This window comes from Tachypleus tridentatus, chromosome 3 (genome assembly GCF_004210375.1).
Source record: "Tachypleus tridentatus isolate NWPU-2018 chromosome 3, ASM421037v1, whole genome shotgun sequence".
NCBI classification, from domain to species: domain Eukaryota; kingdom Metazoa; phylum Arthropoda; class Merostomata; order Xiphosura; family Limulidae; genus Tachypleus; species Tachypleus tridentatus.
In genome coordinates, this window is record NC_134827.1 from 3,479,597 (window position 1) to 3,623,775 (window position 144,179).

At 34.6% G+C, this 144,179-nt stretch overlaps 1 protein-coding gene across 1 annotated transcript; it reads right to left on the bottom strand.

The window, feature by feature from the left end:
* Window positions 1–3,237: 3,237 nt before the first annotated feature.
* LOC143246225 (reversion-inducing cysteine-rich protein with Kazal motifs-like) lies at window positions 3,238–99,076 on the bottom strand. Its single transcript, XM_076492561.1, has 22 exons — window positions 98,909–99,076; window positions 93,028–93,080; window positions 60,426–60,509; window positions 38,366–38,402; window positions 32,645–32,727; window positions 30,499–30,580; window positions 29,172–29,366; window positions 26,762–26,895; window positions 24,038–24,184; window positions 23,161–23,257; window positions 19,437–19,710; window positions 19,178–19,314; window positions 18,557–18,694; window positions 15,228–15,422; window positions 14,785–14,907; window positions 12,825–12,906; window positions 12,210–12,299; window positions 9,568–9,632; window positions 8,806–8,933; window positions 7,326–7,455; window positions 5,263–5,370; window positions 3,238–3,817 (listed from the first exon to the last, which is right to left on the bottom strand). Exons 1-22 carry the CDS (start codon window positions 98,976–98,978, stop codon window positions 3,375–3,377), a joined length of 2,895 nt encoding a protein of 964 aa, XP_076348676.1. The 5' UTR covers window positions 98,979–99,076; the 3' UTR covers window positions 3,238–3,374.
* Window positions 99,077–144,179: the final 45,103 nt, after the last annotated feature.

The following is a 144,179-nucleotide window of genomic DNA, read 5'->3' on the forward strand; positions in this document are numbered from 1 at the left end:
TTTATTTCTTATTTAAATGCTAACCCATAATAATGAAACGTATATACAAAATTAAAAGAGAAAATATTGAAAATATTTAAGTATAAGTGGAGGGGTGTTTTAATTGAGGTTATTAAAATTCAGTGTGTAAAAGGCTGTTTTGGGAAAGTAACTTTTAGCGAAAAACAGGCTTATCGGCTAGTTGAGCTGTGTCCCACGTGGAGACCAATTCCCGAATTATAGCTTTTATATAATAACGCTAAGCCATCGGGAGGGCACTTAGAATATATTATAATGGAATTAGCTTTCTATTATACTTCCTGAATTTTAAAGTAACCTTTAAACGAAAATATTCATATCTTAAATCTAATACGTTATAATAAATAAAAATATACAGTAAAACACGTACGTTAAACGAGCCACGCAAAATTTACATAATCCATGCAACTCTAAAATCAAATATATACTCCATACTTATACGTTATAATGTAAAACGTTCAAATGATGATGCCTGAATGAAGTAAATCGTTTTCTTTAGAAACATGCAGCTACTAAATGTTTTTACTCTACTTTAAAAAATAATAATTATAAGGAGTTTACCAACAAATATTTTAAAGAAGGTTCTTGGAATAATGAGAGTGTTTTTTCACCATGGGACATATTTAAGAAAATAAATTTAGTAAGCTTAAAGACAGGATATAGAATACCAGGTACTTGATCTCAGTTTATAGCACGATTTGGTAAACTACGAAATACGTATCGATTACTTTATATCACTTAAGTAGGTTTGGTAAACTGTGAGACAGGATCTAAGGTACTGGTTACCTTATATCAATCTTTAAGAAGGTTTTTCATGGAACTGGCAGGATACAAAAGGTCCCTCATGAAAGCTATAAGAAAGAGACAAATGGAATTTCTAGGACACATCTGTAGGAAGAATAGGATAGAGAAACAGATGCTATGTGGAAAAATAGAAGGGAGGAAAAGCAGAGGGTGTCAAAGAACTAAATATATGGACAACCTCAATAACTATGTCACCAAGAACTCAATGATCAACATCGAGTTGATAAGGAGGATTGACAACAGAGAAGTCTGGCATGCCATGGTCGTCGATGTCTGCCGCAGATTTGACACATGAAGAAGAAGAAGAAGGTTTTGTATACTATGAGATAAGATCTTAAGTACCGGCTACCTTATCTCGGTTTCTAGCCAGATTTGATAGACCACGAGATAGGGCCTAAGGTATCAGATACTCTACCGGGTTATGCTTGTATGCTTTCTTTATTTCTTATTAAGCACAAAGGCTATCTGTGCTCTGTCCACCGCTAGTAGCGAAACCCGAATTTTGGCTGATCCACCGAGAAGTACGATTTGTCAACATGCAAGTTAGAATTCCGTTTAGTCGTATTAGAGTTTGAAACACAAATATTTCAAATATTTAAGGCACAAAAGTCTCTCTCTAGTTTCTAATAATAATTTGTATTTCCAAACCTTTAGAGTGAACAAAAATATATCACTCATTCGTCATTCATCAATTCGTAGATAATTATTTAATTGTTAATGTCACTAAAGAGAACTAGATATAGCTGATTTTCTTTTTTTACAAAACTAATCACAATATATTGTGGTTATTAAAACAATTCTAATGATTCATTGTTCAAGTAAAACTTTATTTAAAGTAAAAGTGTTAAATGATGTACTTCATTATCTTTTGTCAACACAGGAGTCGTAGACAGTACGTTTAAAAATGTTCCAAAATGATGGTTTTCGTTTGGTTTGTTTGGAATTTCGCACAAAGCTACTCGAGAGCTATCTGCACTAGCCGTCCATAATTTAGCAGTGTAAGACTAGAGAGAAGGCAGCTAGCCGTCACCACTCACCGCTAACTCATGGGCTACTCTTTTACCAACGAATAGTACAATTGACTGTAACATAATAACGCCCCCATGGCTGAAAGGACGAGCATGTTTGGTGTTCCAAAATGATGGAACAGTATTTTTAACAATGTATAATAGTACTAGTGTCACAAATTTTACGAACATATTCGATAATTATGTTTAAAATTGTGAGTTTCAGTGTGTTTTACAATGGTTCGAGATGACATTCTTGGGTATGTTTTAATAATAGTGTCTGGACATATCTTTTTCGGATATTCGCGGAAAGCTACACATGGCCTATCTACGCTGGCCATCTGACTGACTAGAAAAAAGACAGCTACTTGGTTAACAGCAGTCAGCGATAACTCTTGGCCTATTCTACACGATAAACTGGATTTGATCGTCACACTTATACCGCATCTACAGCTCAGAAAGCGATTTTGAGTTAACTGGATCGCTCATTACTCGGCCACATCAGAATCTGATATAATGTACTTAAAGATGTTTAGTAATAATGTTTGAAATGAAACCTAAATTTGCTTTATAAATATTATCTAAAATAATGTCATACAAATATTTTGGTTTGGTTTTGAATATCGTGCAAAGCTACTCGAGGGCTACCTGCGCTAGCCGTCCCTAATTTAGCAGTGTAAGACTAGAGGGAAGGTAACTAGTCATCACCACCCACCACCAACTCTTGGGATACTCTTTTATCAACGAATAGTGGGATTGACTGCACATTATAACGCTCCCACGGCTGAAAGGGCGAGCATGTTTGGTGTAATGTGGAGTCAAATCCGCGACCATCAGATTACGAGTCCAGTGCTTTAACCACCTGGCCATGCCAGGTCAAAAATATTTAAAAACACCACTATCTCAAATAACCTTACTAAATGTGTTTTTTCACAAAATCATTAGGATAAATATTAAACTTCACAATTTTTAAAAAGTTTGTCAAAAGACTAAATTTATATTCGTTTTATCCAACGCTATAAAGATAGTCATTTCAAATAATTACCTCAGTTGATATTATGTTTGAGTACTTAATAAGAATAAATATCAAATTGGTTGAAAAGTACTCACGAAGAAAATTAATTATTAAGCATAAGTAAACTGCTAACATAAATACATACAACCAACTAAAATCAGTTTCACAGATCAGAACGTCATTATTAAATATATATATTATATATATGTCAGTTCTCTAATTGGTGCGGTTAAGTTGTGCATAAAGATGGCAAGTCGTCAATTTGGACGTAAAAGAAATCAGTCTACGTTATATAACTTGAAATTATTCGAGATTGTTCTGAGTTACTGATAAATATGGATCACATATACAGACATATTTACTTAGAAGTTATTGTAAGTTTATCTTTCAATTTTTTTATTTTTTATTTTCTTGCTACCGATATCTCCCTTAAGAAAATAATCACTGATTGCTTTTCTTTTGACAAAGCGTAAAACTTCACTTTCCAAGAGGATCACAAATCATTGATACCCGTGTTGGTTTGGCAGCTGTCAGGACAGCAGCCATTTTTCTAACAGTAACCCAAAGATCAGGATGACTAGTATGAAACCAGGAACGTTGACAGGAGCAGGCGTTGGAACGCTAGATGTAACTCTCTCCGTAAGAGGAACTTTCAGAGACGCAGCAAGAAAAAGAGATAGAGAAAGGTCAGTTAGAATGGCAGGACTGCTCATTTCTACCAGAGTCTTGATTTTTTTAGCCTCTCTCACACAGGCTTCAACTTGAAGAAGAGTGGGGGTTGAGGTGATTGGGTTTACTATGACAACCACTTCAGATTCTAGGCTTAGATAGGAGAAGACATCACACTCTGTTACTTTTACATAATCTCGTAATTTCTCAGCAATGGTTTGGACAACAACAGGGTCAACATCTTGCACGGCACTGGCGATCATGTCTGCCTGGTGTCGACTAAAGAGAAATGTTACAACCGCTCCTGGAAGTGATATAATAAAGCACGTTAGCTCAAATAATACTATGAAAACGGTTAAAATTCCAGTTACTTAATTTATTCTAAACAAACAATTCCTTTCAGATGGGTAAAATTGTTTGGTTACTGACAAATCCAACAAATAACCTATTAGTTCTTTCAAGCTTCTGTAAATTACATAATTGTAATTTGCATATAACAAATGATAATATATTTAATGTTGGTTTATAAATATATAATCAGCTTTACCAAAGAGCAAAACTAAATATACTATAAAAAATTATTCAGATTGGTCGTAATGTTTTTAAATATGGGTATTCCAAATATACACTTAGTACACAGTTAACTGATCTCGCAAAAACTAGACATTCCAGGGCCTCATATATGGAAGGGTAGAAATTGTGACTTGTTTCTTTGTCAGACCTCCACTGAATTAGTGATGTAAAGACTTTAATAAATTAACATTATCAGGAGATTTAAGTTATAATGGAACTAATCACTGTCATAGGTACTCTAGGATTGTTGTATACCACACCAACAATTTTAAACCAGACTTAATAGTGCAATAGCTAGATATTTAAGTTATAATGGAACTAATCACTGACACAGGTAATCTAGGATTGTTGGATACCACACTAATAATTTTAGACCAGATTTAATAGTGCATTATACCATTATTCTTGTTCTTATCTTCATTTTGTGTACACATGCCTTCTCCTGCTCTTTAGCAGCCAAAAGTCAGTTAATAAAGTTCTGGAGCTATATAGACTTGTGAAAGACGACAGCAATCAATGTGTTTGTATGATTAAAGATATGTATTTCTTGTTAATCTGTTTGTGTTGACTTTTTCTTTTATTTTGCTGCCTCTTTTTAACACTTCCTCAATCAGCTTTGGATTTTTGATCTTAATACGTTTACGTCAGAAATCAAAGTATCTAAATACCACACTAGTAACATTGTGAGTTGTCATCGAGAATTTTAACAGTAATACCTAAGGTGTTATAATCGGTTTTCAGTATCAGCCAATGGCTTGTCATCATTATCAATCGTAATTGCTATCAATTTCACCTATAGTAGCATCCAAAGCTGTTATAAGTAGCATTAGTGATGTTAAAACTAATGTCTTATAGACTCATGAATATATTATTAATACAACCTAGAGTATTTACTATCAACCAGATTACAGTGACCGATAATACATATAGTTGTTAATATTAATATATCCAAAATGTTATAATTACTATTTAGTTTTAACCAAAATAATGTTACCAGTAACACGCTCAGTTGTTAACAGTAATATTCAGAATGTTGTAATTACTGTTTAGAATCAATAGTAACTAGATTTGTCATCAGTAAAACTGGACTGTGGAGTGGAGTGTATTAACAGAAAAAGACGACGAATTGAGCCAATTGAAATATGTAATGTGACTCATCTCAAACTTTTTACTTACCACACACAGGACAGCAAGCCCCTGGGGGTATAGAATTAGAACAGTGTGGTGATGGCAGTGGAGAGCAACGCACACCACTACACCCGAAACTTCTTGTAGTTTCTATTCCTGCAAGACATATCGTTAGCGTACGTCTTTGAAATTATTTAATATCATCCCAAAACAATGCGCCATGATATAATAGACATAGATTACTCAAAATGACGCTAATTTTAAAATTTTAAGGAAATACATCGTAAAAACTGCAAATAATAATGTCTCCTCTCCTCAGATGATTTTTAAAGCAACTTTTAGAAAACAAGATCTGAAAAAAAGCGTTGCACATCAAAGACAGAAAAGTGAAATGTTTACAATGTTGAAACTATAGGGTAATCTTCAAGTGAATCCCAATAAACTTTTTTAAATGGCGTTATATATTTACTAAATTTTGATCCATGTGCATTACATATTGTTTCAATTTCGTTGGGACTGTGTAAAAGAGAGGGAAAAAAGACACAAATAAGACACTCATACCGTATATTTGTTTAAGGTTTATTCTGCTGTTTCTAGTGTTAATTTTTTCCATCTAACAATCAAACATTTCCTATTTTCATCATTTCATCAAATTCGCTTTTTTAATTCACACTTAAATCATGCAGTTTAGCTATATATATATATATATATATATATAGAATCATTGTTAAAGAGTAAAAAATATAGAGTACGCTTTTCATAATCATTCAGTAGAACTCAATATATTTCTATTGTATTTATTTAAACCTGTTTACTTGATGCAATTTTTGGAGAAGATAATGTATTTAATATCTTCAATATTTCCATAATTCGCACCATCACAATGTTTTCAACCTGTTGGTGTATTTGTTTAGACACTTGTTCTCATTCTTACTGGCTGTTATTCAGTGTTGAATATTTATGATACTTGCTGATTCCTAATTCATTATAGCTCTTCTGAAAAAAATAATTATCAGTATTATTTGGTGTCTGTTATTTATGTGACTTCGTTCTCTTGCTTTTACAGATAAGACTAAAGACTGTTTTAGTTAAAGGGAAACTAACAAAAACACAAAATATTTATGTCCAGACACCGAAAACTTTTAAGCCTACTTATCTTAGGCCGAACATTAGTTAACGCTTAAAGAGCGGAAATGTTGAAAATAGCAGCATCAATTAATGATGGCCGCCGTATATGCGACAAAAGAGATAAATTAATACTGTAACTTGTGTATATTTTTATATTTAGTTTCATTAGGTCTAAATTTTATCGTATTTCATAGTATTAATGAATAAACTTATAATATTACTCTACGACATAACATCATATTTTTTTAAAAACTTTGATGAGCATTAAATAAGTTGTACAAAATGTCTACTAATGTATATTTAATCCGTGATGACGAGAAAACCCACTTGTAGAGAAAATTATATATTTTAAATATATAATGTATATTTACATCTGCCTTTTATTTACATCCTTTCAAATGAAGTGCGCGCGCATTTTCAGGACATATAAAAACTGAGTGTTATTATAATGAACAAGCAAACGAACAAACAAAGAGATTTTGGCTTTTATATATTGTTTATCTTTATCTTTGAATTTCGCGCAAAGCTACATGAGGGCTATCTACGCTAGCCGTCCCTAATTCAGCAGTGCAAGACTAGAAGGATCTCGGCTAGTCATCACCACCCACCGCCAACTCTTGGGGTGCTCTTATACCATCGAATAGTGGGATTGCCAGTCACATTACAACACCTCCACGGCTGAAAGTGCGAACATGTTTTGTGTGACGGAGATTCGAACCCGCGACCCTGAGATTAGGAGTCGAGTTCCTTAACCACCTGGCCATGCCGGGCCACTTTTATTTATACATAAGCTTTAATATGTTTCCATATCAGTAACACATTCATAATAATCATTTAAGACGTCATTACAATTTCCAGATGTTGCAGTTATGTTTCGGTCTCTTCAAGAAACCCTTTTTATGAAGAATTTAGTACATAAGTTCCCATTCTGATCACGGAATCTTATATCAATCAACACATAGAATAAAATGAACATGACTCACGTGGGAATGTTCCAACTGCAACACAAGGACCATTATAGTCTACCGTTGAACGGTCAGCTAAAGCTGCGCATTCACTGGGATATGTCTGTCCACTGTGTCCACACACTGAACCCCAACTACTGCAATGGTCCTATAATGTAATGAAAAACCAATAACGTTAAATCAGACAAGGTTAACTTACTAATAATCATCTCCAGAAGAAGATTATGAACGCGAGTCCCTTGCTATCAATATAACAAAGGTTCGTGATGTTAGAAAAACACGTATATTCAAGAATTAAACTTAACACAAAGATACGAAACTCAATAACCCAAGCGCTTTAGAAATGTCCTTCTTTCGAAAGCGCTTGGGTTACAAGGTTTCATACGTTTATGTTAAAGGTAATAAAGATGTAATGTAACGACAGAGGGAACAAATCCGTAGATTCAGTGATGTCGAGAAAACCCACTTGTAGAGAAAAAAAAAACGAGGCGTTTTTACATATATTAAATCCATAGATTATGTAGACCAATAGATATTCAAATAATAAATACTAAATACTTCAAAATATTATCATATTCGCAAATCCACAATTTCACTGTCACCTTTCTTTAACAGTAATGAAGCAAAATCTATATTAAATTAAAAGAATATTTCAAACTAAAATATTTAAATTTGGCAAGAATCTTTACAAAATGATATAATAATGTGCAACTCTTAAGATTTCAATAAACTTTCGAAACCTTTAAAACATCTTTATTGTTGTTTTATATACTAAAATTTTAACCGAAATAAAGATTTCAATAAAACAGACAGTCGATTATGTATCTTCTCACCCTCAATATCACATTGACGTCTTTTGGTTTCAAGTCATCCGGGACTTTCCTTACAATCTGTCAAAGACCAGTCATAACCTTAGTTTGGTGACCCTAGCTTAACCGATCATTAGTCAACAGTTAGTTATATGTTTCTAGCTTTACACTTTACTTTTTATTCTCAAAACAACTGTTTACGTGGGAATAACGAACCAGCTTTATTTCACGACTTTTCACTTTAGTTAATTTATTGTTAAATAAAATCTAACGTTGTTTAATAACTAAAGAAAAAAAAACGCGTTTCATTCCCAAGACGCATTAAACCTACGTCATGGTTTCGACAAAACTACGTTAAATACTTTAGACAAAGCATGATCTGTAAGCTTTCCCTGGGGCAGTAGCTGCTCTTTTGCAGCATTATCAAGATAAACCCTTGTCCTGTTTTCGACACAACTACCCTAGTTGCTTTAAATAAAACACGACCTGTAAACTAGTTTCTTCAGTAAAGTACCTGCCTTTCTACAGCATGACAAAGTCAAATTCGAAACACATAAATTATTAGTAAATAAATGTAGTTTTTTTCTGCCGAAATGTTTTGTTTGCAGAACAGGTCAATATAAACGATTGAACGGACAAGATACTGTGGGTTGCGTTAAAATCCAGCAATGAAATTTTTAATGACTTACCAAACACCTTCCATGATAGGCCAAAGCCTTGTCCTTTTTTAACAACCAACACAGATTTTGATGCTCATTGTTTTCTGTATCACACACCAATGAGACTGGAAGCTCCTTACAATCACCACGAGATGTCACTGTAATAGAAAGATGTATCAGTTATATTTTTTTAAAGTAAATAAAAAACAAAAACAATTATTTCAGTTAAGATTTTTTAATGAAAACTTTACCAATCATTCTTAAAACCTAGAAACTAATAGTTACATTTACTAAGAACTATATGTTATGCTTTGATTATGCATTATAATATGATAAACTTAATCATTCTTCTGGTTAAATAATAATAATTCTATCTCTTTTTCAAGCCTTTAACTGTATTTACTATCGAAAAGCTGTCAGCTTCAACCACAACATTACATCGTAAGTTATACTTAGTGTTTTTCTCACGCTATTGGTGTATATTTTAGTGGATACCACCTTATGCTGGAACATACACAAATAATCTTTTTCTCAGTAAATGAGTAAAAGTGACAGCTTACTCTTGTTAAGTATGTAATAAACCTTAAAACTGTATACATATGTATATGTGTGTGTGTGTCTGTGTGTATTAGATCTTACATATTAAACTTTTAAATATTCAGCAATATTTTCACTGACTAATGTCAGAACGTTTGTATTTTATAATCATAAATGACATAAAACATTAGAGATTTCTCTGGCTGTTAAGTATTGAATTTGAACTTTGATTAAGGTACACTAAAAAAAGCTTACCACATTCGTACTGTTTACACTTGTGATGTTGGTAGCTTAAACAAACTCGTTGCTTAGGAACACATCTGTAATTTGCACAATATTTATTTGCATGGCGGTTATGTTTTTAAAATACACAAATTTAAACACGTAAACATTATTTTATTAAAAATGCATTGACATTTTGGTAATATATTTTAACCTGTTCATAATTATAAAAGTATATCATCACCTACGAAATAATTTGGATAACCGAACGATGTCACAAAAACCTTGAAAAACATTTCAGTTTAAATTCAGATAGACGCAACACACATCATGGTTATCTTAATCAACATAATTAAAATGCCTTCATTTGTTGCATAGCAAATTCGATAAAGTAAACGACCCTCTGACTTCAACAATTGTGGTTTAGAAATGAGTATTAATTAACTTCTTTTAAAAATATATTGTATACCTGAAAAGTTGCACAATACATTATCCTTGAGATATCCATTTATCTAGGATATCGTAGAGGAATAAAGAAGCTCTCTTTTAAATTACTGGTCCAAATATACGCACGAAATCATGCAAAATTGCACGCACACGTTGATTGGTTGGTTGGTTGTGTGTTTGTTGAATTTCGCGCAAAGCTACGCGAAGAATATCTCAGCTAGCTCTTTCTAATTTTGAAGGGATAGACTAACGGGACAACTGCTAGTCAGTACCGTCCACCGAGAACTCTTTTCATCAACTAATCATGAATTTGCCGTCACGTTATAATGTCCCCATGATTGAAACGACGAGCATATTCGGTAATAGGTTTCGAACACATCCCGTAGATCTCGAGTGCTCTAATTACCAAGTTCTGGCACACGTTAAATAGGTAACTTGAATTATAAATACAAAATACATATGACTTCCTGAATTACTTATCTTTATCTGTTAAATAATTTCTTACGGAGCAGGTAATTGAGAACATGAAGTAGACTAAAAATTCGTTAAAAATGGTACAAATTCAAGGTAAAATATTTTATTTAAAACTTTCCTTTAAATTTAGGCTATACAAACTCATAATTAAAGGTATTGTAAAGGAAAGAAACACTTGTTCATAACTTTAAAATCGAGTGAAATGAATGAAATTACTTAGGAAAGCAAAAACTTCACTAAACACCTTGCCCCCTGCTAGTACAGCGGTAAGTCTACGGATTTACAACGCTAAAATCAGGGGTTCGATTTCCTCAGTGGGCTCAGCAGATAGCCCAATATGGCTTTGCTATAAGAAAACAAACACACACACATTAAACACCTTCAAATAATAAAAAATTAATTCTCATACAAACGACTTTGCATACATGGAATAAGTCTGAACTTGTTCACGTATATGTCATAAGAGTGATCTGTAAATAGCTGGTGTTGTCATTTCGTTAGAAAAATCAGCTGAAAACAAAGTAATTTATTCGAATACGTGTGCTCGATGAAAAATCGTCTCTTACTGATAACTAGCCGATTCCAAATTCAGTCTTTTAGTAAGTAGTCAGTAGTAAACACACAGAAGAAGTAGGTGTAATGATATCATTTGTAGTTTAGTAACATGGAGCTAGTCCAAGTACGTCTCATCTCTGATCTTTGACCTTAACTCGACGTTGGTCTTTATAATATCTCTAGCTATTACTCCTCGTGTCCTCGCTTATTAAAAGAAAATAATTGCCTTTAATACAGTTAAAATAATATTTAAAACAAGAGTCTAGTTATGTAATACGATTTTTTTTTCTGAAGCAGTAAACTGCTTTTTTTTAACATTTTCAACAACAGGGGTCACTTGGCTTACGTGATTTTTGGATGCACGTCGTATGCTTGACAGTATAAGATCGATGTAAAAGACAAAAGATATCACGCCAGTGGCTTTTGTGGGTCGTGATATACATATATATATATATATACATAATGAGTTTCACAACTTCAATTCTTTGCTTCGTAAATATCAATAATTAATATAGCTAGTAAATATTCTTGCGCAACGTTGGCTTAGAAGAATGACGGAGCGGCCTTGTTATCTTCTACATATTAATGTAATTATTTTCAGTTTGTTGTCTACCTTTTAATTTTTCACCATACCCAGAAACACTTGGCGATCAGAGGTCAGGAAGTAGATTGGGGGGGGGAGAGATTTAAATGCTTGTAAATCTCATGTAAATGGGCGAATTAGTAGGGTAAAGGGGTTTTAGAAGCCCAAGATATTTTATAATATAGTAGATCGAAAATTTGGTAAATTGTCCCTCATGGACAGATATATAATAACAAGTGCTATACTGTATAAATAATCTCAACAGTGTAATTAAATTGCTTTTTTTAGGACTTTTTCGGAAAATACTTGGAAAAATAGTCAAATCCACGTAAATTCATCAAATGACAAAATTGTATAAGTTCATACTATCACTCACTATATTGAGTCACAAACAGTTTGTTTATAACGCATGCGAATTCAATTGTACAGTATTACGTACAATTTAAAGAAACGTAGCCTTACTTATCATAATAATTTCGCAATTGGCTTGAGAAAGAATAACTCTTAAAATTATTTATTTCTACTTTGATTTTCACTGTAGTTTTCAACACGTAGTATATCGTTAGTATTTAATTAATCACAGTAATAAGTAAGTGAACCATGATAAATTACTTACTTCTGATGATGATGGCAAGGATTGGGTTTGCATGGATCTTCGGAAGAACAACCACCAAAATCAAACTGTTTGTCTCGAAGGCCAGCACATCTGAAGAAAGAGATGAAAAGGGTGGTGAACGAAGCCAAAGTAAATAATATATATATCAAAACTTTACTGTTCTAATCTGCTATCATAGCTTTTAACATTGTTTATATTTCACAGTCACGCAAAGCAATACAAGATGGTACCATAAAGAGGAAAAATGAGTTTGCGCAATAAACATGAATTGTTTTTTAATCGCCTACGACCAAAAATTAAAAATGAATAAAAGCTGTATTCAAGCAAAAAATATTTAAAAAGTTTCCTTAACCTGTTGATCTTAACACGCATTTAAGTTAGTAAATAAGCAGGAAATTCGACTCCTAATAAATATCAAATTCAAAATTCGTTCGTTATTAACTTTAATTCTTTCGTTCAGAATAAATCACTTATTTTAAATAATATAAAAAATAACTGAATTAAAACGTCTAATGTGTGTTCTATAAATCAGCATTCAAACAAACAATTCACTGAAAACCAGTTGTTTTTTGATTAATTTAAAATATTTTAATCTTTAATGAGAAACCTACATACCTAGCCAAACAAGCACTTGGGTACGTTTTGCCGTTAATTCCACACACTGGAACATAGTGGTTGGGGCAACTACACGGCAAACCTAAGACGACATTGTATCTTTAAGAAATCACGTTAATCTATTACATTCACCAGGAGCACCTGGATTATTTTATTTGAAAACTGATTTAATTAATCTGGGGAAAATAAAGAACAAACTACGTTATAAGCATAATATAATGTAGAAAATCGTTTTATATTTATTATTGTGTGTACGCCTTTCAGAAGCTGGCAGAGCTTGAATACAGTTAAATGATTGTCATAACACGTTAGTATCAGGCCTATTATATTTCTAACACTGTATTCTCAGACTAGTTACGAGGTGATCAAAACAGTAGCGGTCGGAACGCTGTTTACATGAGTTATTTGTTACAGCTGATCTGATGAGTTACAGATTGAGCAAAATAAATCATCGGTAATGGATATGGCGAACAGATATGGTTGAAATACCATTATTATACACTTTTCTAATTTTTGAACATTCTTAAGGGACTAAATTAAGAATGCAGTATTAAAAATCTTATGATATAATTAATTATACTAATGCTTCACCAACTTGAAAAACGTGTTCACAACATTTGTTCTTGTGACAAATAGCTTATTTAAATAGTCTTCCAGTCAGTACTGTGTTTGTTATGTTCCAGCGAACCTCAAAAACTCTGGATTAAACGAAATGCGTCGTGGCAATGGATATAGCGAACATTGTGTGATTGTAATAGTATAACTACACACTTATAATTCTTGAAAATACCTAAGAGAATATATATAGAATGCAACATCATAAACTAAAATAAAACTAATACTAACATCTTATGCTTAATTATACAGTTTTTATAGCTATGAAAAGCTGAGACCAAACAGAATTTGAAACGGCATACTTTTTCCTTAAATGGATTACAAATATAAAAAAAAAATTACTGTTGATGTATAAATACTAATAAAAACTTCTTTATATATTTTGTAAATCATAACACTGAAAATTATGAATTTTTAGTGTTTTTTGTTTTGTCTATACAACACCAAAACTTATTGAAAAGCCCCCCGCTAGTACAGCGGTATGTCTCCGGATATACAACGCTAAAATCAGGGGTTCAATTCTCCTCGGTGGGGTGAGCAAATAGCCCGATGTGGCTTTGCTATAAGAATAAACACACTTATCGAGAAAACGGCATATCATAAACAACTCATGAATCTATATGTATCAAAATGTCTATAGCAAGTATTTTATGCCCATTTTCTTCTACTTTTACATTGTAACAAAATCACACAACAGCAGATATATCCCAAGTCGTCTGTTCTAAAGTCGTCACGTCTTCTTTGCATGTAACAAATTACGCTACGACTACAACAGGTAATTGTAATGTATTCGGAGTAAGATATTATGGCTAAACTAGAAATCAAGCTGGCCATTAGTATTGCTAATTAAATACACCTTTCTTACGCATCTACTTATAAAGATTAGAATTCGTTGTTTCATTTATCCGTTTATTTGTTTTAGCACAACGCTATACAATCGGACATATTGACCGCTGCGTGCAATCGAACTCTGAGATTTAGTGTTGTTAGCCCATAAAGTTACTATTGACTCTCTTAGGAAACAGAGAGACCATACACTGCAGTGTGAGTGAAAAACAATTTCACTTTGTGTGTTTCTTGTTAAGCGCACAGCTACACATTATGGCTACCAACGTTGTGCACACAACAGGAATTTCATAGTTATAAACCCTCAAGTTTACTGTGGAGACACCAGGAGACATAAGATATTATAAGACTGGAGCTGAACGTATGGCCACAAAAAAATCTATTTATCTGGATAAATGCGTTTTAACTTTTATGATCCCACCTATTTGAAAAACATCAAGTGTGGCGTGACGTGACACACACCGCCTTTTATGTGAGCTAGATACAATATCATACTTACTCGTGCTCATGTATGTCGATTTTTTCACCTCGTTGTTATCCTGACATGACCGTTGAGAACACACAATCTCACCAGAGTAACAAATACATTTGTTACAGTCGATATAAAAGTGTGAATTGTGAGCTGCAGAGAATATAATTTGTACAAAGTTGAAACTTATCATATAAACAGTCTATATTTCCACTCATCGTTTGATATAATAATGTATATATTTTCACTGTTCATAATTTGATATAAGAAAGTATATATTTTCACTGTTCATAATTTGATATAAGAAAGTATATTTTTTCACTCTTCATCATTTGATCATTCATGGTAAAATTATTTTCTACATCTTATTAAGTTTTAACAGGTACAAAATTAACTTCCAGTTTTCAACTAATGTTTCATAATAAAAACAAGGAACCAACAGGCCTTTCGCAGAGAACTGATGTACAACTTACGTATTTTGTCCCCTTTTAACCAGCAATTTTTCTGGTTCACACAAGGTAGATTGACACACGCTTCTAGTTTTCCCAAGGATGAACAACGGCAAATCTGTTGTTCCTTCTGGCAATGGTATTCGTGAGATACTTCAGGAATTCGAACGTAGGATCCTTTAGGAACAACGAGATGAGACATCTCTCCCAATTTACAGCCTATAAAACAAACACGCAATTGAGCTTCTTACCACATTTTGAAATTAACTTACACCGTGAAAGAATATTTCTGGAAAGAAAATTCTTACACCTTAAGTCAGCGTCTCTCTACACACGGATTGCGATCAAAAATTGAGTTGTCACGATAAGTTAAAGGGTCGTGATCAGACGTAAAAATAGGTAAGAGTCAATTTATTCTTTATTTAGTGATCCAGGTGTGTTTTGCAATAAAACTATTCGCTACATCGCTACTGGCCATCAATGTTTTTCGTATTGGTCGTGAATCATAAATAGGTAGAGAACCAATTGATAGATAACGCAAATGCATTTAATTTAAAAAATAACCTAAACGATATGATGAGGTTGAAATATGTGCAAAGTTGAACAATAACAAAAAAACTAATATGTGATTATAATTGTTCAATTTAAATTAATTTGTGTCGCAGTTCACTGTGAAAGGAAGATGTTAATATTAACTGCCCTCAGGTGACACAGTGGTATGTCTGCGGAATTACACCGCTAAAAACCCGGTTTCGATACTTGTAGTGGGTAGAGCACAGATAGCCCATTGTATAGCTTTATACTTAATTCCAAACAATCAATCAATTAATAATATTAACTTCCGATAGGAGCAAGTTTCCTATTAAAAGCGAAGCTAAAAAATCGACTTGGCAACCAATATAGTTAATTACATCTACGTGTTTACTTATAAAGATTAAAATGAATTGTTTCGTCAGTTGGGTGCTCTTACTGTTAATGATATTTATTATCAAAATTATGATAATAAACAATATACCAAGATAAAAAGAAATGGCATTCGATATACTTAATAGTTGCAGGTGTCCCACAATGATCAGTTCTTAGTCCCCTACTGTATACACTCTTTGTTAACGACCTACCGCAGCCGACCCACGTCATTTACTCATGCATCACAATATGCCGATGATATTGCTTTATGGTCCACTTCATGGGACCCCACTAGCTGCTAAGAAAGTACAAGAAGCACTAGATAAAATCATTCTCTGGTGCAATAAGTGGAAAGTTACACTCAATCCCTCTAAAACCCAAGCAATAATCCTCCACCATAGGCTTAACAAGAGATTAAAACGCGTTAAACTTGCCAAACTTTATCTTTATAACACCCCTATCTCCTTCTCTAACACCGCTAGATTCCTCAACACGAGACTTACTTGGAATTCTCATTTCAAAAACATTAGGAAAAAAGTTTTAACCAGAATCTCGTATCTTTGCAAGATTAGTCACTACACCCACGGTTGCAGATCTCAAACTATATTATACATTTACAAAACATTCATTAGACCTCTAATAGAATATGGAGCCATGGTAACATGCAACATTAACAAGAACCAATTATTACTATTACAGAGACTTCGAAATCGAGTAATACGACTCGCACACCGCCTACCACTCTACACACCAGCAGAATATGTTCAAAAACACACTAAAATTCTGCCAATCTCTGAACGATTCATTAAACTAGCAACAAAATACTATAAAAAATCCACTCATCGCAACTCACTCACTTCCGACTTCAAAAACAGCAGCCACTCCCAAATCCTGGTGTAAATATTTATCTCCATATAACTTTGTCCTCAATCAGTCCAACACATCGTAACTCTTGATTTTACTAACCTATTTTGTTTTTCAGTCTCGTTTCAGGTACAATTCACCTTTCAGGACCAGCTCATCTCAAAGGGCACTAGGCGGGCTTCATTCGGTCCCGTCTAGTGAAGGTGGGTTTTCTCGGGATACTCCCGTTTCCCACACACCTAAATCTTAGGCATTGATCTATAGATCCTTGCTAGGACACTTTGATCCATCGATCCATGCCCGGCCCTGAATTAGCCCGTTTGTGTATTGTTCTTGTTTTATCTGGCCTGCTTCTCGTCGTCCCTTCTCGTTTCCTTTTTAGTTGGGGTTTCGCTTTGCCTTCGCTTTGTCGCCTGCCACGCCTTCCAGACTAGCATTTACGCGAATAAAATCACACTCACCAATCTGTTTATCCTTATTATCTATTCACTTAGTCATTTTCTCAATTCCTACCAAGTGCGGGGATGAAGGAGGTGCTTAGTCTTCGAGCACCCCAGGGGATTAATTCTTAGAGATATTAATCTTATGCCTAAACACCTGCCGTAATTGTGTGTGTATACTTAATAGTGTGATCAGTATTGTGAGTTAATGTAACAATAAATGAGTAATATACTTTGCTTGGAGAATACAGAAACATAAGTTGTCTGTTTGTGGAAATTCAAGTCACTATAAAGTGAATATTTCTTATAAATTTTAGTAAAAAATATTCCTTCTTATTTTTATCTAAACTCTTTCATCTAACGTTGAACGTTTTTCTTTCAATATTATAGTTTTATCTGCATTTTCCGTCAAATTAATTTTTATATTTAAAAATGTTGTAAGTTTAAAACTTTTACTGGTAGGTAGAGATCCTCTGATCCTGGTATACAAAATACAGATTTTATTCTGTTTAGGTTGTATGTAAGTACTTTTCCCAGCGTATTTATCTCTTTTCTGCACAAGATTCATAATAAAAGAACCAACGTTTTGAAAACCTGGCGAGATATCGAAACATTTTCTTTAACACTCGCAGAAATAGGTTATGCAAGTAACAATAAATAAACAAAGGAGCACTTCTTTCTTGTTGATGGAAAGATCCACTTAACTGATACCTGTTTATTATTATTATTATTACTATTATTTGTATTGGTTTAATAATTTTAATTTTTTGTCTACTTACTTCATGGTGACCTTATGTCATTAGCCTGATATTAATTTATGTATATATTTTCCCAATAAGATTTATTGTTTTTGTCTTTAATAATTTACTACAGAAAGTTCGACTATTATGTAAAGCAATATTAGAATATTATGGATATTATCAGTGAATGGAATTTTGTACAAGATATTTCAGTTAATGAATATATAATTGACTATGTCTATTTATTCCTTTTCGTATAAAGTATGGAAACTAAAGGAAAATTCTTGTAACCAATTATATTTTTAACAATAGATATTAAAAAAACATCGAGAAATTCTAAATTACTCAATGTTTTTTATGGGTAACAATTACAAATTGCTTTTGCTGTTGCTTTAACACTTACCGCTAAGGCACTTGTGAGGGAAACATGGCTGACCATGAGAGCACTCGCGGTTCACAACACAAACATCAGTTCCATTACATGCCCTGGATGTACAAGGATGAGTCACTTCCGCTGCTACTCTTACGTGAATACTTTCTTCTGAAAGCGGAGAAAATATGAATTTTAATAAAGAAGTCTGTCAGGAGAATCTGTCTCAAAACATCTTATTTCGATCAGTTATAGCACTAGTACGTTCACGTCACGTGTCATTGCTAAAATGTCAGGATCTAGATTATAGAGTGTTCGCCTTACGAACTCTTCTGGTACTCACAATCAACACAGTTGTCAAAATAAAATAAAAAGTAAGGAACTAAATCGAAAAAAAATAAATATTAAATCATTTTTATTCTTCACAGAAACAAACTGAATATCAGTTAATAAATACCATTGCACTCAAAATATTCAACAAGGGACACACTTGCTTAGGAACATATTGTCAGAATACTACAATATGCATTTAGAGTTAGGGATTAAAGAGTATTCAGAATAAGCTATTAAGAGAATTCAGTTAGCTCTGCGGACTTACAACGCTAGAAACCGGGTTTCGATACCCATGAAACCTCAAAGTGGTGTAAGACTCACCTAAGTACGGTTTTAGAGATACACAAGGAGGATCTTGCCCTGGTGGTGAAAGAACCTCGCAAAGTGTTGTGGGGGTTTGGCCAGATGGAAGTCGACTGTAGTCCACACATTTACTCAAAATGTCAATACAGTCAGATCTGAAAAAAATGTGGTTTTCTAAAAAAGAATAATAATAGAACTATTCTTATATTTAAAATAGTTTTTTTTTCATATTTGGTTTTTATAAGCGTTCCTAAATTATTATGACAAAAATACTTACTTGCAAATCATGTTAGCGTGCGACCTCTGGTGGCAAGGTTTGATCTGCAACACACAAGCAATTGTTTTCCATGTTTCTGGATAACATGTGCTGATATCTAACACGGGAACATCCATCACGGGCAAATGAATAACTCCTGCTCTCCATAGTTCTACATCACTGCGTGCGGCACGATCTGCTCTTACTTCGCAGGTGCGAAACAGTTGGATAGGTCGGTAGTTAAAGTTGGTACAATAGCTGAGCCCTTCACAACCTAGCTCGCAGGGTTCTTCCGCTATAAAATAAAATCCCAACTCATTCAAACCCAGTAAGTGTAGGTAATCACCATAACTTAAACTAAAACTGATAATAATTACCATTTACTTACTTATTTTAGTTTGTACCTGAACATCCGTTGTTCAGAAGTATCTAACGATTTAAATAGCGCCTAAACAACTGGAAGGAAATTCTACGTTGGTTCTTTTTTAGAATCTGTGCTCTTTCAAAATTGTTTTACTTCGGCTTCAGAATTCGTCAGCCATTAAGAAAATATTGTGACAGTTTTATTGTAATTATAAAAGCACAAAACATAATGACGTTTCTTTGTATTCAAATAAATGAAAATGTTATATATCACCTGCATGTGTTGGGCGAATCCTGAATCCTGACACTGACCACACATTCTATTTCAAGGAACTCGACTACACAAATTGTAAACAGCTTTTGTTTGTTTGTTTGGGAATTTCGCACAAAGCTACACGAGGGCTATCTGTGCTAGCCGTCACTAATTTAGCAGTGTAAGACTAGAGGGAAGGCAGCTAGTCATCACCACCCACCGCCAACTCTTGGGCTACTCTTTTACCAACGAATAGTGGGATTGACCGTAACATTATACACCCCCACGGCTGGGAGGGCGAGCATGTTTAGCGCGACGCGGGCGTGAACCCGCGACCCTCGGATTACGAGTCGCACGCCTTACGCGCTAGGCCATGCCAGGCCTTGCAAACAGTAAGTTAAGTTATTACTATACAAGTAAGAATGGTAACAGCGACAGGTTCATAATACTGAACACACACAGAATCCAAAAAATAAATAAATACCTAATATATTGATTAATTTTTTGGTATTAGTAGTAGGAATGTTTGTTTATTTGTTTTTTGAATTTCGCGCAAAGCTATTCAAGAACTATCTCTACTCGCCATCCATAATGTAGAAGTGATGGAATTAAAGGGAAGGCAGCAAATAAACATTATCCATTGCTAACTTTTCACCAATGAAAAGTGGGATTGATAGTCATATTATAAATTATACACAGCTGAAATGGCGAGCATATTCGGTGACGGACTTCGATCCCGTAACCCAGACCATGCCAGATCCAGGAGCCACAGTCATTTGTTTAATATTAGTAGATATTCGGGGAAGATTTAAATGCTAGGTATATCGTAATATATTGGAATTTTCCAAGTGAACTCAGTAGGTTGTTAAGACAGATTTGTATTGTTTCCTCTTACAGAATGTTAGTAACCCACAGTAAACCACCAATGACTAATGCTTATGTCGTCAAAGATTCTTTTTTTTTTCGCGCGTGAAACTGGCTCACTAAGTCATTTAGCTGTAGTTTGTAGTATATTAACTACAAACGAGTCATATCAGTTGTTGAGAAGAAGTAAAAGAAATGGCGTAATCAAGTGGTTAACATATCCCAACTGTAAATCCAAAAGTTCTGGTTCGAATTCCGCTACCATAGAAATTCCATTTGGACTTTGAGGCTATAAGTGCACCATAATGATGTTGTTCGAATCCTTTTGTTCGTCACGACAAGAATAACCTAAGATTTGGCGGTGGGTGCTGTTGACCAACTGCCTTTCTTTTAGCCTATCAGCTTAAAATTAGGAACCTGTTATATCATAGTACTGTTTAAATTAACTTTAACCATGAGGTTATTCATCCTTTTCATGCATTTTGTACTTTAAAAGTTTTCAGACAAGTCGCAATCAAATATTTATACAAAGCCATCTACAGCATTTGAAGGCCTATTGGCAACAAATACATACAAAGAATCTTGTTATAGTGATGTCAAAATATTAATGATTTTAGTTAATCGTTTGGCAGCTTAACTTTTTTATGAGGTAAACAATAACCCTCTATTCTCATGTACGAAAAGCGTAACAAAATTTTCTCTAGTTATTGGGACTATTGCTGTGCATGTTGCAAACATCGCAAGATCCATTTTAAACATGGAAACATTTAGTTAATCTGCACAAACTCCAGACAGTTGCAAAGAGCTGATGCGTAGAATTATAAGCAACTGACAGCATGACAAACACAAAAATGACTCAACAAGGCCAGTAAAAACAGTGTAGAAAGTAGAGTTAGATAAAATAAACCCTAAGGAACGTGACATCCGATAAGACCACACAGTCGCTAATGTGAAACTCACAAGGTACACAAAAAAGAGGTAGATTTAAGAACACCTGGCGAAGAGACACAGAGGCAGGATTAAAGAGAGCGGGATACACCTGGAGAGAATTAAAAAGGACATCCCAAAATCGATTAAGCTGGAGAAAAATCGTCAATGATCTGAACTCCATATGATGCGACAGGGTTAAGTAAGTAAGTAGGAAAAAGGTTTACAATGAAGTTTAAAAAAAACGTATAGTACTAAACACTTTAAAAATCCTATATTCGGAACTGGTAACTCATCCTTATGGGGGGTAGTATGGATAGAATTTTTATTTTTGCCTAAAAACTAACAAACAAGTCTAGATTATATATACGTAACACGGAGTAATATCACACTGGTTTTGCCGATTTAGTCGCGATATGACACTGATTTATAAAGTGTAATAGTCTAATGCAGAAGTGGTATACTGAGCAATGTCTTTCATGACGTTATCGAACAGTACAAAACTTGGATACAACTTCTGTCGTTAAAAATATAATTGTTTGTTTGTTTTTTGTATTTTGCACAAAGCTACTCGAGGGCTATGTGTGCTAGCCGTCCCTATTTTAGTAGTGTAAGACTGGAGGGAAGGCAGCTAGTCATCACCACCCACCTCCAACTCTTGTACTACTCTTTTACCAACGAATAGTGGAATTGACTGTAACATTATAAGCCCCCACGGCTGAAAGGGCGAGCATGTTTGGTGCGACCGGGATTCGAACCCGCGACCCTCAGATTACGAGTCGAACGCGTTAACCACCCACCTGACCATGCCGGGCCCTAAAAATATAAACTTTACTCACAAGAAAAAAACCTCATACACTTCAAGTACAGTTACTGAAGTTTGAAGTTTATAGTTGTTGTTATTATTACTTGTTCTAATATTATAAAAGTTGTTTGTTCTATTACTTAACTCTGGGTGATAAAAAACCTAAACGAACAACATGAGCAGGAAAACTGTTTCAAAATATGGTCTTTAAATTGACAGAAAACTTCTCAGGTGAAAATTCGAGTCTGTAATTGCTGGTATTAACTGTTTTGATTCCGATTTCCGACTTTTATTTTCTCACTTTACGTTTGTTGACACGTCTCTTAGCTTTTGATAGTCCTGATTGACACTTCAGACATAAACACTCTCATTTCAGAGGAAAAAAAAAACTAAATGAAAACACACAATTATTAAGCTTACAATTTGTTTTTGGGCACTTAGAAAAATTAATAGGAACATTTCAAGTAGAGAAAACATACCAAAGCTGAGAAATATACTCGCTGTCAATTTCAAGTGGAGAGAGAAAAGCTTACCATCTGCTAGACAGTGTAACATATCTGCTTCTGATGGTTTATATTGGCATACTCGATGGAATTCATCCCAAGTTGTTGCCCATTCGTTGGAAAATGTCTGAGTATAAAAATAAACACTGAAATGTTCTCATCGTAATCTTGCATGATATACACGATAGAAAAGTAATGAATAAAATATCCCGGTATGTCACATGGTATTTGTTTTTTGTTTTTTTAAGATTGCAGCTATTTCTAATAAAGACACTAGGTTGAAGAAAATGGCAAATGCATCTCATAATTTTTGCTTCTTTCTTTTTGTTTTCGGTTAATACAAAAATTACATGAAATCTTATTTAAAGTGTCAAATAAGCATCGTGTAAACAAAACTAATGTTTATAATTACAAGCCACATAAAAATACATTCATTTTAGTTACTCGTAGCTAATCGTCAATTAAATTAGTAGCTTCTTATTTTAAAATAAATAAATAAACGTCTTGTTTCGATTAACAATTACCGGGAAATATTTCTAAAATTCAAAACAATAATTTCAAGCATTTCTAACAAATAACATTTGGTGTAAAACATAGTGAACTAACAGCCAACTAAGTTGTTATTTAACCTTAAGTGTGGCAGGGATAAAATGTCTGCCTTCGAAAACACTCATTATGATCCATTAACCATAGGAGAGGACTGAAAGGAATAAAAATAGCTAAAACTTGAGTTGTTTTTTTTATCTAACATCAGATAACTTTAAGGAAACATCAACAATTAAAGTGATTCATCATCAACTATAAAGAAACATTGTAAACTTAAATTAGTAGCAACCGTAACTGTAGCAAATATTATTATAATAAGACTACCGAGTTAAGAACTATCAATTGCAACGAGAAGTTATACCTTCAGGCACAATCTTTGGCATGTCAAGGTCACCGCACGATAGCAGCACTGTAGCTTAGCGCTGTCCAATCCGGTGTGATCTACTCCAGGAACCAACGCAGACTTAGAAGAATCAGCGTTTGCCAGAAAACACTGCCACAACTCATCCTGATGTTCCAAATGGTGTTATGTTTTGAAAAAATAATAATTATTAAAGAAAATTAGATTAACAACTTTTTCATTGTAAAACAACTATATTATTATTTTTGTAACGAAGACAGTAATTCCAGTAGATTTGTCGGATTCGGTAATTCTTGAAAGACTTATGATCACAAACTTAATCCAGTAACTGTATTATTTAAATGATCAAATTATTACAACTCGAAACGAAAAGTAGACAAAAATGTTTGTTAACTTTTGAAATGTTGCATTTCATCTACTTTTAATAAAACATTTTAACAAATAAACAGTGATCTACTGAAATAGTGCATTTTTTTACAGACACAAAATTAAATAGTTTAGCTGTATTTTTTACCAACTAAGTAACTAAACTCGTCAGAGATCATCATGTTTAAAATAGACTAAGAAGAATTTAAGTCTGTTTGTTTAATAAAATGCTTATATTCCTTAGTCTTTAGATCCTAGAGGGCTGAAAAAGACTATATCGGGCTACATACAGTATTAAAAATTAACAAACCAAATTTCGATACTTTAGCTTCCTTACTGTAACATCTGGATTAAAAATACCCAATCACATGCTGTTTACATCGATGCAAATCTTTCATTAAAGCAAGTTGTTTATTAAAAGCAGTAATTTCTCACAGTATTCATTACGCTGGCATTAATATATTATCTGACTACCAAAACTCTGCCAACTTACACAAACGGGGACCTACACCACATTCAACCAACAAACAGTTCGTGAGGAATATTTTGAGAGAACGCAAGAAGTATTTAAGCTTAAGTGTGATATCTATCTTACAAACGGAAGGTGTATGCATCCGTAACTATTTTACCATATACAATATTCGAAATTAATTTTTGTATTGCTTTAAAGTATACCTCTTAAAACGTTTTATGGGAAAAAACAGCAAGTGGTTAGTAAAAAAGTAAAGTCTTTTAGCCTGCATTTTAGTTCTAACGCTCTTTAAGATGAATAAAAAATTTGAACTTTCTTGCAAATAATGCTTTAGACTATTTTCAGTTTTCTCGACATATTCAGCAACACTTCTGAAGGGAATATGATAGGCAGCTCGAAATGTCTAACGTATTTCAGATGATAACCTACAAATTATACTTTTAAGTACGTAAGTTATATATACGAGGGTTGTTCAAAAAATACGCGGACTGTTTGAATTGCGCGGCTTCAGTTGGTTCCAGGGGAATCCGCTTGGTGTCGCTAGGTTCCCACAGATCAGCTGATTACGACGCCATTTCCCGATTGCAGATATCTTCATTTGTGTATTAGCTACGCGGTTTTAAGTGAAGTGCGATTTTTTCGTTTGGCGGATTTCAGAATAAATGACCTGAAGGAGCAACGATTTGCTGTGAAATTTTGTGTTAAACTTGGAAAATCTGCGACTGAAACTTTTGCTATGCTTAACACGGCTTACAGTGATGTTGCTATAAAGCGTACGGCATGTTTCAAGTGGCATGAACGTTTTAAGGATGGTCGACAGTCCATTGAAGATGATGAGCGTCCTGGACGTCCTTCCACGTCAACTGACGACCCACACGTCGACAAAATCAACACCTTGGTGCGGGCAAATCGACGTCTGACTGTCAGGAAGCTTGCTGAAGAGTGTGGGATATCAGTTGGATCTTGTTACGAGATTTTGACCGAAAAATTGAAGATGCACCGCGTTGCTGCGAAATTCAGCCCTCAGAACTCGTGAGTGTTTGGCCAAACACTCGATCACTGTTTTTTCCCCACCCCTCTACTCACCTGACCTTGCTCCTTGCGATTTTTTTCTTGTTCCCCAAACTCAAAAGACCCTTGAAAGGAAGAAGATTTGAGACGATTCCCAAGATTAAGGCAAATGCGACGAAGGAGCTGGAGGACATTACAAAAGAAGCGTACCAGGACTATTTCAACAAGTGGAAACACCGTTGGGATAAGTGTGTGCGTTGGGGAGGAGAGTACGTTGAAGGGGTCCCAGACCTGTAACTTCTAAATAAAGTACATTTTGTTTTATGACGTCAGTCTGCGTATTTTTTGAACAGCCCTCGTATATATATTGTGCACAAAATAACAAATGTTCCATTTCGATATTTTAGTATTAGCTTTTAAGGCAAACCCCCATTCGTGAATGACAAAAGATATCGATATTTGAAGACGAACTAGTTTAAAGCTAGTCTTTCGGTAGGTCAGCGGTAAGTTTATAGACTTATAATGCTAAAATCCGGGCTTCGGTTCCCCGCTTTGAATATTACAAATAACCAAATGTAATTTTGCTCAAACAAAACAAAGTTTAAAGCTTGTCCAATGATTCATACACCTATCGGCAAAAGTGTATCTCTTTTTCTAATGTCACTTTATATACTTTATAAGCAATTTATTCCTTAGTGGTTGTATTGTCATCTTCATCAATATACCAGTCATTTTTCGGTAGTTTCCTTATGATTTGGTTAAAACCATAAAACTAAAAATTTATTACTGTGTCATTTGTATACAGAACAGGACGACATCTGCTATAAAAAAAAAAAAAAGAGCTAACGGACATATAAACCACTGGATTTACTCACATGAGGTAGAGGAGGTCCACAACCTCCTTTTATTAAGTTATCAATTATCTCTTGGTCAGTAGTCTGAGTTCGTAGGACTTCACGACAAATGACACGACATTGCTGATTGGAGGATTGTTCGCAACAGTGAAGATCTGTGAAAACCATCAAGGAAAATTGCCATCAGCGATTATATAATGTGTATTGATAATGTTTGTTTTATTTTGAAAACCTAATTAGACTTAACTTAGATTTGGTGTACCAGTTGCGCGTGAATAAATAACAAATGTATTTGTTTTAAATGTCTCCTTGGTTACATATTTTTACTTCTGAACGCGTTCTTTGTCTTCAGAATAAAAAAAGAAAGAAAGAAAAATTCAGATGACTTCTCTGGATTCGGAAAGTAAGGTTAGATCGCGCTTTCTTGACGTATTTTTTAAACACTCAAGACCGAAGGTATGTGTACTGAGGAGGTAGGCGAACTTACTAATCACATGCTAAGTGTACTAAAATCACGGGTTCGATTCCCCTTGGTGGACTCAGCTAATAGTCCGATGTGTTTTTGCTATAAGAAAAACACAAGCTAAGTGTACATAAATATTTCTAAATATTATTTTAAAGGCCAGTTTTCCCTTATCCTTGATCTTTCGTCAGTTTCTTTCTTCCTTTTTTTTTTTCTTCAACAAGATCACCATTAATTTGCTTCAACCAATCTAGAACATAGATTTGAATGTAATGGAAATTCTTATTTAAAAAAAGCGTGTGTTATTTTTGTCCAAATAGTCCTTAGGACGATGTATACTATTTTCTCCTTATGAGACCTTTATAACACTATATTTTACGGCTCATGGACTGTAGTACTGAAACATATCTTCTCATTTACTGTATGTTATAGAAGTTTCTGAGTGTACCAATAATTAATAAAATGTTAACTGACGTATTGGAGTAAAAATATCTGAGATATTAATTTGAGTGATTTTGAAAAGTTTAATCATTCAATTATAAGTTTAAAAATAACTTACTGAAGTCGTTTCAATTAAAGAAATTAGTATTAAATATACGTACGTAAGCCAAATCATTATTCTCTAAACGTTTGCAAAGATATATTTTAACTACAACATGGCGAATGTGTAGTCAATATTTTATTGTTCCGTCGGCCCGGCATGGCCAAACATGTTAAGGCGTGCGACTGAGGGTCGCGGGTTCGCATCCCGGTCGCGCTAAACATGCTCGCCCTTTCAGCCGTGGGGGCGTTATAATGTTACGGTCAATCCCACTATTCGTTGGTAAAAGAGTAACCCAAGAGTTGGCGGTGGGTGGTGATGACTAGCTGCCTTCCCTCTAGTCTTACACTGCTATATTAGGGACGGCTAGCACAGATAGCCCTCGAGTAGCTTTGTGCGAAATTCCAAAACAAACAAACGAACATTTTTCCGTCATTACAGGTGACGCTTTACACACTACCTTTTGAGTTTGAAAATGTAATTTATGTTCCTATGGTCAAATATGAAATAGTTTAACAATGCAAGTAAAGCTCGGAAACTGCATACATATCTTGTTTCCAACCTTCTTACTACTACCTACGTCGCCCAACTTTTATAACATCTATGTGACTGTTGTAAACGTGAGTTCAAGTCATCTTGATAAATAAATCTAACGACTATTATATTAACATCGAAAACTGATAAATGGGATAAATACATTACGTTATTGTTTTATTTTTAGTACTTCATAATGTTTCTAAAGAATTTATGAGAACTAAAATATGGTAAAGCACAATGACAACAGTATATAATATCACAAGGCTGTAAGAAAAACCGTCCGACTTGTTAATCAAATCGTTACAAAGTGAAGTTTTCGTGAACAGGTATATTAAAATAAACATTAAATTTCAGTAGTACTTCACACTTTTATGTTTATGGATCGCGCTACGTCATTTCATTTGAATATTTACTACAATTCTTTCAAGTGAATCGCAACACTCTCTAAATGGAAAAGAGATACGACAAATATATCTAATAATCTAAATTATTGTTATTTTTTAAAAATTCGCTGACGTCAGGTCTTCTAGAGGATTCAGTTTAGTTGTTCAAAATTCTAATTATAACAGAAGCCGACTCTGTGTTGTAATAATCTCGAACCTTTGATGGTAAACTGATGAAAATCATCAAGATAAAAAAACAAGAACTAAATGCTAAAAATAAAAGTACAGAAATTTGGAAAAAATCGCGTTTGTCTTTTTTTTCTAGATAATGGCAACCTCAGAAACTGCACTTGCGTTAATCAAATAATGTATATTTAGTGTTAGACTCTTACACCATCAAGGATATTTAGGTTTTATACAAGATTTTACGGTTAGTATTTTAAACAGAATGTGTGATACGTAGCTTTCAATTCAATGCACGTTTTTGTTGTTGTCAGTTATACTTACTTCGGGTGGGGTTATCGGCAGGTGTGGTGAGCGTATAATTACGAACACAATGGAGTACTTGAGGACTGTGCTGTGCACATTGATTAAACACTGCCTCTCTGATCTCTTTGCTAGGAGTCATTGCAGAACGAAACACTTCCCAACATGCTTTACGGCATTTTGGTCTTCTAGACTGTTGACAACAGGTCTCTCCAACTACAGAATATATCATCATTAGCTATTTCTCGCATACCAATATAAGTAAATTTAAAACAAACATTTAAAAGGATGGGCAGGCCCCAACATCAAAATGTGGGCTAAAGTAAGCAACCAAACAACCAATACTAAAAAAGAATGAAGTGTGGAAAAGCTGTTAAATAAATATTCTTTGTCTGTCACAGAACACTATTACATATTTTTTCCAACTAAGGCCTGGTATGGCCAGGTGGTTAAGGCGCTTGACACATAATCTGAAGGTCAAGGGTTCGAATTCCCGTTATACCAAATATGCTCGCCCTTTCAGCTGGGGGGACGTTATGATATGACGGTTAATCCCATTATTCTTTGGTAAAAGAGTAACCCAAGAGTTGGCGGTAGGTGATGATGACTAGTTGCATTTCCTCTAATCTTACACTGCTAAATTAGGGATGGCTAGTGCAGATAGCCCTCGTGTAGCTTTCCGCTGAATTCAAAAACAAACAAACAATCCTTCAGCGAAAGAAGTGGGGATAAATAATAATAAAAAAACAAACACGCGTAGTAACTGACTAACTTCCTCTTCATTTCTACTTAACTGATTCGCTGCTTTTATTGTAGATATTCTTCTACATAATATCAGTGGTGTATGAAGCAAAGTTTGGCTAGACATCCTGATTTTACAATCAGTGACTGAAAATATATTGAGATGCTAAAAGTAACTCCCGTACTGCCAAAGGCAGCTCAATCTAAGAGGGTCTTGGGTCACTTTCCCCAGAATTTAATATAAGAACATAACGTACAATTGCTGTGTAAGTCAAATACGTAAAAGTGAGAATGCTACAGCAACCCCGTTTTTAATGCCTCTGAATATGAAATATAGACTTTTAAATATTGTGTAGGTAAACATGTAAATCTTTTGAACGACGATTTTTTTCAATATTGTGATGTATACATTTGTAAGCAATGTGAAAGGTAATGGAAACTTTACTTGTTTTTTCTAAGTCTGCAATAATTTTACGAATTCATATGCAACCCATTTGCTAATCTGTTAAACCTGTTTTACCTTCAAACACTGAATAACACACATAAAATAATATCTTATGTTACAGTGGTATACAAGTAGTTTTGTTTTAACAAATACGTAACATACCTTCTTGTCGATCAATGCAGAAATAAAATGAGATTTCGTCACTATGTCGACAAGCATGGGACACCTCAAAACGAGACTTGGCCTAAATAAAATGAAATACGTTTTTCCGTTTTGTTATTGTTATTAAATAGTAATAACATACATACTTTTATATTGCACTTACTCCTAATATCATTAAAATAGTTCACTTAGATAATGTGTAGCAATTCTGTTGAAATACCTATTACTCACTTTACTATATTTTCTCTTATTTCTAATGGTCTTTGCTTGTTTGTTTTGGAATTTCGCACAAAGCTACTCGAGGGCTATCTGTCCTGGCCGTCCCTAATTTAGCAGTGTAAGACTAGAGGGAAGGCAGCTAGTCATCACCACCCACCGCCAACTCTTGGGCTACTCTTTTACAAACGAATAGTGGGATTGACCGTCACATTATACGCCCCCACGGCTGGGAGGGCGAGCATGTTTAGCGCGACACGGGCGCGAACCCCCGACCCTCGGATTACGAGTCGCACGCCTTACGCGCTTGGCCATGCCAGGCCATGGTCTTTGCTACCTTTACACAATTCAAACTAACATACGCCCTCTTACTGTACTTGTTCAAACTAATATTCATCAAAGGAAGCAAGGATAATCAGGATTAGCAGAAATTGTTAAAGATTATAGACAAAAACTGTATCATAATATTGGTAGAAAATGTAATTGTGGTAAAGTTTGAATCTATGAAATTGATTTTTAAGAAAAAAATATTATCTTTATCTCTTTCTTATTCTTATTTTAACTTGGGAGAGCAGTCATCTTCCCATAACTGTCTGCAGGCAGTGAAGAGTGATGTAGATGTGGAACGTTGTGGGCTTGAGCACCCACATCTTGCTCACCTAATTTCTAATCTTCTTATGTGAGACTAGCGAACTGTGTGTGTGGGTGTTTTCTTATAGCAAAACCACATCTTGCTATCTGCTGAGCTTACCGAGGGAAATCGAACCCCTGATTTTAGCGTTGTAAATCCATAGACTTACCGCTGTACTAGTGGGGAGCAGCGAATTGAAGGTTAGGACTGAAAGACGTGTATCCCCACCACAACGTGAGTCCTCCTTCCACACTCATCTCCAAAATCTGAGATACATTTTATAATCTCACGTTGTAGCTTGTACCCTAGATTTTTTTTTTTTAATGCAGCATATTTTGTTTAATTTTAATGTGTTTTGTTTTGACTTAAAAATGTATGGTTTTATATATGTATTGATCAACAATATTTCTTAGCAAATATTTTAATTAATTGCGCTAAATTAATTGTATACAATTGCGCTAAATTTTTTATGATTTATTTGTTTTATTAAACGCAAAGCTACACAATCAGATATTCTGCACTGTGTTGATGACTGAGATCAGATATCAAATGTTTGCATTATAAGCTCAAAACGTTTCACTTTTCAAAACTCGAGACAAATGCAAACCATCCAGAAGAAATATTAATACAATTTCAGTAGGCCACCAGAAGTAATAATCGTTAAAAATAATACGGCATTTTTAACTTGTTGCGCATGAACTAGAAATTTGAAAACGTTGCGAAAAAGACTAGTTGTAATAAAGAATATTTATATAAATGTACCTAAAACTATGTTATTAAACAAAGCCGAAAGAGTTGAGTGTAATGGAAGAATCGGCCGAATTAATATTAATAAAAGTTAAATAACGTAGTAAAGGGGTATAGAACATATTGAACATACACAACAAATGTTAAATACTTTTAAACTTTTATAATTTCTGTAAGATTTGGCACGACTTCGTGGTTACGTGTTAATTAGCCGCTTTCCCTCTAGTCTATCAGTGCTAAATTAGGAAAGGCTGGCGCATGTAGCCCTCTAGTAACGTTACGCGAAATTCAAAACAAACAATTTAATTTATATTTCTATAAATATGAATAGATAATTGTTTACATGATGTAATAAAACAAATTTATGATTTAGTACGTATTAAAACAATCGTGATCTCGTCAGGATTTTCAATAAAATTGAGTTATTTGGCTTGACTGAATGAAAACATTAGTCACACAATAAATGATGGCTTTTTTTCAGTCTTAAAGGGAGGCATGTAGCTCATAATAACTAAACAAATGTTAGTCTGATAAAAAAGCTGCTAGTCTTACCTTTAAACAGGCTAGTCGACAGCTTGCTGTCTGGGGGAGGCGGCAACATGGACGTCCCACCCATTCAGTCCCACGATCCACCTCTGTGTAAATAAATATGAGAACTGTTATATAAAGAGCGAACACTGTATATTACTCATGGCAAAAAAAAAAAATAATAATATTATACGAAATTATAAAAACAGCCTATTTTCTGTATATTTAATAAATAAATAAATTATTATTCTTATAGATTACAGCAGTAGCGTCGTGAATAATTATAACATAAGGCTTCAAAATTGTAATAGGGTCATAACAATGAAAAACTGACGATAAGGGGTGCAGTCAATGGTCTTTTAATCCTGCATGAGGGATTTGGTTTATTTTGAATTTCGCTTAAAGCTACACGAGGAATATGTGAGCTAGCCATCCCTAATTTAGCAATAAACGACAAGATGAAAGGCGGCTAGTCATCACCACCTATTGCCAACTCTTTTATCAACAAATAGTGGGTTTTACTATCACATTATAATGCCCCCACCAATGAAAGAGTGAGCATGTCTGGGGGACGGGGATTCAAACCTGTGACCCACAGGATGCGAGTCGATCGCCCTAACCACCTGACCATACCGGGTCTCCTTCACAAAAGAACGGAAATTAAAGACAATATCACAGTAAATTTATCTTTTTCCATACTTTCCCACGAAAATAGATAATACAACAGAATAAACAGTAAAACGTTATTTATATTACACAAATATAAATAAGAAAATCTTATAAATGAGAAATTCAATGATCGATAATGACTGATGATTATAGCGGCCAAACAATTCAGTTTCGTAATTCCCAACAGTTACATATCTTTACTACAATTTCTGGTTTCATGAAGATGCTGATTAGGCAAGATTTTAAATAACTTAAACATTAGTCATTTAATAATAAAAAATGAAATTTGTACCTTATTGTTTCCAATGTTCCGTTCTGTAACTGTGGCTAATTGGTTAATAAGAATCTTAAATTGTTTTAGCAAAAACTGTAAAATACCTAAGGCCTCAGTTTTAGCGGTTTCATTAGTTTTCTTTTTGACTAGTGGATTGTCAAAAGAATATGTGAATGCGATAATAGAAAAGAAAATAGAAATATTTATATTATCTGCTTATTCGTAAATCTGTTAGATTGTGAGGAAATTGTTCTTTCCTGTCGACTCTGAAACAGTCAACTGTTAGGTATAATTATGTTCAATCAGAATGGCAAAAGAATCTCCACCTTAGATCTATCAACAAGCTATTATAAATCATGGTAATTACTATAAGAAGTGATACATGTATGGTAAATTCAACTGGTTTTAGAATATGCCCTTCATCCTACCTGTCACGCCCTTATAAATGGTGGAAAAGAAAATGTGAATGCAGGCCACACTTCAAAGAGCCACCTGTTGTTCAAATGTGTAAAATCCATAATTACTGTTTTCAATGCATTTTTCTGAATGTTCATGCTAAGGTAGTCCAAGTATATAAAACCTAAACTGGAACAAGATATCTTAGAAATAAGGCAAAAAGACAACTTTGACAGCCAATATAACTTTTTATAGTTATAGCATATTGAAACTTCGTAAGTTTGTTTACTTTAAAAATTTATCTCTAAACTAGACAGAGGGCTTCCTACTCGTAATCGTCGCTAATACTGAATAAAGGGAGCGCAGCTAGTCGATATCACACACCGCTAACTATTTGACTACTCTTGTCTAATCGAATAGTGGGGATCAGCCGTTACTTTCACAGCGCATTTTTGTGGCATCGGGACGCGAAATGGGAACCCTTGTATTCACAGTTTCAAGCACGCTAAGCTAGGTTATGCCTAGCAGTAACATTGCTGACTCGATAGTCTAAAAAGCTTTTCTGGTCATCTAGGGTCAATAGTCGACAACATCAAGTATTATTATTAGACTAATTTCTTTCTGTCTGGAGGCTTATAACGCTGAAAACGAGGTTTCGATACTCGCAGTGGGCAGAACAAAGATTGTTCATTATATAGTTTTGCACTTGACAGCAGATTTTATTTTTATATAAGCTTTCAATTTTTTTTAGCAGAGCCCTCAGAAGGATTCACGTTTTTCCAATTATTTTATCAGAGTTTCTTATACCCCTAATCCCCAGTGTTTGTCTGTGCTCTATCTTATTTTGAACCAGATAAGAGTATATTGTAATTTTGAGAAGGAGTTAAGAAAGTTATTTCTTTTATCAACAATAAAGTTCAAACGACGCAGCACTTGGCAACTTAATATTTTTTCTGATATTTATTAATTTATTACATGTGTTTTTTCATATTTTAATATTTAAAGAAATAAAATATGTGTAATTAAGTGAAAGGTAATCATAAAAATGTGGTTTATCATTGCCTGGCACATTCGTGAAAAAAATGTGAGCATAAACAACTTTGATCAATGACCAATAAGATATAATAAGAAACTACACAGAACGGATTGGATAACAGTAAATCCCGCATAAAATCTTTGGCCTAAGTTTAACTTCACGAATGTTTGGTTTGTTTTGTTGTTGTTATTTTGAGTTAAGCATAAAGCTACACAAGGGGCTATCTGTGCTCTGCCCATCACGGCTATCAAAACCCGGTTTTTAGCATTGTAAATCCACAGACATACCGTTAAGCCACTAGGGAGCAGGTTTGTTTTGAATTTCGCGCAAAGCTACTCGATGACTATCTGCGCTAGCCGTCCCTAATTTTGCAATGTAAGACTAGAGCCAACTCTTGCGCTACTCTTTTACCAACGAATAGGAGAGGATTGACCATCATATTATAATGCCCCCACGGCTAATAGGGCGAGGATGTTTAGTGCGACGGGGACTCGAACCCGCGAACCTCGGACTAGGAGTCGAGTGTCTTAACCACCTAGCCATGTCGAGCTATCTTCACGAATGAAAAAATGTGGGTTGGTTTGGATGAGAAAGACAAATATTTTCATATTTTCTCGTTAACTCTACTACAATCTTCAAAAAGAATATAATACCAGCCTTAGATTTTTCAAAAATATTAATGAAGCATTTTTTTAGTTTAGAACAAAAGTAAGATGTCATGAGTTAGAAAAGACCTAAAAATAAGACAGGTTAAAGAAATTATAACAACACTTGTATTGAAGAAATCAAAAGGGCTTGACATGGCCTGAGTCGCGGATCTTAATTCCCGTTGCTTGTTTTATATGGTTTCCGTCAGTGTTGGCTGGGTGTAAAATTACCAGCCGGTCCCAGACTAGTTGGAATTAAGGTTGTCACGGAGAAAAGGTGTAAACAAATTGAGATATAGCTAACATTTTAGGGCCCGGCCTGGCCAAGTGGTTAGAGGCGCTTGACTCGAAATCTGAGTCAAGGATTATAAATTATTTTATAGGAAATCCAGAGATGTGGACCATCTACACTTAGATAATATCCAAAAACGTTTTTGTGATTTTTTCCCCTAATTTAGATAAAGGTCATGGTACTATTGCAGTACCAAAGTAAAAAAAATCTTTTCAAAAAGGAAATAAATGTAGGGATGGCTAATATCAAACCTTCAAAAACAATGTAAACAAGCTAGTTGGAATGTTGTCTGCATTATCTCTACATAATAAGCACAGTGACACAGTGTTGTAGAATGCTAACAGACAAAAACAGAATAAATTAAACTCAGTTTGGATTGAATAGTTATATATATTGCTGTATGTTAATCCTTGTCTGTGTTATTATGTAGACATGATGCATATGTCATTCACACTATCTTTATTGCATCGTTTTTGAAGGATGATATTAGCCATTCTCACATTTACTTCCTTTATTGAAGAGTTTTTTGTCGTTTTTTACTGGTTTGCTTTCTTTTATTGCAGTGTTTCAATATATGGTTGTATTCATTACCAAGATCTAAATACACTGAGGTTAAAACTGCAGTATTTATTATTTGTTTATTATTGACTGGTAATTCCTGTTTCATCCTGTACTTAAGTTATGTAAAGAAACATCAAATTTCTATAAGAAAGCTATCCATCTTCAAGGGTACTGATAATATTGTTTACATTAGAATAATGTTTTTTTTTTATTCTAATAGTTAATAATACTTATAAAAGTAGATATTCTGTTTGAAACAATGTGATCTCAGCAAAACATTGTTTTAATTTTCGAGTTATCATGTAATAAAAAGCAGAATAACAGGAGATATTTAAAATACGTTTTCGACGAACAATCCGAGTCATCCGTACATAGGCAGTGCCACTGTCTGCCAGATTACACAGGTCTGCGAATCTAAACTTCATAAAAGTTTTCGTTTTAATAACGGATTTTCCATAATTAAACCACACAGATTTTGAAAATTGTATCACGTAACACAAATCGGTATGAAAAACTTTTGCTTAGATCAAATTCACAAATTTACCACAAATATAAAGTAATATGTTTGGGTTATTTACACAACCTATTGTTCCGACGAATAAATAATATTTAAAATAAAAATAATTATGTCAAAGTATACACACAAACAAATACTATGTAGAAATGACACATCATACCGCCTGTCACCCTTTTATAGGCCCCCCGCTAGTACAGCGGTATGTCTTCGGATTTATAATGCTAAAATCAGGGTTCGATTCCTCTCGGTGGGCTCAAGAGATAGCCCGACGTGGCTTTGCTATAAGAAAACACACACACTTCCCTTTTATATACTCGCGGCGTGTTTCTCGTGAATTGTACAACGATCGATAAGACTCTCAAGTTGTGATTGGTCTAGAGAAATCTATAGCTAGTGGTTGTTAATATTTGAAGCATAACAAAATGCGACCCGATTACAATGAAAATGATTCACTTGTAAATACACATGAGGTGTTTTGTGAACCATCATATTGTATTGAAGAAAATGGATACCATTTTCGGATTCAGCATACAGGAATTACTGTAGATCATGTAAAAATTTCAAGAAATAAAACCATCGCAGACCTATATTACTGATGAAATAGTCACCATTTCTGTGAGTAGTTACTGAGAGAAAAAGCTAGAATTGCTGAACGTTTGTTCCTATCGAGATGAATCGAAGACCGATTTAAAGCAATTTTAAAGTAACAAACGTCCGAGATTTTACAAGTGTATGAGATATGGATGCGATCACGATGGCACATCAATTGTTCAAAAAATTAGCAATCAAAGAAACTTCGGGAAAGGCGATGCTTTCAATTGCACGGTAGTGGTCCACTTTGATAGGGAAGAAACACATTAAAGACTATGTGGATCAAAAGAAACAGCATGGTAGTTTGTTTGTTTTTTGAATATCGCGCAAAGTAACTAACTACTGCCAACTCTTGAGATGCTCTTTTATCATCGAATAGTGGGATTGACCGTCACATTATAATCCCCCACAGTTGAAAGGGCAAGTATAAGTGATGTGACGGGTATTCGAACCCACGACCCCCAGATTAAGTGTCAAGCTCCCTAACCATTTGGTCATACATTGCAGTACAGTGCAATGGTTTCTGGCTCATATCTTCTTACACAAGTCTTAGGCTTCACGATTTCTGAATCTGATGGAGTACCTCACTACCTACCAAAATAGTCATATTTTCTGCTGTTGAGTCAGAGATTGCTTTAAAAAAAAGCATTAAGACAAAGTTCCCGCGAACCAGAACACAACATTTGTGAGTTAAAAATAATTAGTGATAAAATTAATTGTAGAAATTACATGTATAGTGAAAATAAAACAGAAAATATTTACCTTCTAGTGTTTCGTTCATGCACTTCCAAAAGTCCACCTACAAAAAATAATAATATATATATATCTGTATATATAAGTTAAAATTCATAACTAAAGAATGGCAAAATGAGAAGATTACGGAATAAACTAAAATAACACCGTATGATCCGTTTAAGATAGTTCTAAAAATTCAAAACATAAGATAATCAAATGTGGGTTGAACTTTTAAAACCTGCAAAATAATAATAATTAAAGTAGGCTTAAGTCACCGACTGACTTGTTTTTTTGTTAAACGTGAATCTACCAAACATTCACATTTCACTCAGGTATCAAACATTGATTTTTAATGTTTTAAGCCATCTTTTAAAGTAAGTACCGGTTATAAATTAATACGTAGAAGTAGAATGTCATCCATACTTCACTAAAGATGAAGTTGACCTAAATCCCACACGTAATACGGAACTAGCACTGTTTTAGGATACGTACGTTTTCAGATATTCTGTAATGCTCCCAAATGTATCCAACATTTAATTATATTTTCCACTACTGTTGCAACTTTATTGTAAGACATTGACGGTTAACTGGCGAGTTATTATACAAAACATGTTATACATTATAACATTCTTTTGCATGTATCGTTAATGTAAATTCATGCGTACAAACTTTTTTATATTTCTGGAATTTGTCCAGAGTTGACTATATAAATAAGTTACAACAAGTGACTGGTGACTTTTGGTATATGCGTAGAATGAGTTGTTTTCAATCGGTAATCATGAGCTTGTGTGCTTATTTTCTCATTATCATTTGACATCTACCTGTCGATAAAAATATAACCTTTTTGTTAAAACTAAACTTGTCAGCGCTGGAATATGTATTTGTCATTGTTTCGTTAAATTGCGCGCAGAGCTGTTCGAGGACTATCTGTACAGACCATTCATAATTTTAAAGTCATGGAGTCAATGGAAGATAGCTATCCAACACTCTCTGCCACAACACACTTCAGTTACTCTTTAACTAACGAATAGTGGGTTGACCGTTACATTATAATGCTAATGTCGCCACAGCTGAAATGACGAGAATATCTGGTGATGGGTTTGAACCCCCGACAGTATACAGTGTATATATGAGGAAATGTTAATACAACTACCATTATTAATTACTGTCTGTAAATCATGACGTTTGCTTATTAGTGAGTAATTGGCAAACCTCGTATTTTGCTTATTTAATAATAAATATGGTTATGCCTACTTGTCAGTACTACCTATGACTGGCGAACCTCAGAATGCATATTGCCTTTCGTTTGGTAGAAATTTGAACTGTCCATTTAGCGATGTTTAGTAATATCATTTCATGGTAATAGTACATTATTAATAGATATCAAAAAAGTTTGGTTTATTTGAATTTCGCGCAAAGCTATACGAGGGCTATCTGCCCTAGCCGTCCATAATTTAACAGACTAGAAATTTGTACTTGATACTGATGTGACAAGGTGTCGTTACCTTAATACACAAATATACATACACTATAATCAATCATAATTACATTAACTCGCGCTTGAAATAAAGAAGATAAATATATATATATATATCTTCTGCAGGACAGCTGCGTAAGTCACAGACTTAGTTATTTCTTAAAATGTACACTGTGTTCATTTTAAAATTGTATTCTCGGTATGTGTCATGTAAATACAGCAATGTAACTCTTATTAGCAATTACACTTAATCAAAAGATGAAAATTATCCCCACTCTGTACCTAAGTACTGCAAATAATAATGCAGTGATTGTTTGTTTGTTTTTGAATTTCGCGCAAAGCTACATGAGGGCTATCTGCTCTAGTCATCCCTAATTTTGTAGTGTAAGACTAGAGGGAAATCAAATAGTCATCACCATCTACCATCAACTCTTGGGCTACTATTTTACCAACGAATAGTGGGACTGACCGTCACATTATAACGCCCCCACGGCTGAAAGGGCGAGCATGTTTGATGTAACGGAGATTCGAACCGACGACTCTTAAATTACGATCCGAGTGCCTTAACCACTTGGCCATGCCCGGCCAATACAGTGATAAAAGAACGAGTTTGTATTAGGTGTTGGCAGAACTTGTTACACTTTTCCTAAAGAATGTTTGTTTGTTTGTTTTTGAATTTCGCACAAATCTACTCGAGGGCTATCTGTGCTAGCCGTCCCTAATTTTGCAGTGTAAGACTAGAGGGAAGGCAGCTAGTCATCACCACCCACCGCCAACTCTTGAGTTACTCTTTTACCAACGAATAGTGGAATTGACCGTAACATTATAACGCCCCCACGGCTGAAAGGGCGAGCATGTTTGGCGCGACGGGGATGCGAACCCGCGACCCTCGGATTACGAGTCGCACGCCTTACCGCGCTTGGCCATGCCGGGCCACTTTCCTAAAGAAGGATTGAAGTAATATTTCTGTGGTGATTATTAACAAATCTTGTCATAAATAAGTGTATATATTATTTCAACGGTTATAAATATTCTTGTTTTGACTTTATTTGGGCTATTGAATGTCTATCACACACCTGTTTGTGACACGTTTGCCAAGGGTAAGTAAACAATTCTTTATAAACACCCCATATTTCTAGTTTGAACCCTTGGAACAATGTGACAACCTATTTGGCTTATGCATAATGACCTGTGTAAGGCTGTTTAACATAATTATACAAACATATTTTATTTACCTTAATTATTTCATTGCGCCCAAGTCACGCCTTTCACCCAAAACATGGTACAAATTTTCACATCAATTATACATACCTGTATGTATACATTAAAGCGAATCCCTTTTACATTATTTCAGAAGGCCTAGGCATAAACGTGGGAAAAAAACGCCCTTGTAAAACGTCATGTGTCAGAACAGGGATCGTTTTGACAAATGATTTCCTCTGATAGACGTGTCCGGGAAAGTAGTTAAGAGTTCTAACACCCTATTTCAATTCCATGTAAGTAGGGAGGGGGGTTGAAATGTGATCAAGTGTTTAAACATATTCATGAATTGCTGCAGTAGCGGGAAACGAGAAGCACAACAATTTTGTTACCTCCATAACACATCCTTTTGTAAATTGTTTAGATTTCTGCATGAATTGTTAGCGATTGCGTACGATTTATGTGCACACTGGTTGTCTGGTTCTTTTATTCCTTCAATCAGGCTGTAGCTTTGGAGCATTTCCTGTACAAAAATGCCAAACGCAATTAGTCACATCTGTGGGTATATAGTAAACCAGTATACGATACAAAATACTATAGAAAATGGGTTTCGCTTATCAAACTATTACGTAAATTGTACCTACACTCTGAAAGTTCGATCTAAATTGACGTTTGTTATTAGTTCCAGGAATGTGAGACAATTAATTAAAAATATATTAATATATATATAGAGAGAGAGGGGGGAGCTGTAAGAACGCAAAGTGACACCATCGGTTGAAAATGTAACACGACACGTTTTAACCCAAGTACGACAAAATAAAGAAATAGCGAAGAACAACTCAATAGATGGAATGTTGATCTACAACAATGAAGATTACATTGTTAAACAACAGAGGATTCAATAAAATCCCATGATTTTCGAGTATAATCCTACACGCTTTTTACTTCAACAGTGAAAGTCCAGGCATTCTATGAGAACTAAAAGCAATTTTGAAAATTATATTTTATTTTTAATTATGATAAAATAAAAACGTGTACCATATATCCCTTACTGCCTAGTGTGCAAGGGTATAATAATTAGTCTTAATTTAAAGCATTCAATTTACAGGTCAAGAAAACATTTTGGGAAGGGAGGTTGGTTCCTGTGTGTTTTTCTTTTAGCAAAACCACATTGAACTATCTACAGTGTTCACCGAGGGGAGTCGAATCCCTGATTTTAACGTTGTAAATCTGTAGACTTGTCATTGTCCCAGTGGAGGACAGGTTGGTTTCTAAAAAAAAGCTTTCCGGTGCTTTCCTTTTTTTTAATTCTAAATAAAGCTACTCCTTGCTATATCTCGAATCTGAACTGCCCACCAGTATCGTTGAATTCTCACTAGTTTCCAAACTATACCCCATCCAAATTACAATAAAAATATAAAAGTGGCCTAAAACTATTTTCTCCATAGTTTTCACCAGTTTTGTCAATATAAGCTATTATTTCATACGAATAAATTCCATTGCCCACTTTCGCGACAATGCATACAATATGGGCAAAAACATTACTGTTGCATGTTCAGTCATAATTGTCTTTGTTGTGATGACAACTGCTCGAAATTACAGACAAACACTTGCCAACTAAGTTGTACGAGCTAGTCTGGTATTTGGAGGATGAGATAACGATAGTACTAACGACAGTGGTTGTATGAGAACAGCAAAAGTGGCATTAGATGGAGGGATAGTAGTTTGGTTTGATTGGAATTTCGCGAAAAGCTTCTCGAGAGCTATCTGTGCTAGCCATCCCTAATTTAGCAATGGTAAACTGGAAGGAAGGCAGCTAGTTAACATCATACCTCGCCAACTCTTAGGCTACTTTTTTTACCAACGAACAGTAGAATTGACCATCGCATTAAACTATCCTGTATCTGAATAGGTGATCATTTTCGTTGACAAGGATTCGAACCTGCAATCCATAAAATGCTCCCTAACCACCAGGCTACAATAATAGTAGTAGCAGAGGCAGTAGCGGCCATGGTACTTGGACGGCATCACATGAAGGAATATAGACCAACGGACCAGCTAACGTTTGTCTGTGTTTTGGACTAATCAGAATCTAGTATTCATCAGAACGTTTTTATTTGTTTGCCATGATTAACCACGTTTTGAAAACGTGGCCTAACACTATAAAAAGGTGAGTTTCTGGCAGTTGTTGTTTTAAATTAATAGATCAAATTCTGTATTACGGCTTTCTTTTGAAGTAAAAATTCTATCTTAAATATCAGGAACCATGATACCTTTATCTAGCCCATTGAGTCTCAATGACTCGAAGACTATGTTAACGTTAAATACAATATATAAATATATATACATTCAAACATCGAATGACGAATTTCGAAAAGTTTTGAAAACGGAAAAAACCATAAGGAATATTAGTTTTCCCCAAAAGTGTGACATCATATTTTTAAGTGTCAGGTGAAAAGTTTGTTGTTGTGTTTTAGTACAAAGCTACACAGTGGGTTAACTGTATCTCTGGGGTAGCAATTACCAGTAAAGAAGATTTTAAAAATTGTTCTTTCCTCATCAAGGCATGTCTTCAAACCTTATTTCATGGTCGTAGGACAGCCCCACTTTAGGTATTAGTCTTTCTTTGGTAGTCCCGTTTTTACATTTCTTGGGTCTACAATCGTAATCGGGACCTTTAGCATGCGATTGCTTTACTAACTGAGCTAAAACGTTAACTCTATAAAATTTACGAGTAAAGCACTTTTTAACAGCTCAAATTACCACATAGCAACATCAGGAAGAAACTATTATCTTGTTTGTTTGTTTTGGAATTTCGCACAAAGCACCGAGCAGTCCCTAATTTAGCATTGTAAGACTAGAGGGAAGGCAGCTAGTCATCACTACCCACCGCCAACTCTTGGGCTACTCTTTTACCAACGAATAGTGGGATTGACCGTCACATTATACACCCCCACGGCTGGGAGGGCGAGCATGTTTAGCGCGACGCGGGCGCGAACCCGCGACCCTCGGATTACGAGTCGCACGCCTTACGCGCTTGGCCATGCCGGGCCCGAAACTATTATCACCAATTTAATATTGTAGACAAAATATTTGTTTATTTTAAAACAAAGCAACATTAGAGCATCTGTTATTCCCATCGCGGATAATCGAACCCCAGATATTAGCGTTGGAAGTCCGTAAAATGAATGTGGACACCAATAACATAATACCACAAAGTTAAAGCATCGTTATGATAAAAAATATGGCAGTTAATAAATAAATGGTGAAATGTTACGTAAATCATTTTTTTAAACTAGTTACTTTTTTAACTTTTTTTAGTGGAGGTCTTGACTCCCAGCCAAGTTTCCTTTTTCCTATAACCTGTATTTTTTTTAATTTCGTAAAACTGCCTATTGGGACTATTCTAACTATTTCAAGCGTGAAGAAGAAAAAAGAGCCCTTGGGAACCATCCACAAGTGCGTTATTCTAAGACTAACCGGGAAACTTTTCAATAAAAAAAACAAAAAACGTTGGCATTCACACCAAAATCATGTAACCAGAAATTTCACTGAAGTCATTTGCTGACCTTCTGTTCCTTATTTGTATAAAGAGATTTTTAGAGTTGAATATTTCACGGAACTAAATTTAAATTTAGTTGTCAAAATTTTTCAAAAGAAGGCGGCCTCTACTAGGAAAATTGTCCAAAATAACGAAATTGCAAGTTTTATGTTATTTTCATCAAATAAAATCCAAGTAAAAGATGGATTTGAATGTTTCAAGATCAACGTTTACTCCGTTGGAGGAGCGAATAATTACTGCATATAGAGCCTTTGGAATATGTATTTCTGAAAGACCAACCATCACTATTTCTCTATTTCATTAGATTGGAAATATCACTATTTACGTTTACAGCTTTATGTACAATTTATGGTCATTTAGTGTTTTGAGACCTGTACTTATAAATTGCAAAGCTCAATAATGCTTAACAGTCAGTCTCATTCTCACTAACATGAATAAGTATACAAGTGAAGAAAAACGTTTCAAAAAAGGAAATAGATTATGGATGGCTAACATCAATCTTTCAAAACTACGCAAACATGATAGCAGGGATGGTTTTCGCAGTATCCTTACATAATAGATAGCGCAGGCACATGGTGTAGTAGAATACTAAGAAACAAAAGTAAAATAAATTGAACTCAGTTGTAATTGTGTAGTTATAAATATATATGTATGCTGTTTTATGTTAATTATTGATTGTGCTATTATATAGGGGCGATGCAAATACCATCCATACTATCTTGTTTTAGAAGGATTGCTATTAAGCCATCCCTACATCTACTTCCTTTCTTGAAACTTTATTATTAATTTGTTTGTTTTTTTAATTCAGTATTTCAATTCACATAGAAAGATTGTACTTAGAAACAAGTTATAAATACAATGAGGTTACAATTGTAATATTTATTATTTATCTATTACTGGTAAATATTTCCTGTTTCATCTTGTACTTTTGGAGCTTTGTAGATTTTTAAAGGAACACGTGAAATATGTAAAAACTAACTTCAAGGTCAGTGATAAATCGTTTACACTAGAAGTATGATTTTTTAAATTACTATTAGTTATTTATAATACTTATAAAGAGAATACTTCTTTTGAAACTATGTTATCTCAGCAAAACTGGTTGGCACCATTGTTTAGGTTTTTGAGTTATCTTGTAAAAAAAAAGCAGAAAAAGAACAAGAAATGCGAACCTTTTGTTATGATATGTACAGACATTCCTAGAGCTTGTGATTCAATCATTTCATAAATATTGTTATAAAAGGAAACACTATATAGAAGTGTAAAGTTCTGTTGAGGAGATATTTAAAATACCATTTCGATAAACAACACGAGCCATCCTTGCTTAAGCACTGCTACCACCTATCTGATAAAGTATCAATATTAGCCTCCAAAGGAATAGCAAATCAAAATATTACTGTTGTAAACGTTTAACAAATTAAATCTGTTAGATGGAGATAAGAAGTTTGTTTTAGAACATCAGGGCCCTAGTGATTGGCTTTCATGCTAAAGTAGATGTGAAATGGTTTGCCTTCTACTAACAGTGATGTAGTAACTTTAATAAACCTGATATCACAGAGAAACGTAACAACAAAGATTATAATACACTGCATATTAGTTTACTATTTTTGCATTTGTTGTGTGTTTTTTTTTCAAGAGTAGTTTAGGTAGAGTGTGTATGGTAGAATTTTGGATTTAATTGCTCCTATCTGTTTACGTAGGGCGAAACGTTTCGGCTTCTTTACTGAGGGCCACTTTAGAGACAGACAAGGCCTCAGTATAGAAACCAAAACGTTATCCCCCATTAAAAAGGAACAAAAAAGAAAGGAACAAAGATTACATTTTAAAGGTTTTATAAACATTGAAAACAATATATGTTTCTAAGTTCACAATGAAGATTAGTTATGTCCTGTCCGAATTAAACTTTAGCTTCAGTGAAAAACGAAAAGAAACACTAGAGGTGTAAAACTAATTTGAATGTTTTGTTCTTCTCGCCCAATAAATTTTTGAATTTACTTCTGAGCAACAACTGCAGTTTTGCATGGTGTTTATATAGTTTTAATATAGTTGTATAGAAAGTCTCTTAAATAACTGAGTGCAAACAAAAAAGAGCGCTCTGTGCAATAACATATGAAAGCACTAAAGTATATTAAAATATTCAAACGATCAACGTTGTTTAATACACAACTAAATTATTTGGTCCAAAATCGATCAACGGTCTTAAAAGGCACTCTGCATGCTTCGACGTCGACTCGCGCCATTTTCAAGAGTGTGCTTGTTTGTTCAAATTTCGCGCAAAGTTATAGAGGGCTATATTCGCTGGCCGTCTCTAATTTGGCAATGTAAGACTAGAGGGAAGGCAACTAGTCATCACCATCCACCGCCAACTCTTGGGCTACTCTTTAACCAAATAATACTGGAATTGACCATCACATTATAACGCCCCCACGCCTGAAAGATTGAGTATGTTTAGTGTGAAGGGGAACTGAACCCGCGACCCTCAGATTACAAGATGAGCAGCCTAACCACCTGGCCATGCCGGGCCCCTAAGGAGTTTGAAAAACAAATGCTGTGCAACCATATAGATATAAAAAATGATCACTTAGTTTAGATACTTAAAAAAAAAGATAACGCCATGTATTTACTTTCTAAACTTCCAACCATTCATCCTTATGTAAGATATAATTATTTTTACTGTGTTTCATTATTTCTATAGTTTCTCTAATATTTCTAGCCGTCATATTATCTGGTTGGCCCAAAATAACATTTTTTTTTTTTCCCATTAGATGACAAGGTCATTAATATTTGCATGTTCAGCTAGTGCAGAGTTTTCACTTTTGTTTTTCACATTTCTCTTGTGTTCATATTTTTTAAAAAAATATTTTTAGTTTGACAAACGTCTATGCAACCATATTCACTTTCAATTTAATAAAATTGATCACTTTACGTTTGTTACTTGAATTTTAACCTTTTAAATACGTAAAACACTATAAAAGCTTTAAGATAACAACTAACTAGGAATGTTCTCAACGAAACAAAACAGACGTTTTTCAAATACGTTTCTTTCAGATACCACCGTTTCAGTATGATAGCAGAAAAGCCATTAAACAAAATGGTCACGGTCAATCACGGAAGACTAATAGACTCATGCCAAAGGTGACAGCGTATCTCCCGCGAAAGATGGATTATCTGTTATAGTAAGTGACGGTAGACGTAACGGGTGGCTTGCTTGTATCTTAGCATTACTCTTTTGAGAATGGAGAAGGGAAGGAATGGGGCGATAATGTAGAGAGTAGAGCCAACTACAAACACAACTACAAGACTTTCCTCCCCTCACTGCTTTCCAATCTCCTAAAGGAGAATTGCGAGCTGAAGACAAAGAAAATCCGACTTTATAGCTTTTGATTTGTATTTTATACAAAAAATATTTAAAACAAATCACTTGTAATGGTCTGCGTTTTATTTAAATGAAATAAATGTGTTGATATGAATACCCAGTGACTCAACGGCACGTTTCAAAGTGCTAAAAACTGGGTTTCAATAATTGTGATGGCTACTGATAGTTTTACTCTTAGCAACAAACAAACACTGCAAATTTATGATAAATAACACGTTAAACAATAACCACCTTGAGCAGGTCTAGTAGCTCTTCTTTTCTTTTCTCTTTTTTGTAACAAATATGGCTTAACAAATAGTTGTCAGTAAATTCCATGCGGTTAGTGTAATCGGGATGATACTAGCTGTGGAACATCTCGAATAAAAAGTATCACAATCCGCTAAAAAACAACAAATGTGAAAAGAATTGAGTAAATTATACAATACTAATATGAAAATCGAACACACTCTGGTGACATTTAGCATAAAGAGTTACATAATATCCCTTCACACCAAACATGGTCGCCCTTTTAGCATGAGGTTTTATAATGTTACGATGAATCCCACTATTCGTTGGTAAAAGAGTAGCCCAAGAATTGGCGGTGTGTGGTGATGACTAGCTGCCTTCTCTATAGTTTTACTCTGTTAAATTAGGGACGGCTAGCGCAGATAGTTCTCGTGTAGCTTTCCGCGAAATTCAAAACAAACAAACAAGTTACAGGATATGCAATGTCTTTTGTCTGGTAATGATTCGCTTTTGTTTTTTGTTCTAATTTTTTTTGTCCTTTGCTTAATAAATATCAACACACCTATTCATCCAGTTCTCTCGTCTACATAATGTCATAGTATCGATGTAAAACATTCAAAATAATGTTGCATACTGAGTATTATGAGTACAATAATCACACACAAGTGTTCTTAACAGAATGTTTGGTTGTTTTTGTTGTTAAAAATTGTATGTTTTCACTTTTACGAAAAGGTGGAAAATGTTATATTAGAAACTAATTATTTGCGTAATTTATATAAACATATATTCATCATAAAAATCATAACTCAAGTTGCTTATGATATGAAAACTTATAAAAATATCGGTTAATAACAACATTTAATGATGATAAACAAACATGATTTATAGTAAAACATTCCTGGCATTGAAAGGTTTGTTTTGTTTCCCAATGTTTAAATAAACATTCTTGTAATTCAGAAAAATATAAATGTTTCCCTGAACCAGTTGTCATTTGTCTCTTCAATTATTTGAATTATTTTTCAAATGTTTAGTTAAGTAATGTACTAAACAAATTTTAAAGTGGCTTTAGGTACGTCTTTTTCATTTAGGATATGTAAGTGAACGTTTTCAATCTGTCAGTTTCGAAGGGTGCGTGATGGAGTCCTGATGTCGAGACTTTTAACTTATACCATCTTGTGACAAACAACATGCGCAGTGGGTCTGGTGTTAGTAACTTTACAGCCGTGAGATTTTATCTGGAGGTGATAGACAAGGTGTCGCTTCCCTTCCCGAGGGTCTTCTCACCTTTCACTTTTTACGTGGGCCTGTTTCAGGACCACAAGTGTAGAGGAGGGAGAACAGCGGAAGCCACAACCTGTAAACCCTTAGGGTATATCGGATTTACCGATACACCCCTGAAACAGTTGAATTACAGGCTGTAGTTGTCAATAATAGTTAAATATGATATGGCAGGTGGTCCTGCACACACGCATGATGAATATTTAGTGCAGTAACATAGGCTGCCGAACTGAAAGCTCATAAAAATTGTATTGGTTTTAATAATGGATTTTCCATAATTCAGCTACGAAGACTTCGAAAATGATATTCATTTTTTCTATCACCTAAGGAATTTTTTATACAAATGGGGAAGAAAAACACTCTTACTTAAATCAAATTTATTTGCCACAATGAAAGTTTTTATTATTATGTTTAGGTTCTAGAACGATCGATGGGACTCTCGCGTTACGATTGGTCTAGAGAAATCTGTAGCCAATGGTTGTCAACGTTTTTAACCATAACAAAATATAATCCGATTTCAATGAAAGTGATTCACTTATGTAAGTATACATATGACGTTTTGTAGAAAATCTCTACATGATGGAGAAAAATAGATGTCATTTTCGGATTCAGTGTACAGGAATCACATTAATTTTTAAAAAAAAACATCAAAACAATAAAACCATCGCAGCTTGTAAATGTTAGAAATTAGTTGTGGTCAGGGGATTTTCCCCAAAATATGAAAAACACTACATCTTGCTACAGTGAAACTAATTCGTTTTTATTAGAAAACATATTCAAATGTTATTCTCATTAGAACATTATTTTCTACTGAAAATAAAGTATTTTACACTCAGACTATATTACAAAACCATCAAAGACAATGTATTATATTGTGCTCTTTACACTACATGGCCAGGTGGTAAAGGCGCTCGACTCGTAATCTGAAGGTTACGAGTTCGAATTCCCCTCGCACCAAACTTGTTCGCCCTTTCAGCTGTGGGAGCGTTATAAAGCAACTATCAATCCCACTAATCGTTGATAAAAGAGTAGCCCAAGAGTTGGCTTACACTGCCAAATTAGGGAGGCTAACGCAGATAGGTCTCGTGTACCTTTGCGCGAAATTCAAAAACAAACATTACATCTTTTAACATCCCTCTTCCTAGTGGCGCAGCAGTATGGCTGCGGAGTTATACTGCCATAAACCGGGTTTTCGATACCTGTGGTGGGCAGATCAAAGATAGTCTATTTGGTAGCTTTGTGCTTAACTTCAATCGAACAAACAACACAAGAAGATATATTAACTTGTTTAACAGTACTGAGTTCATTTCCATCAATCAATGTAGTAATTATAAATAAATAAAAAACACACTTAAGAGGTATGATTAGAGCAAGCAGTGGCTTATTTAAAATGAACACATTTCTACCGCTCTTTCAAAACGTAGACTAAAATATAAAATGCGCAATGTCAGTATAACCTAGTCTGTCGAGATATTATTTATTTGTTTTTAATTTCACGCAAAGGTACTGGAGAGCTTTCCGCGCTAACCGTCCCTCTTCAGTGACAGACTAAAGGGCAAGCAGTTAGCTAGTTAACACCTCCCACCAATAACTCTCAAGCTACTCTGTTATTAACGAAAGGCAGGATTGATCGTCACATTATAGTGCTCCTACGGCTGAAAGACGGAGCATGTTCGGTGAAAAGAATTCGAATCCGCACCTACAAATTGGGAGTCAAGCACACTAACCACCAAATCATGCCAAGCCTCAAGATATTGTAGTGTCCTGCAATATACTCTCTGTGATTACGTTTAGGGAGCTCAATAGTGAGCTCTCTGAATAAAGAGAACTTGGTGTCGAATAATCACGCAAACCTACACTAATCGGTTGTTCGTAATTTTGAACTACTAAAACTGGAATGAAGATGTTTAACCAACAGCACCCACGGTCAATTAATTCTTGATCCACTCCAGTTGAATATGAAATTTCATTATTACTTTTACAATAAAAAAATAAAACACAATTTCAATATGTGAAACACGATATGTCTGTGTGTGCGTGTGTGCGTTTTGTTATTGCCAACGGGTTCAAACCATTGGCTCTACAGATCAACAGTTCATCAAGCTAACCAATAAACCATGTTCCGTTCATAAAAAAAATCACAATTCTATCTCAAAAACCAATGAGAAAAAAAACAGAAGTAGGTATGAGATCAACTTTTATGAATTATCGGGAAGGTTCGGGCCCGGCATGGCTAGGTGGTTAGGGCGCTGAACTCGTAATCTGAGGATCGCAGGTTCGAATTCCCGTTGCACCAAACATGCTCGTCCTTTCAGCCGTGAGGCGTTATAATGTGACGATCAATCCCACTATTCGCTGGTAATATAGTAGTCCAAAAGTTGGTGGTGGGTGGTGATGACTAGCTGCCTTCCTTCTAGTCTTACATTGCTAAATTAGGGACGGCTAGGGCAGACAGCCCTCTTGTAGCTTTGCGCGAAATTCTAGAACAAACAAACAAACAAAATCGGGAAGGTTCTTAGCACAGCAGAGTTTATGTTGTCATTGATTAACGAGCAAATGTTTTGAGATAAATGACAGTCACGAAGCTCCTTCGGAACAGAAGCTGTATGGTCTTGTTTAGTGGAAATTTGGTAAGTTTCTGGTAATTAATACGTCGATTAGGATTATTCTTCTACTTATGAACGGAATAAGTCTGAACTCTTCTTAAGAGAACAACTGCTGAAGTAAAAATAATTCATGTGCTTAAGCTAAAAGCATTCATGCTAGTAAACATTTTAATAAAAAATTACCGTAGAATCTTAGCTCTTATGTATTTCCAAGTTTCAGGTGATGTGTTACAACATTATAGAGCACCTGTGTTTGCTGCTGTGTCATGCACTTACCACTAAATATCAAGATATTCACAGGATTAATTAAGCTAAGAAACAAACGTAAGAATTAAGTAAATAATACATGAACGCACCGGCCAAGTTTCTTTCTCCAATGACAGTCATATATTAGACATATATATTTATGTACACACTTATATATATGTTCAATTTGTTCTTCTAACTCCTCGTCGACAGACTTAGAATTACTTTCAAACTGAAAATCTCCGAAAAAACTCTTGATAATGAATCTTTAGCTACAACCATTACAGGACAGTGATCCTCACTATTAAAGAAAAACATCTGGAAGGGGAGAGGGGGAAGTCTTGCGATGGAAAACAGAACAGGTTATAAACATAAAACAGCTACATATTGTCTAAGCCTCTGATATCAGACAATGTTGTCTAACTATTGGTTATCCTGTAAATTGTGTGTGTAAAACCTATTTCTTAAATTGCCATCAATGCGTTATCTTATTCACGATTTCCTTTCCAAACAAAGTAAAGACTTACATAAGAATTACTACGTAGTGTAAATAGCTTATTCTATTCTAAGTCATTCACATTAAGTACGGCTTTTAGCTCCGCCTGGTGACTAAAGAAATTATAATAATGATCATTCTTCTTTGCCTGTATTTGTTACGTTGTTGTTTTTTTTTGTTGGTTTTTGGAATTTCGCACAAAGCTACTCGAGGGCTATCTGTGCTAGCCGTCCCTAATTTAGCAGTGTAAGACTAGAGGGAAGGCAGCTAGTCATCACCACCCACCGCCAACTCTTGGGCTACTCTTTTACCAACGAATAGTGGGATTGACCGTCACATTATAACGCCACTACGGCTGAAAGTGCGAGCATATTTGGTGTGACGGGGATTCGAACCCGCGACCCTCAGATTACGAAGCGCACGCCTTAACGCGCTAGGCCATGCCAGGCCCATTTGTTACGTACCACCTGTGATGGAGTGTTGTGTCAACAAGAAGTCGCCAACACAACAATTTATTATCCGTCAAAAGTCAGACATGAATTATGTTATTAGCACAAGATGTACGATAACAGGCAAAACAAATGCTATAAACCGCATGACTTTAACGAGCCTGGGCAGAATTTTTCAACTTTTTTTGCGTTGTCACTGAGGGGTCCAACTTATTTAAGTCTCTGAGAGCTGATTGGTTGGGTTTAGAGTGGATATTTATGCTCACGTTGTCCAGCACACAGTTAATTAAGCACTGATATATACAGACACGTCATAGTTTAACTACTGGCACGTTATCAAGAGGAACTAAGTTTAAAAGAAAATCGTGACGAACGCTCTCCTTCGAGAAACAAGTGGAATTGTTACTAATGGAAGTTTCGTTTCAGTAAAGGATTTTTACGCTATTTTACCTGCTAACAGACCCATAAACGAGACTGTCGAAAGACCTCAAAGAGTTCAAAATAAGAAAGAATTAACAATAAACTGTTAACATTTGACTGCGTAGACTGATTTTTGCTTTAACCCTAGAACTACGATATCATATGCGACCTTTAAACAAATTTTCTAAATTATTTATCCACTCAATTATTTTTGGTCTTCAAATTTGTTAGTTACAGACTCACAATTAATTAGTAATATAAAAATGCCATCATGTTCTGGATTTGAAATCCAGCTAATTACTGCTCGGGTCTCCCTGTACATTTTATATTGAAAATGGATGATCTCACTTCTCTGTGTGCAGGAAAATACAAACTAACTTAGAATAGTGCAATAAGTGGCATCACCAACAGTAAAGGTACATAATCGAGTCGGTAACTTGAGGGTTATGTTAAACTTGCGTAACAACGTATGAATTATTACACTCTTAAAAACTATAGGGGACTGACATGCCCAAGTGGTTTAGGCACTCACCTTGTAATCTGGGGGTCGCGGATTCGAATCCCCATCACACCAAACATGCTCGCCCTTTCATTCATGGTTGCATTAAAATGTGTCGGTCAATCCATTTTTTCGTAAAAGAGTAGCCCAAGAGATGACAGTGGGTGATGATGACCAGCTAGCTGCCTTCCCTCTAGTCTTACACTGCAAAATTAGGGACGGCTAGCGCAGATAATCCTCATGTAGCTTTGCGCGAAATTCAGAATAAACAAGCCAAACCTATAGACATATTGTCCAAGTAATAAATTTAGAATTGTAAATGACAATCATAATTATTCCCAACATGTCTCAGTTGACGAACTAAATTTCGAAATTTTAGACCTAAAACCGAAAATGTCATTAAAATAATTTTACGCCTTTAATTCTAAAGTAAAATTACAATTTAAATATTTACAAATTAATATTTTAAATAAAATATCCCAGTCTTTTAACGAGTTCTTATTTACTTCATTGTTGAAGTGAAGAATTCTAAAAATATCGACCTGTAAACTTCACAATTAATAATTGAGAGATGTTCAGGCCTTCAAAACTAATACTTGTAATACACACGTAAGTTAGATCTCCAAAACTTATTTTTTACGTGCCTAAGGATCTTTTCTGATAAATACAACATCATGCAACATTATCGAAAACATACCACAGTTCCTTAAAGTGCTTTAACGGCCCTTAAGACCAAAAGCATTTAATTTCCAATTATAATATTTCATCCAACTTCTGAACAGCCTGTAGATTTCAGTTTTTATGTTGAATATATTGATCTCAAGTTTCAATGGCCAAACGTACAATTTTATTACATATATACCAATTCAACGAAAACTGCATGACTTTGAATTCCACAATTTAAACGTTATTAATTAAAGATGTTGAAAGTCGCAGGATAAACAGACACACACACCTATATATATATATTAAAAATGTTTATATAAATATAGCATTATATTCTTAATATCTTGCCTGTCGTTTCATTTAAAATCTTTGTGTTAATACTCAGTTCAACCTTGACATTATTAGTCGCTCCCTTTAAATGGGAATTTTAAAAAAATATGTTGAGCCTTAAAAGTAACAAGTAAAGTTTTAATGTTGTCATTATCTTCCACAGATGGTGCATGTGTACAGTTTTAAATCTACAAATGTTACAGCTGTTTCCTGTTTGCTACGTTACGATATGTCGGAGTATTCTTGTATCTTCAGGATTTATTTGTTTCTCAAGTCTTTCGTCAAGTTTTTTACGCGTATCGATCGAGCAGTTATTTTACAATGAACAACATATAAAAGAAAACTAATACACTAAACCTTATCGTAGCTTTTGTGAAGTTTAATTTATTTTACTTTGTTTCTTTACCTCGAAGAATACAACTTTTGAATACTATATGTGAAAAATATTAAATTAAAAGAAGTAAAATATGTAAATTTCCTTCTCTTCGAAAAGACAATATTAGGTTTGTTTGAACCATTTTGGCCCCCTAGTGGCACCCACTGCTAGAAACCGAGTTTCGATACCCGTGGTGACAGAATAGATAGCAATTGTGTAGCTTTGTGCTTAATTACAAACAAGCAGATAGTATTATCATCTTAGTCTATATATTTGTGGTCCCCTAGTGATACAGCAGTATGTCTTTGGATTTACAACGCTAGAAACAGGGTTTCGATACCCGTGATGGGCAAACTATCATAACAATGATAGTTTATTGTGTGGGTTTGTGCTTAACCTTAAATAAACAGTTTCTTCCTCTCAGTGGCACAGTGGTATGTCTGCGGGCTCGCACTGCTAAAAACCGGATTTCGATACCAGTGTTGAGCAGAGCATAGATGGCCAATTCTGTGGCTGCGTGCTTAATTTCAAACAATTTGAAACATTTTAGTCATTTTTATCAGTTTTTCATGTTCAAGAACTGTAGTTTTGAACAAACTTTATTGTGTCTAACAATGTTACTTGAATACATTTTTGTTTTGTTTTAGAATTTTCGCGCATAGGCACACAAAGGCATAATCATCTAATTAAGAATTCATAGACTAGAGAGGAGGCTGGCGAACGAATAGGCCACTCTTGTCTTATCAAATAGTGGGGTTTGATCATTTCTCCGATAACGCACCTTCACCTTCAGTGCGCAGATTACGTTTCTACTGCTGGATTCACAGATCGATTGTGCTAACAGCCACGGTCGATCCCTTTGCTTACGACTATATTACATATATTGCATAACAAAGAAAGAATGACGTCTCAGTGGTAAAAGTAGGCACTAAAATCACATTGCTAGTGATAAATTGTTTGAAATCTTTATTTGTCAAAATAAAAAGACATTTAATTTAAAAATAGGCCTGATGAAATAGTTCAGACTGTAATGTTTCCGCGTCTAGACTTTTCGGTGTAGCTATAGAACTTAATCACGTTGTATTGATTTTTGTTCAGTTTATTAAAGCTTAAAACAATTAATAAGTAATTAAAATTTAAAAAAACAAACACCAATAATCTTAGTGACATTATTTTTTTGTAATCTTTATTATTGCCAAAACACTTAACTAGAAAATTCTCGAAACAAGCTTTTTGCATGTTAAAATTAGGACGACACTTGTGTACGTTTTCATACAGATGTGCTAAAATAATAAAGCCACCATTTAATAGTACACAATAACTAATTAAAAATGAGACTGTTCCAGTATCAAAATACAATAAAAATTGTTTTACTGAATAATTTTACTGCATAAAAATAAAATAAAATTATGTTTGTTTTGAATTTCGCCCAAAGCTACTCGAGGGCTATCTGCGTTAGTCGTCCCTAATTTAGCAGTGTAAGATTAGACGGAGGGCAACTAGTCATCAACACCCACCGCTATCTCTTTGGCTACTCTTTAACCCTCGAAAAGTGGGATTCACCGTCATACTATAACGCCCCACGGCTGAAAGGGCTAGCACGTTTGGTGTTCCAAAATGATGGAACAATGTTTTTAACAAATAATAAAATAAAATAAAAGCATATCAATATGAAGATGGTGTACAATTCTGGACTTACGTAACAAAGAACGGAATCAATCACACTATTAGGTAAAAAAAGGAGATTTTTCCAGTTCAATTGTTTGTTTGTTTTGCTGTTATGCATACTGCTACACAAAGGGCTATTTGTGCTCCGCCCACCATGGGTATCAAAACCCGGTTTCTAACAGTATAAATCCGCACTGGATGGATTGGTCGAGTTTAATATTTCAAGCATAAATCTGACTTTTGATCGCTGGTTATGCGTTCTTCATTAGGTCGGATGCATGAAACATCTTCAGGAACTGTCAACAATTTTAGAAATCTAAAGTAATTTTGGAAGGGGGTGGGGTGGAAGCCTTTTGTATTTCTCTCCCTTCTTTTCTGCCATTAAAACGAATCGAAATGTCCAAACAGACAAACACAGATTTAATTCACTAACATTTTATTTCCAATGTGCTGTCTTCGTTTGTTTTTCTCGTGACTGTCGTGTTTTCAGGTAGAACCGATTTCCCGACAAATATAAAAATGGTAAAGCCACAAGTGACAACAGATTCGGTCAAGCGATAAGGGAAAAGTTCTGTAGTTGATTCAGTTACTCATCAACACTTTTATTCTATACTTTTTCAAAGAAAATCCTAAAGTGTTTTTTTTTTATTTTGAAAACTGTGGGGAATTGTTGACGGCCTCCAAATTAATATGTAGGAAGTTTTATGAAAAGGTTTGGTTTGTTTTGAATTTCGCGTAAAGCTACACAGGTGCTATCTGCGCTAGCTGTCCCTAATTTAGCAGTATTATACTAGAGGGAAGGCAGCTAGTCATCACCACCCATTGCCAACTTTTGAGCTACTCTTTTACCATCGAATAGAGGGATTAACCACCACATTGTAATGTATCCATGGCTGAAAGGGCGAGTATGTTTCGTGTGGCCTGGATTCGAACCCGCGACACCCAGATTAAGAGTCGAGTGCCTTAACCCCCTTTGTCATACCGGGCTTTATAAAATAATGTAAGACTGTGAAAAGTCTCATGTACTCTACGTAATTTGACGTCTTGCTGCGTTATGACCACAAAACAAGCATTTTACATAATCAATAAAAACACCTACAAAACAGTGACACATCTGCATTATATCATCGACACTCAAACTGTTATCGGCACAAAGCAAGTATATAACAGATTGAGAACAACAGTGGGATACCTCTATGCTATCATTAATACCCAAACTTGTATCACTACAAAAAAAAAATATTCTACATACTTGATGTGAACTACAGTGACATATCAGTATGACATCATCGTCGTCATTGATGGAGGTTAGAAACTTAAATAATTTAGTTTTCACTTGAACTACACCTTATCTATAAACGGGCACGTCAGCGACCCTTGTAGTTTTGTTTAGCTGTCCTTAATTTTCAATAGCTGTTGATAAGGGAAGTGGCAAGTTGACAGCATCCGTTGCCTGAAGTGGTTATTCTTAACGGAAGAACTGGATTGATTTTCATTATCGCAACATAGATTCAATTGAAAATACGAAATGTGATTGGTGGCACCACATCTAAAACCCGAGATCATCAGATCCTCATTCCAATGCGCTAATCTCTAGTCCACGCGTTAGCCATAAATAATTTAACTATGTTAAATGTACAGTATCTTAAAGAGCAATAGCTGAATAAATTAGTTAACCTAAAAGTCCTTCCTTAAAAACAAGGAAGTGAAAGAGTGGTAAATTAGTTGAATAATCATCTTCATCGGTAATTAGGACACGTACACCAAATCGATTAAAGATCGCCAATGAATAATAATAATAACCAATGTCCCATGGCTTACGCCTAGTTACCTCAAAAACAAAGGGGGGGGGCATGGATGTGGTATAACAGTAACAAGGAAATCTCACTATTCCATTAGAGTAGCTCCTGATTAGCGGTAGGTGATGTTACCTACTTGTCTTTCTTTAGAATTAGAGATGACTAGCGCAGATAACTATCTCGTGAGGTGGCGCGAAATTCGACAAATAAAGCAATTAGGAACACGATAACAATATCTAAACAGTAAAACATTATTAGTGAAGCACGTTAGAGTAACAACTAATAAACTAATGTCTCGAATATCCTTGCTATACATAAAATATGAAAAACAAATGGAAATTAACATTCTATCATAAAATGTATATATTTTATGTGAAATAAATTCGCAAAGTTTGTATTTTATTAAACCAATGACTTGATTTCTTTGCATTATTGATATCGATATGTCTGAAATTTCTCACAAATATTTGATCAGTTCCAAATCTAATATGCACCGACAACTTCTTTTATGAGCAAGAAGTATTGAATTTTGATATAATACTAATATTACATTAAGTTTCAGAGACAGTACGGTTGGGGACTGCAAATGATTTAGTATTTTCGTTGTTTCAGAGACATTCATGTTTGGAATTGCAACTGTTTGATCTTATTATTGTTTCAAAGAAATTAATATTTGGGTTTACAACTTATACAGTGTTATATTTTGTTTCAAAGACTTGAGATTTGCAACTGATTTAATAGTATTTGTTTTAGAGACAAAACTCTTTAGATTTGTCGCTGATCTAATAGCATTTGTTTTAGAGACAAAACTCTTGAAATTTGTAATTGATTTGTTGTTACCCCTGTTTAGCTATTTCTAACAAAAAATAAATAAATAAGGTAATAAAAAATGCTGTCGTATCGAGAAATTATTTCTTTTTCTCTCTCTCTGTCTCTTTCTTTCGTTTTTTTTTTGTTAAAATGTTACAGGATAACATTAGAATACAATTTCCTAAAGCAACTTTCGAATTTTGATAAATAAATATATTTCCTTGTACTGATAATATTAGTATTTTACTATGCAATATGAGTTTATATATTTCTTTCATAACACGTATATATATGTATGTTTATGTATAAATTTCCTATCACAAGGTTATAAACTTTTCTTAATCTAATAACCTTTTAGTCTACAAATTAAATCAACTTGATCTATATAAAACTATTCAATCTAGTACATCAACAAATCTCAAGAACTCCCAGGATGGGTGTTTTCATGTCTTTGCGACGTATAAACTTGTATGTATATATATATATACACATTGATATCTATTCAGATTAAAGGGATGTCGAGATAAATAATAACAAAAAATAGTTCAGGCCTTGCAAAACCTTAAGCTAAAATATATGTGTTACAAGTAGAAACAGAAAGACTTACCAAAAGTTTTGAACACAGGCGGTCAAGATTAATGAGATAGTCTTGTCTTTTGTCTTCACTGGTGGAAATGTCTACTAGTGACATCTGTGAACAAAACACGTTAGTGAAGGTTTGGAATATTTACTTTAAAATAATTTGTAGACTTTAATGAGTGATATTAAACACATAGTTAAACTATTAGCAAATTAAAACAGAAAGAAGATAGCGAAAGAATCAATACGACTTAATTCGTAACAACAAAACTATCAGGCGATAATGGCAACTTTGTTTTATTTGCAATACTTAATTCTCTATTTTAAAAACATTTAATTTGAAGGCGTTCATTCATATTAGGCACGGCATGCATGACCAGGTGGTTAAGACACGCGACTCATAATCCAGGGTCACGTGTTCGAATCCCTGTCACACCAAACATGCTCGCCTTTAAAGTCGTGGGGGCGATATAAATTACGGTTAATCCTACTATTCGTTGGTAAAAGAGTAGCCCAAGAGTTGGCGGAGGGTGGGGATGACTAGCTGCCTTCCCTGTAGTCTTACACTGCCAAAAAAGAACGGCTAGCGCAGATAGCTCTCTTGTAGTTTTGCGTGAAATTCAAAATAAAACAAACCAATCCATCCTATTACATACACGTTGATATAATGTCATAAACGAGCGATCTCATATATTCTATGTGGAAAACTTTTTATTAATGGATATGAAAATAAGCCACTGAATTAGAACTTTAATATTAACAATATTAATTTCCACAGTTAGTTTAGAAGCTATTTCAATTTCAAGGTATTTTTAATGCAAATAAACTAACTTTACATGATCGCAAAATGGTTGCTCACTAGTTTTTGTTTCTAACTTAAACCTGGCAAATACATCTATATTGCTACATTTATATTGTAGTAAAGAAGATAAATTTTTACTTTTCATTTAAGATTCTGTAGATGCGTTTATATTATTTTTGTAGCACCTCTTGAGAGAGTGAACAGTCGTAGATTTACCTTAGATTCACAGTCGGGCACGGTCCGCTATGATATGGATGGCTCAGTATATATGGCTTCACAGAAATGTGCATACTTCCCGTAATGTTTCTTTTGCTCTCCATTTCCTTTCAGATACATACAGTTAATATTTTGTTACTTTTTTTTACCCCGTTTTGGTGCAAGAATTCGTAATGCTATTATACGTAAATACTTGAGATTCCCTATAAGTAACTTTATACAAAATGAAGTGTCTCCACACACGGCCCGATATGGCCAAGCGTGTTAAGGCGTGCGACTCCTAATCTGAGGGTTGCGGGTTCGCATCCTCGTCGCGCCAAACATGCTCGCCCTTTCAGCCGTGGGGGCGTTGCAATGTTACAATCAATCCTGCTATTCGTTGGTAAAAGAGTAGCCCAAGAGTTGGCGGTGGGTGGTGATGACTAGCTGCCTTCCCTCTAGTCTTATGCTACTAAATTAGGGACGGCTAGCACAGATAGCCCTCGAGTAGCTTTGTGCGAAATTCAAAAACAAACAAACAAGTCTCCATACGCCATTTTTCATGTCAAACTAGTCAGGTTCTTTCGCTTTTCTTCATATATTGCTGCTTTTCTAGTGATTAAATCTGTCACGTTGGTTTACTGTTTTAATTATACTTTCTTTTTCTTAGGTCATCTTTCATAACATTTTCTTTTATACAGTAGGCAATGATTTATGAAGGTCACTCGGGTGGCACCTGTGTTAGAGATTAAGTCAGGTACCAGTTATATTCTTTAAGGTGGTAATTGTGTTGACAATTCAATCGGATGCCAGTTATACTGTTTAAGGTGGTGACGGAGTAAGGGATTCAATCAGGTACTGCCCCCAGTGGCTCAGCGGTAAGTCTGCGGACTTACAACGCTATAAACCGGGTTTCAATACCCGTGGTGGGCAGAGCACAGATAGCCCATTGTGTAGCTTTGTGCTTAATTCAAAAAACAAAAAAACAAAACAATCAATCAGGTACTATTTATACTCGTTACGATGGTAAATTTGTAACTATGTTGCGGATCCAATAATATGATACTTATATTTGTTAGGGGGTTAATTATTTTAAGGATTTAGTCAGGTTTTACTTATGCTTGTTAGGGTGATAACTGTGTGAAGGATTCAGTCAGGTTCTACTTACATTTGTTAAGGTGATAACTGTGTTAGGGATTCAGTCAGGTTCTACTTATACTTGTTAGGGTGGTAACTATGTTAGGGATTCAGTCAGGTTCTACTTATACTTGTTAGGGTGGTAACTATGTTAGGGATTCAGTCAGGTTCTACTTACATTTGTTAGGATGGTAATTGTGTTAGGGATTCTTTCAGGTCCTACTAACACTTATTTGTGTGGTAGCTGGGTTAAGAATTCAGTCAGGTTCTACTTACATTTGTTAGGGTGGTAACTATATTAGGGATTCATTCAGGTCCTACTGACACTTGTTAGGGTGGTAACTGTGTGAAGGATTTAGTCATGTTTTACTTATCTTATACTTGTTAGGGTGGTAATTGTGTTAGGGATTCAGTCAGGTTCTATTTATATTTAAATCCTCTACAGTGTTACACACCTATCTAAATTTATTAAACGTTAAAACCGAATGCATAAATTTATGTATTCAATGTCCTCTGTTTACTAATGCTGTACATTTCTTACTGCATAAGGCATTTATATTGATTCTTTAACTAAATACTGTAAGTATGCTCGTATGTGTCACGATAAATAATCCTTTCCTCAGTAAAAGCTACCAAGAAAGTACAGCGAACTTTCCTTGCTCTTCGTTTCAGCTGATAGAATAAAACTGTTTGAGATATTTACTTCCGCTTTTTACGATATCGCATAAAATATTCGTACTTACCGTTTTCATTGCAAAAACATGAAACAATTAAGAAATAGCACCTTATTTCCGAATAAATATCAAATAACTTTGCATATTCGTGTATGTACTTACATTTTTGCAAAGTAATTACTGCTTTTCAATTCACATTAGATCACTAGTTGTCGTTTTTTTTTAAATGATGATGACACAAGATCAAGCTGAGAATAAATCTCGAAATATTACACATTTGCCGAGAAGAAATTTAGCACAACATTAGTTTGTTGAAGGACACCACGACAGACATAAAAAGAGTAACGGTTTGTTTGTTTCGAATTCTGCGCAAAGCTACACAAAAGCTATGCGCCAGCTGTCCCTAATTTAGCAGTGAAAGACTAGAAGGAAGGCAGCCAGTCATCACCACCCACCTCCAACTGTTGGGGTAATTTTTCACCAACAAAGAGTTGCATTGATCGTTACATTATAAAGCTACCCACATCTGAAAGGACGAGCGTGTAGGATGGGACGGAGATTCAAATCCATGACCCTCAGATTGCTAGTCACTTGATCATATCAGGCCAAAGGACTAACTGATGGCGTTGTCGAGTTCATCGACCACCAGGATCACAGTCTAAAGGAATGTCCACAACTTCCATTGCTCTGCACAATCATCGATAAATTGTTGTATTTGCCCAATCTACCCCCAGTAACACAGCAATTATGTCTGCGGACTTAAAACGCTAGAAACCGGGTTTTGATATTCGTGGTGGGCAGAGAACAGATAGCTCATTCTGTAACTTTGTGCTTAACCCTTAAACAGCAGGAACGTTGTAGGTAGCAGCATCAGTTAATGATGGCCGCCGTTTAAGGGGTAATTGTAAACAAACAAACTGTTGATTTTGTTTCCCTTGAAATGTTTGCAAAACGGTATTTTTAACAGCATGCACGATATTGTATAATTATTTTGATCCAAGAAATGCAATTATTTCTTTCATTATCTCCTCTTGTTCTCTGTGCAAGTGTTCAGATAAAACTTCATTTAATGATCCAATAATTTAAGTTCGAATAGCTGAGCGCGACCACTGTTGCGTGTGTTGATAAGTACCTGTTCTTTAATCTGTCATCAGTTCGTACTCCGTATTATTAAGTTTTCCTTTCTTTCCACCAGGGTAGGGCTCCTTTTTTATCAGTGAAAATTTTCATAGTACAAAATAACAATAAATGAAAACATCAAGAAGAATCAAAACATTTCTTTCCAAGTGCATTTGTGGATCGAGCACATCTTTCGTAACGCAAGTCAACCAGTGTTGGAGACCTCCATAATTCTATGTATTTTAAAAATCCTACTGCTGTAACTCTCTCGTTCTTGTTTCCATTTTCTTGAACATGTGTCCATTAGTTTCTGCATCCATTAAGGGTGAAACAAGTGTCAAAAAAACTGCAAAATAGACGATTTTCTAAAGTATAGAGAACGATTTGGTGGCCCAATGACCAAGTGGAAAAACTTCAATATTTTATCAGTAAAGGTATGCTTGCCCCTAGAATTAGTCATATTATTATTCAATGCAGGAGCAAACCGTAAGACTTTACTATATTTACTACATGTTTTTCTTAAAAACCGTATAAAATATTTAATGATATTTTTCGAATATTTATTTTACAATGAACTCTGCTATAGTACGAAATTTCTGTTTTGTTGAATTTCGCACAAAGGTACTCGAGAGCTACCTGCGCTAGCCATACCTGGTTTTGGAGTGATAGGATTAAATGAAAATATCTAGTCAACATCATCTACTTACTAACAAACAGTCCGATGGCACAGCGGTAAATCTGGAGACTTACAACATAAATCGAGTTTTGATATCCACCTCCCTTGTAAGCAGAACATAAATAGCCCATTGTGCTTAACAATAAACAAACAAAAGGATAAGTAATAATATGTATTGACCGTTTCGTTATAACACCCCCATAGCTGAAAGGGTGAACTTGCTTGACGACGAGTTTCGACTCCGCAATCTGCAGATAGTAGTGTGAAGAGATGAACTACTTTATGGGTGGGGTTTGTATTTAATGTTTATTACGACAGACAATTCTGTGTGAATTACCAAGCAATTTTGTATAAAACGTAACATCCACCCGCAAAGACTGATACAGAGTAGATAAGCTTTTCTTTCAAACGAAACAAAAAGTTAGCTTTCAACCTCTAATTATCTTTTTAATTACATTGGAAAACTGGCACGAAGCGAGATTCCTTAAGCGTCATAAACGTGCTCAAGTAAAAGGATTACATTAGTAATTAATAAAGTAAGAAAAGATTAATAAATCAGGTTGCAGTTGAGATATGAACAGACCTTGAAGTCCTATATAATTGCTATACTTATGGAGGTTTAAAACGTATATTTTTTTCTATCTGTAAGATATTTCGAACTGGGTATAGTTGAAACGTGATTCTTAGACATTTAAACTCTGACCACCCAGTGGCACAGCGGCATGTCTGCAGACTCATACCGCTACAAACCGGGTTTCGATACCCGAGTTGGGAAGAACACAGATAGCTGATGGTGTAGCTTTATATTTACTTCCAAATAAACAAACAAAATTTAAAAATTTAACTTGTATATAATCAGTGTTTTAGAAAACATGTAAAAATTAATAGAGCCGTTTTATTTTGTTTTGTTTTTTTGTACAAGATGACACGGGAAGTTATGCAGGTGCTGAGCGGAAGAACGATACTGTAACTTCATTTTTAGAAACATTGTATGATGAAAATATATTTCCTAACTCCATATTTGAAGGAAAAAAAGAAGAAAAAGAAATAACGTGTAGAGACAAAGATGTGCCTGAGAAAGTGGAAAAATTAACGGGTTTTTTTCTTTCTTTGGTCGCTAAAGTCCCGACAAAATGCTTCACTTATAAGGTTTGGAGAATCACTCCATGGTAGAAACGTACGACAAAGTAACAGCAACACGCATATTTTATAACGCTAAAGTTAACGGAAAAGGAGCTGCTAAACACAGAGTTAACCAAGAACATATAATCTTGTCGGATTTCCCTTCTGCCATTCCGACAACTTAATGAGAAACAAAGACGTATTGTAAATTCTGATTAAGAAGTCAGCACACAGGATCACATACAACAGTTATAATGGTTTCCAAAAAAGACCCAAAACTCAAGGGTTTTCGAATAGTTCACTATTCTTTTTCGGAATGTTTTCAGATACAGTAAACGGTAAAGATAAGAGAGTAACACGATTAAAATGTGTATTTAGATTCGAAAATTAAAACCTAAAAAATCACTTTTCCCGTCTAGAAGTATGTTCAACACAAATTGTTTAAGAATATTAAACCCTACGCTATGAGGAATAAAAATTTTAATGTTGAAAAAATTATTTTAAATCAGTCAGTACCTGTAAGCAAGTTTAAATTATTAAAACATAAATGTAAAACAATCATTAACACTTTAGTCTGAATTTCACGCAAAGCTACAAGAGGGCTATCTGCGCTAGCCGTCCGTAATTTAGCAATGAAAGACTAGAAATAAGACAGCTAGTCATCACCACTCACCGCCAACTCTTGGGCTACTATTTTATCAACGAATAGTGAGATCGACCGTTACATTATAACGACCCTGTGTCTGAAAAGGAGAGCATGTTTGGTGCGACCATCGACAAAAGACTGAATTGGTTTCTTTCGGATAATCGCGCAAAGCTGTTCAAGAGCTATCTGTACTAGCATTCCCTAATTTTAAACTTATAGACTTACAGCGGAGATAGTAAGTCAGTGAAACTCATCTCCAACATTCGAGGTACCATAAATAACTACAGAGTGTTCGGAAAGTCACTGTGCACTTATATATTTATTAACAGACATGTTTCAATATAGAACACAGAAAGTAAATATGAATGACAATTATAAACAATGTTGAAAGTGACCCACGCTGACATCAATACTTGCCTGGATCCTTCTTATTTTGTTTCTAAGCACCGCTATCAGTTGCTGGCTTGAAATAGACTGAATAAAATATGATTACAAAACTGCACAGTGACTTTCCAAACACCCTGTAGTATCGTTTAACTGTCACTTTTATTATACATCTAAGGCCTCAAAGTACGAGGCGCGAGTTTTTAACTTTTACATCAACGGCAAGCAAAGCATGCAACCTCGAATAAAAAATTAGGCCCTCTAACCACTAGGTTCTTCCCGAGTCTTCAAGAACAAAATGTATATCATGTCAGATCAGTTTTGTTACACCTACTTATTGTGGTTTAGTTTTCTGATATTTGGCATGGATATACAGTTGGATTTTATCAACTAAACAGAACTTTGCTCATAAACAAGTAGCTTAGAAATATAATAATAACAAGTAACTTAATAGAAGTGGCATTCCACCAACACTACGATTTTTTAAACTTCAACCAATATTCAATAATACCTCGGTTAACTTGAAAATATACGATTTTAATAGCTAATATGACTAATTAACTCCAACCAGTCATATGCTAACCAATTAAATACATTTCCTTTAATCAACCCGCTTTGAAAAAAGGGACAGTTCGTTTATATACTCTATCATACAGGCTCTTTACCAATCGTGTATGAGTTTGAAATCCTTAAATAAAATATAACCAATCACTGAATCAATAAATGACGAATCAAGCCATTTCCTTTTTTCGATTAAAAAATATTTCTCCGTAAGTTTTTCTGTTTGTTTAAAGTTAGGCACAAAACTACACAATGGGTTACCTTGCGCTCTGCCAGTCACGGGTATCAAAACCCGGTTTCTAGCATTATAAGTCCGCAGACATATCGCTGCGCTACTGGGGAAAAGTATTTTGACGGAAATAGTAAACTAACTCAATGAAACAACGAAAACACTGGGTCAACGTACCCAACAAAATGGTAGGATGATCCATTTCCATAACAAGTGAAACTTTTATAAGAGAAAATATAAATATTATACACAAATTGCACACCATTAGCATCAGCTTTTTAAATTCAAATGTTTCTTCTACTTATACAGATAATAACTTAATCAGTTTTGTTTGTACTGTTTTCACAAAGGAAAAACCAAACTACAAATATTACTACTTGATTATTATAAGTAAAGATTTGTAACTTAAATACCCTAATCTGTGTGCCCCTCATTCCCAACTATCAAACAAGTTTGTCTCACACTCTTTCTGATATTTCAATCTGTAAGTTTGTTCAAACATTTTAATCTCTGTGTACATCTTTGCCTGCTGTTTGACAATGTTTCATTCTATTTGTTTATCCATCACTGTTTGCCGATTTCTTTGTAGAACATTCTTATATCCGTCTGTTTGGTCGAACATTCTAACTGTTTGTCTGACACTCTTTCTCATATACGAACTTTTATGTTTTTTAAACATTTAATATATCTGTTTATTAGTTATTTGACGCCTGTTTGACGACGCATTCTAATATACTTATATGTTTAATATTCCTAACTCTCTAATATGGCATTCTAATCAATTTATGACGTTTAGATTTAACGTTTTATCCACCATTTTAAACTACATGTTTGTTAACTTTAGGCCGTTTGATTAAAAAATTTAACCACGCTGTTTGTTTGCCTAATATTTTTACTTAACGCTGATTTTGAATTTGGTTTTAACTTAATTTTCAAAATTAAACCGTTAAGTAATGATTCTATTCGATGGAAAGAGCCGATAAAAAATATGAATTATTGACATTTTTGTATTGTGTAAAATTTAATAAATAATTAAAATCAACTTTATGTACATAAAAGTTGTAGGTGGTGTTGTATAGTTAGGATGTAGAATTATTTGTATGTGATGTTATTCTACGAGCGGAATGAACATGAATAATCACAAACAAAATCATTCTCTGCTATCCCTAAGTTAATGCTCTTTATTCGAAAAAAAACTTTCAACTTTGTTTTCACTCGAAAGCTTTTATTCTTTTTCCATGTAGATAATGCTACTTTTAATGGGGAACTAATATAACTTAAGGCTACAACGTTGGATGTAACATTACACATACATTTGTACTGCAAGTAACGTTTTTGAAGTTAGTTGTTTAAGCATCAGATCACATGTCTTAAAAAATTTATATAACATTTTATATAAATGGCCTGGATGTGACATAATGGTTAGCGTGTCGGACTGCGGATTAGAAAATCCTAGACCGAATAAGGTCTGAACTTGGACTCGTTATTCGATTCTAAGAGTAGATCAAGCTGTTTATGTCTGTGGGTGCTGCTGACTTGTTACTTTCCGTGATTAAAGATTAGTAGTATAAAATTAAAGAGAGGCGTACCTAAGTCCTAGGGGTCTCATTGTGTGCACTAGGTGTCACTAAAGTTGATAATATAAATTACCTTTACAGTAATATGAACATTTTCTTCGGATGTTTGCTATGAAAATGCTTAGCAAATTTGATAAATGAAAACTGCAAATCTCAGCAAGCAAATCAGTATTAGTTATAATAGCCAATACGAATATTCAGCTATGATTTTGAACCAGATAATATGGGTATCACTATATGTATTATTGGTCAAATTGTTGCAACTGTATTTGATAAGGTCATGGAATGACATTTCGCCATTAAACAGTGTGGTATTTAAGATTTTGCGGTATTCACATTTCTCATAGCATGACAAAATATTAACAACATTGTTACATTTTTTTCTATATAATTGCGGTGCATAAAATAAAATTACGTCATAAGAGCATAACGCAGCTACTCGTTGCCAGCTATTTCCAAACAACCCAGTTTTGCACGTCGATAAAAAAGTTTTGATAACTGTATTTTGTATTTTAGTATACAAGGGTTTCAATAAATATTTAAACAGTAAGAATGTGTGTCAGTAACACATTAGCTTTGGAAGGAGGGATATCATATTCAGTTTCGAAGGACTTATGGTATGAACAAAAGTAAATAAGTACGAAGAAAAATGCTTGCAGCATCCTATAACAGGTTTTGGGTGCATTTATTTCGTAAAAACTGATTTAATAGAAAAATTCAAGGTGAATTTATAATTTTGTACCTTGCTCTAATAAGGTATCAAAATTTCTAGAATTAGAAATCGGATATGAATCAAAATTATAATATATTGTTTAAAAATAAACACATGTTTAATCAAAGTTTTTTTTTAATTTGAATGTGTGTATTTTAATGAAATAGTACCCAATGGGTCATTAGCGGTCTGCCCACCGCGGGGAATCGAAACCAGAATATTAGTGGTGCAAATCTACAAATACATGATGATCCACAAGAAAACTTCGACCTAAATAATTGTATTTGTAATCAAGAATTTTAGTTAGAAAACGACGCAAGTTTAATTTAAAAGATGGCAGTTTGTAAAATGAGACTGTTTTTTTCAAGTTTAAGTTTCATGTGAACTGGAAGAATTGTGATATTTCTGCATCTTGTACCAGCAAAATTCGATGATATGAAGTAAGCATGTAACAAAATGCATTATATCAGAAACGTCAGATCAGAAACCGTTTAGATATCTCTTTTGAATTCAGTGAAAGGATTTCAACACACATTAGCACAACTAGATGTATAATACAGATGGATAAATAATTGCAACCCAAACGATGGGGAATGTTTTCATGTGCACTGTTCTCAAATTCTACAAATTAAACAGTTTATTTTGATTACGAATACGAAAAAAAACAACTGTATCGAAATGCAAGTTTCAGGCTCTTTCTTTACCAATATAAACGCAAAACTGAATAATAGCATTAATATTTCATAATAAGATATGAGATAAAAACAAATCACTAGTTATTATAATTGCAGTGATGAAACTACATGAACAAGAAGACCCCGCCAGTGGCACAGCAGTGTGTCTGCGGACTTACAACGCTAGAAACCTAGTTTCAATAATCGTGATGGGCAAAACACAGATAGCTCATTGTGCAGCTTTATGATTAATTACAAACAAACAAAAATAAAACAAGAAGGTTTGCAGTAACAAACAAAATCTTCATCGGAACACAAGGAACTTCACCAAACAGTTTAGGCCCCTGGTGGAAACCTTGCTAACATATTATCTAAATTTAATTTAATAACAGAAAATCGTTCGCTACCATAACTTTCTGAGCAATAACGACAAACCAAAAATAAAATACAGAGGTTTTGTTAAGTAGCACAAGTGTCTGTTGAGTATTTAACAAAGGAAGCCATATTTTCATCTAGCCATGTGTTCCAAGCTTATGATGTCACAAGAATTAAGTAAATATAAATAATTATGTTAAATAGTCAAGCATAATTGACTGAGGTTTCATAAACTTATACGTACTCACAACACATCTTGTAGGCGGCAACTTCACAGCATTGCATATATTGCTGCATTAATCTCCCCCCCCATGACTAATTTGATTTTATCAAAATAAGCAAATACTCTTGTGAAATGTCACTTTTCTCCAAATTGAATAAGACATACTGTCAGAAACATGTCATTAAAAAATGTACGAAAATCATTTTGTATAAATCAACTTGGTGAATCTGTTTGAGTACACCTATTTATATACATAAATATATTTTATATTAATAAGACGGCAAAAAGACATCTTGAGACAGAAGCACCATAGTATATATAAACAGTTTTGAACCAGAAAACAGAAGCAAAAGTATATATATATATATAAGATTTGCACAAAACACTTTTTTTGGTTTAAACATATAGTTAGGGGGATATAAAAATTACATCCTTCCTAGTTGATACAACTCGATCAGAAAACATTTATGAACGAGGGATATAATCCTCAATAGCCACGACACTTCAAATTCTTTTATCCAGTATCAATCAGAGTAATTTAATATACGAAATATTTTTCCCTTTTCTGCTAGCTATATCTTTGCACTAGTAATACCAAGAGTAAGGTGCGCGTATTTTTTCACTCATCAGGGTTTCAATAAGCCTATTCTTAAATTTAAATTACTTTAGACAGGTTTAAAGTGAATTAAAGTATGAGACTTTTCTTACGGTCAAATATACCAACTAAAAGAGTTTGATCTTCTGATTCTAAAACTTTAATTAGATCTCAAATTGGTCAAGAGATGAAGGAGCTATGAGTTAAAAGTTTGTACTTGAAAAACTCGGAGCCATTCTATGAGCCATTATGCAGTGGCTAAAAACTAAACTACTTGTCGTGCTTAAAGATACTCCAAAACATGGTATATTTTAAAGTATTTTCAGAATACAACATTACTAATACAAGTCACGTCAATATATTTGTTTGTTTGTTTTATTTTTTGAATTTCGCGCAAAGCTACATGAGGGCTATCTGCACTAGCCATCCCTAATTTAGCAGGGTAAGACTAAAGGGGAGGCAGTTCGTCATCACCATCTACCGCCAACTCTTGGGCTACTCTTTTACCAACGAATAGTGGGATTGACAGTCACATTATAACGCCCTCACGGCTGAAAAGGCGAGCATGTTTGGTATGATGGGGATTCGAACTCGCGACTCTCAGATTACGAATCGAACGTCTTAACCCGCCTGGCCATGCCGGGTCCCATGTCAACATACAGCAGTAGTAAGTATACAAATTTATAAAACTAAAATCTAAGATTCAGTTCCCCATGATAAACAGAGAGCAGATATCTTATTGTAAAGCTCTCCACTATAAAAACAACAACAAACTTCAGATGACGTACGACATGTCAGACGGCAATGCATAGCATAGTTTCAATAGCCTGTATCACGTGACATTGGATTCGATTTTTCTCGCTTAGCGTCAAACTAATCGAGGTGCGAATAAATGACCTCTGATATCAAATTTTCAATTTTTATCAGGAATTCCTAATTGTGTCACGTGAAAGAAAATAGTTTCAAGGTCACCTAGCAGCGCCATCTATGATGTTTTTCGCAAATATTTTGCATGTATTATACTGACACTTATTTTCTACTAGCGTATATATTGATATAAACACACAGTTCACACGTTTCTACAAAACATTTAAGTATTTCACTAGTAGATTTAAACAACTATACCTCTTTATTTCAGTAACTTTGAAATAATGTATGTCGTTTAAATTATTGGACTATCACAACAAACTCTAGAAGTTAAGTAACATAAGTGATTAATATTGATAACATACTTCAAAACAAACGTATCAGAAATCCAGTCAAATCTAGATATTTTACTTTCGACCACATAAAGGTAAACACAGAAGAACCTGTAAGTCTATCCTGCTATTACAAAAGAAAGGTTCGTTCCATATCTCTGAAAATGTTTATTAGAAATTAATGTGACAGTATTGTTTATAAGTGCGTGTAATAAATGCGACAAGGTGAGCGTGTCATCAGGTATGGTGGCACAATGGCTTCGTCGTAGTGAGGGTTCGTTATAGTCGTGAAACTAACTGGGAACTCAGAACCAGCTACTCATTGCTCAGTCGACTTTGAAGTGAATTACACACGACCTGATTAGGATGTACGTTAAGTGTTCTGTGCTGTAAAGCCATTTGTCTACATAGCGTCTGGTAAGGTTCATTTACCACATGACTTACTCACTTCGAAAAAGACCAGCTTTTGGATTCATGCGTTGATGCAATTGTCTTAGCTGTTTTAACCGCGATTATTGTTGAACTTTAAACATCTATAATCCTCCACTTGTCTTAAGAATTGTATAAATTTGAGATTAGAGCGTCAAGGTCTACTTCAGATGAGGAGATAAAGGAAAGACAGGAACTATGCTACCGTTTTTTGTGTGTGGGAGGGGATGTTTTTTATAGTTCCCAACAAGACTTTTAAAAGTCCTTTAAAATGTCTTTAATATTGGTTTATGTATCGAAATTTCAACATTTTATTAATTCGGTATATTCAAAAAGAAATTGAAAAACATATCTAGAAAGTATGATAGTTCACCTTTAAAGAGTGGTACTTTTCTCACCAGGAGTTAATGAGTGTAGCAATAGCAAATCATTAATAACGCAACAAAATTACGGACATAAAATGCAGACTGTTATTATGAAATCTGCATATATCTTTCTAAAGGGTATATATGCACATATATATTTGTGTGTGTGTGTGTGTGTGTGTGTATCTAAAGAGTATTTATATGTGTTTGTATATATATATATATATCTTTCTAAAGGGCATGTGTGCGTGTATGTACCGTTTTAAAGGATATATATATATTTGTGTGTATCTTTCTAAAGGGTATATATATATACGTATATATATGTGTGTGTAACGTTGCATGTGCCAGCCTACTCTACACGACAACTTATTGAGCACTACCTAACTAAAGTTACGACGAGAGGCGTAATGTTACACCTCAGAAGACTGCGTTTAGTATTACACTCCATAACTTTGAGTTAATTGTGTTGTTCAATCGCCAGTACCCTGTAATAGCTCGTGTCCCTTGTAGAAATTACCTTGTGCACGCTAGCAACAAAACCACCACCGTCACGAAGTGTCACGTGTAATTTGGAACAGATTCATACTCGAAGTTTTGAGTTTATAAGACAAGAGCATGTATTTTTTTTTAATTCAAGGATGATGTTATAGGCTATAAACAAACACAATAAAAAAGCAAGAACGTATTCACCAGAAGGACCTTTTACAGATAAAAGAACTAAATATAACTGCAAGAACACCAAAATATTTCGTATGTAAAAGAAGCAACTTAAAACTGCGCTCGCGTATGTGTGTGTGGTGGAAAGAAGGGGGGGTGTAAAGTTTTTTGACCAAACGAAGCCGACTTACAAAACTCGCCTTAGGATTCTGGATTAACTTTTATGCATGCTCCTGTTTTTCCCGAAAGTAATTTTTCTAAATTTGTTGGATTTTTACTGCAACAGATTGAAAAGTCCTTCCTCCTAACTCCCGCTTCCTAAGCCACTGTTATTTACTACATCGTTTCGAAACTACGTAATAAGTGTAACAGGAAAATGGAATTGTCAGACTCAGATAAAGTAGATCACCAGATTGAAAATAAAATATCTGGTATACACTCAGAATAAAAAATGACACGTAATTAACCTTAACTTATGTTTATGTATCGTTGGTTACTTTATTTTGTTCATTTTGATTTCACTGTCAGTTGATGACATCGTCTGTTTATTGGCAAAATAAATAGTCGGAAATTCTAGATGACGAGAAACCCACTTAAAGTAAAAATGTTTCTCAGAAAGGCTAGTATTAGTATTAACACTTTTACTAATAAAGCAGAGAATAATGTTTCAACCTGAAGATGACCAAGGAAGGTCGAAACGTTGTTCTTTGCTTTGTTTATAAAAGTGTTAAAAAACCAATACTAGCCGTTCTGAGATACAAATAGTCGAAAATTTAGTGAAAAACTCACTGTTTTGATATTAAATTAATCTTATTCTTTCATTTGTTGCTTTAACCAATATTTTGAACTTTTTATCAATAATTTTTACCTCTCTTGCAGGTAGGCACAAGGTCACTTGATTCATTATAAATCTAACAAAAGTCTAATGGTTTATATATTTAAAAACTTCCAGGTCGTCAAAAGTCCTGACATTTGTCAGTCGTCAGTTCAATTAGTCTTTTTTTATATAGTTGTTTTTAGCGCACAGCTACACGATGGCCTATTTGCTCCATGTTCACCGCAGGATTTGTTTATTTGTTTAATTCCGCGCAAAGTTATAAGAGGGCTATCTGCGCTAGTCCTTCCTAATTTAGTTGTGTAAGACTAGAGGGAGGCAACTAGTCATGACAACCCACTGCCAACTCTTGAGCTACTCTTTTACCATCGAATAGTGGGATTGAGCGTCACATTATAACGCCCCCACGGCTGAAATTTCAAAAAAACAAACAAACAGTAAGCCATCAGGCCCAACATGGCCAAGCGTGTTGAGGCGTACGACTCGTAATCTGAGGGTCGCGGGTTCGCATCCCCGTCGCGCCAAACATGCTCGCCCTTTCAGCCGTGGGGGCGTTATAATGTGACGGTCAATCCCACTATTCGTTGGTAAAAGAGTAGCCCAAGAATTGGCGGTGGGTGGTGATGACTAGATGCCTTCCCTCTAGTCTTACACTGCTAAATTAGGGACGGCTAGCACAGATAGCCCTCGAGTAGCTTTGTGCGAAATTCCAAAACAAACAAACAAACAAATTCGTTGTATCAGCGTTGTAAGAGAGTAATGGTTTAAACGAATAAGGTGAGAAGTTATGCTTTTATTGTATTACAGTGATAAAAGGTTATTTATTGGTTAGAGTGAATGAGGTGATATGTTATGGTTTTGTTGTATGAGGAAAAGTTAATGGTTTTGTTGTATGGGAGTTATAAAAGGGTAATAGTTTAAATTAACAGATAAGAAGTATATGTTTAAGCAGAGTGACAAGTTATTTTGTATTAATAACACGTGAATTTCCATCAGGAAAAGATACATGTTTGAAATATAACATAAACTTATTTTTTTATCTATTTTGTTATTTTGTAAACATATATCAGATAGTTACGAAAGGCAAGTAACTTAGTTCTTAGTTTAAGATTCGATGTGTAATAATTTAATTCATAGCTCAGTTTAACAAACAACGTGATCTTCATTATTTATAAAGTGTTTTTACAGTGAAGTTAACTAGCACAAAATAAATTATGACCACCATCAAAATGAAATTAGAGACGTCCTCTCACGGCAGCTTGCCTCGTGTTGAGATAGATAACGAGAAGGGACATGTGCTGTCACTACACAGCTGAGCACTTCGTGACAGATGAATTATCACATATGTGAGACGAGGTGTGTAGATGAGAGGTGGATGGGGGAAAGAGGGTAAAAACCAAACGAGTGTTGTCTTCCTTCGCACCCCAATAACACCCCATTTAACTCCCTGGTTTCAACTTCCGCCTCAATTCACTGATAATAACAAAGGACGAAATTCGCTCAAATAAGAACATGGCAAATGAACATATCACAACCAACTGACAAAATCAGTTATTATACAAAACGCAGGACAAGTTAAGTCGCAGTAGCTCGGAATTAAATGCATTATGTTCATGATTGTTTGATGTACGAACAAAACTACTTCAGTATTTTACAATACGTGAAGCATTTGTCTTGAAAGCTTCATTGTTAAACGATGGTCTTCATTATTTTTCTCAATAATAAAAATAATCAAGAATAGAATAAAAGTAACTCAAATCAAACAGATAGGTTTCTAAGTCTTCTTGCTGTTTTTCTATTTGTCGTAACTTGATGAATTTAAAATTAATCTGATTCGGAATATCTCTAATTCCAAGATCTTACGAGTGAATGTATGCAAAAATGTATTAAAAAACGTGCCAAACATACAATATTTGTTATATCCAATTCCGACAAGGCCTTCAGCTTGATATCTGATTTCATCAAGACTTGTAGAGGACGACATACACAACAATGGTTGAGACGTTATATTACTGAATTGTGTGAATAACAACTGTTAATATGTGAACTGTATTAAGTTAGTAAAGTGTGCTTTTTCATTTCATTTAAATCATTTTCAAATCAAAAGTAAGACCACGACAATATGTACATTACCGTGTGCGATAACCCTCCAATCCCCAATCAGATAACATCTTGAAAACAATCAGTTTCTGATCTTGCACAAAACTGGTATTTACTTTGTTCACCAATAAAATGACCACTAAGGTAAATATTAGTATATGTCAATATATATTGAGGTAAGTATTCGTAAATCACGAGAAAATTAAATTTTGTTTTCCGTTTATCAATTTTTATCTTGTTTCGAAATGAACCAAAGTCTTTTTTCTGATTTCCTCTGATCTAAACTTTGAACTTTAAAAGGTAATAATAACGTTAAGGTCAGCCAGCATCAGTAATGCTGTCACAGTAAGAAACAAGAACGTGTGTTGGGTAATACCAGCAAGTGTGGTGTTTACTAAAGTCCCATAACTGTTTACCATATATGGTTATTAAATTCCCACAACTGTATACCACATATAGTTGTTAAAGTCCCACAACTGTATACCACATATAGTTGTTAAAGTCCCATAACTGTATACTATATATAGTCGTTTAAAACCCATATCTGTCTATCATATATAGTTATTAAATTCCCACAACTGTATACCATATATAGTTGTTAAAGTCCCATAGCTACTTACCATATATAGTTATTAAATTCCCACAACTGTATACCATATATAGTTATTAAAGACCATTAGTTGTATACTATATATAGTTTTTAAAGTCCCATAAGTGTCTACCATATACAGTTGTTAAAGTACCATAACTGTATACCACACATAGTTGTTAAAGTCCCTTAACTGTATACCATATAGTGTTCTTAAAGTCCCTTAACTGTATACTATTATGATTGTTAAAGTCCCACAACTATAAACTATGTATAGTTGTTCTTTGTTTTACTGGATTTCCTGAACTTTCGTGAGTGGCAGCAACAGCACTGTTCGCTCCACTGATCTTTATAATGAAGGAAGCAGGTGTAATGTTTCCTAATATTAATTTTCCAACAAAGTAGAATGTGAGTTATTCTCTCTTCAGTAAAACAGGGTTAAGAAAACGTGTTTCTTGTGCATCGTAAAAATGAAACAAGCTGTTGAAACAACAGGGCATTAATTTACTTGTTAGTTTCTTAGAGACTGGATGTTAAGATGAGACATTTCTAACTTTCTGAAACATTGAAAATAAAACTGAGCAATATATTGAGGCTTTCTTGGTCAGTGGATCTATAACATCCACTGCTATCAATGCTAAGCCCATTCTGAAACTTTGTGATTTACAACAAACGATCACTTCTGTGGACCATAATTAACTTGTCATCATTTAGAAAACAGTAAATTTCGCAAATAAATTCTCAAATTTTTCATGGAAAAGAGATTTCCTATCATTTTGTTTTTTCTGATAATTTATTTTTTGTTTCTTGTTCAAAATTTCTCCAAAAGTGTGTGATGTGAACCGATTTTTCTGGAAATGTTTTTTATCCGGAGTGTTAAATATTTATTAAAATAGACGTACATAAACTAATTGATATAACAACATACTTGTTACCCTCTCACAGCCCTACCCCTTCTGTGGCCTCTTTCTTTTTCTTTTATCCTGAACTTCATACCCCATCGTCCTCTGACTTAAACAAACTTGGAGGCAAGGAGTTGGCTACGTCCGTCGCTTTCACCAGACCATCAGACTGTGCTTAACGTCGAAGCCGGCTGTTCAATGCGGGTCTTTGGTACAGAATAAACTATCTTAACGCCAATGGAGAAAACAGTTCTGCCCAATTTCATTGGGTTAGAGGTCGTCACAACCAAACACTCTCTCACTTTCACGACATTACATTCCACGAAACCACGGTACAAACGTAGGCGTCCGATCCGCAAACACCCACACAGAAGGTGCCAAGATGAAAAATATAAACATGCTAAACATGTATATACAGGTGAGAAAATATAATCATTAGTGTACATAAATAAAGTACATCAGAATAAGTGAAACAGGTGATAAAATGTTCCTCATTTATTGTCAAATATTGATTTCCAGGAAAGGAAGATAAACACAGGGATATGAAGCGTCATCGAACCAAATTAAACATGATGAGAAAAATAAACACGCCTGTTTATTGAAACAATGTAATGTCCTAGGAGAAACAAACAAATAAAAACAGTATTTATTTTCTGAATACTGAATAGTCTTTTTTTTATGAACCATGACAGTGGTTCATAATAGTGATCGCAAAATAATTTGTTCAAAATTCTAATAAAACATCCGGGCAAAATACAATAGGTTACCTGTACTTTTGTTACACAGGGAATAGAATCCCTAACTTTAGAGTTATAAGTCCTCAAATATATCTTTGAGCCACTCAAGTCTTCAAGAGAGAAGGCTTGTTACTATACTTCTGATCGTCTGTTTGTTTGCTCTTGAATTTCGCGCAAGCTACACGAGAGCTATCTGCACTAGCCGTCCCTAATTGAGCAGTGTAATACTAGAGGGAAGGCAGCAGCTTGTCATCACCACCCACTGTCAACTCTTGAGCTACTCTTTTACCAACGAATAATGGGATTGACCGTAACTTTTTAACGCCCCCACAGCTGAAAGGGCGAGCATGTGTGATGTGACGGGGATTCGAACTCGCGACCCTCGGATTACGAGTCTAGTGTCTTAACCACCTGGATACATTTGATAACAAACTCGTATAAATACATCTTACAATTATAAAATGTTTACCTTTTGTTTCAAAAAGAACCTTTTTGGTACGTGACCGTATTTGACGGGAAACAGTGAATATGATATTACATTTTACAAAAAATGTTATGTAACAAACTCGTTCTGTTTAAACTCGTATGCAATATGTACTTTTCCTGTCATGCCACTGACTTAAATATTATATTACTGACTTAGGATTAGGAAACACCGTTAGGAAATTATGTTCCCCACCCATCACCGATGGCTTGGGCGTTGATAACACTAAAATTCCAGATTTGATATCTGCAGCGACCACAGTGCAGATAGCCCATTAAGCATTTTTAATCTTCACAACAATAAAAACAAGCAAGTAAACTGAGCCTGTGTAAATGTTTTTCAGTGTGTGTGTGTGTATTCCGTATTTCACAGATATCGAAATCCGATTTTTGGCGTTATAAGCCCACTAACTTACCGCTGAGGAGGTCTTGAGTTTGACACCCTAATACAAATAAACTCAAGTACCCGAGAATTTATGTGCATTAAAACCTTATTTAAAATGTGTTTTAGTACATTATAATTAGTTTGTATCGGATATTCACCAAAATTAATATTATAATAAATATCCTACGTTTTATTAACTTATTAACAACACTTTTAGTGCAAAGAATGAAAAAGACTTGTTTTTTTTTTCTTTTATACATTCTATTTGTTTCACTTTGTTTGAAGAATTTTAAAGTGTTATATTTTTAAAATTTGGATTACGCGACAGTTTGTTTATTATAAAAATCGTCTGAAGTTTCCAGGAGACTAACAAAAATTTTGGCAATTAAAAAAATTATTTAGTTATTTTATCTGCAGAACAGTGGAACAACGTTAATTTGCCCGATCATTTTAAATTGAATGTATTACTTGTTCAATCCTTACATTTATCAATTATGTTATTGTTTTAGCTCAAAGCTACCAGCTAGGTTATCTGCCTTTTGTCCATCATGGAGAATTGAACCCTGGATTTAAGCCCGCAAACATACCGCTGGCCCATTGAAGGACATCATAAATGTGTTTCAAAATCGTAATGTTCTTTACTTAAAAAAATATGAAATAACGTAAAATATAAAAGTATCAATATTAATTCCCTATCAGAGCGGCTTACTTAAAACAAAGTTATAATTCAATCGTCCCAGCATGGCCAGGTGGTTAGGGCGCTTGACTCGTAATCCGAGGATTGTGAGTTCGAATCCCCGTCACACCAAACATGCTGAAAGCTGTGGGGGCGTTATCATGCCGGGCCTCATTAGTAAAGGAGTATCCCAAGAGTTGGCAGTTGGTGGAAATGACTAGTTGCCCTCCCTCTAGTCTTTCACTGCTAAATTAGGGACGAGCAAATGTACAAAACTATCTTCATGTTAAAAGTATGATAATAATAAATAAAAGTGAAGGATAATAAAACTGCACATTAAGCATTCAAGTCAGAGCTGTCGATGAAAATAAGAATAAGGGTAATAGAGTAGCTCTTTATCAAACACAATTACCAGCTGTTGCTTTCAAGTACCGTGGTAAATTATTATTATTAAAATTATTACAGCAAATAACTTGTATTTGTTTGCATAATAAAACCGCATTGGGTTATCTGTTGTGTACACCGCTGAGAATCAAACACTGGAAGTTAGCGTTGAAAGCCCATAGACTTACCGCTGTCCCAACGGAAAAAAAGCAAATAAAAAAATATATACTGTCACTACTGTGTATGGATTTATAAAATTAATATATAGTGCTAACTTAATTAAGCACATGAGCTCTTTGTCGTCAGCGCAGTCTCAAATTAAAAATAACTACAAGATATCATCACAATATTTACTACCTCCCCACTATAACGATACTATAACTTCAATATAAAAATCAATAATTCGGTTGTGTGGTAATCTTTTTCTCCTAACTCTTTTTCTTTTTTAAAAAATTAGTTTATAAAACAATGGTTTCTCCAGCAATACTTATTCATCCCAATTGTGACATAATCTAGTTGGTTCAATTCTTACGCCCCGCGTTAGTACAGCGATAAGTCTACGGATTTACAACACTAAGATCAGCGGTTCGATTCTCCTGGGTGGGCTCAGGAGATAGCCCGATGTGGCTTTGCTATAAAAAACACAAGCAATCAATTTTTATACACTTCCGCTTCAGTCAATAAGCTCTGCGCACAAACAAAATAAATATAAAATTTTTCATATAAATAATCGTTAATATTGCATGTTATCAAACAATCAAGAGAAAAACAACTAAACCATCGTAACAACAATATGATAATCTTACGAAAGTACTTTAATCATTTAGCTTAAATGATATACTTAATGAATGATTTCTTACCAAGATAGATATGTATATACATACTATGAACAATGAACTCATCATACAAATTTAAATGTTTGTTTTGAGTATTAAAAAATATAAAAATTCTAAATTTCTACGTTAAACTAGTAGTTCTACATAACTGGAACCTCATCCTCTTTTTATTTTTCTAGGGTGTTTCCTTCGTGGAAAAAAAAAAATCCTTTATTTCATCATAAGCATTTCTGACGTAACAAAAGAAAATCGCACAACCAAAGAGTTCATCCCGTCCTCCCTCGAATTAGTTTGCTCTCCGAGTTCAAAATGTATTTTTAACTCCCAAAACATACACCTCTAGTATCAGAATGCACTACGTCAACCCCAAAAAATAGTCCCAGTCTCAGAATCTTGTTAAAAATTATCAGAATCTTTCGTTAAAAAGCTAATCAAATATTATCTAAACTACAAATCAAATTTCGTTTAACTCAATTCGTTATTGATAACCATTAATGTTTGCCGAAAATAGCACACACGTATACTTTACTTCCGGTTTGTTTTTTTTTCAAGATAAGTTTTGAGCTTCATTTGTAATCTTTCTTCTCTGTTTATTTTTTTTTATGTGTTGCCGGACAACATAATGGACAATGTATGTCTTGAATGCACAAATATGATATTATAGAGTGATTGAAACCGGTAATATATTTTTGGATGTTTTTACTTACATCTATATACAAAAGAAACTTATAATTTCAAAATGAGAATAGAAAGGATGACATAAGTGTCTTTTATCGTAGACAGTTGGGCTTAATTAAGTATCTCATGAGCTTACTCAACTATTTAAAATACCGAACAGATTTAACTTCTATAGATTTAGGATAATCCAGTGGTATTAAAGTAGGAATTAGTAGTTATACAACAGAGCGAACAGGCGAGAAATCCAGGTGACAAACGTTTTGTCTTTTACGCTGAGGTAACTCAAATGTAATTTACTTAACCAAAAATATATTTTGTAACTCAATAAAGTATGTTATGTTTCTTAAGTTGACAAAATAGTATTTCTGACCAAGGAAAAGTTTGTATTTTGACATAAGGTATTTCTTGAAGCAAAAATATTGAAAAACAAAAATGTCATCATTTTTAACTGACATTTGGAAATTTTATGTAGCTAGGATTTTAAAAATAGAAGATAAATAAAAAATTGGGAACTTAAAACAACTGCAAATAGGGATCCTGAAAAAGCAATCAAACAAGGCTGGAGATACTATAGACATTATTCACTGAAACCACAAACCCCTATTTGATCTCCATGTTGTTACCTAGAATTATATTTGATTAAGTCAAAATTTCCTGTTTTTATTTATCTTGTTTTCTTGTTTACGGCTATTTTTATGCTTAAGTATATGTAAAAAAAATTACTTGATATGGTAGCTAACTTTATACTTTGTGATAATAATAAACATAGCTAGTGACTAGCTATAACGGTTCATTATGATTTACTGTAACTATCGACTAGTTGATCGTATTAGTTCGAGATGCAAACTGTTAAGCTGCAATTAGAGATCGTCATAGAGACTTGTTTGAGAATTTTGAAACCATTTTTAGTTCAGGGTATCTGAATATAATGCATAACAGTGGGCAGATATACCACTACTAAGCACATATAAAATTATATTAGTAAAAAAGCAGCTTTTTCAAATAAAACATCGCTCTAGAAAAACTTTCGTGTTTCTTAAAGTTATAATTCTACAAATATGTGTAATAAAAAGTAATACTATGTGTATCGATTTTTTCTTTCACTTCATACATAATTTAGGAGTTGGCTCCATAAGGACACCGATTATATAGTTTGAAAAGCATTGAGTACCTACATATTACAGTTGTCTAATGTTTATCTATTATTGACTGATAATTCATGTTTCACTCTGTATCTAATGTTCTTAAAAGAACATAAGATATCTGTAACGAAGCCTACTTTAAGGGGGTAATAGTAGCATCGTTTACACTAAATTATGGTGTTTTTAGCTTATGTAAAATACACAAGAAACTAGTACACTTTTAATATCCTTATGATCGTCGTAATATCTTATTTAGTATTCTACGAAAGGTTTGGGTGCTATACAACAAGTCATTTTTGTTGTAGGCTTGTAAGAAAGCAAGAGTTACAAATGGATTGTTTTGAGCGCATTTTCTTCCTTTGTAAATCTGACATCTATGTTTTTTATGTGCATTTATATATGTGTACAATCTTATCAGTCAATAAAGACGATTTCAAAGTGTTCTTTGAAATAAATCTTTACTGTTTAAGGTACTGTTTGCCTGAGCATTCTATTAGGGTCTTATGCAGTTACAATCCCTATTATGAACCACTATAGTGGTTATAATATTTATTTTTTTGAGGATAAGGTAAATTATTTAAAACGACGAATTCACAAGAGTAGCTTTTTTGTTTTAACTTAGGTATATAAAAACCACTTCTCATAGACTAATGGGTAAATCTGCAGGCCTTGACTAAAATTCGGGCCTCGAAATCTGTTGTTGATAGAGTACACAGAGCCCATTGTGCAATTCGTGCTTAATCAAAACCAAGCAGTACGTAAGACCATCTTAATTATGAATAACTGATTATCAAAAGCATACATATTGTTTCATTAAAAAAAACACACATCTCGGCTTTCAATAACATGAAGTATCATATATATGTATTGCGTTTAAGTTTTAAGTAAATGAAAAATTGATAGTAATTTACTCTTTAATTGAAGCATAAAAAATATGCTTGTCGAAAATGAGACGAGTGTGGTCTAATAGTTTGCGCACCCGCACTGTGAATCCAAGAATTTGTGGTAAGCAACTCGTTGCTATAGAAATCCTCTTCGCATTTTGGAACCGTGAATGTGCTTTAAGAATGATAGCCAAATCCCACTTTCCATCATACAAAAACAGCTCAAGTGTTGTTGGTGTTTGCTGTTGACTAGATCTCTTAACTCCATCAGTTCATAAATAAGGGGCCCGGTATGGCTAGGTGGTTAAGGCACTCGACTCGTAATCTGAGGGTCACGACTTCAAATCCCCGTCACACCAAACATGCTCGCCCTTTTAGCCGTGGGAACGTTAGAATGTTACGGTCAATTCCACTATTCGTTGGTAAAAGAGTATCCAAAAAGTTGGCGGTGGGTGGTTATAACTAGTTGCCTTCCATTTAGTTTTACACTGCTAAATTATGGACGACTAGCATAAATAGCTCTCGAGTAGCTTTGAGCGAATTTCAAAACAAACCAAATCATAATTAAGGACTGCAAGCGATGATAGTCTTTTATATAGCTTTGCACGAAATTCTGAAACGAGCAAGTCTGTCCAAATTTGCATTAAAAACGACGAATGTCAGTAGCATCCTTTCTGCCTCACTGCATCAGTAACACTGAGATATTTTACTGAGGATTATTTTACGTCTTTTCGTAATGTCATAAAAGCAGACATGTTGCTCTCAGTGGACTACAAAATGATACAGGAAATAAAGTAACGTAGAAAAAAAATCTCTTGTGCTTTCTTGCTAATTTTACTATAGCGCATTCATAATTCTGGAAAAGTAAGAAAATATGTACTAGAGATGGATATTACCTCTCATTTTATTCGATGGTATTACTCGCTTAAAAAATTCTTCAGGACATTGTATCAAAAACAAGAACCGGTTAGATGTTATGCATTTTTATCGCAGAAAGAAAGGTTTTGAAACCATTATTCCGTAAAATTTGCTTCAAAATATATACAACTGTTTATCCTGGTTTAATGTTATTACACACGTACATCTACATCAATGTTTCAAACCGCAACATGCGAATCCTGAAAGCGATAAAGTTATTATAATTATTTTCATTTAATTGGAAAATGTTTGTAATCATCTAGGATACCAGGGTCAATGTGTAAAGCGCTTATTATAGAGAATACCACATTCCTGTTGAGCGACTCAGATCAGCAAACTCTGACATATCTCTCTAAGTTTAGGCCTCGTGCTGGTCGCGTTCACCTCTTCTGGCACTATGCCAAGCATTTCTGTATCCGTTTGCCAGTTGGTGGGCCTATTTTCATCTTTACTCATGGGTAGTTTTTTATTACTGTTTTGTAGATTTTTTATTACAGAAAAAAAGAAAAGCACCAGCGTGATATTTAAAAATCTGAGCTCGCCCACGCGTTACGGGAAATTTATTATTTTTCAAACTGTTTTTCTCTTAATCAATATGCTTCACTCTTAAATTATTGATCATCAACTAAACATCTACTCGGAATGCAAAATATTTACCGACGGAAAAGGGAAACTTATCAAAACTTACAAAAATAACTACATAAATAGGGCTCCAATATTCAAAAACATTGCCATTAAATTCATTCTTGTGAAAGTATTGAAATAAAAGAACATGAAGCAGACCGACAGAGAGATTATTCGAAATATAAATAGCCGGAAGCATTATGTGTTCATCTCTGCATAATCTTACCTTTAGGGTGATGCTTGTGTCCTGTGTGTCACTTAGTTCATCGTTGTAGTTTGGTTTAAAATATAATGCCGCAAATGAAATGGGTTCGTTTTCCTCTTTTTTTTTTTCTTATTGTTTGGTACAACTTATGCGCACACAGTGCAGTGAAACTCTTGTTTAACCTCTTTAAGTCGTGCGCTGTAATATTATCACGTGTTAAACAGAGTATATACTACACAAATCACAAGGTTTAAAAAACCCTGTTTATATGTATGTTTTAAATGAAGACCATGCAATAAGTGAGGTTAACCCACTCCCTGAATGCTGTAGCGATACAAACATTCGCATTTAGCCCACTCACCATTAGACCACAATTCTGAAAGGTCAGTGGGTCTGTGACCTCAACGATAACGAAGGCCCTTATTAGGTTATGCACGCTGAGAGACTTTTAACTAGTAACAAGAAGCTTTTGACCCAATCTGGACCTCACCTCAAATTTATATAATCTGGATACGTTAAGAAATAAATTTTGCTGATTTTTTCATTGCTATTACGTGGAGTGCATTTTTCCATTTCTAATACAGCCCAACTAACTTGGTTCTAACAAGTATACTTATTTTGGCGTAATTAATATATGCTAAAATATGAGACATAGTTTTCCAAAAATAAAGAAATAACGCTTGTAAAAGTTCTTACTGTGTTATTTTTTAATTCTAAAATTTAATTAATCGGAGCAGAACACTGATGCATATATACGTTTATATATATATACGCTATATATATGTATACATACATATACATACAATATGTCAATTAAACTTTACCCTGTAGCTTTAAAAAAAGACTGTATCAGATTACATTTAGGTCAAGTACTTCAATCAATTTCATTTCTAGAAATGTTAATCGTACGTATCTGTGATATTTTTTTGGCCAAAAGTGACACCTTAATGATAAGCATGTTGGACCACGGGTCAAACGGACTAAACACACTTCGCACTTTCAACTGAGGGTGTGTTTTAAAAGTAATAGTCAATCCCGTTATTTGGTCCGAATGACTAGACAAGCCCTCGTAGTGGAAGATGCTGTGGCTGGCTGACCTGCCATGAGTTCAAATGAGGTAGAAGTGCACCTTAATCACAGAGGTCTGACCCGGCAGTTTAGCCCATTTGCGTATACAACGTCTTTCAGGTTACAAATTCCAACTCCCGTTCACATCTGTGATTTTAGCGTTTGTGCATACAACAGAACTTTCCATTCGTAAATCACTATGTGTAAACCATTAGTAAACAACCAAAGTATCACAAAAAACACCTCATCTAATATAAATAAAACACACTATTAGTTCAAAATATACTCCCGAGTTGAATATTAATGGATATATATTTTTTCTATAAGACACATATGGCTGAATGGTATGACTTCCCAAATATAACCTGACATAAAATATAATTACCTATCGATATATTCTCACGGGATATTCTTGAGAAATATTTTGAAAGTCATCAACCTCGAAAACCAGCATAAGAAAAGAACTGTGTAAACCGAGGTGACGTTCTCTAACATAGAAACGCATAAAACTATTAAAGGAAACTCGGTACCGTGACGGACTTTTCGCCTGATTGATCACCGTCTAAATATTTCTTGAGTTTAGTCCTGAAAGAACGAATGTATCTCAGAAGAAATATATATATATATATATTTATGTAAAGGATCCCCCTACACAGAACAAAATCTGTCTTGGCAATTACAAGGCGAACTATGCTCCAATACGACTTTCAATGGTTGACTGCCAACTTGGACAATAAACACTATGTCTCCTGTTGTTAAACATCTCCACGCTTCACTGACTACCCCTATCGTTTGATTTTCGTAGACTCCCAATAACAATAGAAGTAGCTCCATTTATTGATACAAACGGAGGGGTGGGGTGGAGAGACTAGATGAAAAAAATAAATAAATGATTAGAGTCATTTGAAAATACTCTTACAAGTTCGATGGCTTCGAATTCTCGTTCGATTTGGTACACAATGATATAGGGTTACGCACTCAAAGGAATAATCCCCAAAACGAATTGACAGTCTATGTAAGGTCACTCATGTTTACTGTAAGCTTATACAACTATCTGAAGCAAATCAAGCAATACTTTCATTAATAACGCCAGATGGCGAGTAGGTCGCGCAAAGTTACACCCACTTGCTGAATACTTTTGTAACCAATCGACGAAAATCAAATAATAGTTTCTTGACGCCCAACAAACGCCCCCCAGTGGCTTAGCGGTATGTCTGCGGATTTACAACGCTAAAAACCGGGTTTTGATACCCGTGGTTGGCAGAGTATAGATAGCCCATTGTGTAGTTTTGTGCTTAATTCAAAATAACAACAACGACCAACAAAGAGATGGAAGGAATTCAACTTTTATTTTTGCGTTGGATAATAAGCCAAAAACAACCTAAGGAGCCAAGCAATTAAAAGGTTATAACAATTCGTAAGATAACAGTAAATGTCCACTGAAACATAATCAACAAAACTAATTAAAATTAGAAATTCATTTGAATAAAGATTAAGGCAAAAATTTATCTTTCTGGTCAATTCAAGCAATAAGTAATCTTCATGAGAGATCACATAGGCAGTAGGTGGTGCGGCCTTACTACGTATCCTTTGGTCAGTGGCCCGGCATGGCCAAGCGCGTTAAGGCGTGCGACGCGTAATCTAAGGGTCGCGGGTTCGCATCCCCGTCGCGCCAAACATGCTCGCCCTTTCAGCCGTGGAGACGTTACAAAGTGACGATCAATCCCACTATTCGTTTGTAAAAGAGTAGCCCAAGAGTTGGCGGTGGGTAGTGATGACTAGCTGCCTTCCCTCTAGTCTTACACTGCAAAATTAGGGACGGCTAGCACAGATAGCTCTCGAGTAGCTATGTGCGAAATTCAAAAACAAATAAAACAAACAAACCTTTGGTCAGCAGTTCTAAAATATATAATGCTAATACTGAACCTTAGAGGATTTTGACCTGGCTCTTATCCTGTGTATCGCATAAGATGTTGGTTTTTTTTGTGTGTTTTTTCCAAGTACAAACATTTTGTTCACAGTTCCAACTCTTGACCGGTTTGAGACTTTTGGTTTGTTTTGGTTGTTTTTTAATTTCGCGCAAAGATACACGAGGGCTATCTGCGCTGACCTTCCATAATTTAACAGTGTAAGACTAGATGGATGGTAGCTAGTCATCATCACCCACCGCCAACTCTTGGGCTACTCTTTTTGTAACGAATAGTGAAATTGATCGTCATTGAAAGGACAAGCATGTTTGGTGTGACGGGAATTCAAACCCGCCTCCTTCAGATTACGAATCAAGCACCTTAACCACCTGGTCATGTCATGCCAAATTTGAGATCTAATTGCAGCCTAAACTATTTACGACTTCTTCTTTTTTAACATCGTCAATATGATAGATTAAACGAACAACGAGGTTATTTGTCATAGTTAAAATGCCCTCGTAGCTAAAAGTTCGAAACACGTTCAGGGGCATACCACAGAACACAGATAACAAGGGTCTATTTGCTCTTCCAAAGCTATCCTTGCACAACTACTCTTGAGAAAAAGTAAAGTTTTAACCCCACTCTTCATTCCTCGGCAATCATCGATTCGCTCTTTTACTTCTTGTAAGGTACCAGCCTTCACTATTGCCGACTAAAATCATTCTGTAACTTAATCGCCCTCTTAGAAAAATTGAATCATCTTAACTTAAGCCTAATTTGTCTTTTTTTCAAATTTAAAACTAATGTCCTCTCATCCTGTTATGTTCAGAATGGAGCACAAAGAAATTAGAAGCCTTTACTCTTCCCATACTCGAATAATCTTGCAACTTCACTAAGATCATTCTTAGTCTTCTTTTATCAAGAGAAAATAAAAGATCTTAACCTATCTCTATAAAGTAACTCTTTTATTTCTAGAATCATCCTAGTAGTCCTTCTCTAAATTCCTTCCAATAAGTTAAGACCCTCTCTTAAATAAAGAGACCGAAACTATATGCAGTTTCCCAAGTGAGACAAAAATATCGATTTGTATATAAGAAGATAACTGCCTGTCTTGATTTATAATCAATATGTCTACAAAAATTCACATTTACATTGTGTGAACTTTGCTATTAGCAACAAATAGTGGATAGCAATATCCAGAATTATGACAAAATATTTTTCTTCAGTTACACTATCCTGCTCGAGATTCCACTGGACAAAACCCAATCCCAAAGCTCCTAGTATCTATGGAACGGACCATCAGAATGAACTTAAATCATGTTGCTGAACCATCTGTTACAGTTTTGTTTAGACGTCGTTGTTCGTGTACAAACGCAGTCGAGAAAAATCACTGATCGTATCTTGTGTTTACAGTTTAGAAGCAACTTGAGTAACTGATGCTGAAAAATCGAAGTTCATTTCTCCTCGATGTTTATTTTCCTAACCCGATTATCAAGTTGACACTCAACACTTTCAAGACCTAACCTGTCATCAAGTGTATCAAAAGCTACGCACTTGAACTGTAACTCCCCATCCCCGTTAACAGGAACTCGGCAATGGGTTTTAAGTAGTGTTGGAGGTTATAAATAATCAGTGCATAACAACAAACTAGACTGATAAAGTGCGTTCACTCTTCCATATTAGATAAAAACTGCACATTCATATATATTTGTATCTTTCATATTCAGAATGGATGTGTGTGTATGTGTAACATAACTCTTCCTACAGAAACAATCGTTTCTCTCCCGAGGTTTCCAGAAAAGTCAAAGTTTTCATCCTACCCCTTGAGAAACCCAGGTTGTTGTTGGTTTTTCTTTTCAAAAATCCCTTCTCATAAACTGCTGGACTCATCAACTTCTATATGGTACCAAACGAATCGTCTCTGCCCCAAGGTTTGCACATAGGTAAAACTTTACTACAAATTCCGTTCGTAATGTCGATAAAAAAATTAAATTTTCACTATGGCAGCAACGATCATTAAACCAAAACAGGAATCAAGTTAAGTAACAATTTCTGCGATCTGTAAATCTTGTGAAGATTAGAAAAAATCACCCGTTATCACCCATGTATACAACTGACCACAGGATCAGGTTCACAGAAATGAAACCTAAATATTTTCACCAGAGAAACGTTAGAGACACTATTGAAATACACAAGAATGGAGACAAATTCTTAAACAATAATATGAGCTTCTCAACTGTCGCATCCCGGTTGCGCCAAACATGCTCGCCCTTTCAGTCGTGGGGGCGTTATAATGTAACGATCAATCCCACTATTCGTTGGTAAAAGAGTAGCCCTAGAGTTGGCGGTGGGTGGTGATGACTAGCTGCCTTCCCTCTAGTCTTACACTGTTAAATTAGGGACGGCTAGCACAGATAACCCTCGTGTAGCTTAACTCGATAGTCTAACAGTTCATAACATATAAGTCTATGTTTTGACTTCTAACTTCTAGTCATCATCATCCACCGCCAACTCTTAGGCTACTCTTTTACCAACGAATAGTGGGATTGATCGACGTTGTAACGCTCCCACGGCTGAAAGGGCAAGCATGTTTGGTGTGACGAGTATTCGAACCCGCAACCCTCGGATTACGAGTTGAGCGCCTTAACCATCTGGCCATGTCGGACTTCAACGATTAGTACAGATTCCTAGATTTCACTTCCTCATCACCTGGACAGAAATTTCTATTCAAATTCATCCTGTTATTTTAAATAGTTTTTAAAGATTTTCTTAAGTTTAATTTGTTTTATTTTGTTTTTTACTTTACCTGTTTATATACACTATTTCTATTATGCTCTTATTTGTATTGGTCTCCCAATATACAATATAAATTACTGCATACACGAAGTCAACTCACAAACTAAACGTAGCGTATGAGACTTACCTCTTCACAAAATCTTCTGCATGAACCTGTGACCTGGACACAACAGGTAGGGGCTGAATTAATAGAAATAAAACAATTAAATATTCATAAGTTTTTTTTATACTTTTTTCATGAAAAGACTTAAGTAAACCAACTTTTTTGTTCAGCAGCTACGTTAGAACTTTATTTCAAAGGAACAAAAAACTACTTTATAATCTTCAATACAGATTTAGAAAATATCGAGGCTTAAAGCAGGTAAGTTTCCAACATTATGAATTGTGTATAATATTTATTATGTTTTGACTTCTAACATATATAACATCAGATTGTATCAGAAACAAAACATGCTTAAGAGTAAAAATACAAAGCACAAAAATTGTAATATAAGCGAAACATGCTTAAGACTGAAACTAAATATATGTTAGTTTGTACCATAAAAATAACATGTTTAAAATGGAAATAAAACACACTACAAATTCAAACAAATTTGCGTCATTTGCTTGGTGTAAAGCGAAACGTTTAGTGTCCAATTAAAGAAAAACAATAAGTTAATATTGCAATGCCATTTATCTCTAGTATGTTAATTTTATTAACAGAAATACCTGTCTTCCGAGCAGGTATAACTTCTAGGTCTTGCAGAAGGCTATTAAGCCTGTGGCTTTTTCTGTAATCGTCTAACAGTTCTACAACAATGTACTCGATACTTGATATTCAATAACCTTCACCATCCATGAGAAAAAGGATTTTACTGAAATTTTAGTTTTAAAAAATGAGCTATCATTACAGCATTACATCACAGAGTAACTGGCCAGGTAGTTAAAGGCACTCGACTCGTAATCTGAGGGTCGCGGATTCGAATCCCTATCACACCAAACATGCTCACCCTTTCAGCTGTAAGGGTGTTATAATGTGACAGTCAATCTCATTATTCGTTGGTAAAAGAGTAGTCCAAGAGTTGGCAGTGGATGGTGATGACTAGCTGCTTTCCCTCTAGTCTTACACTGCTAAATTAGGGACAGCTAGCACAGATAGCTATCGTGTAGCTCTGTACGAAATTCAAAACAGACCAAACCACAGAGTAACTTTTATTAAAGTATTTCTTTGTAGACGCAGTTATCAGTGAAAAAGTCTTGCTTTTCTGTTACAAAACTAATGAAATTTCCACTAAAGAAAAACAAATATGTTTTAAGTTTGTTTTTAGATTGTCTTATATTTAAATCTTTGTGCTTTTTTATATTTTTTTCAGTTAAATCGAAACATATCCTTTTTGGGTAAATTTCAAATGTTTTACTTATTACTTAGCTATAAAATTGCTACCTAGTTATAAAAATATTACTCAATTATAATTAGTGCGGAAGTTTCCAAGATTCGATGTTTGATGTATACATCGCAGGCTCCATTATAATAAGATTGTTGTTTTATACAATCCAGTATGATATCTTTATTCGTGTAAAAATTCATAAATATACAGCTGTGAAAAACAGCAAAGCATTGTTGCAAAAATATGTGAGGTAGAAAAGCTACATCTGAGTAGCTGCTGTGTCTAACCCGTGATTTTAGTTTCGTATATACAGAGACTTACCCTTGTCCCACTGGGATACACAATGGAACGAAGTCTTTGGTGAAGGTTTGGTTCATTTAGAATTTCGCGAAAAGCTACAGGAAGGGTATCTCCGCTAGTCGTCCCTAATTTGGCAGTGAAAGATAGAAGGAAAGCAATTAGTCACCATCACCAAACCGCCAACTTTTGAGCGAATAGTTGAATTGATTGAACGTTATAACGCCCTCATGGCTGAAAGAGTGAACATGTTTTGGTGGGATAGGGATTCGAACCCACGACCTTAAGACTACGAGTCAAGCGTCCTTACCACCTGTTCATGCCAGGCCAGCTCTGGTGAAGGAGTCGACAGCTTACCATAAATAAATTTTTGAATATAAGCAAAACTTCTCTCTTCTTCATTTCATATTTGTAACCTATTAATTTCGTAACAAATCTATTACTTGTAAATCCCATGACTACCACTGTATAAATTTTCATGGTTAGTATTGTATAAATGCGATTTCAATATGTGTTATTGTACAGTTACATGATTAAGAAAAACTTAATACACCTTTTGCGAAATATCTATCGATACGAAACTAATGTTTGGTGACAGATAGTTGCCAGTTCGTCATATTAGTGGTCATATCATAGCAAGAAAACGCAATGCATGCTGGATTTCAGGTTATTTTCAATTAAACTAATTTAAGAGCATGGACAGACATGCATATGAAATACTAGAAACAAACGACTTTATAACAATAAGTTTATTCGTCTTTAATTAAAGAAAAATGACAAATCTGGTGTTATAAGGTCACTTATTTCTATTACTAAAATGTATTTTACACACCAGTATGTACTACATTAATTAGATATGCATACGATTAATGTAAGGAATGATCTTACATCATAATAAAAATATATAAACAAAACACCATAAAGACATTTCCCTTCAATATTGTTTTTAAACACACACTTCATAGCTTTAAACTTTTCCCATAGGGCACTTAACGTTTTTGTCGGAAAATAAATGCAACTGTGTTTCCTCTTTCTATGATCTATGTACACACACACACAATCATAAGTACGGTGTGAAGGCTCATTTTTGCAAAACTAAAATCAAATGAATGTTGCATGGCAATAATACAGTAGTGATATAAGTTAGGCAGGAAGGATAATATTTATGGTAAAGACTGAGTTACCAGTTTAAAATCATATGTAACAACAAAATTACTTGAAGTACTGGTCAGATGGCATGTAAAAATCCTTTGATGAGTAAATTGTAAATTTACGGACTTACATCGCTAAAATCCAGAGATCGATTCTGCGCTTATGACAAAATGCAGATAGACTGTTCTGTAGCGTTCCACTATGATAACGACAACAACGACATGTAAAAACATCATAGGATGTAGTATTGTTCTAAGAAAATAATGTACGCTTTCAGTATGAAGTAAATGTCTCGTCAAATTAATGGTCGATTTCTTTTCATTTTATTTGGCTCACTACAATCTTATCTCGATAATAAATCTAACTGAAACTTCAAAAATAAACTAAATAAGATGATATACCTATTTGTTTTTCAGTATCGTTTCCAAATATTTTGCAAATAATTAGATTTTTTTCACACGTATCAACAATGCCTTCCAATCAGAGCAAGTTACCTTCTTAGACCAAAACTAAAAAAACATATACCAGGTGGTAAGTGTAGCTAGTATACTGTTCTTACTTTCTTATTTATAAAGACTAGAATGTTTGATTTCATCAGTTGGGTTCCCTCGCTGTTAGCGATTTTTCGACCGTAATCCCAATAACACTGGAAGTGTGCCGGCCAGCTTAGGAGATTTAAGTTCGCCTTAAATCAGAAAACTAATATAACAATGCAAAATAATCTGTACAATGAAATTGTAGTTATAAAAGTAAATGTATTTAATATTCTAATTTATTAAGTTAAGGTCTGTTTGGAATTAAGCACAAAGCTGCACAAGGAGCTATCTTCGCTCTGCCCATAACGAATATCGAAACCCTATTTCTAGTGGTGGGAGTCCGCAGACTGTGCCACCGGAAGGCATTAAGTTAAAGAAAGCACAATTACATAAATAACAGAGTATAAGTACTCTCGGAAATATTTTAAGCTTTAGTCAAATACACATTTTCACAAAAGAGCAATAAGTATATAGCACCAGTTTAACTCACTGTAATTCGGAATATAACTTTGTATAAGAACATAAAATTAAAATTTCCTGTACTTATATTGTTTCGAAAAATAAAAAAACGAATGAACTTTTAAAATAATTTTAATTTAGAACTGCATCATAAACGTAATTTCATTGCATTTAACTGCTGTGTTTGTTGCCCAAATAAATTAATGCATCTAAACACACGAAACTTTTTTAAAACATATGGAATATATATTGTATCATACAATATATGGTCAGATTAGCAGATTTGATTTGAATTTAGCGCAAAGCTGCAAGAGGGCTATCTGCGCTAGCCGTCCATAATTTAGCAGTGTACGACTAGAGGGAAGGCAGCTAGTCATCACCACCCACCACCAGCTCTTGAGCTACTCTTTTTTAGTCACGAGCAACAGGGTTGACCATCACATTATAATACCCCTGTGGCCAAACGAGCGAGCATGTTCGTTGAAAGAGATTCGAACCAGCAACCCGTAGATTGCAAGTCGAGCGTCCTAACCACCAGCCCATAGTAGTAGTAGCAAAGACAGTAGAGGCCGTCCCCAATTTAGCAGTGTAAGACTAGAGGAAAGGCAGCTAGTTATCATCACCCACCACCAACTCTTGGGCTACTCTTTTACCAACGAATAGTGGGATTGAGCGTAACATTATAACGCCTCCACTCCTTAAAAGGGCGGGCATATTTGGTGAGATGAAGATTCAAACCTGCGACCCACAGACCACGAGTGGAGCGCTCGGCCTCAAATTAACAGGAGGCAGTGCATAAGCAAGATAACCAGAAATGATAAATTTCCTAAATCTCTTTCCATTGCTAAATCCTTTGCACGTCTACCAAGGGGATAGTACACCTCGTATTACCTTATTATAAATTATTACCCCTTCTCATACAATGAAAATCAGAATATTTCTTGCTCGTGCTAATCCTTTAACGACCGAGAAAAAGAAAGAAAGACGCACGTGATTAGGAGAGAGGTGACTAAGAAATGTCACACAAACAAACAGTGTAGGTAGAGTTATTTTTTCAGAGCAGGGGGAGTACAAACGACCATCAAATGGACACAAGCAACAAGTTTAGCAACTGAGCCACTGATGTTATCAATGTTAAAAGTAATCAATCATTTACAGGTGACACTCTTGTTGTTGCTGACGTATGTGTTGCTATGGTATTATTTATAATTAGTGTTGATACTAAAACAAAAACAAAAAACGCACTCGCAACTGAGCCGCTTACTTAATAACAACTACTCGGGTTTGAAATGTTCCAATTAAAGTTTTAAAAAATGATAAATAACCGTAATAGGAAATAAAATTTGATAATACTAATAACACATTTCGCATAAAAAATATTTTAAAAAAATACGAAGTTCATATTTATGGGGAGAAGGCTTTTGTTTGTTTCAACACAAACCACACAATGGGTTGTCCACCGCAGTTACTCGAATCCCAGAGTTTAAAGCCCTTAAAATTGCCCTCTGATATACCGGGGTTCGAGAAGTCAAGTATAAATTTACGTCTTTAAGTAAATTATTAATATTATCTAATGTCTCAAAAACAACAGTGGAATAAAGAAATATATAAAACCAAATATTAAATATTATCTTCTATCTAGTTTAACGAAAACATATTCGTTATAAATTACTTCTTTCTTAGAACAAATTGAAGCATTTATTATAAAACAGGTTTAATTATATCGACCTATTTTAAACAAAAACGCCTGTTTGTCATTCAATTCCAGAAAATTATCCCTTGAGACTCTTTCGGAACGCAGTGCCTATCCAAGCTTATCCATAAGGCTGGTAATTATCTTATGATAAATAATATAATATGTACTCGTTGTGAATTTTATATTGCTAGTGAGTTAAAATTATCTAGACAATCAATACATCTGCGTGTTAGATCAAAGAAAGATAAAATATTTGAGAACATAAAACGTTTTTTCTGTAAAAGTATAACACGTTTTATGCTTCTTATTTTTTGTTTGTTTTTAATCACAGCTTCTCAAGTTAAAAACCGAAGCCTACAGCTCGGAAGCTCCACGTAATTACGAATATGGATCACACATGGAGACATTCGTCCACCACCGCACCGTCAACCCGTAAAAGAAGCAGACTTGCTCGTTATGTGTTGTGAGACTTTAAGTTGAGAACTGGAAACGGTCACTTACCTAAGGCCGATACCCGAGAAACCAGGGCCGCCAGCAAGATCACGCCGATGACCGCTACCATTCCATCCATAAGGAACGAACATTAGACATATCTGCACATACACTGTACCAACAGGCTAAAATAACACTTCCCCATACTCGCAAAAGTTCGTCCTCGTTTCTAGTTTTCGCATACCCACCGCGTGCCACCACAGAGACGTGCAATTCAGCAGCTGATTGGTTAACACCCTCACGCCCGCAGCGTCCCAAAGCAACCCTTCGCTATTCTACACTAGAGAAATTCCTCCCGGCGCTGGCAGGCCACGTGCTCAGGAAGCCCAACACAGGAAGGTGGGTTATTTAAATCAATAGGAGTGTGTTGTACGACAAACAAAATATAGAAGATCTCCAGCCAGTGGACATCGAAAATGTCAACCAACCAAATCGTCCTTAATCTCACAATGACATTAAAGTTTGACACTACTTCATCATAAGACATAATATGTTGAATATTTGATACAAATTAATAGTACGACTAGCAATATGAAAAATAATTGGCAAGCAGTTTTTAAAAAGATGATATGATGGTTATCTTAGAGTCAGTTGTTTATTTACCATACACTTTCAAAAAGGATGATATGATGGTTATTTTAGAGTCAGTTGTTTATTTACCATACACTTTCAAAAAGGATGATATGATGGTTATTTTAGAGTCAGTTGTTTATTTACCATACACTTTCAAAAAGATGATATGATGGTTATCTTAGAGTCAGTTGTTTATTTACCATACACTTTCAAAAAGGATGATATGATGGTTATCTTAGAGTCAGTTGTTTATTTACCATACACTTTCAGAAAGATGATATGAATTCATTAATTCCCATCGATATAGAAAAAAAGAGTCTATAGGGTTCCCCGCTGACACACACGGATAATCGAAGGATTTACAACGTTAAAATCAAGGATTCAATTCCACTTGGTGGACTGAGCAGATAACCTGATGTAGCTTTGCTATAAGAAAACACCCACATTTATATGGTTTATAAATTCCTAGACTTCAGTTTTAGTTACTTAAATCTCTCTTAAACCAGAGCTGAAATTGGCGAAGATGACCAGGGGGTGACGAAGTAATGTCGAGTAGATAAATACAGCACAGTTTCTAGGAGATTAATAACATACATGTTTACTATTTGTTTCAATTTAGCTTTTTGTCATTCGCTTTTCATTATATGTGAACTACATATATTTTGCTAAAGTAAATTAGTGGTCACATATTTTTCTGTGTTATTTGAAACCTGCACAGAAATATACGCTGCACAAGAAATATTTATAAAAAATAATATACAGTTCTGAATTCGACGTCTTACTTACGAACCGAATGTTCCGATTTTTTAAAAAAATCAGCATGTGTTTTTTATCCGTCACATCCGTAAATTCTTTGACAGTCGAAACCATTGTCTGGAGATCAAGTTACCAAGTCTATCACCACATGACCGTTCTATTCAAACAACATATACGTTCTTTCTAGTAGTCTAGAGGGCGCTTACAGAATTAACAAATAGCGCCGTTTACGGTGTCCAACGCACGGACACACTTCGTGGGGCAACCAGTTTCCCACCCGTCAACTAACCCTCATGTGAATTCTATAGCCTGCCTTCCATAAAGATCGTTCTTATGAACCGTCCTTCTCAAATGAATGACTCCCTGCTGAGATAGGGGGTGCGACAGTTTATTATTCTCTCACTTAACAGCAGGTCGTAATTTCTCGTCTTTGAAATTGGAACGGGAAAAATTATTTGTATAAAAGAGAAAGAAGACACGTTTCGTGGTCGATTTTTATCTGTTTGATTTGTTTATATAAAAACACGTCGTGAAAATTTTCGTAGTCTTATTTCCTATTAAATTTCGCCATTAAATAAAGATGTTAATAGAGAAAAACCCGATACGGGAATGCGTGGAAGGTTAACAGGCAAATAAAGCGAGTTTGCTCCCTCGTGAGGTGCACCATTTGAGAGCGCTAGGGTTGTTGATTTTTTTGTTTTTGGGAATGTACTTGCAACATATAAATTTATCAAAGAAAAATCGACATTACGATTTTAAAAACTGAGTAAATAACAGTGCTAATAATAATTTGAAAATGAATGGACAGGAAGTGTATAACGTGTTGTGTTGAATGAGTTCTGAAAAATGTGTTAAGAAAAGAATAATATAAGCATAAAGACAAAATACTTTTTTTTTTCCAACAGAGTTTCGATACATGTAGGCAATTCACAGATAGCCCATTACGTTTCTTTGGGCTTAATTTAGAATAGTAACAACCGTATAAATAAATGCCTTGCTGTTATTTTGAAGTTAAGGCTACACGTGGTTTTGGATCCAAGTATGACACAACTTTAAATGTTGTTGTCCAATAAATGCTGTATTAAAACCGATACAAACTTTGAAATACAAAAATTAGCATGAATAGTTATAAGAGATAATTTCATAATAAACTGAACAAAAAAGTCACTGTTTTTTTAATTATTTAACGAGAATTAAGACTCCTGATATTCTTAAAACATCTTCGTATTCATTTGTAATCGGCCTGGCATGATCAGGTAGTTAAGGCATTCGACTCGTAATCTGAGGGGTCGCAGATTCAAATCTCCCTCACACCAAACATGCTCGCCCCTTTCAGCTGTAGGGACGTTATAATGTTACGATCAATCTCACTATTCGTTGGTAAAAGAGTAGCCAAAGAGTTGGCGGGAAATGGTGATGACTAGCTGCCTTCTCTCTAGTCTTACACTGCTAAATTAGGGACGGCTAGTGTAGATAGCCCTCGTGTAGCTTTGCAAGAATTAAAAAAAACAATAATTTGTAATCATCTAATACTCTTGTATCGCGCAGTGTTTAGTCTGTTTTTTTTACTAAGAATGAAAACGTGTTCCAAATTTTTTCTTTCCTTTAGTTGCTCTTAATATCGAAGAAGACAAAATGTGTGTCATGAATTAACATACACAATTTCCTACATGTGCGTTTATCGAATAATTTTGCGCAATTAGTTAAAGATTTTATCAGCTTCAGTTTCTAGTTGTTTTCCAAAATAACGATAGATCATTGTTTGTGTTTTGTAACATTACTTTCCTTCTCAAGCATGATCAGGGGCATTAATGTTTAAAAGCTCGACATTGTGTTATTTAAAAATATATGGGGCCCGGCATGACCAGGTGGTTTAAGGCGTTCGACTCGTAATCTGAGGGTCGCGGGTTCGTATCTCCGTCTCATCAAATATTCTTGCCCTTTCAGCCGCAGGGGCGTTATAAACTTTCGGTCAATCCTACTATTCGTTGGTAAAAGAGTAGCCCAAGAGTTAGCGGTGAGTGGTGATGACTAGCTGTCTTCCCTCTATTCTTATACTGCTAAATTAGGGACAGCTAGCGCAGATAGCCATCGAGTAGCTTTGCCCAAATATCAAAAACTAAATATATAAATAAGAATATATAGAAGTCCATAAATCAAACGAATGTATCATAAATGTTACAGCTAATCCCATTGGATACTAATGGGGCTTCCTGTGAATTTATACACCAAGTGGTTGATCTCACATTTTTTCTGGTCGTTTCTTTATTTTTTGTGCTGTAACAGGTAAAAACATAAAATTACTAATTTGTGATAGAATATCCAGACTCAGAGAAATGGTGAATGGGAGAAAACAAGTTGGTAATTTGAGGATTGGGTGATGAAAACGTTTTCTAGATATAGTTATGTTTAGAATTAACTTTCAATAGTTTATATGTTATGAAATTTGCGAATTAATTTACTACAATGAATACATCTGAAATATTAACTTTATAAATTAATGAAGGCCTGGCATGGCCTAGCGCGTAAGGCGTGCGACTCGTAATCCGAGGGTCGCGGGTTCGTGCCCGCGTCGCGCCAAACATACTCGCCCTCCCAGCCGTGGGGGCGTTATAATATGACGGTCAATCCCACTATTCTTTGGTACAAGAGTAGCCCAAGAGTTGGCGGTAGGTGGTGATGACTAGCTGCCTTCCCTCTAGTCTTACACTGCTAAATTAGGGACTGCTCGGTGCAGTGGGCTAACAACCTACTCACTTAAATACTTGTTGAAGAATCCGCAAGCGATTGCGGCCCTATGTTCCTAGATGGAATCTAATGGTGAAACTAACTAACTAACTAACTAAATTAATGAAACATTAAAACTAATAGTAGCTTTGAGACGTCACGAGTATGATATTACGAAATTTGAGCTGATTGTCCAATAGCAACTTGGTTTTCAAACGATAAACGTGTAATTCTCGGACTGAAAAGTCATATTTTACAAAAATCGTCATTTCATTTCAGTGTAATTCGAAATTAAGTTATCTTTCTTTTCTGAGTATGACATTTCATTCTGCGAACATCACAGCAAATGTAAGTAGTATCCTGGAACTCTTGTTGCAGAAAATAACTATCGCGTAAAGCTGATACATCATAAAATGGTTCACCAATTTTTCTGACTGACTCTTACATGAGAAAACTGACGAAAACAGAAATATAAGTCAATTTGTTTTAGTCTGCAAATATTCCTACTGGACCTCACTATGAAAACGATGTTTTGTAAGGCGCCAGTTTCTATATAAAAATGTGTTTGTATCAAATTATGCTTGGAACAGCTTTGAAAAGTAACACGCTGGATTCCTTTGTTGCCTGCTATGTTTTTTGCTCATGTGAATTAACGCTCTGTTAATGTTAGGATTGCTATTTGTTACGGTTGTAAAAGTTTAAATGCGAAAATAAAGCAAAATAAGTAACCAATTACGATTCTTGTCTCGGAGAAATCGAGTTTTGTTTATTTTCATCATTTTTTTTCTCGAAGGGTAATTTTTTCTCACTTGATTCATGATTGGAGATTTAGTATTTTACCTTTCACACACGGGATTTGAGAATAACTGGAATTACCAGGGGGCGGTTTAAAAGTGTGGCAGTACACTGTGCCCGAAAGGCATTATTTTAAGGAAGTTTTTGTTACATTCCGCGCGTTTTAGACAGTTCACTCACAGTTGCCGTCATTTACTACGAATCGAAGTGCTCAACCGTGACGCAATGATGGTCATCAGTGTGGTCATTGATGTAAGAAGATGAGAAGTGTGTTGAGACGGCTAGCGTATCTGGACTTTTGCTGCGAGGTATGTACATCCGGGTGATTATAACTGACTAAATGATGTAATTACTGCCTGTGATACGCAGAAGGTGGTCGGAATTCTGACACAATAGCCTTGACTGCTAGTCATTTGCCAATGTTTATATAACAGGAGTTAATAATACGCCATTAACTCTGTATGTCTTTAAACAATATTACGTGACACGAGAGTTAAATAATTTATATAGCACAAACGAAGTATAACAAATCATTTTAATCATATTGATTATGTATATGAGGTAATAACGTTTTTGTGTGTACACTAACACACTAGTATAGCAGACAGCGTGTTTATTGTTTAACACCCTAATGTAAATCTTGTCAATGTACAAGTGTAAGTCGATGAAAGACTAAACTCCATGAATAACTTATTATGGAGAGATAAATGAAGTAAACTATTGTAATTCTTAATGATTCTCACTCAATAAATTATTTTGGTTAATGACAAACCAAAAAACCTAACTCGTGACTTGCGTTTCAGTTTACCCTACGATTAAATTGAAGCTATTTTTAAACTACTAAATTCTTGTCTTTTATGTGTTGCTATCTTTTCAAGCAACAGATCAACAGATTTCAAAAAGCATTTGCCACGAGATGGCGCTTGCATGATAATTAATTTGACGCGTGCATTTATTTGAAATTAGATAATTGCACTGTGTGTTTTATATAGAAATTCTGTACTGTGGAAAAACGACTACAAAAGATCAAATCATGATTTCAACAAATCTGTGTGTGGCTCATATATTTATACTGGTTACAGACTTGTATGTAACTTGTTTTCTCTGTTAAAATCATGATTTTATAGTTTATTGTTGTTGTTTTTTAAGTTAAAAAAATCTATAAGCAATAGGAATATGTGAGCCACCCGCAAATTTGTGGTGACTTTATCAGAGTTCAGTTTCTATTTTTATCGCTGTTTCAACGTTTCTATTAATTATTGCTGTTTCTCACTGTACGTGAGAAAGAATGTAATTCATATAGAGTGAAGAAAAATTGTCTGTTGCAAAGTTATCGAAGTAGCTTTCAGAAGTAATATGAGGTAAAGGCAGTACTAATATCTCCTAATCAGGATATTCAACAGTTGAATATAACAAGAAAACAACAGAATAAGCAAAACAAAAGAGGGAACACGAAACTAAAATCCTGTTAGATATATTTCTTCTTTTTTTCGTCAAATAATATAGCACCAGGATCGGTTGATTTTATACGTCGCTGCCAGAGGCGACAGGGCTTTTAAGAAACCTGATGTATGCCATTATCCTCAATGATGTTTCTCTCAGTGCTTAAAGATGACTAGTTGTGATGGAAACCAGTTGATCTTCGAACCTTGCCAAATCTCGCTTCAGGCGTTCTAACCTTTACTTCTCTCTAATCTTTATCAGCTTATCGTAACAAGTTGGCTGTTCGTCGTGTCGTGTTCTGAGATGCTGTACAGAAACCAACGGACATAAATTTGCTGCCATTTGAAAGTAGATAAATATTTACATTTAACAGAATGACTGGCACTTCCAAGAAACTTGTAAAGTGTTTCTAAGCTTTTAGAACAGCCTACTTGTAAAATAATGTTATTTTATCAATATCAAATGCATGGCCAGGTGATGAGGGCGCTCGTTTGGCAATCTGTGGGTCGCAGGTTCGAATCCCCGTCCCACGAAGCATGCTGGCTCTCTCAGCCGTGGGGACGTTATAATGTTACGAGCAATCCAACTATTCGTTGGTAAGAGAGTAACACAAGAGTTTGAGGTGGGTGATGGCGACTAGCTGCCTTCCTTCTAGTCTTTCACTACTAAATTCGGAACGGATAGCGGAGGTGGCCCTCGCGTAGCCTTTGGAGAACTTCCAAACAAATCACATCAATCTTTACCAAGAGAGAAAGTTTCTATTGACCACAACCCTGAAAGTTGTTAGTGTTCTACTCTGACTTCTGCACAAACTTTACTAAGATGAAATTGTGGTTGAGTGTTAGCACATCAGTATAATTACAATCTCAGACTCATAACGCAAGTAAGAGAATGTAAAATAAGTAAAGCTGGGTACATAATATATATACCTATAAATTCATAAGAAGTAGCCAGGTCTACCCGTCAGTGGCTCACCGGTAAGTTTGAAGGCTTGTAACACTAAAAATAGGGTTTCTATACCTGTGGTGGTTACAAGACTCACAGCTTATCATGTAGCTTTATGCTTAACAACAAAGCAAACTAGTCCATGAGTGTTATATTAATCTATGTTTCTTAATGTTAAAAGCTGGGTTTCAGTATTCGTAGTGGACGTAGTACAGAAAGCCCATTATCTAGCTTTATGCTTAACAGAAACAAAATCTTGAGCAAAAAGTATACTTCTAGATTTAATTATTTTTCTTTCCTAGTATATCAGTGTTAGTATCCTGTGGCACAAAGGTATGTCTTCGAACTTATCAGGTCATCCCTTAAGTAATGTCCAATTTTAAGTTCAGAACAAAAATGAGGGATTTAAAACTCTTTTAATGTTATTTAATGTATGTTTCATTATTATTAATTACTTCCTGCCCGGCCCAGCATGGCCAGGGGGGTTAAGGCGTCCGACTCGTAATCTGAGGGTCGTGGGTTCGAATCCCTGCCACACCAAACATGCTCGCCATTTCAGCCGTGGGGACATTATAATGTGACAGTTAATCCAACTATGCGTTGGTAAAAAAGTAGCCCAAGAGTTTACGGTGAGTGGTGATGACTAGCTGCTTTCCTTCTAGTCTTACACTGCTAAATTAGGACGGCTAGTGCAGATAGCCCTGGAGTAGCTTTGCGCAGAATTCAAAAAACAAAGAAACTTCCTGCCAACGATTCACAAGCTTCTGAATGTCACTCCTATAAAATTCTTGGGATTTGAAAGAAAAGAATATAGAGAGGGTAATTTTGACATCTTCATGTGTTTCAAGCTCTTTTACATCGAGATAGTTGTGCAAACTTCGGAATATATGATAATCAGATGGGGACAAGGTCTGGAGAATAAGGAAGATGTGGAAGTTTTTTCCAGTCTAGCTCTTCAATCTTTGCATATATGATCCTTGCTGTATGGGGCCGTACATTATCCTGGTGTAACACAACATGCTGTATGGGGCCGTGCATTATCCTGGTGTAACACAACATGCTGTATGGGGCCGTACATTATACTGGTGTAACACAACATGCTGTATGGGGCCGTGCATTATCCTGGTGTAACACAACATGCTGTATGGGGCCGTACATTATACTGGTGTAACACAACATGCTGTATGGGGCCGTGCATTATCCTGGTGTAACACAACATGCTGTATGGGGCCGTGCATTATACTGGTGTAACACAACATGCTGTATGGGGCCGTGCATTATCCTGGTGTAACACAACACCTTTACGACTGATCAAAGTAGGCGTCTTTTCTTTCAATGTAACATTCAAACGCTCTAACTGTTGACAAGAGAAGTGTGATGTAATCGTTACATTGAGCAGCAGCAACTCAAAGTGGATCACATCAACAATATCCCACCAAACGCTTAACAAGAATTTCCTAGGGTGCAGGTCCATTTTCGGCTGTGCTTTAGCTGGGTTACTGCACTGAACCATTGTCTACGGCGTTAGCATTTTTATAATATATACATTTTTCATCTCCAGTAACTAACCTGTCCAAAAAAGTGAGTTACGTGTACGAGAGTGCAGAAAAGTGCACATGTCCACTCTTACTCTAAGGTTAGCTTCTGTCAAATCATGGAAAAGCCATTTTCCAAGTTTTGACACCATTCCAAGCTGTTGCAGATGAGAGTGAACTGTTGAATGAGTTGAATTAAGCTTCTGTGCTAGTTCTTCAACTGTTACAGCACAATCTTCATGAAGGACAGCCAGTAGCAAGTCATCATTAAACTCAACAGGACGATCTGAACGTGACGCATCACTTAAGCTATAGTTACCTGATCTGAACTTCTGAAACCACCTTTCACATTTTCTTTTATTGAGAGACTCCGCACCATAAACACCTTGAATGTTTCGTGTAGTTTTTGCTACACTATTGCCTTTTTAAACTCATAAAGCATTATGTGCCTAATGTGCTCCTCAGAGACATCCATTTTCATAAGGATTTATTTGATTAATGATCTCAAACAGTGGAGTTGGATTAGTTTCTTTTGTTTGTCTGAACATTTTTATACACATCCTACAACATATTAAAACCTTCTGCAAAGATAAAAATAATAATGCACTTTTTGTATTAAATTTTCGGACATTAATTATGGGATGACCTCATACAACGCTAGAAACCGGGTTTCGATATCAGTGTTGGGCAGAGTACAGGTATTCCATTGTGTAGATCTGTGCTTAATTCAAAACAAACAAACAAATAATGCCAGGATTAAGTGTAATGTTCTGTTTATTGTGATTAAGTTTCAAGTAAAAACAAAACAAAAGTTCTTAATTCTTATATAAATATGATAAGTATTTAGTATTTTAATATTATTATTACTAAATGATATTAATAATATTTAATATAACAATATTTTATAAATAAATTATTTACTGAAATAAAGTTTTAATACTTACTCAAATAAACGTATACAATGTTATCCTACCCAGCACCCCCCAAAAAAAAACTCACCGGAACTGCACTAAGTGCATGCATGACCTGTTGCCAACAGCGGCACTGAGTATTGTTTATTTGAAGTTGAGCACAAAACTTCAAAATGGGCTATCTGTGCTCTGCTCACTATGGATATCGAAACCCATTTTCTAGCGTTGTAAGACCGCAGACACATTGCTGTACCACTGGGAGGATTGTCACTAGTTCCATGGCCCCAGTATAGGTACGCTTAATGCATAGATACCACACTGTAGTATGTTAAAGTTTGCTATCTAGTTACTTATTTTGATAGATCTACTGAACTTTAATATCTCGCCAATTTTGTCTAACTTAAACTACGTTTTAGACGCTTATTTATACATTATAATATCTCAGCACCCGAGAAATACGTAAAAGGTTCTAGTATCTTGACACACTAACACAAAAGTAGCCAATTTATGACAGTTAAACAACGTATAATTAAGTTGACAAATCTGCAATAAACCATTGATTATAAAAATAACTAAATTTCACACTCGCTCTATACATAAATAAGACAGTCGTGTATATTTATCTAAAAGAAGTCATTCCGGCTGAGCGTATTATACTCAAACACAAAAATGTGTTTATATAATGTGTGTTCATACATACGTATTTTATGTTACTAAACGTATAACAGTTGAAAATGCTTTTTTTTTCTATTCTTTTTCAACTCATATATCTATTTATATATTATACGGCACAGCATGGCCAGGTGGGTTAAAGCGTTCGACTCGTAATCTACAGGTCGCGGGTTTGAATCCCCGTCGCACTACACATGCTCGCCTTTCAGCGCGAAATTCAAAAGAAACAAACAAAAATATATTATATAATGACTTAAATTGACGAAATGTTTGGCTAAACAGGCTTAAAGGATTAAACAATTTTCTAATTGAAATTGGTTTGCTGGATAATAACAAATGACATTTTTTAGATTTTTCTGTTAACCGTCTGATAATACCCCTGCAGGATTTCAGATATAAAAATCACGAAACAGTTAAATTATTTTTTCTAAAATTATACACAGAATATATAATAAGTAAAGCCACTAGGTTTATTGAAATTCTATACAAACGCCATGATAATGTTTTCTGATGTTGAAGGTTTGCTATAATTAAAGAGAGATAAAAAAAAATTCCTAGGCGAATACAACGCGTTTTTGCCATGCAATCTCAACATGGCTAATTTTAACACCATAAAAGTCGAAGACTGTAAATGCCACTGTTTGGGACCTGCAAGAAAGTATTTTTGTACCAGATCCTATGTAAGTTGGTTGGTTGGCTTACAAATGAATAGTTCACGAAAAACCCCAAACTGTAATTGTACTTTCTCCTCTGAAAAAACTGAGCAAATGTCAGAAATTCCAAAATTGTCTTTTTCTCTGTTTAGGGTTTTCAAAGAGTATTTTCATACCAAATACCATGAAAACTGGCTGTAAGAAAGCTAAGTAATTGACAAAAACTCCTACAATTATAGGTTTGTTTAACGTTTTGACTCCCCTTAAAATGACCAAAATTAGGCAAATCCCACGCTTTTTTTATGTATATGCATGTGACCTTATCGAATTATATAGAAATTTACTAAAATACGGCCGAATAATTTTAATAAAACCCTAAAACTATGTTTTCTGGCATCTCCACCCCCCTTTACTAGTAAGAATAGTGAAGTCCACCATTTTTATTTGTCAATGTTTGGGATCTGCTCAAAAGTATCTTTCTGTCAAATTACATGTAAACTGACCAAGTAATTGACCAAAATTCCAAAACTTACGCTTTTTTATGGTGTCTGACCCCTAAAAAGTCGCAAAATGGTCAAATTCATGTTAATATGTTTGTTGTATGAAAATTCAGTTTGTGCCAATTTTCATCTTTATTGCTGTAAACTTGATCGCACAGAAGCCCATAAAATTCTTAGAAAGGCCTAAGTGAAAAGAAAAATTAAAATGGCTTGTAGGACTATTGAACCAAAGTATAATTCTGCTAAGTTTCAAGTTAGACCAAACTACAAGCTACTAATTTTCAAGTTGAACCAAACTATAATCCTGGTCATTTTCAAGTTGAATCATGGTTTAATCCTATTAAGTTTCAAATTAATCCGCTGAGAAATGAATAATTAATGAGTAACTGAAAAGCGTTTCGACAAGAAGAAAAAGAAACAATAGAAAAACACTCTCTGCTGAGATATAACTATTTGTTTGTTCACCTAAACAACACCTTACACATACAGTACAGTCAACTAAATGTATAGCCAGCTGTCCTTAATGTTAAACTGAAGACAAATGGGGAGACAACCAGCCCGGTAGTGACTGTCGCCAGAAGCGTCAACTCTTAACTAAATAGTTGTATTGACATTGATTTTTATGACATAAATCTGACAATGTGAAGCGTATTTGATAAAATCAACGTATTAAACCACGTCTAAACGCTAGGCCATGTTCGCCTCACAATCACCAACTGTTAAGTTCACTTCGTTAAACATATACATGCAGAGTTTTATAAGAATAGAAAAAAAAGAAAACGTGAAATAATATGGACAACTAATGTGGACAATTCAGTTAAAAAACGTTTCAGATCATTCTTGCAGTCCTTCTTCAGGTCAGTATGGCGTCGTCAGAAACGTCGTCGCAATTAAATTATCAGGTAAGTTGTCCATATAGTTTCACTTTGCACATATACATACATACATGAAAGAGAAAATAGATTTTTTTTTAATGATTGATTTCAGAGCCAAAAATGCTGACCTAAGAAAAAAAAAGTAAAATTACAATGAGATGCCCCGCACTTTGTGAATTAGAAAACTTTAAAATAAAGATTTCGGTGTTTAGCATAATAGGACCCCAAACTTACCGCTTAGTTACTGAACGCTGAGTTTTTGTTATTGTTTGTAGACTATCTGTACTCTGCCCACCACAGATATTGAAATCCAGTTGGAGGCATTGTCCACGGACATATCGTCGTGCCACTAGGGGGTCTGAACACTGAGAAATAAAAAGCATTAGTATCGAATCTAATGTTTATCTTTTTTCTTGTTGTTTTGTTTTTGTATACCATAACTGTGAACTGACGGAAAGCGAATAATTTAACAGAACTCACCGCCAACTCTTAGTTCACTCTTGATTGACCGAATAACGTGATTTGAGTGTCACTGTTATGTATATATATTTAGCACCTACGAACAGAAAGTCCAAAGTTTTTTGGTCGTTTTTTTCTTGTTGTTGTTTTGTTTTGTACAATAATACAGCATCTTAACCAATGTGCCATTTTCGGCGTACTTATTATGTTATTAATTTGAAACATAAAATTCCATATTTTGTTTTAGAAAGCCTTCAACTTTCATTTGGTTAATTCCATAAACTCCAGAGTCAAAATGCTTATCTTATTGGCTGTGAATAACTGATTACGTTGTAAATTAATTCATTTCATTAAGAATGTGTTTAAAAAATGCAATTGTATATTCCCAGAAAACAGTAATTTGATATCTATCGATACCCTAAATTACTCAAAACTCAAAAATAAAGTATTCAACGATTTTTGCGAGTCACAAACATTTATATAATCGTCGTTGTTGCACGGTGTAAAGAATGATTTAGGTTTTGGAGTGTGTTCATAGCTTTCAAAGTTTAGGTTTTTATAAAGTCTCTGTATATTTGTTTTTTAAAATTATAATAAAGATTTATTCAAGATGTAAAAAAGTTGGTTTATATAAATGTTTATAAGTTATTCAGTGGTATTTTTGAAAACTTATAAGATCAAAACCTAGGTTTCGATACCCGTGTTGGACACAGCACAGACGTTTGTGTAGCTTTGACTTTAACAATAAACAAACAAAACGTCCAGAAATTCCATCTATTTTGTTAAATTTTTTACAGCCATAACATCTATAACCCACGGCTCTAGAGTGCGGAATACGATTTATCGTTATTTCGCCAGTGATACATGAACCATATGTCTGGTATCTACTCCGGTAAGCTAAGTAATAAGCCATGTGTGGTACGTTATATTGAAGTTATTGTCGTATTACTCAAATACGAAGACACTGACGATCACTCCAAAATGTGCTAGTATTCATAAAATGAAGTTATTTTAATACCAGATGAACATTAAAAATAAATGTCACATGACCCCGTTCGATTATATATGCCTTAAATATTCAGTTACATACTCCATAGGTAAATGTATCAATGAATGGCCATGAAACCATATCCAGAAAGTATTCATAAATAACATAATTTCTGTTATCTTGGCTAAATCCATAAAAATATAAACATTTAAAACGAAACAAAGCGCTACAACAAAGGAACTGAAGGAAATAAAATCATATCAAATGCTTGAAGTGTTACTACAATATATAACTGTAATTTAAGAAGTAAAAAAAATTAAAGTAAATGTTGATACTTTGGAGAAGCTAGAGGTTTTACTCTTTTCTGAGGTCCAAATCGCTAAACATTTAAATATTTTATTTACTTCCCTGTTAATTTTTTAACAAAGGGTGTGTGTTTTCTTATAGCAAAGCCACATGGGGCTATCTGCTGAACCCACCGAGGGAAATCGAACCCTCGATGAATCGAGGGAAATTAACGTTGTAAATCCGGAGACATACCGCTGTACTAGCGGGTGGCATTGTTTTATAAAAACAACTAAGCTATTAGTAGCAAATGATAAAATGTGTGATGTTAAAGCCAGTCTAATATCGAGTCATAAAAAAAAGATGACATCACTTCCTGGGTGCGACCAGATTCAACAGAATAATAATAATGAATAATTTTAAAAGAGTGAAAATATCTCCAAAAAAGCATTTGTATGTAAAACAAGTGTTTTGATTTCTGTGTATTAATATTTGTTTTTAAAAATGTGTCTAAAGAGATGAAGTAGAGAAATCAGGTTTGTACTTGGTATATATAAAATGGAAACGTCATGACTCAATGATTTGAGATTTAATTTCATAAATTGATATTTGCTATTTTTATAAGTATTAAAGATTAAAATCTGTAAGAAAACAATTAATCAGAATGTTGATAGAAGTACACGATCGAATAGCACTTCTAATGATCATATATACAGACTTTGAATATTATCTAGATTTCCGTGGGCATATTTAGAATGTTTATTTATTCAAAATCATTAGCTGAGTAATCGATGAGAGATCACGCTAGTTTATCAGGTGTTTATTTAACGAATGTTTAAGTAAACCAAACCAAGTCATTTATTGAGGCAAAAATTCCCGAAATAATTGGTAAATACAAACCAGTATTTATATGGTTTCACGGGAATCGTTTTATCCGTTACAATATATATTTTTCTCCCACTTTATTCCACATTAATTGTTTTATTGTTGTTTTTAATAGCAGAAACTTGCCTAAGCATCTTTTTATATTGTTTCGATTTCAAGTAATTTACTTTTAATTGTGTAAACACAGTCGGTAGTCATATAAAAATAAAAACAATGAGCAGAAACAGAAACGAGACAGAGCAGATTTACGTCAAAGAGCGCTTAGACATGACACCAGCAATAAAAACATATTCTAAACGAAGCGGATTTCAAGCTTCTAATTTTAGACCACTGGATGTCAGTTCAAAATGATTGATAAGCTATGTAAAAAATATATATTTACATAACATGCAGATTTAAAAGGAATGAGAAAGAAGACATATTTTAGGTCGAGCGTTTGATGAAAATAAATAAAGGATTTTTCGCAACTCAAAATTTCTTATACGTATTGTTTCAGTTACTCATAATTAAAAATAATTATCATTCTTTATTAATTTGTATAATGATCGTTACTATCCCTGAATACGAGGGTAGCATTTTAAATATTAACTTAAAATGTTTATTGAAGTTGAATGAACCCTGGCTGAAGGTTATGGATTACGTCTTAAAAACATATTTCGCGTTCCTACCTCAGTCGCCTATAGTGTTCTTTGAATAGGTGTATTATTTCCGATAATATATTTTAATTTACATATTTTTGTATAAAATAAAATAAATTTTGCATATGTTGTCATTATAAATCAATTTAACGCAGGTTTCATAATAAAACAAAAATATTTTTATTCAGTAATGATCATATGCATTAAGTCAAGTTAAAATATCAGTGGACACGCCAGAAGCCTAGCAGACGAAGCAAACTGCTATTTCTGAACAAGCAGCTTCCATTACCGCCGCCATTACGAAATTTAAAGTGAAACAAAGGAAAAATCTGTTCTGAGGTTTAACAAATATTTCGACTTTAAGTGATTTACTACTACAGAAAAAGTAATCCATAGGTCGTGTTGATCATTACAACACTAAACATAATGACCAACACAAAGTGTGTAATTTATGTTTATCATAAAATCATCTTTTCCATGATTGCCCTGAATTTAAATGCTACATTTGTAATAAACAAGAACATTTGGTCAGTAGATGTCATAATTATTATTTTAAGACTTATAACACAAAAAATCTTGAATGTCCATGTTCAAAGTGTCCAAAATCAGAGGGTAATGACTCGAATGTCAAAAGCCGTAACCTCGATCTAGCTGGAATATAAGGAGAAGGACCTATAGGGAATACGAAAATAATAAATAACGACTCTGATAGAATAACCCAAGGAAGTGTAGGAGAAAATTAAATTAATTCATTGAATAAGAGTGGTGATATAAAGAAACAGAATGGTTATCTCTCTCGTGTACAAGACGCCCGCTTAGAGGTAACAAAGGTATTTTCTTCACTTACAGGAAATAAGGAAAGGTTAATGGGCAAGGACGAAGATAATGTAACATATATTGTATTGGTTTCTAAAGCAAGAAGTGAAATGACAACAGGTATGTGTAGTGTTTGGAACTATACAAATGATATGTTAATTTAATCTCATTTATCGGCAATAGGTAAGAACGAGGAAAATTCAAATGAAATCAAAGAGAACATTGATACTACTGAGAAAATAAGTAAACGAATGAAAAGAAATAAAATCACCAAGGGTGAGGTGGGTTTGAAAAAGAAGTTAATTAATTATACGCCATAATAATGCCTTCTATCGATACATAATGGCCCATATAGGAACATTAAATATTTGTGGAGTTAAAGGTAAGCAGACTATCAGTAGGTTGAAACATTGGCTTATCTCTATGCGATATGATATCTAACGTGTACAGGAAGCACAGTGGAATAATGATTATATTAAACTGCTTAAAAACACATGGGATGTTAATATATATATATAATGATTTTTGTGTTGATGGTCGAAATGGGGTATCTATATTAGTTTGAAAGACTATGGATATTGCAGCTAACAATATATGTAATGAAAATAATAATGGACGTATGTTGGGTATAGACCTTTAATACAGAACTTACCAGTATATCCGCTTGGAACATTTATAGCCCGAATGCTTCTCATGCGTGATTCCAATTTTTTTCAAGAATTACAGGCCAAGCTGCTTAAGAACGAGCTGATAGTTCTGATGGATGATTTCAATTGCGTATTGGAAGCGTATCTGGATAAAGACCCTCCAAATTATTATTATGATAGATCCCATATTAGTCTGATTGATTTGCACGAGTCATTTAGTGGATGCGTGGAGAAAATTCCACCCCACGGAAAAGCAATATACATGGAAAAGAATCTATCACGATAAAATTATTCAATCGGTCATAGATAAAATTTTACTTTCCAATATCTACATAAATTACGTGAAATCTTGCTACACCACATCGTGCACATTCACCGACCACGATGCGGTAACATGCAACATTGGTTTTCATTGATTAGCCGGAGGACCTGGGATTTGGATCCTCAATGATTCGAATTTAAAAGATGAGAAATATCAAAAGATTATAAATCGAATTATTAATATTGAAGTGAAGCTTATCAATAAATAGAATTCTATGATGGAATGGTACGAGTAATTGAAATACACATTTATAGTATATTCTAAAAGATTTTCTATCCGAAGAAAATCTTCGACAAAAAAGCTTAAAACTTCCAGTCGTATCTAGAAGAGGCCAAACGAACAAAAAATTTAAAGAATTAAGTACTTAGAAGAACAAATAGAAAGAACCAAATACGGAAAGATAGTATATGCATGCTTAAGAGCGAAGAAGGTTAAAATAACTCAAAATATTTTTTTCAGAATTAAACACCAAAGACAGGGAAAAAACAATTATAAATGGTTTAGTAGATGAGGATGGTCATGTTTTCAATGACCAACAAAATCTAAAAGACTAGATTACACAATATTACACAAATTTATACATGACGGAGCAATTGTCAGAACAGGACATGGATAATTTTATCTCTGTTTTATCCACTAGGTTAAATGACTTAGACAGGTTAATGCTGGAATGTCCTACTAGCATCGTAGATATACAGGAGGCTCAAACTTCCATTAAGACAGGCACGTCTCTTGGGAATGATGGGCTAACATTAGAATTCTACCAAATATTTTGCCAAGATTTATCAAAGAATTTCATTGGCTTATATCTGAAATATACAGAGCTGGTACTCTACCAGAAAGTACGAAACTAGGACTAATAGTTTTGTGTCCTAAGGAGAGAGATCGCAAATATCTAAAAAAAAACTAGCGTCCAATAACGTTGTTGAATGTCGATTATAAGATTGTCAGTAAAATATTGGCTAAACATTTATCAAAAGGTTTATGGTTAGGCACCTTTAAGAAAAGAAGTCTAACTGAGGTGGCTGGTTCTTAATTTCAAAGAACCCTTTAATTGGGATGGGAGTAATATTCTGTAAGGATGAGAGCGACATAATTGAATTCAGTTGGTATAAGTGTTTAAATAAAGTTCGAAAGGTTATCAGCAGCTGGTTAAGTGGAAAATTATCTTTCAAAGGTAAAGTATTAATAATTAATTAATTAATATTTTCGATTGTATGGTACGTCCTAGTGGTTATACCTATGCCTGAAAAATGCATACAAAGATTTAAAGCATCAATGTTAAGTTTATTTAGGCACACTGGTATTCATTTGATTCCTTACGAAATTTTAATAACCGGTATGGCTAATGGTGGCTTGAATTTATATGATATTAAGTTAAAGAGACAAGCATTGCGAATTTAATGTACAATAATTATTTAAACACTAACAAATCATTATTATATAAACCTTTAATGCAGTATTATTTACATTTATATGGATATTTAAAATTAGATTGGTATTATTTAAATGTCATATTTAATCTAAATATATGAAAGATATGCCATTATTTTATAAAGAATTATTATTGGATTGGTCTGCTATTAGTAGCACAGGTTCTATATTTCTAGAAAGTCTGCAAGGTATTATGAAATAACAGTTATTTCTACATCCACACATTAAAACGGTTGACGGTAACTACTCTTTATAGTGAACTATTAATTAGAAGTGATATTGTGTGTATTAAGGATTTGTGTTATGAAATAATGCCGGTTTTGATGGGGTTTTTTAACTGGAAAAGTTTCCGTCCTCGACAGCTACTACAACTAATAACTATTAACGATATTTTCAAATACTGCGGGATGCTATTCCTCAATGTTGAAGAGAGCCAATTGAAGAGTTTGCCTGTTCAGTCGAACATGGTTTGGAAGTGATACTACGTAACATTTATGTTCAAGTTAATAATAAGTTAAATGATGGTTCCAATATCTCTGTAAATATCATTTATAAATCTTGTCAAAATCAACCAAGTAATAATAGAGTAAAACTTAGTTGGAATCCTCTGTTCAATTCTATCGAGGCTCCACAAAGGCAATAGATGTGGAAGAGTCTATAATCAAAGTATAAAGAAAACCTTATGGCTGATGTAGATTATTTGTTTTCTATACAAATCATCGATAACTAATACGAAACTCAAAACTGTTAATTTAATTGGTCATGATACTTGTTGTCTTTGTGGTAAATTTAGTGAAACAACAGAACACCTTTATTTATAATGAGAAGAAACAACGTGTCTTTGAAATTACGTTAAGTATTTGATTTTCTCACAAAGAATCCTGTTAGTATTACCCAATTTAACAATGGTATATAGATGTTACAAAATAAAAAATCACTAAAACCGATAATGTGTTACGCCATTTCACTGGTCAAACAAGTTGTGTTCACATTTAGAAAATTAATAAGAAATGATAAAACTAAGCCTAATCTTTTTACTTATTATAAAGCTAAACTTAAAAATAAAATTTATTTTGTTTGGTTAAAATTCAAGTAAAAGACCAAATACAGATGTTCATCCACTGATATATTGAGACTGGTGTAGCTGAACAACAAGGAGATAGAATACACATTAAATTACTGTAACCCAAAGAAGATTATTCATAACATGAAACTAGAAAGTTTCTGTAGTATGAAATTTTTTTGCATGTATGACATTTATGTATATACGTTATTCTGTATATATGTATTTGTTTTATCTCTCATCTTGGATGAGTGTGATAACAGAAAAAAAGGTGCTCTACTCTTAATCTGAGAATCACGGGCTAGAATCTCCGTCACACCAAATATGCTTATCCTTTCAGTCGTGAGAGCGTTATAATGTGATGGTCAATCCCACTATTCGTTGGTAAAAAGTAGCCCAATAGTTGGCGATTGGTTGTGATAACTATCTGCCTTCCATCTAATCTTCTGTTGCTAGATTAAGGACAGTTAACGCAGAAAACCTCTATATAGCTTTGCGCGAAATTCAAAACAAACCTTAAAACGTATAATACGTGAAAAAACCGCGATCCTCAGATTACGAGTCCAGTGCCTTAATCACCTGGCAATGCCGGGCCCACCGTTTCGCCCCAGCTTAGCCCTTGCTACTATTATGAAAAAGTACAAAATGAAACCGTCAGAATCTGTCTTGAAAGTATTTAGAGTGATAAACAAAACTATAACGAAATACCCATAATAGGAAAGAATAATATGTTATTCAAACGACATGTAAATATGTAATGACTGTGTTTCCTCCACGAACTTACCTGCAATATCTTTCAATATTAAGTTAATATTCCGCGAGATATAATTAGCCGTTCACCTAGTGACCATTTTTTTTCCTAATAAATACCTTATATTTAAATGTAGTTGTACAAACTACAGCCTGGTCCAGCATATCTGATCTCACTTGTACACTTAGAAATAATGGAGTGCGCATAAGTAAACTAACTGTTATTTAAATAGATAAGCTGTTAGTTAACTTTGTCTTTAGGCTAGTTTCTTATATCAGATTCCGTGAAAAAATATATTTGTAAAATAAGCTGTGTGTGTGTGTGTTTTTTTTCGTATAGCAAAGCCACATAGGGCTAGTTGCTGAGTCCACCAGTAAAGCAAAGTCCTGGTGAAGTCTTTCAACCGTAACGTCGGTGTATGAAGTTTAACGGTTTTTTCTGTTGCAATAATCAACATTTCTTATAATAACTCATAAACATGAAGTTTATTTTCTAACCAGTAAAGAACAGTTTTAAATTATTATGAATGCCTATAAATATATATTTGATCTAAGGATGAGCTGAATTATTTTAAGACAATATTGTCTAAGACTCAATATTGATGTGTAAAATACACTTTAATAGTAGCAACAAAGTACTTAGTGGAAAACTCCTGACGAAGCTGTAAAGCTAAACGGTGAGTGTCCAGTTAAAGAGAAAAGAGCAAATTTAGTGTTATAAGGTAAGTTTATTACTTCTATTAAATATGTCCGTCGCTGATACAGCAGTAACTCTACGGATTTACAACCTTACAATTATGGGTTCGATTTCCTTCGGTGGACTCCGTGGATAGCCCAATGTGGCTTTGCTATGATAAAACACACACACACAATATTAAATACTATTAAAGGTTCTCAAAAACTTACTTTATTTTTTGCCACTAGAATATTTTGTCGTTGGAATATTACTTCATTTTTCTGAAGTAACTCAGAAACACAGTATCTAATAACTTTCAAATATCCGTATCAGTTCTTGAATTCAAATTTGAAATAAGCATACGCTAACGGATTTGGAGTTATGATGACATCATGTTTGTGGTTAATTATCATAATTTCTGTGCTTAATAAATACCATAACGAAACTGAAAATATTATTAGTGTATATATGTATATATATATATACATATACTAATTAGAACAAGATGGAATACCTATTACATTTAACAAATGATTCAATGTTTCCTACAATAGCTTTACGTTTATACCTATTTTTACAGAATCTTTAATATTATGACAAAGTAGCCAGTAATGTGAATTTTCATAAACAACAAACGGCCCGGCACCCCAGGTGTGTTAAGGCATTCGACTAGTACTTTTGCACATCATGAACCACCAAATACTTGTGAAACAAGTTTTTGCAGTAATGAAAAATCTTACACTCCACAGATACAGTGTGGAAAACCATATCATCCAGACGCACAACAAATACCACGACAGAAAGCAAAATCTCAAAATATCAACTTCCAAGGCAAGGGGTTTGATGAGTTCCCATAGCTGCACTTCGACAATCAGACTCAAAAAGTCATATGCTTTCATTGTGCCAAAGCGGAAAATAGAGGCTTTTTTACAGGGAAATTGGAGAGGCCAGTAAAGTATAAATTCATATCCACTGGTTTTTGCAACTGGAAAAAGGAAAAACAGAAATTCAACGAACACCAATCCTCCTCAGCACAGATTTGCTATATCTCCAGAAGGTTCACTTGATGTAACTCCAGTGACTGTCCAGCTACATGATGGAGAAAAAAAGCAGCAGGAAGAATGCAAAAGAAGTGTAACCAAAATATTCAGCAGTTTATGTTTGTTACTGCATCAAGGTTTAGCATTACGTGGACATACTCATACAGAGGGGAACTTCCTGCAGTTAATGAAGCTAATGGAAGAGGAAGATCCTGAGTTGATGGCCTACTTTTCAAGAAAAACCACATTCAAATCACCCCAGGCTCAGAATGAAATAACGGAGATGTTCAGCCATCAAATACTGAGGAACATAGCACACGAAGTGCAGCTAAGTAAAATATTTGCATTAATGGTTGATGGCACTCAAGATGTTACAGGTGCCGAACAGGAAGCAATATGTGTACGATACGTAGATGAGAACCTTGACGTCCATGACACATTTCTTGTTTTGCACAGTGTTTCCAATACAACTGTTGAAACAATATCCTCGACTATACTTGATGTACTGACTAGACTCAATTTACCACTGTCAGGATTAAGAGCACAAACTTATAATGGAGCCGCTAACATGAGTGGTGCGTACAGTGGGTGCCAGGCAAAAATAAAAGAGAAGCAACCGTCAGCTTTGTTTTTCACTTTGGAGCACACAAGGCTAATTTAATAATGCAACATGCAGTTGAAGCTTGTGAATGTGTTCAAGATTCTATCCAGTGGGTACATGAACTTGGTGTCTTGCTTCAGAGGTCAGGCAAATACAAGACAATCTTTGAAGATATTGTATCGTCAGACAGCCACAATGGTCCAGTTAAATATATCCGCCCACTGTGTCCAACACACTGCTTGTGCCGCCTATCTGCAATTACATGTGCTAATGATCACTACAGTGACATTGTTGATTCTTTGTCTGAATTAGGAAATGAAAAATCAGATGTAGCAGTGAAAGCACGAGGGCTGCTGGACAGATTTGACAAAGGAAAGACAGTTTTAGGATTCTTGATGGCTCAGCATCCATTAGAGGAACTAAACCGTGCATTCCAAGCAAAATCAGCGACAGTATTTGGCATGATTGAAGCATCTGCAATGACAGTTGAGCAATTGCATGTATTGCAAACAGAGGAAAGTTACAACAAGAGCTTTGATGAAGCTAAGAAAAAGGTAACTTCTCTAGATCTGGTGCCTATTGAACTACCAGGCATTCGCAGACCCCCCAGAAGGATCACAGGTGGTGACTCAGCACACCATTCTGCAACAGCTTGAAATTACTACAGAAGCTAGTATTTTTAATTTGTAGACACAGTCATAGAACATCTGACCACTAGATTCAATGCAGACAACAATGACTTGAGGCAATATCTGGCACTTGAGAACATGATCACATCTGGAAATATTGACAACTCGGATATAAACTTCTATCCAGAAATCTCTGCACAACGGCTCGAGTTTCAGTTGCCTATGTTCAAAGGAGCAACGAAAACAGTATCTCTGAAAGGTGCGAAGAATGCTTACTATAAAATGCATGAAACAAGCCAGCAGATGTTTAGTGAAGTGTTTCTTCTCATGAAAATTTTGCTTGTATGTCCAGTATCCAGCTGAGAATGCTAACGCATCTTTTCTGCATTAAGACGGTTGAAGACATAGTTAAGGTCAACTATGTCTCAGTGCCGCCTCGACCATGTGGCAGTTTGTCACACTCACAAAGATGAGGTCGACAAGATAAATATAGAAGAGCTTATGAAAGAATTCATAAACAGATCATCACAAAGGAGGTCTACGTTTGAGAACATGTAGACTAGAGGACTAAATGAATCTTACTTCAATGAAAAGTATGAATAATTATGTGCTACATTGTATTGATGTGTAATTTTCAAGATTTCGCAAAGACATTTTAATTAATTTTATCAAACAACATGAACAGTTTTTCAATAGATATAAATTTATCAAGGGTAATTTGAAAACGTAATTCATGCAATGAAAGTTATTCGTAACCTTGTCAAGTATAATAACCATCTTTTATACTGTGCAGTGTGCAGGAATAAACTCATGTGGCAGTTAATTTGTGACACATTTGTCTTTATTCTATCAACTTTTTTAAAACTGTTCACAACACCTCACTTATACAAACCTGCATGGAAACCTTGAAGTATCGTGGCAACAAGATTAGTCTGTGACTGCATGTTTACAGCTTTCAGGTTCACGTAATCAGAGATTACCAATTTGCAAATTGAACAGTCCACATAAGTGGTTGCAAAAATCATCCCCCCCCCCATCGGGTGTAAAAAAATTACGCCCCTGAACCATATCAGATATCTTAAAAACATGACTATATAGATCATGGTAGGTAAGACGATACATAGAACTTTCGTTAAGTTTAACCGTACTCCTTGTTTTTTTTTGTTTAATTTTTCTATGTATGGTAGTACTAAATACATATTGGTTGTTTGAAGTAACATAATGGGTTATCAGTGCTCTGCCCACCACGGGTATCGAAACCCAATATCTAGCGTTGGTCCGCAGATATGCCGCTGTGCTAATGGGGGGCCTTAATACATCTATAAAAAAAAGATATTTCTTCTAGTAGCAATCGGAGAGCTATCGTTGTCATGAGTATGAAACTATACTGTCACCTGAATACAATCACTAATTAATTACTACTTTACTATTTATTATATATTAAAATATGTTTATTTCCAATTAATAATACTTTCATGTAGTTAAAGTGAACTAATTAGTAATTACAGTTAGAGACTACATGAGAGACTAATCATGAGGACAGCGGTAAGTTGAAGTTCTTGGACCAGTAACTTCTTGGTATATAAAACCTATTTATGAAAATAGTAAAATATTAGCGTATAGAATTATGTTTCTAGCTTAAGCGCTGTACCGTATCTAGACTCTCTGCGAATTCGATGTTAGAAGTGTGGGAAAGGGTAAATCCAAGTAACCAACGATATTTTTTGTTGTTTATCTTAAGAAGGAAAAGCATACCTTAAGTTTCTAGTATAATATATTATAGTACATTAGTACTAAGTATGTGTAAGTGAAACGGTAAGCTTTAAGTATTTAAGTACAGTAATTGTAAAAGGAAAATCTGTCGTTTCCTTTTTAGAGGCCCGGCATGGCCAAGCGTGTCAAGGCGTGCGACTCGTAATTTGAGGGTCGCGGGTTCACATCCCCGTCGCGCCAAACATGCTCGCCCTTTCAGCCGTGGGGGCGTTATAATGTGACGGTCAATCCCACTATTCGTTGGTTAAATAGTAGCTCAAGAGTTGGCGGTGGGTGGTGGTGACTAGCTGCCTTCCCTCTAGTCTCACACTACTAAATTAAGGACGGCTAGCACAGATAGCCCTCGAGTAGCTTTGTGCGAAATTCAAAAACAAACAAACAAACAATCCTTTTAAGAAGTCCGGCATGGCCAGGTGGTTATGGCATTCGATTCATAATTCGACGGTTGCGGTCTCGAATCCTCGTCACACTAAACATGCTCGCTATTTCAGCCGTGGGAGCGTTATAATGTGACGGTTAATCCCACTATTCGTTGGTAGAAGAGTAGCTCACGAGTTGGCGGTGGGTGGTGATGACTAGCTGCCTTTCATCTGGTCTTACATTGCTAAATTAGGGACAACTATCGCAAATAGCCCTCATGTAGCTTTTCGTGATTTTCAAAACAAACCAAACCTTTTAAGAAGTCCGACATGACCAGGTTTTTAAGACACTTGACTCGTAATCTGAGGGTCGCGGGTTTGAATCCCCGTCACACCAAATATGTTAGTCCTGTTAGCCGTGGGGACGTTATAACGTGACGGTCAATCCCACCATTAGTTAGTAAAAGAGTAGCCCATGAGTTGGAGGTGGGTGGTGATGACTTTTGTTTTACACTGCTGAATTAAGCCCTAGTGTAGCTTAACAAGCCAAGTCCTTTTAAGAAAAAAAGATGAAGTCTAACAACAACTAAAGACTTTTATAAACTGCAGCTTTATTAAAAATGTAGTTAGGTACAATATTAGATGCTTCTTCATTTTCATTCGTGGGTTCTTATAATATATCTCTTTGATTATAGAAATATTGAAAAATAATTAATCTTACAGTCTCTAAAATAATGCAAAAAATATATGTTTCTCAACACGAATAATTAAACATGAATTTCAGTACATCAAAGTCAAATCCTGTTAGAAGTTATTGAAAACTTGGGTTTCGTTTTTCTTTTCTGCTGCTCTGGCTTAACTTAATCATGAACTAGAGCTGGATAAAAAGAAGAAAAAGTACCACATTAAAAAAGGACAAGTTCACTTTTAATATGTCAGATAAGCATGGTTAGTTGGTTTATATTTGATATAAAAAGTAGACTGAAGGCTGCCTGGAGAAGTCCCTTGTTTCAACCACTCGCAATAATATAAAATAGTATGTTGCCTGTTAGTCGGTCATTAGACACTAAAATGACGTTACATCAGAGACAATTAATGTTGCAATTTATACTGTCGTGACGTCAGTAAAACGTGCGTATATCATGAATCATGAGAAGAAGTATGCACTCTGTAGGCTACAACATAGCCTGACATAAACTCAACAACCAACAAGGAAAGCATTTGTTACTCTTAAATTTGGTTTTATTTACTCTTGAAACAGAATACTTTCGGGGATCTTTCGAAACATATACAGGGTGTTCGGAAAGTCACTGTGCACTTGTATATTTATTAACAGACATGTTTTAATATAGAATACAGGAGGTAAATATGAATGACAATTATAAACAATGTTGAAAGTGACCCCCATTGGCATCAATACAGGCCTGAATCCTTCTTATTTTGTTTCTAAACACCGCTATCAGTTGTTGGCTTGAAATAGACTGAATAAAATATGATTACAAATTTGCACAGTGACCTTCCGAACACCCTTTATTTAATATGTACAGCTATTTATCGAGGAAGTGTAGGTTAAGAACATAGAATTACTGGTTGGCTGAAGCTATGTATACTATTTTAAAATTCTTGTTTCTGGGATTTAACGCTAGGCATTAGAAATTCCTCACAAATTTGTCGTAAAGACTTAAGATCTGAGGTAAATCTGTACTTGTTTGAGAAGTTATGTTACCGTTAGGGTCTATAGCCCTGATTTTTTTACAGTTCTTTATATCAGGAATCCAATTTTGACTCAAGATAAAAATCACTCATTAAGCTAAAATTATTTTTAATCATTGCCAAAATTGTTTTTGCCTTTTTTGTTTTCCTGTATAATTGTATGACAGATATTTTTATTTTACTTGAAAGGATTTCCCAACTTAGAATATACAGTAAAAAATATTTTATGTATCATATATTTAACAAAAAGATATTTCATAAGATATTAAGTGCCAAATATATTTAACCAATCACTAGCAAGATAGGTGAGGAAGTATCTTTTCATTCCGCCTTCAAGCGATAATCCACGCCTATTATTTTATTGTTATAGGCCACTGACATATCCCTAGAAATGACTGCTTGTTTTCATACTTCTATTCTGACTGTATTTTCTTTTTCCCTCTGGTGATTCCTGGAGTGATTTATGTCTGTTGGGCTTTCTGTGTATCCCTAGGGAAAGCAAGTGTCGATACCTTATTATGTTCAGTTTCACCTGACGTGGTTATATCAATTTTTGATTATTTATGTTCCTATTATCATATCCTATACGTTAGACAAAGTAATTATACGTCTCACTTTTCTGTGTATCCATGATGTGTTGAAAGTTACTGTTGTCTGTTGTTACAACTTTATTCTCGTCTTAGATACAAATAAATAAAATAGTTTTTTTACTCTTCACTGACTGAGTTTGGTCGTGAACTTTAAGAAAAATAAAAAATATTCACATAAACTTGTGCAACAAAATCATACAAACCTGTTTCAGTTAAGCTATTTTTGGTCATAGATGGGGTTATAAAAATATGTATGCAGTTTCATTTTTTTTCAATAAACAAATATAATGTTCATAAACCGCATGGTTTATGCCTCGTCTCGTTCCGTCACTATCTGTTTATTTTATCCTTCTTAAAAGTCAATACTAGTGATATATATGCGTAAGTTTCAAAAATAGTTTGACATCTGTTATAATTTTTTAACCTACTTGGTAATCTAGATGGTAATCATATTTACTACAACAATAGAATTAACGAAACAAGGTGCTTTTAATACATACAAGTTTAAGGTTGTTAGTTGTTCAATGAATATATTTTAGGGACTTTATACTAGTTCCACCAATAATACTGTTGTTGTTTTGTTCAGTCTTTTAATTATTATTTCTTTTCGACCACAAATTACTGATACTAACATTATGTAGCCATCACTAGTATGAGAAGAGGCTACTTCAAATTTGCCTGAGGTTTCGCACGAACGTGTACTTCAAATAGCTTTTGGTGATCGTCATTGTTGTTGTTATGATTTATCATAGCGTAAAATGCGATTACAGAGACATTGGTGTTACAATAAATTTGATTTACCTCTCTATATCATTCACAAAGATGAAATGCTAAGCAAAGTAAACAGAATTACTTTTGTGTGAGTTCCATAATCATACGAAAAGTAAAAGAATGAAAAACAATTTCAGAAGGCGTTAAAAGGCTAAACTTTGTTTTTAAACGTATGATAATCTATGCCACTTCAGCTCTTTAAAGCATTAATTTACAATATAATTTGTAAAATAATAAGTTAACACCTGGGAATTACCTAAGACTTCGTTGTTTTTCTTGTGCCTAAAGTCAGTACAGTATGTATCAAAATTTAAAAGTTAAAGCCACAAGAATAATAAAATATTATACAATTACGTTGTCCACAGTGGCGCAGCGGAAAGTCTACGGACTTACACTCCCACAAAACGATACGCCCATGGTGGGCAGAGCATTGTGTAGCTTTGCGCTTAATTCAAAATAAACGACCGCAAGTATGTTAAACATAAATTTGAAATATCGTATTAAGAAAATCAATTCCCCTCGGTGGGCTGATCAGATAGCCCTTTGTGGCTTTGCTATACGAAAAACACACACAGAAAATCAATTTCATGACTACTTTAATGTACATTAACATAAAATGACAACAGTTAAATATATATTTCTGAAATGAATTCTTATTTTATATTTTACAATAAGAAATTTGTACAAGTTGCTGAATGTTGAAATGTTATGAACGTCCAACTTATGCATATATTCTATATTTTATACTTGGCAAATGCAGTTGTATTTCAAAAAACACATTTATGTTTTGTTTTTGCTTTGCTACGGTTGGCGTGGTATTTAAAGGTTTCGGTGTACATTTAGTTTTTTAGTTATTTCTTTTTCTTTGATATTTTGTAAACATCGCCACCCATATTCCAATCTATACAATTAACAAACCGCTTTATTGATGCTTGTTTTTTCCTTCATCCCTTAAAATTCAGTGACACTTCACTTACAATAAAACATTTATGACTCTATATTAGTATAGCCATATATACAGTCATGTGAAAAAGTTAGGACACCCTATGAAAGCCTGTGTATTTTTGTAACATTTTTTGATATATAGATATTTAATCTCAATTTTAACAATACTGAGAAATTATAGAAATATAACTAAAAAATTAAAACTGAAGAAAAGACTTTTCAAGATCTTCTATAAATGTGATTCTACAAAAATGCATATTTAGTTATATACCTATAATCTCTCAATATTGTTGAAATTGAAATTAAGTATCTATATATTCAAAAATGTTACAAAAATACACAGGCTTTCTTAGGGTGTCCTAACTTTTCCACATGACTGTAGATGGATAACACTTGATTGGCCAGTCATTACTCTTTATCATTGAGGAGCATGTGCACATGCAGCCGTCATTGCTATGTGTTAAAATTTGAAATGGTAGACAATGTAAAATGACTGAAAGTGACAATCGTCCGTCACATTCATAACCCTAAAGAATGAATGGAACACATTGTTATGCTATTGCCTGTTACACATACCGCAACCAAGAATCGAAGGCGGAGGGGGTTACATACCACAAGTAAATAAAACTTTTTTTTTTCTACAATATATATTAAATTACAGTGGGCGATATTGAACTGGTGTAGATGCTTACATCTAGTTTCAAAACATATATGTGAGTCGTATTTGGAAAGCATTTCACCTACACAAACCGACACGACAATTTAACAACGTTTTATTTGGAATTCTGACAATATTAAGTATTCATATAAGTTAAAGTAATCATTAACGAAATTCTAATTTCACTTGTTGGCCAGTCAAACTATACGGAGACACCGCAAAAACACACACTGTATACAGATACGTGTACATTCGCTTTTGATGCCGTCACTGAGTGTTAAGGTAAAAGTTTACTAAATATACCACTTCTCTTAACGGATGAGAGAAAAACTTTGATTAATTTGTATGGTTAAAGCGAGAATAGTTTGGTCTGGGACGTTTTGACTTATCTGCGAAACAATTCGAATGTAGGCTTAATACTGTCAATATACTATTCTCAGAATTACATGAGAGATTAAAATTACGCAGTAACCCCTTCCAGTCCAAAATCCTTGAGTTGTCAGTGTCATTCTGATAAGTAATCAGTATGCGGTACAAGTGGCCCAAAATATTTTATGTTGCTTGAAGAAAAATCAGTAATGATGTAACTGTGACATATGTATATGGCCAGGTGGTTAGAGCGCTCGACTCGTAATCCGAATTAGGCCTGTATTCTTGTTATTTCTCTATTTAATCGTGTTTATCAGGTTTGTGAACTGACTTTATAACAGACATTACCCACATGGGCCCGGCATGGCCAGGTGGGTTAAGGTATTTGACTCGTAACCCGAGGGCCACGAGTTCAAATTTCGGTCGCACCAAACATGCTTGCCCTTTTAGCCGTGGGGGCGTTAGAATGTGACGGTCAATCCCACTATTTGTTGTTAAAAGAGTAGCCCAAAAGTTGGCGGTGGGTGGTGATGATTAGCTGCCTTCCCTCTAGTCTTACACTACTAAATTAGGGACGGCTAGCGCAGATAGCCCTTGAGTGGCTTTGCGCGAAATTCAAAATAACAAATAACCTACATGGCTGCTTTTTGGAGAAAAAAATTATTGAGTGAATATTTGTTTTATATTTTAATCTTTTGATTTGCTTTTATAAATGATTGTTGTCTAAATTTATTGCACAATTGTAAATTTATACAAATTGGAAAAGGCGTCCTTGATGGTAATCTAGATATGCACATGGTAAAGTAAGAGGTACAGTTACTTGGAGCAAATATTGTGCGTATATTAGGCTCTGTAGACTATACAACGTCAGACTAATGAAATGGTAATGAAAAGTGACATGTTTCATCTGTTTTTAATTATTTAAGTATATATCCATATTGGTGAGATATTTAAAATTTACAACGTTATTTTCACATGAAAGCTCATAATTTGTAATCTTATAACTGTTTACATTTTTTCTAAAGTCAACATCATTTAAGCATATCAGATCAAATGCAAACACAATTTTCATGTTTTAATGTGTACTACACCGGTAATATATGATTTTCATGTAAAATAAAATGTTTTGCATAATTAAATAACCTCACTTTGTTATGTCGACTTTCAAAGGTGACTCCCACTATGGGGAATGAATGATATTTGGTCTAATGGCAGTGCGATCTTGAGAGCCACTGTTCTAATGAAAAGAATGTTAACATTTCATCCAAAAGGTTTCGTTCTGATTACAGGGTATTAAATTAATGAAATATCTTAAGCTGAGTTCACCAAGATGATAAATTTAGAGTATCATAAAGATGTCTTTTTTTCCTTGCAATAAGAGACTGGTTATGTACATCGGTTAAGCTACAATAAAGATCGGAGGATTCTAGCAAAGTTTTTCCTACACTTCAAGCCTTAATTATAAGATCTTGAAGTGATCATTTGGATGAAGGGGCCGCATCATGTTCTTTTCGTAAATATAATACAGTTTATTCAGATTTATTTGAGAAATTTGTGGCAAAAATGGATACAAATGCTTGCATAATATGTGTTTGTGTGTAAATAAAACATGGTATTAGAAAGTTACCCAAATAATTTCACTTATTTCATCACTGATGCATTACGTACACTGTAATAGACATAAAAACAAAAATTTAGCAATATTATACTTTAAAAGACTCCATATTTTCTTTTTACTCATTTATGACCAAATAGTCATGTTTTCCTCATATACCTTCACCTGCTACTAGATATTATATAGTTATTTTAACATATATGTTTGTTTCAGTTAAATAAATGTTTAGGAATGCATTAATTTATCCTTTCAAATGTGTATTGCGAAATTCCCATCTATTCACTAAAAATGTAGAAGATTCTCGAGTCCAAGAATCGACAATGTATTTAAATATCAGCATTCTTACCTTAGCAGAAATTTCCAGAAACTCTCTTCTCAAGCTTATAAAAGGTAGCCATTACAGTACGCGAAGAGATGGTTTATATTGTTGATTTGCTACAGTTTGTATACTATAAACCTCGAAAGCTGTAACTGTGATTAACACTTATTAATCGGGAAGCTACAGATATTTGATCATGAACTTGCAGAGATTTCGAACGTTACAAAACCTTCAACTTCAGTGAATTAACTCCAAATATCGATATTTTTACGAAAACATTAAATAGCTTCAGCAGTGAAAAGTCAGCTTGTAAACACAGTGAGACCAGCGAAGAATATAAAGCTAGCCAGCTCACTCTTAAGTGAATTGTATTTACGTTAACTTAGAATTAATTCTTTCATAGTGAACCCTCGATAAAATATCAAGAAAGTTCCAGACCGGAAAGAAAACTTAATATACTTGTAAGTTTGTAAACCTTTCGTATGAAAATCATAATTTGTATTAATTATTTATAATAACAATTGTTATAAATAGTATTATTCTTTTATATATTAAAATATGCTTGCATTAAGGCAGAAAACCGTGTTTCAATATTTTTGACAAGTGTCATAAGTTTGATAAGTATTGACATTCAATCGACAATACGCGAAATATCAAAACAAACAAGCAATCATTTGGCTACGTGACTCAACTATTTAGGAATAATACATAATACATTTAATTAATATTTCTGCATCAATAATTTAATAACACAAACCTGTGAAATGAAACTTAATAAAAATTGTTTTGGTTTTAAAATTCCATAATTCAGCAGACTTCGACAGTGGCGTAGCTAGGGGGGCAAGGGGGTACATCTGTCCCCGGGCGCAGCATCGGGGTTGGGGGGCGCCAAATTGATGTTACATAATTAGGAATTATGGCTTACATTTTGTCACGAGGGAGCGCGAAAACTGACTTTGCCCCGGGCGCTGTAAACCGTAGCTACGCCTCTGGACTTCGAAAATAATATTCTTTTTTTTATATCACATGAGAACGTTTTTACGAATCAGGAAGAAAAAATCCTAACTTAGATCAAATTGTTATTTTGTTTACGACAATGAACACTTTTCATTATTATTTAAAACGAAGTGCTCGGCATGGCCGAGCGCGTTAGGCGTGCGACTCCTAATCCGACGGTCGTGGGTTCGCATCCCAGTCGCGCTAAACATGCTCGCCCTTTCAACCGTGGGGGCGTTATAATGTGAAGGTCAATCCCACTATTCGTTGGTAAAAGAGTAGCCCACGAGTTAGCGGTGGGTAGTGATGACGAGCTGCCTTCCCTTTAGTCTTACACTGCAAAATTCGGGACGGCTCAGGTTTCTCCTCCTGGTTGGGGGTTGTGCAGTAGGCTAACAATTTACTTACTTAAAAAAAAACAGCCTGTTAATGTATCAGCAAGCGATTGCGGCCCTATGTTCCTTCATGGAATCGAGAGGCATAATAATAATAAATTTAAGACGAAGACTCTTACGTCGCAATTGGTCTAGAGAAATCTATAGCCAGTGATTGTTAACATTTTAACCGTAACAAAATGTGACCCGATTTCAATAAAAATGATTCACTTACGTAAAAGTACGTATCACGTTTTGTGAAAAATTTGTGCGTGATAGAGTCAAATGGTTATCATTTTCGGATTCAGTGCTTTAGAATTACTGTAGAACATATAAACATATCAAGATAATAAAACTATCGCAGGCCAGCATAATCCTTTAATTATTAACATAAAAGTATTTGCTTTCGAAGTTTTTATAATAGGTTCTTTTTCAATATAACTTAACATAGTTGTTGGTCAGCATCTTATAGTAATTAATTATTTGTTAAAGTGTTGTTTTCCTCACATGTTACAAATATATTACATAAAATAATAAAAAGAGCCAAACATAAATCAGTTTCGCCTCAAAAAATGGTTGAAAATTATGGTAACAAACTTATTAAATTTTGCTTTTAAAAGTCTGAAATACAAGTAAACTGTTTCATTAACATAATTTCCGTGATCATTATACGTTTCTTTGATAAATTAGTAACAGAAATGTTAAATATATAAAAACTGGTATTTGTGTGTGTGCACCTGATTTCTATAGCAACCCCTCTAGTGGCACAGCAGTATGTCTGCAGACTCACAACGTTACAAACCGGGTTTTGATACTTGTGGTGGTCAGAGCACAGGTAGCTCATTGTGTAGCTTTGTGTTTAATTACAAAGAAACAAAATCGATAGCAACCGTTATGAACTAAGAGAAATATCGTACCATATAGTGATTTTACTCTCACACTGTAGTTTGTTTTTTATTTTAATACATGTTTATTTATTCAAGATTTCCCTTGTCGAACGGTTTTTGGTTAATGTATGACTTCAGTGAGGTGTAATTTAACGTTAAATTACGTTTACATGGCATGCCACCAAAATAGGTAAGGTTTGTTGGAAAATTAGAATAATTTATTTAAAGATCGTAAATTAGTAACTAAACTCAGCAACTTTGTTGAACGTCGAGAGAGGCCTGGCATGGCCTAGCGCGTTAAGGCGTGCACTTCGCAATCTGAGGGTCGCGGGTTCGCGCCCGTGTCGCGCCAAAACATGCTCGCCCTCCCAGCCGTGGGGGCGTTATAATGTGACGGTCAATCCCACTTTTCGTTGGTAAAAGAGTAGCCCAAGAGTTGGCGGTGGGTGGTGATGACTAGCTGCCTTCCCTCTAGTCTTACACTGCTAAATTAGGGACGGCTAGCACAGATAGCCCTCGAGTAGCTTTGTGCGAAATTCCAAAAACAAACAAACCTCGAGAGGTTTCTGATCGGTTTCTTTAATCTATTTTTCAGTGCCTTGGTCAATAACGCATGAGTTTATAGATACTATAATTACAATTAGTGTTATTCTTATCAAAGACCGTCATTTTCCAGCCACAGGGTTGTTAATCAAGCCTATGAAATTTGTTTGTTAATGACAAACGTAACGTTAGAACCAGTATATGTTGCTTCCACACTTTATTACGCCTTATTAATTATTTAATATTTTACTTAACAGTACTGGTTATAATTTTTTTTTACATATCGACTTTATTACTTCAATTATTATTATCATGCTTTTGTTATAGACATTATTTTGCATTTTTAGCTTAATTTATGTATTTAGAACTAACCTAAATCTCCTAAAATGGCCGAACCTTGTGATATTATTTGGGTTTAAGGCTGAACATGCCCCAGTTGAGTAATTTTTCACTGAGAAAACAACAGCAACCAGAAATAGGTAGCTTTCTGAGCAAAAAAGTTTGAGCTTGTGACGCTAAAATTCGAGTTTCGATACCTGCGATGGCAAGAGCACAGATACCCTATTATATAACTTTGTGCATTCTAAAGGTGACTTTTCTTGTTCAGGGACAAACTGAGCCCTATTTTTACACCAAAATAAGTTTCAGAATTTACCCTGCGTCTTCCAGACCGAAGGTTTCGTTGTTCATAGACCTAAACCTAGCCTTAAAGGAAGCGTTTTGATACTAGACAGTACTCCAAGCCCCTCTATATGACCCAGAATAAAATGTATAAGTTTGGTTTGAATTTCGCGCAAAGCTATACGAGGGCTATCTGCGCTAGCCGTCCCTAATTTAGCAGTGTAAGACTAGAAGGAAGGCAGCTAGTCATTACCACCCATCGCCAACTCTTGGGTTACTCTTTTACCAACGAATAGTGGGATTGACAAGTTACATTATAACGCCCCCACGGCTGAAAGGGCGAGCAAGTTTGGTGCGACGGGGATTCGAACCCGCGACCCTTGGATTACGAGTCGACTCCGGGAAATACGGTAATCAAATCTGATGTAATAGACATATTCAGTTCAGCAACAGTGTATAATTATTGTATTACATATAGGATTAGTTTTTCTAGTTAAACTTCAACTTTTTTGATTTTCATGTTGCTATTTTCTGGTATTTTTTGTTGTTATTTTTTGTCCGTTTCAAACCGGATGAAGTCTCTGGTATCCAGTTTTCAAAAAATATTTTGTAAAAGCGAATTATAACTTTTGTTTTCTTCCGACGAAATTAAAACACGTAGACATAATATCTTATTACTGTTGGGTATAGAGAGCTCTAGCTCTCTGCCTTTAATTTAAATCAGCTCAGTGTTATTATTTAGTTTGTTTGTTTGTAGTTAAGTACCACGGATATCGAAACCCTGTTTATAGGGTTATGCCACTTGGGATCGTTATTATTTATATCCAACATCTAATACTTTCAGTGTGACAAGTTCAGAAAAAAAAAGTTTTGCTTTTAGCATTAATTATATGCTCCATGTTTTACTTAGAAATCACAAAACACTAGACCTATTATTTTCATTATTATCTAGATTTGTGTCCCTTACTTTGCATTTCATTTGAAGGTATTGTACATTTGAACTGGTGGCCCGGCATGACCAAGCGTGTTAAGGCGTGCGACTCGTAATCTGAGGGTCGCGGGTTCGCATCCTCGTCGCGCCAAACATGCTCGCCCTTTCAGCCGTGGGGGCGTTATAATGTGACGGTCAATCCCACTATTCGTTGATAAAAGAGTAGCCCAAGAGTTGGCAGTGGGTGGTGATGACCAGCTGCCTTCCCTCTAGTCTTACACTGCTAAATTAGGACGGCTAGCACAGATAGCCCTCGAGTAGCTTTGTGCGAAATTTAAAAAAACAAAAAAAAAACAAACATTTGAACTTTATGGGCTTTAGTTTCACTTTTTCTATTTACATATTAAACATGAACATGCATATCACGAAACATTAATCGTTTTTAGATCTTTATTCATTCCTTGTGATATAGCTTAAAACCTAAGAGACAATTTTTGGTTAAACCATCCTTATCTAAAGAAATCATTAAAAATTCCAAAAGCAATAATTGTGCCAACAAGAGAACCAAAAGAATTCCTACAGCGTCATATTATCACTTTATTAAAGAACTAGGCTTTATGTTTATAGATCTATTAGAACAAATTATTCAGCTATATAGAAATACAATGGAGTTAGATTCAATAGGTTATTGTTATAACGGGGCCCAACATTGTCCTTAACATAAATAATTACTATTACTATTCTGTGAAGCATGCTCTTTGCTAGCTTCCGACAGATCCTGTACAGTTTGTCTTTGATACTTTGTCAAACTCTTAACTAATTTGTGACGATTAACTTCTCTAGGTGGTCTCAGGGTTATGATCTTGGCATCAAGACACTAATACCAATGTCGAAGCTTCAAAAACTAGACTGGGTCTTATGTGCATTAAGGTAGGGAGCATTATATTTCGCGAACAAGTTTGTAGTCAGCTGACCATAAAACTTGAGATGTGATCTTGTGATATCCATTGGTGTTTAGATGAGCCGTCACTTCACAGATGGGTATTGTTCGCCCACGCCCAACATTCTTGCATAATGACACTATCTTTTCGTTCGCACACATCCAAGATCCTTACATTATAAAAATTTCTTCTGAATCCTCCCTAGACTTGACGCAACATAGTCGTGCCTGAACCGTCCTCCTCGTACTTCCAGTCTCATGTCTAGGATTCTTCCTTTTGAAAGTGGATGTAGCAACTCTCGTTGTTTCTCAACCATCGTAATAGGTTGTTAAGGCGCTAGTGCTTTACCCCAAGCGAACGAGTTCCAAGTATACGTATGTGCAGGCATTTCAAAATGGTAGGCATCTTTTAATTTAAAATCATTCTACTCACCATATTTTGTAAGTCTTGTTTATTTGTTTTATGTAAGTGCAAAGCTGCGCAATGAGTAATCCGAGTCTTGCACACCTCAAGGATGTAATCCCGAATATTAGCATTACATACCCTCAAGCTTACCGCTGAGCTACTTTCAGGCCTTTCAAGCACGGCATAAATATATTGTGGCTATCAGTTCACTAGCGTTTAGTATTATTTTATCTATATAAAATTGCTTTCTTCTAACGACATCAGGTAATGTTTTGCTTGCATCTTTCCAAGAACATTGTTTGTAAATATGTTTTCAAATGTTTATAATTAACTTTATATCTTAGGAAATTCAACTCTGTAAAAAATGACTAAAGAATCTTTAATAAATGGCAAAAGTAAGAAATAAACAATTCAGACATGTACTTAAAGTGAAGAAGAAAATTTACAAGAAAGAAAAGAAAGAATGCAGAGAATATGTCAAAGGTTTTTAAAAAAATTATACGGCTCCCGGATAAGACATGCTCCCTTGGTGTTAGATTGGTCGTATCACGCGTGCTAGAGGTTGAAAGAGATCCTGTCAGCCCCTGGTAAATACATTTATCAACTGTGTTCACTAAGGGTTGGGAAGGTAGCTGCAAGATTTCATAAGTTGGTGTCAGCTACAGCTGGTTTATAATGAATAAAGTTTATAGAACCTAGTAGGTAAGTCGTGTCGGTGTAAAGTTGAATTATTGTGTACCGTACCGTTTAATAACAAAGGTTTCCTGCTATGAAGTCACCAGTTATTGCAGTGCATAAGTCAGTGGATTAGCCATCCTAAATTTCCGACGTTTATTTTGGTAGCTAACTCCCCGCAGTATTCGAACTGGTCTGTGTCAAAACTTTATACTTTTAATGTCCTTAAAATAATTGATGGCTTCATCTATCACCAGGTGGAGAGAGTCATAATGGCGTCGTAAAATGCTCAAATATCGTCTGACGCCAAAGATGGAGGGTCAGACAGTCTTTAGCGCGTGACTTCGTTTTAGTTGGTGGCTGTAGTTTGTCTCACCTGATGAGTTCTGATGCATCCTGACATGTACAGGGTCTCTACTTTATGTTAAGTTAGGGTTATATATCAGTAGTTCCACTCTCCACACTGGGTGTGAACCACGCATTCCCTGTGAAAGTAATCAAGTTGAAATCATATACGTATTTATCGTTCTTTTTTAATTCTTTATCATGCAGTACAGAAAGTAAACGTGTAAACTTCGTTTTACAAACCACGTTTGCAAAGTTGTACGATTCTCGCTTATTTTCATATAGACATGTATTTTGCCTACGGATTTCTTAAATCTTCGTTGATTTTCCATATGCTACGCGCCTTGTCTTGTGTGAAAGTCCGATAACCAGTTTTAAATGTGTATTAATCTCAAATCGGTAAATTATGTCGTGATTTATTTCTGAAAAAAAACAAAACGAGAAATCAAATATATCCAACCTTTATCAGTAACGAAAAAATTCTTAAGTATTATGAACATAGTGTTGTATTTTTTAAAATATTTTATTAATAAATATTACTTACGCTCGCGAGAAGGCTCAAGGGGTTCAGCTGAATCCCTGTCTTTGTAACGTAAAAATATCTCTCCTATATGGTTATCACGCGGCTGCTTATGGTGTTTAATGTTTTCTACATAGTCTACGCTCTTCAAGTGAAACATTAGCAGTTTTTGGTCGCATGTCCCCAGACACTGTAATATTAACATAATTTGAATGCTGATCCTATTTCGCACAATAATGTTGACGTTTTATTTCACAAATTGGAACCCTTCAAACATTCTAAGCAAGGGCTTGAATATAATGCATAACACTCAAACAAACTAATAGAAGGCGACACACAAACACAACCTAATGTATTGATATATATATATATAAATGTTTGAGCGTTTTAGTATTTGTTGTTAAGAGGCCATTTTCATTTAACATTTGGAAATAAAGAAATATAATTTTGCTTAGGTATGTATATATTTGTCTAAAGTAGTATTATCATAACTTTTTTTTATAATATAATTAATGAACATCGTGCATTGGCGGGAATACTGAAATATGATGTATTTTAGCATAAACAAGTAAGATTATATGTGGGATTGATTATATGTGGGATTGAGAATGATCGTTGCTTCACGTAAAAATGGAAATTAAATTATTGTGTAATGTTATGAATTTTAATTCAAAAGATCAGGCAAATGCACAAGCATGACGTTTTCTCAGTTCCTCACAAACTCTACTGACATGTAAGCATTATAAATTATTTGTTTGTTTGTTTTGGAATTTCGCGCAAAGCTACACGGGGGCTATCTGCGTTAGCCGTCCCTAATTTAGTAGTGTAAGACTAGGGAGAAGGCAGCTAGTCATCACCACCCACCGCTAAATCTTGGACTACTCTTTTACCAACGAACAATGGGATTGAACGTAACATTATAACACCCCTGTGGCCAAACGAGCGAGCATGTTCGTTGATAGACATTCGAACCCCCATGTTTGGTGTAACGGGAATTCGAACCCGCGACCCTCAGATTACGGGTCGAGCACCCTAACCACCTGGCCATATCGGGCCCATTATAAATAAATAAAGCAAAAAAGAAATTTGTCAATAAAAAAACAGGAAAAAAAACTGCTCCAAAAACTTTTATTTTGAATTTTGCGCAAAGTTAGTCGTCCCTAATTTAGCAGTGAAAGACTGGAGGGAAGGCAACTAGTCATGATCACCTACCGCCAAATATTAGGCTACTACTCTTTTTCTAACAAAACGTTCACGTGAAAACGCTCACACAGTTACTTGGTAGAACGTGTATTTGAACTCGCGACCTTCAGGTTGTGAGTCAAGCGCTCTAACCACCTACCAATTCCAAAAATTAAAAGGGTAGTATTTTATATCCAAAATATTCTTTCTACAGACGATCCACAAAAATGAAAGAGTATATTTTATGAGCAGCATTTATTCATTTAAGTTAATAAACCAAATTTATTGTTATTTTTCATTCCTCAGACATTGCAACTCTTAATGGAGATATTATGTGGGATTTAGATCACGATCTTAGCTGATCATTCATTATTACTTTGTTTTCTTCTTCAGATTGGTCCATCACAATCCTGCATCAGAAGAAAGTCTGATCTGATGATACCCACAATAAATTGTTTCAGTTGGTCTGATGCCATGAAAAAAATCAACATCGAATGAACCATATTCAGACCATTATGTCTAGACATATCATTCTTCTCAAGATCTTCAGATGGAACAGCGGTAAGTATTCAAATTTCCAATGCTAAAATCAGGAGTTCGATTCACCTTGGTGGATACAGCAGATAACCCGATGTGGTTTTGCTATAACAAAACATTGACACTCACTCTTCAGACACGATACATCGTTATCTGATAATGAGAAGGAATCTAGGCTTATCCGTGAAGAGTACAGATGCCTAGTAGTGTTATCATAATGTTTTGTGAACTCGAGAGAAGTTGTACGGTTAACCGTTGGACTGAAGAAAGTATTATTGACTTAATTCCAGATTCATTAATTCCAGATTATCAACATTTATTGATAATCATTACACATTGAACTCATGAGCATCAGGTTGGTTATTCCTAACTCCCATGTTGTGAGACTGTGATCACTGCATGGCATAAATGACCTGCCATGACCTTGTACAAGTTATTAAATGCACGGATCGGTTGTCTTTTAGCATGCCCACCTTTCCAGTGTGCAATAACTAAAATACATTGCTACTTTCATTATATCTTTGTCCGTTTCCCGCACTTATGTGGAAAACTAAATTGAACTTGAAGCGATCTTCAAAACAATATATTATAATCAAAATCACTATATTTTAGGAATAACAAAATACATCAAACAGATATTTATCCTCACAAGAAAACAGGCACGTGAAATGTTCATATAATGATGAAAAGCTGATCTTTAGAACTGCATAAAATAAACTTCCTTTGATTTTTGTAAAGTGTAATCTCGTTTTCTTTTATGGTGTACGGCCAGTAATTTGTTCTTAACTTTCCACTTGTACACATAGAAACACCTATACATTGATTCTAACAAAAGAGTTCCTCCAGTGGGTCAGAAGTAAGTTCCCAGATTTACAACTAAGGGTTCGACTCATCCGCAATGGACGGAGCACATATAGCTCATGTACAATTTTCCACTGAAAACCAACAACAAAAACCAGAGAAATAAAGATAATGGTACAATGCGCGAGTTTGTTTTGTTTGAACGCAGAGATGCACAATGGATACTAACATTGTTGGAAATGTATGGATCAAACACTGATATTTGCTCTATAATATCTCAAGTTGCTTTTGAGCCACTGTATGTATATATACATATTTATTTATTTATTAGCATACTTGCGAACGTTTGTGATAATAGCTCTTGGTTCCCTATTAGTTCAGCAGTATGTCTACGAACTTATAACGGTAAAAATCTGGTTCCTATACCCACGATAGGCACAGCACGGGTAGCCCATTTTATAGCTTCGTGCTTAAAAAGAAATAAACAAGTACGAGTTATTCAGGGTAGCTGATCATTTTAATACTTGTAGAATAAACTTCGAGAGTGAACAATATCTGTATGGAAAACAAACCAAGCAAGCGTTCTTGATATTTGATAAAACGAACAAACTTGATACCGACCAAGTTGTCACAAAATCATCATAATTTCAAATAGTGCACATACATAATTTTTTGATTTTTTTTCGAGTCTTTGAATTATCCAAGAAATAATACAGATATCGAGTAAACCCTTAAAACTATTTTAGAGAACTTTTTACCAATCTTCTCGTCAGAACTTTGGCCAGAAATATCTGTAGAATCACATCATGAAATTTATCAGAAAGCACTAAAAAGTAATTTAATCGATTAAATACATGAAGCTACTTAATCAGATGTATACAATATACCTGTAAATTAATAATGTATGGAAACACAGCAAAAAGGAGCTTCCATTTATTGTGCAATGGAAGCGGGTTGACCCTGTAGCAGAAATCTTGAATTCGAAGATGGTAAGCTGAGCTCGAATCCATCCTGAGTCACGAAATATTCTACGCACTTCAAGTATGAGTGCGTTATAAGAGTGACAGTCAATCCATTGGCAGTGGATGGTCGTGTGTTGCTGACTGGTTTCTTTCTCCTTGGTCAATAGTTCAAAATCAGGGACGGCTGCCGATAGCTTTAGTTCTTTACTAGCTTTGCCATGAATACAAAATACAAGTAAAAGTTAATGTGCAAAGTTTCATCGAGCAGAACGAAATGAAATGAAATATAGATACAAGTGAGTTGTTGGCTTGGTAAAAAATGGCGAATAATTATTGGACGTATTTTCTTGCATCACTGCCATCTTTTGGGGCGTTCTGTTTCTGCATTCCGCTATCCTGTGTTCTTTTATAGATGATTAAGGCAGTGTCTTCATCACAAACAAACAAAGATAAAATGGACAACACCTACCTAGTTCAGAGTGGCACGTAAAGTGAGAAAAAGTACTGGAGGACTAATCTACATATGAAAGTATAGGTCAAATGGAAAGGTCAACACTTCAAAATACTTTCGTCTTCTGTTCTTTGTTGTTGGTTTGTTTCTGTCCTTTTCATTTATAATCTAAAATTGTTCGTTACTGAAACTTTGGATCAATAACTATTTACATTAAGTTTTGTTTGGTTACGTTTTGTAATTTCTTATGTCTAATTTCTAATTTCACACAATTGTGTTTATGTTGCAATTCACTCATTTTCCGGAGTGGCCCAACGATTTCTATCGTTAAGAGGCCCGACATGGCTAAGTGATTAACGACCTCGACTAGTAATCCGAGGGTCGCGGGTTTGAATCCCCGTCACATCAAACGTGTTCGCCCTTTGAGTCGTGTAAGCGTTATAATGTTACGAACAATCCCACTATTCGTTGGTAGAAGAATAGCCCAAGAGTTGGCGGTTGTGGTGAGACTAGCTGCCTTCCCTCTAATCTTACACTGCTAAATTAGGGACGGCTAGCGCAGATAGCCCTCGTGTAGCTTTGCGCGAAATTGAAAACCCATTTTTAAAACCCATTTAGAATGGATGCACCATTCTAAATATTTTTGTACATTTATTTACTGCTGGATTTCTTTATAATGATATCTTAAGAAACTGATTTAATAGAAAGAGAATAAACATAAACATATACATGTTTTCCAACAAAAATATAATTCAAACGTAATATTCCTGTTCAAAATGCAATTAATATTAGTTTCGAAGACCGAACTTTGAGACATTTCCAGGTTACCCCTTTCACTTGCCTGCCCATTTGCCCCTTCTCAATTTCACTTCTAGATTTTCATTTCTTTCGTTTATAGATTGTACATGTTTTGTTGTTTTTCTTAAATTTTTGTTTTTCTCGTTAGACCTTTGTGATATGTGCTTAGAGGCGTACACGTACGTGCATATAATTATCGCCTCCATACCAGATATATGGGATTGATTTACATCCATTCTATCTGGAGGATTTTGTTCTAACGATAAAAATCAATAACTAATGTCATTATTAGGTAATTTTAATCTACTGAAGCTCTATAGGTGTTTTGAAGACTATAGTTAGTCTTCATTATGATAGATATTGCTTCAGACGGAATGTTTACATTTGATACTGTATTTGGTTGATTGATATCTTATCTTAGCATCTCCAAAATTAAGATATGTCCAATAAAAATTAGCATAAGCACGCTTACGCAGATTTATGATCATTTATGTGCTACGTGACAACTCTGATCCTTTGGAAAAGTGGAACATATTACAACGCTGACGAGTACTCTTTGCGTGGATGTGTAAAGAGAAATT

Bases quoted from the DNA above. Each gene is read 5' to 3' on its own strand.
- LOC143246225 (XM_076492561.1), bottom strand. From the start codon at position 98,978: ATGGATGGAATGGTAGCGGTCATCGGCGTGATCTTGCTGGCGGCCCTG. The intron at 19,711-23,160 runs GTAAGCTTTTCT...TTTATTTTATAG, and splicing joins GTTACACTGTCTAGCAGATG to CGGAAGAACCCTGCGAGCTA. The intron at 5,371-7,325 runs GTGAGTCATGTT...TATGTCTTGCAG, and splicing joins TGCAGTTGGAACATTCCCAC to GAATAGAAACTACAAGAAGT.